A 121,896-nucleotide genomic window follows, 5' to 3' on the forward strand; every position below is an offset into this window, starting at 1 on the left:
ACAATCGTATCGTTTGAAGCGTTGTCGGTCGGGGACCGAGTCGTTCAGTTAGAACTTGTTTTCGCCTTTCTTCCGTAGGCCTTGATGGATGAAACAGAGTCGCGGTAGAATTGCGATTCTCCGATGATCATGTTTATCCTCCGGCGGGTACTATTGTCTTCAAGGTCATCCTGCCTTCTTCCGCGTTTCTCGCCAGACTGGTTTGCGCGTGCGTCCCTCTCGGGAGACTCTTTATCAGTCCTGGGTGGGCGGTCGGAATCAAGGATGAGGTCTTTTATGCTAGTGACCTTCGAGAGGTCGCCAGCGAGGATTTTTGCGGCTAGACTTGCGCCGAGAACTTTGCAGTTCGTAGTGGAATGACCTTTGGTCTGGTGGAACTCGCAGTAGGAGTTATCCTTGTACTGGTTCCTGGTCCAGGTGTTTCCGGAGGTCTTTCCTTGTTCGGAATTGATAGTGTAGTTGTGCTCGCCCTGGACGTCTTCTCCCTCGTGGTGGACATACTTGTCGTTTCAAGAGCTTTTCTTTTTTGCGGGCGTCTTCTGCGGGTTGTACTTCTGGGAGACGATTTTCATCTCCTCTTCCATTACGATAAAGTCCGTTGCCTTATGAAGAGCATCCTGAATCGTTCTCGGTTTTTCGAGGGATGTCCATTGCCAGAATTTTGACCGGTACCAGAGAGTTTTCTTCAGAGCATCGATCGCCACTTTGCCGCTGATCCCGGTGACTCTTGCCATTACTAGCTCGTCTTCTCTTTGAGACAGGCTCCAGAGATCGACGTCCGAGGTTTCTCTGTCCATGAACATGGAATACTGCTTGAGAAAATCTGAAGCAAGTTGGCGGAAACTTCCGATGGAATTTCATTTTAGGCAAGAAAACCATTCGAGCGCGGCTCCTTTGAGGTTTTGGACGAAGAGGAGGCAGTAGCCAGCGTCTCGTTCGCGTTCCTTGAGTTTGCACCTCCCCATCGCGATCTGGAAAGACTGCAGGTGCGCTTTCGGGTCGGTGGTGCCATCGTAGATGGGAATTTTGATCTTCCCTGGGTCCGAGACGTTGGTCTCAGTAATCCGGGCAGTGAACGGGGTTTTGCGTGCTTCCTCGAGAAGTCTGTCGATCTCGGGCGCAGCTCTTGTCGCGTGGTGGGTTTGTGATTTCACCGCTTTCACCTCCGCTGCGGTTTTCTCGATGTACTCGCGGAGATCGTGGATCTCATCAAGATTTCTGGCAGCCTTGCGAGCTTGTCTCTGTTGGCTGCAGTGGGACCTGGCCTGCTTTTCGGACAGCTTCTCCTGTTCTACCCAATAGAGGTTTTCTTCTTCCTCGGTCATGGGTCTTTCGAAGGACGCGTCCTGCCGAGCGGACTGGCTTCGCGTTCTTCTTGGGTGGATATCAGCACCGTCGTCCAAGTGATCGGACTGGTCGCTTATGTCCAGGTCGATGCGCTCAATTTCTTCTCCTTTGTTGCTCCCGGTAGGAGGTGGAAGGTTCTCCGCAGTTGGCTGTGCACCTGGCTGGAGCGTTTCATCAGGGGTTTGGCGTGAGGAAGCCTTGTCCGCGTGTGCAGCTCGATTGCCCGGAGTCTCGAAATCAAGTCTTCTACCGCTGCGGGCTCTTGTGGTCCCGCGCGGGGCTTTGCTCCTGGCCTTCGCCGTTAAGGTTTCCACCTGTTTTGTGAGAGAGGCCACGAGTTTTCCTTCTTCGTCCGACTTTTTCTGAGCGGAGGCGAACATTTCCTTCATCTGGTCTAGTATCGCGGTGTCGGCAGTGACCGTTGATACGTTTCCAGCTGGAGTTTTATCAGCGTTGGCATCGACGGGAGTCCCATCGTGCGTTTGCGGGTCTTTGTCAGCATTGGTCGTCATATCAGACTGACCGTGTGTGGTTGCGAGAGAGATAGATCCGTACCCCACCCTCCTTCTAGGGCCAAACTGTGGGAACCGAAATTTACACCGTCGAGTTTTGTTAATCGAAGGAAAGCCAAGTTAACCTAGCCTTCCCTGAAGGTCCCGGTTATCTGCTGGGCCATAAGAGGATCTTATTTCCGAATTCGCGTTTGAGCGTGAACAACAAGTAAGACCTAGGCTACAAGAGCTGTCGGTACGTTCGCTGGTCTAGCGACCTAAATCTAAACTAGTTGAGTCGCAGCTCGATTAGTAAAAACGGAAAAAGATTCCTAAATTGCTTTAAGTGCTAAGCTGCTCTGATGTGCTCTTCTTTCTCTCCCTCTTCGTCCTAGGTCCTCCTTATATACTCCTCCTTAGGTCGGTTTACCTTTTCTTGGGCCGGATTTGTCGCGAAGCGAGCTTTTTCCATATTTCCTTCTTCTTTGTGATTATCTTCGGAAATTTGACATTTATTTCTTCCCGCGGATGAGATAAACCGTCATAGCAGTCTTTGGGCTCAAGTTTTTTGGGACCATAGATGGGCCGTTTCTGCAATTCGGACCCTCTTTGGACCGTATCGAGACTTAAGCGTTTTTACGATTTTACTAACGAAGTAGCCATTGGTATAGGCATGGTTGTTCCAACGGAACTCTGTTTCTTCGCATAGCCGAGGCAGTTGGTGTTAAGTTAACCGTAACCTGCTCTACTTCGAAGAATAGGAAACCGTTCGAGAGACATAACCTTCCCAACTTTCCGAATACTTTCGACGATGTTTTTTAGATGAAACATTAGCGTCGTATCCACGGACCCGAAGACTGAGTTGCGGATACTTCGGACGAAGATGCATGGTTATGGGATGGGACCGGGTTCGGAATGGTCCACGGAGAATTGGCCGCGCTCACCGGGCGAGCTGATCCGTGTCGAGCCGACCGGCAACACGGTCGTGCTCGCCGGGCGAGCTGGCTCGTGTCACGGGCGAGCTCACCGGCGAGTCGACCGGCAACACGGTCGTGCTTGCCGGGCGAGCTGGCTCGTGTCGCGGCCAAGCTCACCGGCGAGTCGACCGGCAACACGGTCGTGCTCGCCGGGCGAGCTGGCTCGTGTCACGGCCGAGCTCGCCGGCGAATCGACCGGCAACACGGTCGTGCTCGCCGGGCGAGCTGGCTCGTGTCACGGCCGAGCTCGCCGGCGAGTCGACCGGCAACACGGTCGTGCTTGCCGGGCGAGCTGGCTCGTGTCGTGGCCGAGCTCGCCGGCGAGTCGACCGGCATCACGGTCGTGCTCGCCGGGCGAGATGGCTCGTGTCGCGGCCAAACTCGCCGGCGAGTCGACCGGCAACACGGTCGTGCTCGCCGGGCGAGCTGGCTCGTGTCATGGTCGAGCTCGCCGGGCGATCCGTTTTGGCTATTCGTTTTCTGGGCTTTTGATGTTTTGACCGAGATTTTGTTTTTCTGAGGACTTTCGGACATCGACTCCGTCGTGACCGATTTTTACCCCAACACCCCTACTTAGGCTTAGATGTCTATTTATAATAAATCCTTAAATCTATGAAAGCCCTAATATTAATTAAAATAGGAAAACTACTAAAATATATAAAATACAATAAGAAATAATTATCTATGTAAACTAATGAATAATAAAGATATTTGGATAATTTTCAAATATCTTGCTGCATCAGGTCTCGGCGGCCAAGAAAGATTCGTCCTCGAATCTTCAACCGATTTTTCCAAATAGGATGCTGCACAAAATCTTCACAAGTCGAATCTGCACAAAATTCGTACGAGACGAATTCTTCATAGAACTGTTTTTGCGCGAAAATTGCACGAGCCTGATTATGCTTGAAGGCTTCTGTATAAACGAGATTTCGCCCTATTTTTGCACGGACTTAATTATCAAAATCGTTTTCTTCATCAACATCATATATTGGATCTCCACAAATCTTTTTGTAGATCTCATCATCTTCATAAACGTCGTAGATTGGATCACCATAGATCTCTCGATAGATTTTATAGTATTCTCTCTCGACAAAATGACTTTCGTCCACGAAAGGATAGAGATTGCAACTGCTAATCAACATGACATCCAGAATCGTTCTTTGATTAAGAAACCAAAGAGACGCAGCTCTGATACCACCTGATGGAGCGGAAGCAACGATAAACAGCTCAACCAAGGGGTTATAGAACCACGCTTGGGACCTGCCAGCTCAACCAAGGGATTCTAGGGACAAGAGATTCTAGGGAATCCTCGCTTGGGACCTGCTTCTTGATTGATGAATCTAATCAAATCAATACAAGGGATAGAAAATACAATTCTCCCAAAAGCCAAAGCTCTTTTATTGATCAAATCAAACTGAATACAACTTTAGGCTTAGATGCTTATTTATAATAAATCCTTAAATCTATGAAAGCCCTAATTTTAATTAAAATAGGAAAACTACTAAAATATAGAAAATACAATAAGAGCTATTTATCTATGTAAACTAATGAATAATAAATATATTTGGATAATTTCCAAATATCTTGCTGCATCAGGTCTCGCTGGCCAAGAAAGATCTTCGAATCTTCAACCGATTTTTCCACATAGGATGCTGCACAAAATCTTCACAAGTCAAATCTGCACAAAATTTGCACGAGCCGAATTTTTCATAGAACTTTTTTGCACAAAAATTGCACGAGCCTGATTATGCTTGAAGTCTTCTACATAAACGAGGTTTCGCCCTATTTTTACACGAACTAAATTATCAAAATCGTTTTCTTCATAAACATCATATATTGGATCTCCACAAATCTCTTTGTAGATCTCATCATCTTCATAAACGTCGTAGATTGGATCACCATAGATTTCTCGATAGATCTCATGGTATTCTATCTCGACAAAAGGACTTTCGTCCACGAAAGGATAGAGATTGCAACTGCTAATCAACATGACATCCATAATCGTTCTTCGATTAAGAAACCAAAGAGACGCAGCTCTGATACCACCTGATGGAGCGGAAGCAACGATAAACAGCTCAAGGGGTTATGGAACCACGCATGAGACCTGCCATCTCAATCAAGGGATTCTAAGGAATCCTCGCTTGGGACCTGCTTCTTGATTGATGAATCTAATCAAATCAGTACAAGGGATAGAGAATACAATTTTCCCAAAAGCCAAAGTTCTTTTATTAATCAAATCAAATTGAATACAACTTTAGGCTTACATGCCTAATTATAATAAATTCTTAAATCTATGAAAACCTAATTTTAATTAAAATAGGAAAACTACTAAAATATAAAAAATACAATAAGAAGTAATTATCTATGTAAACTAATAAATAATAAAGATATTAATATCTTGCTGGATTAGAGCTTCCAACGGTGTGCAGGATAGTATGAACTTCTCATTAAAATTTGCATTATTCCATCAGCTTCGGACCACTGCCACTCGGCCGACACTTGTCCATTAAACTGTACCTAAGAAGCATTCAAAAGTAAACTACTTTATAGGCTTATGATCTCTTCACTTTACATCGTTCATCATTTTCCATTAACTAAGCAAATATTGATTGCTGAGTATACCTCCAACTTGTGTTATTGTTCGACATTTGTTGTTAGTCACACTGTCGAGTATACCTCCAGTTGTTATCTTCTTGTCGTTGAACACTGTTCCAGTTGTAGTTCGTCTAAGCCGTAGGGCTTTTTAATTTTAATATAATCAGTTTGTGACAAAAAAAAAAAAAAGCAAATATTGATTGCACTATCTGCCAATAGACTCATTTTCGTGTAAAGACCAGCGTTATTTTCACACCTCTTTCTGAATTCCATTTTATTGCATCTCATACCGCTACGCTCTGACGTACTTCCATAAAAGTCAACTTGATACCAACCGGCTTACGATTTTCTATGCTCCATTGATAGATTATCAACCTCCCAACTCATCAACTTCTTGCTTAACAGCCCATCCTCTTCGTATCTGGTTTAAGAATCTCAGCAACGCCATCTGGTTTAGGAGTCTTAGCAACAAAATCTGATTTAGGAGTCTTAGCAACTCATCAATTTTTTGCTTAACACTTCGTATCTGGTTTAGGAGTCTTAATTAGTTTCATTATTTTTCTTCACAGTAGACAATGAATTAACTATTTTTAGCATGCTATCCTTCGCTACTCATCAACTCGTAATTTGATTGCGTTATGAACAAATCGTAACTCGAAAGTCAGCTTTGCTTCTGAAAAGTTTGTGTCGTCCCATTAGTAATCGTGAATTAGGAAACTATGTCTTTCAAAACACAACAATTTTTTCGGAGAAGCTCTATAAACTCACCACGTCACCGTCCTTGTTCTAAAAGCCTTGCCAGACCGCCATGTGTCTGAGCTAATGTGAAAGCATTTAAGACGAAATGCTTTTCCTTTGGGATAATTTACTGTATATCTTTTGTACATGTAAAGTAGGATTTCATATCTCTTCTTATGTTCGCTTCATCAAAACTTTGTCTAAAACCTTACACTTTTAAAAAGAATTAAGGGGATGAATTGTCCCAAATTATTTTATCCTTTTATTATTTAAACTAAATCTACTAACAAAAATATTTAATCATTCATAAATAATTTTAATCGATATTTTACTTTATTCAAATCAAAAATTTGACATCAATTTTTTTGTTAAAAATAATCAATAATATTATTTGCCAAGTGATTTTTCGCATTCGAGCTCGCATGTTCAAAGTTGGAGCGGTTAATATCATTTAAATCCTTAATAAATAAAATATATAAATTATCCAAAAACAAAAACCTGAATTTTAATATATTTTTACTAGATAATTGATTAATATCGATAATAACAAGAATTATCCAAAATCTAGAACATATTTTAAAATAAAAAGATAATTCCTATATATATTGTGGTGTTATCTAAAAGATCTTTTAATAAAAAAATTAAAAATTAAAAAAACAGAAAATACAAAACTAAATATCAATCAAGTAAAATTCTTAATTTTACACAATTGAAAAAGAGAATCTTTAAGATTTATTTTTATATGTAGTGTACGAAGAATTGTTTTCAAATTATAATACATAAGATTTTTTTTCAATTATAATACATAAGATTTTTTTTTAAAAAACATAAATAATAATTTAACATTATAGTCTTTTAATTAGTAATACATGTATTAATAGTTAATTATAAAATTTTATGCTCGCATGCGCGGAAAAAACACTCAGTAATATAGTAAAAGTATATAATATAGTCTAAATTACACATAATTTCAACAAATAAATTGAAAAAGTTTATTAAAAAAAGAGCAAAATCATTTACAATATTATTTTCTTACGTTTCATATATAGTCTATACCAAAAAAGAATCTCAGAAATTGTTTTTCTTTCCTACACCTTTTTTTTTTGTGAAATTATGTGTAATTTCAAAATCTTATCCACTTATAATGTAACAATTCTTGTCCAAAATCTTGTGGTCGAACAAGGGTTTGTGATGTTAATACATTTCAGGTTCGATTTATCTTCTGCGTAAATCTAAGTCACATTAATGCTCATGGATATATGTCTTCCTTTCCATTTGAATACCCGCAGAAAGAGTCTATCTATATAATGCAATCTCTTTAGAAGTTAGTCTGAGCTCTTCTATAGATACAGTATACCTTCATGTTAATCAAAAAAAAAATATAATAATGTAACAAAAATTTTTTTGTAACAACTATTCTATTTCTTTAGACAATATATATAGTAAGATTTATGTAAGAAAAAAAAAATAAACATAGTATAAAGGAAACTCATTGTAATTTTCTCGTACGTATAATAAGCTACTTAATCTTTTGTTTTTTTTAACAACTTAATCCTTTGTTTTTTAAACAAATTAATCTTTTGTTATTCCTCTGTAGAAACATTTGTTTAATTATTTTGCTATTAAGTAAAAGAAGCTATGCGCGACTTAGGAAGACACCATCAAAGCTTTAAATCAGCCAAAAAGGGTTCGCAATCGCATGTCATCTTTCATTTCTTCCATCTTTTTATGCAACAAAGGCGTATAAAAGATTAGGCGAAGGATGGAGGACCGACCTATGATCTCTTTGACAAGGAAAAGTTCGTTATCGATATTTTACTATTTACGCTTTTGACGTCTTGGACTATGATCTGTTTCGGCCTATGCATGCTCCCGGCTGTTATTTCGAATATATGTATTGAACTTTGGTTTAGTCATTCTATCATCTTAGAGGGAAAAAAGAAAAGTAAAATAGAGATATAATCAAGAACTCCATGAAGGAAAAGATCAAACATATATGCTTAAGCTTGCAAGATCCATTTTCTGTATTCTCCACTCTCGTTTTGTGCATCCAAACTCTGTAGATATCAATATATATATAATGACTCATTCCCCAACAAAAAAAATGCAAGAAAATAAAGTCTGGCAAACAGTGTCCAGCAAAGATCAAAATTTCTTCTGTTACTTAGCTTAATGGTACTTACTAAATTAGTTGAAAATGTATATTTTATTATTATTATTGTGTTGTCAATAATAAGAGACTATAAGAGATACATAATGATATTACATTGTTAAAAATTCCAAGGATAACATTTATTGTTTTTGTTAAGCTTGCAGGGTCCCTTTTTGCGTATTCTCTATTCGTATTATCTGCATCCAAACTTCTCAAATTCTCTGTCTCTCTTTTGTTTGTAGAAAGTAAAATAATGCGACTCATTATTCCAGCTAAATCTACAAAAGATAACGTACGGCCAAACATATCAGGTTTAAAGCAAAAAGATCCTGATCAACCTGGTGCCAAACTCTTGTATCCAAGATCATCATCCCTGATTTACAATAGTATCCTACCGATAAATCACCTTCAAGATCATTATGTATCGCCACGGTCTTCGTTCTCTGGGCTTGAGATATTTTTGCACTTATGAACATAATCATCATCATTAAACCTTGCCCAATACAAGTCGATGAAGAAAGCATATGCGTCTATTTTAGAGATTACATAAACCTGAGAGGAGAAGCTGCATGAGCTTTCTTCATAGACTTGTATTGGGTTGGTTTAATAATCATGATGATTACTATGAAATTTGTTAGAGACAAATTTGTTAGAGAACATCTGAGCAAAAATCTCATTGGAGAATTTTGTTTCGTGTTTCGTCTCCTCTCTCCACCTTATCTCTTGAAGACGACTCAGTGAGATCTGATTCCCCCGGAGCTCGGACGGCGCGTGACGGCGCGTACCGGCGTCCGGAGGGCCCTCCTTCTATTGCCCTTCTCGCTTTGCTGCCGCCGCTTCACCAATCTTCTTACCTTCGATATGCACGGAGTCGTGGGCTAGGATCTGACGCCGGTGAGGGCTCCGCTGCAGAGGCGCTTCTTCTCCGGTGTCTCTCCGTCTCTCTGTGGCTTCGGCGAGTGGGTTGAGAGTTTGGTGGTGGCTGTAGTCGGTTTTTTGGGTTGGTTCGAGATTGATTTTTCACGGTTCGATCTCGTCTAGCTTCCCTCTGTCTTCGAGTGGGAGGGTCGGCGTGGCCTCTCCGGGTCAATGGCAGTTCGCCGCTACTGGTCCAAGGAGTCGTTCGGCTCGGGATCGAGTTTCTCGGCTCTTGTTGTTTCGCCGAGCTCGGGTTCTCTTTCTATTGGCGTGGTGTGTGGCGGTGGATCCTTCTACCACGGCGGCGGGTTGTGGGTTTGAACACGCAGTAGATTTGGTGCTCAAGCTCAGTGGCTGGCTCGCTCAAGGTCTAGCTCGCGGTTTAAAGGATGGTCGTCTATGCCGTCTCAGTGGCCGTGTGCTCTTCCTCCTCACCTCGAACCTCCTCTTCGCGGTTCATGATCTGTTTTCCCGGCTTGATTCTATCCGAAGTCGGTACCTCTTGTAGTGTTGTCGAATTCAGTGGGTTTCGGTTGGGAATTAGCCTTGTTCTTCATTCCATACTTGCTGGTGCAAGCAATGGCTTTAGCAACTCCAGTTTCAGTTCGTCGGTTCTCGACGGCTACGAACGTGTGATGGTTCTCGTGTCTTTGACTGTCACAGCTTGCGTCCGGTCTTCGCTCAAATCCCAGAACTACATGGGCTTACTTGAGCTTCTTGTGGTGGTGTGCGAGGCAATTGTGTGCAGGTTGGGCTCAGATTATGGAGTACAGAGGTTGCGGCCTGTTTTCCTCGGATAGGCACCATGTACAGGTCGCATCCGGGAAAAATAAAAGCTCGGTTTGGTTGTTGAAGCTGTGTCAGGTCGCTGCTGTTGCTGTTTGTTTTGTGGTCAGGTGATTTGACGCTATCGGCAAGCTGTTCTCAGGTGGACCATTATCTTTAAGAGCTGTTTGGTTGTTGAAGCTGTGTCAGGTCGCTGCTGTTGCTGTTTGTTTTGTGGTCAGGTGATTTGACGCTATCGGCGAGTGGGTTGAGACTTTGGTGATGGCTGTAGTCGGTTTTTTGGGTTGGTTCGAGATCGATTTTTCACGGTTCGATCTCGTCTAGCTTCCCTCTGTCTTCGAGTGTGAGGGTCGGCGTGGCCTTTCCGGGTCAATGGCGGTTCGCCGCTACCGGTCCAAGGGGTCATTCGGCTCGGGATCGAGTTTCTCGGCTCTCGTTGTTTCGTCGAGCTCGGGTTCTCTTTCTATTGGCGTGGTGTGTGGCGGTGGATCCTTCTACCATGGCGGCGGGTTGTGGGTTTGAACACGCAGTAGGGTTGGTGCTCAAGCTCAGTGGCTGGCTCGCTCAAGGTCTAGCTCGCTGTTTAAAGGATGGTCGTCTATGCCGTCTCAGTGGCCGTGTGCTCTTCCTCCTCACCTCGAACCTCCTCTTCGCGGTTCATGATCTGTTTTCCTGCCTTGATTCTATCCGAAGTCGGCACCTCTTGTAGTGTTGTCGAATTCAGTGGGTTTCGGTTGGGAATTAGCCTTGTTCTTCATTCCATACTTGCTGGTGCAAGCGATGGCTTTAGCAACTCCAGTTTCAGTTTGTCGGTTCTCGACTGCTACGGACGTGTGATGGTTCTCGTGTCTTTGACTGTCACAGCTTGCGTCCGGTCTTTGCTCACATCCCTGAACTACATGGGCTTACTTGAGCTTCTTGTGGTAGTGTGCAAGGCAATTGTGTGCAGGTTGGGCTCAGATTATGGAGTACAGAGGTTGCGGCCTGTTTTCCTCGGATAGGCACCATGTACAGGTCGCATCCGGGAAAAATAAAAGCTCGGTTTGGTTGTTGAAGCTGTGTCAGGTCGCTGCTGTTGCTGTTTGTTTTGTGGTCAGGTGATTTGACGCTATCGGCGAGCTGTTCTCAGGTGGACCATTATCTTTAAGAGCTGTTTGGTTGTTGAAGCTGTGTCAGGTCGCTGCTGTTGCTGTTTGTTTTATGGTCAGGTGATTTGACGCTATCGGCGAGTGGTTGAGAGTTGGGTGGTGGCTGTAGTCGGTTTTTTGGGTTGGTTCGAGATCGATTTTTCACGGTTTGATCTCGTCTAGCTTCCCTATGTCTTCGAGTGGGAGGGTCGGCGTGGCCTCTCCGGGTCAATGGCGGTTCGCCGCTACCGGTCCAAGGGGTCGTTCGGCTCGGGATCGAGTTTCTCGGCTCTCGTTGTTTCGTCGAGCTCGGGTTCTCTTTCTATTGGCGTGGTGTGTGGCGGTGGATCCTTCTACCACGGCGGCGGGTTGTGGGTTTGAACACGCAGTAGGGTTGGTGCTCAAGCTCAGTGGCTGGCTCGCTTAAGGTCTAGCTCACGGTTTAAAGGATGGTCGTCTATGCCGTCTCAGTGGCCATGTGCTCTTCCTCCTCACCTCGAACCTCCTCTTCGCGGTTCATGATCTGTTTTCCCGCCTTGATTCTATCCGAAGTCGGCACCTCTTGTAGTGTTGTCGAATTCAGTGGGTTTCGGTTGGGAATTAGCCTTGTTCTTCATTCCATACTTGCTGGTGCAAGCGATAGCTTTAGCAACTCCAGTTTCAGTTCGTCGGTTCTCGACTGCTACGGACGTGTGATGGTTCTCGTGTCTTTTACTGTCACAGCTTGCGTCCGGTCTTCGCTCACATCCCAAAACTACATGGGCTTACTTGAGCTTCTTGTGGTAGTGTGCAAGGCAATTGTGTGCAGGTTGGGCTCAGATTATGGAGTACAGAGGTTGTGGCCTGTTTTCCTCGGATAGGCACCATGTACAGGTCGCATCCGGGAAAAATAAAAGCTCGGTTTGGTTGTTGAAGCTGTGTCAGGTCGCTGCTGTTGCTGTTTGTTTTGTGGTCAGGTGATTTGACGCTATCGGCGAGCTGTTCTCAGGTGGACCATTATCTTTAAGAGCTGTTTGGTTGTTGAAGTTGTGTCAGGTCGCTGCTGTTGCTGTTTGTTTTGTGGTCAGGTGATTTGACGCTATCGGCGAGTGGGTTGAGAGTTTGGTGGTGGCTGTAGTCGGTTTTTTGGGTTGGTTCGAGATCGATTTTTCACGGTTTGATCTCGTCTAGCTTCCCTCTGTCTTCGAGTGGGAGGGTCGGCGTGGCCTCTCCGGGTCAATGGCGGTTCGCCGCTACCGGTCCAAGGGGTCGTTCGGCTCGGGATCGAGTTTCTCGGCTCTCGTTGTTTCGTCGAGCTCGGGTTCTCTTTCTATTGGCGTGGTGTGTGGCGGTGGATCCTTCTACCACGGCGGCGGGTTGTGGGTTTGAACACGCAGTAGGGTTGGTGCTCAAGCTCAGTGGCTGGCTCGCTCAAGGTCTAGCTCGCTGTTTAAAGGATGGTCGTCTATTCCGTCTCAGTGGCCGTGTGCTCTTCCTCCTCACCTCGAACCTCCTCTTCGCGGTTCATGATCTGTTTTCCCGGCTTGATTCTATCCGAAGTCGGCACCTCTTGTAGTGTTGTCGAATTCAGTGGGTTTCGGTTGGGAATTAGCCTTGTTCTTCATTCCATACTTGCTGGTGCAAGCGATGGCTTTAGCAACTCCAGTTTCAGTTCGTCGGTTCTCGACGGCTACGGACGTGTGATGGTTCTCGTGTCTTTGACTGTCACAGCTTGCGTCCGGTCTTCGCTCACATCCCAGAACTACATGGGCTTACTTGAGCTTTTTGTGGTGGTGTGCGAGGTAATTGTGTGCAGGTTGGACTCAGATTATGGAGTACAGAGGTTGCGGCCTGTTTTCCTCGGATAGGCACCATGTACAGGTCGCATCCGGGAAAAATAAAAGCTCGGTTTGGTTGTTGAAGCTGTGTCAGGTCGCTGCTGTTGCTGTTTGTTTTGTGGTCAGGTGATTTGACGCTATCGGTGAACTGTTCTCAGGTGGACTATTATCTTTAAGAGCGGATTCATCGGGGAGGCCAAAATTACCGGGTTCCGGCTCTCGGTTGAACTTGGTTCTTCTTTTTGCGGCAAGTTGTTGGTGCGGATTATTCGTCTCCGAGACTGCAGTTGTGGTAGTGTGTTTGTCTGGCTTTTGCTTCTATATTGAGTCGTTGTTTAGTTTTTTTTCTTGTTTTCTGCTTCGCGTTATTCTCTGTAATTCTGTCAAAAACGATAATTGGTAATATTATCTTTACATTTTACCAAAAAAAAAAAATATGTTAGAGAATCCATTTTTGCTTTTGTTTCACTTTGTTTAATTTCTTATAATAACTCTTCACTTTATATGTTCTTATGTATAGATTTATGAGCATTTAGCCGTTTTGTTAAGGATATGGTCTAAATCCAAAACGTCTAAAAAGGTTTGTAACAATTCATGCATATTAAATTATGATATTCCTTCTTTTTGTCGACTAATATTTTATTCTTACATCAAATTTGTGGGATCAAAGTTCTAACTTTAAGGTTATCAATGGCGACGATTAATTTGCGTATTTCAGTGTTATTTTCAAAACTTAATATCATTCACCATTCATAAAAGAAAAAACAAAAATAAAAATGATGTGGTACTAGAAAAGTAAAAAGCAAAAACACAAATAAACAGAATTACGCAACAAATAAGGAACCACACTTGAAAACACCAACACAATACAAAGGGCCCGAATGGTAACCTCGGTCTGATAATATAAATGGTCCAGAATGTTTCGACACCATTTCGTGCGTTATGTGGGAAAAGTGCGGTTTTGATAGAAACATTACTGCAGTTTTAATTGAAAAACAATGTGGTTTTGATAAATAAAATAATGTAAAATAAATATATTAAAACAACTAATTTTTTTTTTTGATTACTGATAATGTCATAATTTTCTAAAAATATTAAAGATAAAAAACTCTTTAATATTAAAAATTAAAATAATATTTTTTTAGTGTTAATGTTGTGATTCTGTTAACTACATTTATATTTATAGATATGTATTTCTAAATACTTATTTATAGCTGTACTGAAACAAACAAAATATATATTAGATTTTTCAATTAGACACATTTAAATAATTATTTCAATTTTCATTTTTTTTCACAAGTATATTTTAATTTAATCTAAAAATAGAAAACACATAATAAATTATAAATAGATTTCATCTTTAGAATGAGTTAAAATTTAGTAAATTATATATATAGTTAAGATAAAACTATCAACACAATTTATATTATTACCAAAAGACAAACATCAAATCAAACTGCAAATAATAAAATCAAATATATGTCTTACTGAAAAAACATTTTATACGCGAACCAGAAACTAGTTTACATATTAACAGAAGAGCATGAAAGAGACAAGATCCATCGTGGATCCTAATACATGTCACAGTTATTCATCATCTTTAAAAAATAAAATAATTCCTAAATGTAACTAGTAGCTTTTTTTAGTTTTCTGTTAAATTGAATAGTAAATTTCACTTAATATTTTCCCTGAAATTATATTTTATTAAATATTTATGGGGGTGCTTTAGTTTTTGCTGATGGTACTCGAAGCTCGATTGAAGGAATCCTTAAGGCGTTTGAGAAGTTTGACAGGATGAGTGGTTTGAAAATCAGCAAAGAGAAATCTGTGTTGTTCATGGCTGGATCAAACCAGAGAAGGGATGATATTTTAAGGCAGTTCAGCTTTGCTACTGGGAGACTTCCTGTTCGTTATCTTGGTTTGCCGCTTCTAACTAAGCATATGACTGTCTCTGATTTTCTGCCTTTGGTCGAGAAGATAAGAAAGAAGATTGGTACTTGGAGGAGTCGATTTCTTTCTTTTGCTGGTCGCTTACAACTTATAAATTCGGTCATCATGAGTCTCACAAACTTCTGGATGGCTGCTTTCCGACTGCCTAGTGGATTCATTAAGGAAGTGGAAAGAATATGCTCTGCTTTTCTCTGGTCTGGTCCAGAGCTAAATGGAAGAAAGACTAAAGTTTCTTGGGAGGATGTGTGTAAAATGAAGCTGGAGGGTGGATTGGGGCTAAGACCATTGAAAGAAGTCAACCAAGTATGTTGCCTTAAGCTGGTATGGAGAATTCTGTCTGCTCATTCGCTTTGGATGAATTGGATAAAAACCTATCTCATTCGGAAAGGGTCTATATGGACAGTAAAGGATAGCACACAAAGTGGCTCTTGGATGTGGAGGAAAATTTTGAAAAGCAGGGAGAAAGCAAAACAACTCTATAGGGTTGAAGTGGGGAATGGCAAGAGAACTTCTTTTTGGCATGAGATTTGGAGTCCGCTGGGGTGTCTGAAAGATATTGTGCGTGATGGAAGCTATATTGACATGGGTATCTCTGTAAATGCAACAGTGGAGGATTGTAGAAATCATAGAAGAAGGCGTCACAGAGTGCCTATGCTCAATAGGATTGAACTGGAGATAGAGAAGTTTAAAGAAAATTGGACTCAAGATGAAGATGTCTCGATGTGGAAAAATGGGAAAGGTAGATTCAAGAGAAGTTTTTCTACAAACGAAACTTGGCTTAACATTAGAGATAATCATATCTTGTGTGACTGGTATAAGGTTGTTTGGTTCAAGCATGCGACACCTAAATATGCTTTTGTCACTTGGATTGCTATGCGTGGGAGATTAGCAACAAGGGAGAGAATGCAATGCTGGAATACTAATGGAGATGTGTCCTGCATTTTATGCAATGAGCCTTTGGAGACTCTAACGCACCTGTTCTTTGAATGCTCATACTCTGCACAGGTATGGGAAGCTCTCATGAAGGGTGTTCTGAAATATCAATACACGGATCACTGGGAAAGGCTTACCCAACTTATAACTGATAACTCGAGTTGGGGTAAAGTCAAGCTGTTCATTGTGAGATATGCTCTTCAGTTAACAGTTCATACACTTTGGAGAGAGAGGAACAAAAGAAGACATGGGGAATCTGTTGTTACTGCACCAGTTTTGATTTGGAGATTGGATAAGGCTATGAGAAATCAGTTTACGGTTATCCATAGGAGGGGTGATAGAGAGTATAGAGATGGTATGGCCATGTGGTTTGAGTCAAGAGACTTGGGATAAAAACTTATGGAGAGTTGATTTTTTACCCTTTTATTTTACAATTTAAAAACATGATATGAAAAGTTGTAAAAGGTATTTTTCTTTTGAATTAAATTTAACATTCAATTAAAAAAAACAAAAAAAAGACAAAGAAATTAGATTAATGTGAGGTTCATTGTTTCAAATACGCACCGTAAAAGAACCATAAGCAAGCTTTTGGAATTCAAAGCCACCAAACCTTCCAATCCAAAAAGTTTCTCCCAGCAGCATCAGCAATTTGTAACCAGATTACTGAAGAACGAAGCATTAGTTTCTTAAGAATTACAATAAGTTACTGTCGCTACGTCTCTGTAATCAGCCCAAGATCTGCCTCAGACTTCTTCTTTGATCCTCACGACTCATATCCTCTATGGTTCCATCTTCTATTACCCTGGATTATGTACATCCATTTTGGCCAATCCAGAGGCAGTTTATACTCTTCATCTAATTGACCAAAGGGAAAGAAATGAAAGTCCCTGGTTTTCTGCAATAGAAACTTGAATCAAGATATGAAGTATATTAATAAATAAAATAAGAACGTATCGAATTTGAAAGCGTACACGCCTGTTTGGGTAGATAACCTGTATATCAACATCTCTACCTCCAGTTCAACGCACAATCCTAAGATCCTCACGAGATTCAGATGATGCAGCTTTGACATTTCGTAAACGCTACCATTCCTTGGCTGGAGTTTGTTGACAATTTCTTCACAGCTATCTCCCCATACCATTCTCCAACAAACAAAATTGAGATAATGATCTGCTATTATATTCTACGCATTGAGGTTGATGTTTTTGTCTTCTTCCTTACCTTATAATCCACATGATTCAAGCTTGTGATGAAAATAGAAGTTATTTGTCGTTGCAGCGATTCTGGTACAGCTCAAAGATGGCTACATCACTTTCTCGTACGTCTAAGAAGGACAAACTCTCTGCTCAGATATTGAACTCATGAAGGATTCCCCCAAGTTGAATGATGATATTCGGGAATTGATCGTCCTGAGTTGAGTAAAAGTGTAAAACTAATCAAAAACCTTGTGAAACAGTAAGAGATGGAAACAAAGTAAGTGGTGGACTCACGTCAGCCAAAGAGGAACAGTTGTCCAATATCTCGGTCTCGCTACCGATCGTGCGTGATTTAAAGCATCTCAACCCGATGGATATTTGAGTGAAAATTAGAGATGCAGAAGAAGCTGAAGAGAGGGGAGAGGGTCGACATCTAGTTGTTGATGTGTTGAATGCGGCCAGTTACGGAATTGAATGAATGAGAATGGGTCCACAGAAACGGTGTTTTGCAGAAATCAATCGGCTACGATGATGGTGTAAGCCGAAGAGGCTAAACGTATCAACTGTCGGTTACGAAGGAAAATTAGGCTGATTTAATTTGGGCTTTGAGAGAATATTGACAAACCAATATGAGTAGGCCCGCGAAAATTCTGCTTCAGACTAATAACAGGTTCGTCTGACGTGGCATAATGATGATTCAGGATTGACTGATTTTCTATGATGATTCAGGATTGGTTGATTTTCTATGCTGTTGTGGATAGACTCAATGGAACTCATTTCTTTTTTTCTTTCACTTCGCAATTCCGTGCTGCTTTCAACGTGACCACTCATAAATGGTGACGTTAATACACGTGGTTTTCAATTACGCTTACCAAAAAGTGTTAAGTTTCACCGATCAACATGTTTCTTTATTGATTTGTATTTTAAGAAAGAACAAAATTTAGGTTCACCTCCAAGAGCATCTCCAATCCATAACACTATTTTAATTTCAAAATTATACTATTTTGGTGTAGTTTCATCACAAAAAATGTTATTCTCTAACCACAACACTAAACTTCACACTAAAAATTATTTTGTAATATTATATGTATTTATTTTTTTATTATTTATCATTTATTTAATTGTACATTTTATTAATAAAATAATAAAATAATGTTTTAGTAGAATGAATAGTGTTTTAGTGTGGTAAATAGTGTCACACCAAATTTGGTGTGAAATTATAGTGTGACACTAAAATAGTATGATTTTTGCAGTTGGGTTGGAGAGGTTTTAGTGTAAAAAGTACACTAAAATAGTGTTTTGCAGTTTGGTTAGAAATGGCCTAAAGTGAACTTTTAAATTCACCTCAATTCTAATAACCAAAAGAACTAAAAATAAATAAATAATGACAATTTTAACAACGCAAAAGCCACTAGCTAAACCATAAACCCAAACCTTATACCTTAAACTCAAATCGTAGATCTTAAACTCAAATTCTAGACCCTAACCCCAAATACTAAACCTAAAATCCTAAAGACAAACCCTAAACACAAATCATGTTCCCAAAGCCCAAATCCTATACCCTAAACTCAAACTCTAAACTTTAAATCGTAAGCTCAAACCCTATAACCTAAATCCATATCGTAAATTCTAAACTTAAATCCTATACCATAAATGTTAGATGTTGTTCCTTTAAAGTTTAAGGTTAGGGTTTAAGGTTTGGATTTAGAGTCTATGGTTGGGGTCTAGGGTTTGAGTTTAGTATTTAGGGTCTGGAGTTTGGGTTTAGGGTCTGAAGTTTGGGTTTAGGATTTATGGTCTACGTTTCGGTTTAACATTTAAGGTTTAGAGTTTGGATTTAGAGTTTAAGATTTGGGTTTTGGATCTACCATTTGGATTTAGGGTTTGGGTTCGGATTTAGGGTTTAGCTGGCGGCGATAGCGTCGTTAAAATTGACGTTATTTTTTTTAGTTGTTTTTTTTTTAATATTTAATATTTTTTATTTATTAATCTACGTGGCATTTTAATTAGTTATTAGAATTGCGGTGAATTTAAAGATTCACTAAGTTTTGTTCAAATGACAGATGTAAGTGCAACTTTTAAAAGGGCTATTAATGAAAAAAACGCACTTCCTTGCGTAACACCAATTGTATAGCACGTCAGTTTAAATCTGCACTCAATAACAAAAATAAATTGTATTTTTATTATTTAACTTACTAATAAACTACATATTAATAAAATCTATATCCAAGTAAAAATGTATATGTCTTTACTTTAAGTTTTTGCTGATCCTTGTACTCCCTCCGTTTCATTATAAGTGTCACTTTCATATGTTTTACAGAGATTAAGAAAATTGTATAATAAACTAATATATTTCTATTTAATGTATTATTAATTAAATGAGAATGATTTAAACAAAATCTATTTATTATTCAAAAGGATAAAAAGTAGATTTAATATATAAATTTACATTCAAATTGTAAAATGACACTCATTTTGAAATAAAATAAAAAACCTAAAATGACACTTATTATGAAATTGAGGAAGCAATAAATACCACCTCAGTGGTGCTCTAAGTTGTATAGAATCGGAAACAGATACGCGAAAATAAAACATTTCGAAAGGTGATTTCTATTAAAATAGAAATGGAAACATCGTAGAATCGTCTATATATATATGATTAATCAACTTGTAAGCTTGATTTTTTTCTTTGTTTTATTTATCTAATAGAGAAAAACAAGTAATCAAATATTTAAAAAACTAGAATATTACAGGAATGCTTGCAAAACAATTATGGCGATTGATAGAAAAGCCAAATACTCTATTCTCTCGAGTCTCCAAAGGACGGTATTACAGGAATGCTTCACCCCTGGAACCGATCCGATCATATTCCCCGACATATGGCTGGAGGAGTATTGTATCCGCTAGATCTCTGGTTAGCAAATGACTAATTAAACGGGTGGGAACAAGGTCATCCATATCTGTATGGAATGACCCATGGCTCCCAACCACTCTCGCCTGAGACCAGCAAACAAAATTCAACAAAACAGTTTCCCGGACCTTACAGTGGATGCTCTCATCAACTCAGACTCACGAACGTTGAATTTTCAGGTGATTAGAAGTTTGGTGGATCCACAAGATGCGAAGATTATCGAAAGAATACCATTGAGTAGGACTCAAGTGGTGGATAGGAATGGATGACATTTTACTAATAATGGAAAATATACGGTAAAGTCGGGATATCAAGTTGAACGAGTTTACCCAGATAGGGATAAATCATTAGTATTTTTTGGACCCAATGTGGATATATTGAAAGCGTTTTGTTGGAAGGTGCGATGTCCACCAAAAATGAAACATTTCTTATGGCAATTGATTTCAGGATGCATAGCGGTAAAGAAAAATCTGAAAGCGAGAGGGATGCAAGGGGACATATCTTGTGATAGATGTGGCGCTCCAGAAGAGTCAATAAATCATGTGTTTTTTGAATGTCCACCAACGTGACAGGTTTGGGCACTTTCCAAGATACCATCAAATCCGGCCAATTTCCCCACTGATTCTCTCTTCACAAATATGGATCACCTTTTTTGGAGAGTACTTCCACGAATGGATGATCATCATTTTGAATGGATTTAATGGTATATTTGGAAAGGGAGAAACAACAAAGTGTTTAGTAATATTGACATTGATCCCGGGGAAAAGCTAAGAATAGCAGAAACAGAGTTCACACTTTGGACAGAAGCACAACTACTAAACACACAACGGGCAGCACAGTCGATAGAGGTGAGGAATTTACAATCCATTCAGGGAGATGGTGTTTCACAGATGGTTCATGGAAAGATAAGGATATTTACTCAGGACAGGATTGGTATAGTACCCTTGAGGGGTTCGATGGTCTGATGGGAGCAAGAAATGTTAGGGAATCTTTATCACCTCTTCACGCGGAGATAGAGGCATTAATATGGACGATGGAGTATATGAGGAATCTGCATCAATTTCAGGTCACGTTTGCTACGGATTGTTCCCAACTGGTGAAGATGGTTTCAGAACCAGAAGAATGGCCAGCATTTGAAGTGTATCTGGAAGACATAAAGTTTTTGAAGGCAAGTTTTAGCAGCTCAGAAGTCATTCATGTACCTCGAACAACGAATTTAAGGGCATATAGTTTATCACGCAGTGCAAGAAAACAACCGTCATTTGTCGTTCACATGGATGCAGAGTAACCAGTTTGGTTCACAGAGTCAATATAAGTCTGTATTTGATGACAAAAAAAACTAAAATATTATTATTCGATAAAACAGTTGAGTCTGCTTCATCCTACGTCAAATCATTATACATAAATGATAACAAATACCGAAAATGATATTAAAATATAAGTTAACAAATAGTTATTCCATGATAACTATATAAAAATGAAATTAAGAAATTAATCATTAACATCAAATGAAAATAGTTATTTTCACATTCTAAATCAGAATCGCGAATTTCTAAAATGGAAACGCGATGTTTCCAACATGAGATTTTCAGGAAACGCGTTTTAAATGCGTTTCCCAAAGATTTCGATTCTGAAATGTTTTTAAAATAGGAAACAGACCTTGGACGGAGTTTCCATGCAACCTAAGTGGTGGTTGATACCCAACCCACCCACATGTATGTGTTCTTCTTTCATGTTTACTTGATTTTCTTTGTTTTTTCGCCAACTTTAGACTTTATACCATTGGGAACAATGTTGTTTAAGTATGGGGACGTATTTACCATCATTGTATTCTATTTTGAGTGTCAGCTGTGTCGTTTTACTGAATCAAAACTGAGTTCATGAGCTTTTCTTGTAACTAATCATCTAACTGTTTACCTAGCACCATTGTTTTCAGTTATTAATTGTAGGATGTACAACATAGAAAAGCATAATTGGATCGATCTGCCAATAGCATCCATGCTTGTGAGAGTATCCGAAGGATCCAAAACTGGCCTTAATTAACTTGAATCTCTTGTATTGGGGCTTGGTATACACTGGACCAGATTCCTTGTTCATTTCTGAAAAAAACATGTATGTGTGAAATAAAGAAAATTTTGAGATGATTCCATCTGAAGTACATGGTAACAGGGTAAGAAAATTTTCCATAACTTCATTATTTTACTTCAAATGGAATGATCACACAAAGCTGAAAATGATGGTAGGAAAATTTCATGTAACCCCAGCCTACATCTTAGAGCAATGAAATTAAAGAAAAAGATAACATAATTTCGAAAAGTGAGAAAAGAGGGAGGATATGAACCAGAGTAAAACTGTCAATGTGATCAGAAACGTGAATGGTTACGAACCCATGTGATTTTTGATCGATAATCCCTCGATGAGACTGGACTTTAAACTCTTAAATGAGGTCAGTGGTGGTGAATTTAGATATCAATTATGAGATGTGTGCTGAAAATGGTTTGGTTGTTAAACAGAGGTCAAGTACATGTAAGTAGCTTATAAAGTTGGTACCTATTAATGTGGTTCCTATAAGGTAATGCTGAAAATGTGTATTTTCAAATCTCTTTTATAGTTTAGTTTTCTGTTTTGCTTGAGGACAGCAAGAGCTAAGCCTGGGGGAGTTAATATATCATGGATTCATAGGGTTTAACCATGATATAAATCCTATTTTAGAGTATTTATATTATGTTTCGAGTTATTTTTATAGTCTTTGCATGTTTGGGTAAGTTTTGGATGACTTTGGAGATTCTGACGCAATTGGGAGCTAAATGAAACTTAGAGCCCGAAAGAACAACTCGGTCTCGAACAATTGCCCACGGTGTCGATTGACACCAAATATGGTGTCGGTATACACTCATCCCAACTAAGCGTTCTCGCCGACTTTATGAAGTTACAAGAAATTGCACTTTGGCCCACAAGTCTTTAATATTTACAAATAGACTCAGACGAGTTTTTGCCATATATAATCATTCTATTCTTAAGCCATTGTTTAGGTTACGCTTTATTTTATCTTAGAGAGATTTTGAGAGACAAGTTAGAACTCATTCAAAGAGAAGATTTATAACTCATGTATCTCTTACTTTTATTTATTTATGCACTTTATTCAGATTCTGATTTGTGTTTTATTGATTATGTCTGAGTAAATCCACCTGTTAGATAGGGGTTTTAAAGGATTGATAAAGTGCTAAAATGAATTGTTAGGGTTATCTTATATTTTTCATCTTGATTGTTCTTATTATTAAATTTGGATTGACAATCTGGAATCTGAAAGCATTATTGATTGTCTGAATTAATCTTGATGAACTAACATATCTGCAAAAAGAGTTAATCTAGGGATTTTATGAACTTATCAAACTTGATCTTAATACTTGTCTGAATTGATTGAATCTCCAAAGAGATTTGAGATTCCAGGAACTAGACATAGATTACCTATACAACAAAAGTTGACTGATATGATTGTTGTGCTTTGAGTTCTAGAACTATTCTTAACAAATCTCTGATAATTTACTTGTCTTGCAATTCTTGGTTCCTACAAATTTGTCTGAGTTTAGCGCCTTTCTTCTTCACTTACAACTCGTATAAGTTACTATCTTTTATTCTTACTTATTTTTTTCTAGCTTAATTTAAAAGTAATAGTCTATTGTGTGAATAGAGTCTTTGTGGATTCGATTTCTAAGTGCTACGTCACACTATGAAATTGCAGAGTGGCTCAAAAGGTAAGTTTGAGCATATCAAGAAGCCATCGTTAAGTCTGCTATTGCTTCTCTCATTCTTCCAAGGGCAATGCGCATTGCAGCACAATTGCTGTAGAACACATCAGCACCATGAGATAGTTTCTAGACGTCTTGATTTCAGGCATTGAATCTATCCCTTGAGTATAAGATTCCTCAGCTCTGGAAAGATTTCCAGTTTGTAAGAATTTTTTCCTCTTAGGCTATGTGCAATGGGCTTGTTGAATCTTTGATTCAACAGTTGAACTTTTACAATGGATCAGCTGAAAAAAAAGTTAGATGATGTTGATTCAATTGTGTTGAAAATAGTCAACTAGTTGAAAGCAAAAAGTGGAACCAAAATAACACATGTCATTGTATGAAACATTGTATTTTGATTGAAATATGGTTGAATTGGCTACCCATATTTTTGATATTTTTTCACCATAGTTATCTAAAGCCAGTTTTAATAGCAAAATACTTTTTCATCTATTTCTTACATCAAAATTTATTATTTTAAAACCTCTGTAAATACAGATATGTTTCATTTTATTTGGAAACTAAGAACATTATTTTTATGAAGCGTATTTCAAAAATAATTATTGTAACATTTTTCACTATTTGCAAAAGTATAAATACATTTTCTTATTTTTTAAAATTTTTTAAGTATTATTTTTTAATTGAATTACATTTTATTATTGTTAGTATATAAATATACAAGTATTAAAAATAATGGAGTACAGTGTTGATTTTTAATAAAAAAAACCATTGTATTAACAAAATTTATATAAGTGTTGAATTAATATATGGAAGAAAGAGAAGTTGATGTGGATTGTAAAAGAGTATAAAGTAGGGTTTTGAATTCTTAGACCATTGTACATAGTCTTGAATCACCACTTTTCACATGAATTTTTTTGCTGCATTAGACACATATTTTCCATCTCGTGCTTTGTCCATCACATCATTATTAATAGGCTTTCTGGTGCTCGACTTTCAAACTGTCTTAGGCTTGTCTGGACACTATTGAGAGCATGTGCAATGCATTTCTATGGTCTGGCTCCCCGGTTTTCTCACACAAAGCAAAGGTATCATGGTCTGATATATGTTATCCCTTTGATGATGAGGGTGGCTTAGGAGTGCGTTGACTTTGGGACACTTCAAGAGTATCTGCACTCACTCTCATCTGGAGGATATTTTCACTTGCGGGGTCTTACTGGGTGGCATGGACTCGTCAATATCTGCTTCGTGATGGATCTTACTGTGATATTAGCGAAAGAAGTGTTGCAGGATCATGGGTTTGGTGAAAACTGTTAAAGTTGCGCCATCTTGCTTTTGATATGCTGAGATATGAGGTAAATGATGGTCAGAAGGTTTTCTTTTGGTCTGATAACTGGTTAGGGCTGGGCCGCCTGATAGATGTGACTGGGGAGCTGGGGACTCGATACCTTGGTATAAATGCTACTCTCGCTGAAGAGACAAATGAGGAGGGTTGGAGTCTCCGTAGACGAGGTAGTAGAGTCTATCCGCAGGTCTATGATGCAATTGCAACAATTCCATATCCTGATTCCGAAGTTGGACCTGATAAAGTGCTGTGGACAAATGGACCAGAGAAATTCAAAAAAAAATTCTCTAGTAGCTACACTTGGGATACCATTAGGCCAAAGAAGTAGAAGATTCAGTGGTCAAGATTGGTTTGTTTTCGCAGGCTATCCCACGTCTTTTGGTTGGCAGTTTTCGATAGACTCTCTACAGGCGCGGCAGTGGGGCCTCACACAAGGTTGTATGTTATGTGGAGAGATAGATGAAAGTGGATATCACTTATTCTTTGCTTTTCCCTACACTTTCACTGTCTGGACAAGCATTTCAGGAAAGCTGCTTGGGGATTACATAACGCCAGACTGGACTGATACGGTCTCTCATACATTGTGGTGTAATTAACATGTGTTTTTTTTTCCTCTCTCTTCTCATGTGTTTGGGGATTCAAAGATCAGAGGCTCTGACGCATTTGATTCGTCCGGTGGAAACTTAACACTTAGTGTTTAAAACAATGTTGAATCCGCAAGATATCAACAGAGTTAGGCTCCTTCTCCATCATTGCTCGGATTTGGAAACACTCACTTTTGATTTGCTTCCTCCAAGCTCTATCATGGTAAGTATTCTATTTAAATGGATATTTATATATGCTCAAAAATGAATGAATTATACAATACTATGCATATGAATCTCTTCATGTTAAGAAACCACATGACAATAATTTTATATTTCGCAGATTACTTCATCATATGATGGTATCGATCCACGAAAATATTGGGCGCAAAACATAACATATAAGTGTGTAAGACACTTAAAACTGTGTTGGTGAGGAACTTTGTTGGTGGCCTTAGCGAGCTAAATGTTTTAGATATTTGATTCAGTCTGGGTGTGAGCATGAGCCTGTGTTGGAAAGAATTGAACTTTACATGCCATACAGGTTGGAGGAAAGCCAATGGATGATTGCATATGAAGGAGTGCAACGAAGTGTAGAGCCTGTTCAGGTTACTTGTGCACAATTCTTGAAATAATTGATCGTTTCAAGATTCTTCACTAAAAAATTTAGTTTATTCCATTTAATGAAGTTTTCGAGTTTGGTTTATGAACCTTAATTAATGATGGATACGTTCTTGTTTATCTCCGGTTAATTTTGTTTGGGTTTGTTTGTATATGAATTAGAGCCTCAGGAAAAATGAGATATTGGTCATTCTGTGAACCAAAGATAATTATAGTTGTGTGAACACAATTTGATCTCTTTTAATCTAATTTATTAATGGAAAAATTAGAAAAACGAGACACTTTGAGCTTGGATTTGTCCGCTTAAGACTTCTGCAACATTTTTTAGGAAAATAGGATTTTAATTCATGTAAATACCATAATGCCCTTAAATTAATCAATTAAGTTTAATTATAATAATAAGTAATAATTCTCTAATAATTTCCGTAATAGATTTAATAGTTAAAAAGTTAAAAACAAAAGAAAAAAATGAGAGAACAAAAGAGGGACACGGGTTAAGATATCAATACCCTAATTCCTTTTTTTTTACCTCGTCTTCTCCGCCTAGAAGCTTCTCGCATGGCGATTTAGGGTTCTCCATCCGCATAAAAAGTTAAAATTGAGGTTTGTTGTAGCCACTGTCAAGAGGACGTGGTATACGCTAGGGTCATACATGGTAATCTGATCGTTATAGTTTCAAAATTGACAAGGAATCTAGTACTACAAACACAGCCATAATGATATAACTAGTAGTACTCTTATGTGTTGTCTACTTTTTTACAAAAAAAAAGCTATCTTCATAGATGAAGATTAGAGATTATGTCCCAAACAATGTTCCACCTTTTATCTGAAGGCATGGCGAAGTTGAGCTCAAACATCTCTTTAGAGATGTTACCACTTTCACAGAACCCAACAAGCTTGGCAACTATCTCCGTACTCTCTTGCATGTGCCTTGAGTCGTAAGGATCAGTCCATATCTTGTTCACAAACTGTAGCTTCCTCTGTTTCCCTTCCAGCGGTACGTCCCGCTTCATGTACAGCTCCTCTCTCTCCTTAGGCGCCAGTCTCGAGTTTATCCTTCTCGCCAAAAACTACATCAACAACACATTGATGATCTAAACATTGTTTACACACTGAAATGAATAATGTCACAAAATTCACTTATGTGTACGTCCCTCGATGATAGAGATACAACTGCAGGTTCACCAGATTTAACATAGATTAGAACCATGTTGTATTGATAGAGAGAAGAGATGATTATGTCGATGAAGAAGAGAGAAACACAAAGAACGAAGAGTAAGAGATCGTGGGAGTGGGAGGAAGGAGAAAAACGTGGGAGAAAATATTCTTTGAGAGATTTAGGGTAGATTTAGTTTCGATTTAGGAAACATCTTTAACCGAATATGAAAGTTTCCATATTTTTCGGAATTGCTTAGAATATGTATACTAACTTACGCAGAACAGAGTAGAGTAGCTGAGAAACATATTCTTCCTTTAGGCGTCATATAAGGTAAAAGGCAGAACATGTTATGGCACGTAATATAGCCAAGCTATATCATTGAGTTGTAGCTATATGTCGTTATCAAGCTGTAGGTAGAATGAAGACATCTTTCTTGATTATAACGTTTCGAATTATAGCTAGCTGTGTTAGAATATATAAGAAATGCTAGTTTAGTTGTATATCCTGGATATATCTATGTATAAAACTTAGTATCCGATTTCTAGACTAAGTAGATAACCAGAATGAGTATTCTAACTGTAGGTAGAAGATAAAATAAAATATGATTCCATTTAAAAAAAAAACATTTAAACATATATATTGTCATACTTATGTTTCCAATAGTTTTCATATTTTTTAACATTTTTAAAATTCAGTTTACTATTTTTCCCATAAAAGAAGGGTAAAATATGTCCAGAATTGCCCAAAGTATTAGAAGTCCTATTGTGACAAATAAAAGTTTAAAGTGTCATTTTTTTTTCAATTTTCCCTTTATTAAACTAGAGTCCTATTTTTTATCTACTATTGAAAAGTTGTCATTTAAATTTGAAATGGCCTAACAAAATAATGTTACATATCTAAAACGTTATAAATACAGTTACTAAAGATTTGATCATATGAGTTATATCTAGATCTTCTGATAATACGGTAATCAATTTAACAATAGGTAGATTCTCTCAGTTAAATACTATTTTGTATTTAATATATTTGTTCATAGGGTATAAGAGCACCATTAACGCAAGGGGAGGGAACGTGGGTTCTAAATTTTTTTTTATTATTCTTTTTTTGTTTTTTCCAATTAAAAAAAAAAATTAAAAACAAATTAAAAATAGACCAATCGCAGACCGCCACGTGTCTGTGGAACCCGCGAAAAGTGGCAAAACCTTCACAAACTCACCTCTTACGAAAGAGGTAGAAGAGGGCAGGTTTTGAATAATGGTGGGTCCCACGTGATTTTAAATTATTTTGTTTTGGAAGGGTCAGCCTTAAGAGGCACCGTTATTGATGCTCTAAAGGTTTTAGAATATACTCTACATAAAAGTATATTCACATAATCAACAATCTAACTTTTTTTTGTCACAAACTAACTATTCTTTTTCTTTGTCACAATCTAACTATTAATTTAGGTGACAATTCTACTAAATCACCTTAGTTATCATAACAAACTAGGTATTTTGCCCGCACTTGCGGGCTTAGTAATTTTACAAAAATTTGTAAATATATTTATTATCAATTCAAAACCATTAAAATAAATTATTTTAATGCTTTTGAAATAATTAATAATTAATTACGTATTAAAAATTTATATATGATCATTTTTTTCTATTTTAATAAAATGTCTTTTACTACGTAAACACCTATACATGGATTTATATTTATTTTTATAAAATTATGATGTAAAATATTTTTGGATAACATTATATAGAATCTTTTTAGATAATGATAATTATCAAATTAATAATTTTTTAATTATGGGTAATTTTATATATATATATATATATATATTAATAAATATGATCTAATTATTTATTAAAGGTAATAAAGATTTTAAACGCTCTAACTTTTAACGTAAGAGCAAAAAATATCATTCGCAGATAATACTATAAATATTTTAGAAATCTTTGGTAATGTACTCTGCAAAAAAAATTATCTTAAGAAATAGATGATTCATTATATCTTATTTGATATATATATATATATATATATATATATATATATATAGCTGATTTAATATTACTAATGAAAGAAGCATACTTGGATTTTGGGTCAGAGACGAGACATGACAATGGTGTGTGGAACTCTTTTCCTGGAAGCTCGATAGAACCAGCTCAATAGAGTTCAAAGAGACATTCTAATTGGACGTAATGTAGCTCAATAAAGTTAAAAAGAGAATGGAAGAAGCGTACCTTGGATTTCGTCAGACATGACATGGCAATGGAACTGGAATAATTCTTGGTACTCCCCTCAATGCAACGTCTGCTAATTAGGGATGCCATTGCAACTCTTACAGTCGCTACCTTATCTTGTTGTTTTGAAAAGATCCCAGACGACGAAAATGAATTAAATTCATAATGAGTTAAACTTACACCCAAAAGTTATCTCAAGGGCGAAATATTGTCACATCACATATATAATTACCAAAGACCATTAATCTCTACGATGTGGGATATTTTGATATCTTGGAATCTGTCACGTTCGAAATTGTTCCTCCAAGATTAATGAAGGTATTTTTATTTTAAACATATGGAAGCATCTTGTTATAAATGTTATAAATGCCAAGATATGAATCAATATTGGTTTTGATCATATGTTGCAGAAGGTTTTGGTACCAAGTGAATTTAACGCGGATACATATTAGCTAAATTAAACAATGAGTTTGGAAAGACGCTCAAGGTGCTTGCAGTCGAAATGGCTCTGCAGAATGATTCCAAAGGGTATACTGCTGCTTATGTGTTATCTACAGAATGCTTGAAATGAAGCATATCTTTTTAGTTTTAAGATCGTTCTTAAACTCTATTCTTTTGTCTTCATAGTTTGAATTGGCTATAGAGGATTAAAAGATCCATATGATCAAACGAGAGAGATTATGATTTATGAATATAAGTGTATACATTAATTCTTATGACAGTCAGTGAATATTAATTCTTCCAATTTTAAACTCCCATCATCTATCATTGGTGTTTCTATTTTAGTTACATGGTTTGTTTGTCTTCTCTTAAGCGGCTCTGTTCTGTCTTATTTTAGGGTTTTTTGGTCAAGCGACGGTATCACGAGATGGGTTTGGTCTTCTCTCAAATCGATCCGAGTTGGCCTCACCAGTCCTTGCAGAAGTTGAGTGTAGTCTGATATTGGGTGGTTCTTGCCTTTAAAATAGCCTCCTTTCTCCTTGCATGTCGTGTTGGATTTGGCTCGTGTGGTTTGGTTCTCCCTGACATTTCCTAAGAGATTTAATCGAAATCTCAATCTAGCTTTGCTACTTCTCTGGCGGTTATTAGTCAATCTTCAGATGGCTATGCCGGTTCCGTTTGAAGGCTTGTTAGGCTCTAAAGTGGCTTGCTTTCATCGGTTTCAAAAGCTTGTGGCGCTTTGGTTTATTTGACTATACTTATTCAAAGTGGGAGATTCTGTTACCAAGAAATTTTTGGTAGCTTTATTTCTTATGGATAGTGTGGAGAAGTTCGTCTCTTTTCATGGTTTTGAACCTTAGTCTCAGGTTATGCTCATGTTTCTTCTGCTGTGTCGTTTTGTGTTTTGTTGTTTGTATATCCAGTCTCCCTTGGCTAGGGCTTAGTTTTCGGGGAAGTATGTTTCCGTCAGTGTATTTCCCGGGAAAGGTTCATCCTATCGCCAGACTTGTGTATCTTCACGTTTTAATGCAAGTATTTACAGGGGAAAAAGTATGCCTATGCCTGTTAACCTAAAGCCTATATTTTAATGTAATCGCCTTTTCAAAAAGAGAAAAAGACAAAAATAGCACTAAATCAAATTTTTGTTCTCAAACCAGCACTCAAGGTTAAAAGTCACAAAAATAGCACTTAATGTTTTATCAAAAGTCACAAATTTAGGGTTTAGAGTTAAAAGGGTGGGGTTTAGGATTTAGGGTTTAGGGTTTAGGGTTTAGAGTTTAGGGTTTAGATTTTAGGGTTTAGGGTTTAGGGTTTAGGGTTTAGGGTTTAGGGTTTAGGGTTTAGGGTTTAGAGTTTAGGGTTTAGGGTTTAGAGTTGAGAAATGAGGTTTTGGGGATAAGATTTCAAATTTTGAAAAATAAAAAAATTAAAATTTTCAAAGGATAAACTTAGAAATGTTCTATTTTGGTCATTTTAGTTTTGAAATGTTATTTTTGTGATATAAACTTAGAAAGGTGCTATTTTGGAGATTTGCCCTTTCAAAAATTCATTTAAAAATTAGATTTGATTTGTTGATTTAGGAAAATAAAACTATTATTTTACATCATACAAAGTGTATGAAGAGTCATATTCGTTAATTAACTTTGCAAGTGTATATATGGATGATTTTGATTTACACCATACAAGTGGATGATTAGTCAATTCCTTTTTTTTACTATGACTTTCTAAGTATCTATATGGAAATTTTATTATTTTAATAAGACATACATGGTTATAGCTGATTTATGATGGATCCTTATTTGACCAAAACCTACAATGCGATTAGTATAATATATATATATATATAAGCCATTTGAGATCTCATATCTGTAGACATATCTCTTGTTTCGAAATCTCTACATTTCTCTTGTAAAAATGGATTCGAGGGCTCAACCAAAAACATCTTTGTCGACCCTGCCTGATGAGATTCTAATCCTCATCATTTCCCGTTTGCCTTTGGTGAATTGTGTTCAGACGAGCGTTCTCTCCAAGCGGTGGATGTATCTCTATCTTGAGAGAATTAATATTGATGTTAATCCTATCGAGTGATGTTTTCGAAACTTTAACAATGGATTTTCCTGTCTAAATCCATTTATGTTTGCTTCGATGTGTTTGCTTTATGAATAAAAAACCTTTGAAAAAATGAGGACTTGGTCATCTCTGTGGACCAAAGATAATAATAAATGTTGGAGTAACATCTAAATTAAAAATTTAGTTAATGTTTTTCTTATTCCTTTAATTTTAGTTCGAATTCGCCTGTGGTTTTGTTTAACACGAGCAATGTGTACTATGAGCATGTATTCACAAAGTTTCAGTTACAATATCTAGTTAAATCCTGTCACTTTCCTTTTCTCCAGTATTTTAAACCCGGACAGAACCGGCGGTCGGACTGGGTTAAACCGAAAATCAGACACTAATCTAGGTTGGATTAATGCCAAAACCCAACTAAGATTGAACAAGATAAAAACTCATATTGAACACTTAAAACCCCAGAAACCGTCGACCCAATGAACCGGTCAAACCATGGTTAGTATATAAACCAAAATTCTGTCAAAACAATCAATTTTTCTTCTTTTAAATAAATATATGGTTTGTGAAAGATTAATAAAGTGTCTACAGAACTTGTCTCATATTTTTCTTCTGACGTTCCTGCAACTCCCAACTCACAAGACTCACAAACTTAAATGTTCATGTCAATGTATTGTTTTTTGTCAAATTTTCAATTTGTTTAAATATTGTTTCGTAATCATTTGTGTTGAAGACTCTAATAACCGAAACATTAACGTATATGAAATTTGTATAAATGATACATGTACATGTTTTCTCGTTCATAAGCTGAATTTTCTCCAAATGTATTTTTGGATTCTTTGGACTTGCATCACTTGCAGTTTTCTTAATTGATGTGTCCTACCTCTCTTATTAAATAATCTAGGGTTTGCTATAGAATCCTTTTCTCTTCAAAGCCAAAAGGCTCTCCACTTCTTATGGTCCAAAACACCTAATCATTTACCTTTCTCCTATGAGAGTCGACTTGTCCTCAAGCTGCATGAATTAATCTAAGAATGTCTTGTAAGAAAAAACCCAGATTTTTCATGTTGTCTCTTTCAAAATCCAAACCTACACACATTGGTATGTCATAGCCAAAGATCCTTTAAATGTAACCAAACATTGTATTGCTTTCCAACATAAACATCACATATATAATATATTGCTTCCAGCTTCACTGAATGCCATAAATATTGCCTCATAGCTGAGTTATATTTCCTTCCTCGCTGAACTGCAGCTTGTTCTCAAGCTGGTGTGGTTCTCAAAAAAAAAAATTTCACTCCAGCACTGAATTACTATAGAAACATATACAATCATATTACATTTGTATTTGGGTTTAGGATTAGTACAAACACAATTAAAAGAACATATATCTTGTTCTGATTAAATATGGTAAATATTACAAAGTTTATGTCAAAGTAAGGAGGATTTTTCCAGAATTTTATAATAAGAGGAGCTAAGAAGATGGCTTTGATGGCCACACAACTTCAAGGAAGCGTATTATCTGACATATCAGCTGTACATTCAAGATTGGATAAAAGCAAAGTTGAAGAGAGTCAGCAATGGCATGTCTGAAATGGCCGTATACATTCACAAGAATCTATCACTAAATGTAAGGAAGCGTATTATTTGACGTATCAATTGATAATTTGTCTCACACTCTCACTTCCTATCCTAAAAAGTTATAAATTACTACCACAATTTTACAAGATAAACCTTAGAATAAATCCATAGGGAAAACAGTCTCACAAAATATTTGTGCTGAGTAACCCAAGTTAAAATCAGAATTCGTTTCTATCAGATACTCAGGTAGAGCTCTCTTGTTTTTTTTCTTCCAAATTTGTATGAGAGTTTGGATGCAAGTTGCTATCAGACGATCAGGCGGAGCTCTCTTCTTATGTTGATGCATCATGCTCTCTGGAATATTTATTATCAAAATAAAAGTTAACGGTTTTTGAATAAAACGAACATTACTCAAATGGGAGTTCAGATTCCACGAAATAAATCGACACCTGCGAGAGTGGGTTTGATTCCTGAAACTAATTCTGCTGAGTTAGATTGTTAGACGCATGCGAGAGCTGGTTTAATTAGTCTAGTGAACTTATCGATCTGAACGTTAATGCTTGTTTAAAAGAAGTATCGATCGACAACTCTTTAGTATTGTTCGACACTCTGCATAATTCGCATACGAGAGCAGGAATTATAGGATTTAAACAATTGATTAGACTCGCAGCGAGACCTGGATATCTTACTATTGAATTTGAGTTCTACGACGGTACCTATCACACCTTCCAAGCATCGCTGTTCTTCTTGGGTAACAATAAATCTCAGATTGATGAGACTGGATCGAAACCGTAGACCCAATCAGTAACATGTCGACGAACTGCAAGCTCTATATAAAGGGAGGTGGAACGAAACTGTGATGAAAAAGTAAAGAACACCATTGAATGATCGAGAGTGATGATGATAACGTCCATTTACAGAGAGCTGAAACGATAAGGAAATGGAAGAGTCAAGTGATTCTCGTCGACTATCTTTAGGATTTTGGTAAGATGGGCTTGAACTGAGCCATTGAGAAATTTTAAAAGCGTAGACTAATGGCCCGGTATTTTTTTTCTAGACTAAAGTTGTACTGACGTGGCAGAATAAAAGCTCTTGATTGGTTGATTTTTATAAATGACGTGGACACCCTAACTATTGAGCATATCTCTCTTTTAGTATTGTTAGATTTGTATGACGATGTATGATAATATTTGTGACCTAAGGTGAATACATATATACTATAAAAGCAATGTTTTTAAAAACCAGACAGGAAGCTGAACCGGATAATTTTTGGATCACGGTTCAATATGGTTTGATCCGGTCAAATCTGGTTCAATAATCTAGTTTAATATATTTGTGTGTATAAATTTAAAAGTAATGTTAGTAAATATAATACATAATTAAAATATAAATGAATTTAAAACATAAAACATTATAAATATAAACTAGTTTTATGTTTATATGGATGGTTTACAGATTTTTTATAGTTTTAATGGTTTTTATCAGTTTAATAACTCTGAGATCCAATCTGGCTACGTGACCGGTTCATGGTTGAACCAATTAGTTGACCCAACCCGGCTATGTAACCGGTTCATGGTCGAACCCGGTTCAACCATCGGGTCAGTCCGGTTTTAAAAACACTGCCTAAAAGCTATGTTAAATTGTGGTGTAATTCACATGTGTGTTACCAGATCTATCAAGTAGTTTACCAGATCTAGAAACATATACAATCATATTACATATGTATTTCAGTTTAAGATTAGTACAAACGCAATAAAAAGAACATATATCTTGTTCTCATTAAATATGGTAAATATTACAAAGTTTATGTCAAAGTAAGGTGGATTTTACTGAAGTTTAAAATAAGAGGAGGTAGGGAGATGGCATTGATGGCCACACAACTTCAAGAATCAATCACAAGGAAGCGTATTATCTGACATATCAACTGCACATTCATGATTGGATAAAAGCAAAGTTGAAGAGAGTCAGCAATGGCAGGTCTGAAAATGGCAACATACATTCACAAGAATCTATCACTAAATATAAGGAACCGTATTATCTGACATATCAACTGATAATTTGTCTCACACTCTCACTTCCTATCCTAAAAATAAAAAGTTCTAAGTTACCACCACATTGTTACAAGATAAACCTTAGAATGAATCCGTAGGGAAAACAGTCTCACAAATATTTGTGCTGAGTAACCTAAGTTAAAATGAGAATTTGTTTCTATCAGATACTCAGGTAGAGCTCTCTTGTTTTTTTTCTTCCAAATTTGTATGAGAGTTTGGATGCAAGTTGCTATCAGATGCTCAGGTGAAGCTCTCTTCTTATGTAGATGCATCATGCAACATAATGGATGATTTATTATCAAAACAAAAGTTGACGGTTTATGAATAAAGCGAATATAACTCAAATCGGAATTCAGATTCCACAAAATAAAATCATTAATTATACCGTTAAAAAAGTTCACATGGCAATTAACTGATAACAAGAAGTTTTATTTGAAGTATAGAATCATGGATGCTTAAATTTGGTTGCATTAAGGCTGGACTCGTCAGAAATATTAGCGACGCTTCTCCAAAAACCTAGTAGCCGATGGTTCTCCACGACAAGGAGTATTGTTGTCAGTTTAAAAGTACAAGAGAGGCATGTTATTGATGGCTATGGCTGGTCAATCTTAAGGTTTTGGATTTGGGTTAAATAAATGTGGTTATTAAGAGAGGGAAATAGCATATTGCTTTGTAGTCGAAAAAATAATAGCATGCTATATAGTCTTCTTCATTTTGATAGGTGGCATGTTATGAACTGCACAGTGCTGTAAGATGAAATTGAGAAGTCCTCTTGACATCATGTTGGGAGATGAAACGATGGTTTCAATATTTCACGAAAAAGTACATTTTGTTCCAACAGTAACTTTATTATACTAATTCAAATTAGAATCCGATTCAGAAAATCAAATCGTTGAAATATAATCAGTTTAAAACATAGCGTATATATAAACCAAACACTTTGTGTGAACTTAGATACCATTGTATATTTTGTTCTTTGTATATGTTTGATTGCAAAGTTATGGAAGAATTTTTTACAACACTTAAATTTCTTCATATGAAAAATGAAAATCGGTCATTTCATCAGTGTAACACCTTCGTCACCTGTTGAGAAGAGATTATTTTAAAAACCACATATACAATTAAATATTTAGTTAAATAGTTAATATGTGAATAGTTGAAATGTTGATGTGTCAAGATGAAATATTATATTTTCTACTTTTTATGTATGTATCTTGTTTATTGTTTTAAAATAAATATATATTGCATATAAATTTTTTAGCTATCTTGCATGAATCTACATACAAATAGTTATTTGTTACATCTAAATTCCAATTCAGACATGCTCAAATTTTGACAACTTTAGGGTATTCAACATTTGCTAACTCCTACCTATATTTAAATCTTTTGATAGTAAATTCTAACAGAAATGTAGATATATTTAAGAATTGATTGACATCTACATTTTAGACCTGACATATCAAAGAATTTAGGTTTCGAATGTTTCAATCCGCCCCGCACCGCACCGCAGTTAACATTAACAAAAATCTTTACAAATATCATATATCTATACGTTTTTATAACTGTTAGAACTACACAGCAGTTGTACCGCTTGTCCCGCACCGCTCAATCCGCTGTTACCATTAAGAGCTTTAATAATTTTAAGAGAGATTCTTTTACATCATTACATTCTTAATTCGTGCCTCACCATCAATTATGAAAGGATTAGTTTCATCAAAAAACTTAGTCTCTTGTTTACCCATTTATTGGAAAAAGAGTTGATTGAAAGTCTTCCCATCATTAAGTAATCAAATTATATATTACTTGCACATTATCCATATTCATCATCATTGTTATCTTAGTCTCTCTTCTTGTTTGTCAACATTGTTATCTTAGTCTATCTTTTAGTATTATTGCGTTCGTGATAACCGTTTTCTTCTTTGGTTGAATCTTGTGCATCTTTAGTTTAACATTAATACTCTTTAGTTCTCTTTCTTTACATGTTTGTTTTTGTTTTCATCTTGTATTTAGTGTTAGAAGTTACAAAATCATTCTTGTATTTGCTTAGCTTAGAATCGTTTGGCATATTTCGTGTGTCTTGCATATATTATCTATGTACACTTTATAAGCAACGGTCCATATCTTGTATCTATGCATGAAAGTTTGTATACTTGTGAGCAAACTTCAGATTTATGTTACAAAAATCAGTTTTGACTTTTTATCTTCCTTCAGTCGTGGCTCATCAGTGTGCCTCATGATCCTCATGATATACGAGTATTAATTTGGTGTATTTGTAATGTAATTTGATCAGGTTTTAAAAGCATTTTTTCTCTTTATTTTTTTGAACGCAAACTCAGTTTGAAAAAAAAAAGCATTTTCTTTTACAAACTCAGTTTCATTATGCAAAAGGAAAAACAATAATATCTAAAAGGCAAAAAATTAATGGTATTTTCTTTCAACTATTTCTCTTTATGGACGATTATCAACTCTTTTCAGAAATTTATGTACAAACGTGACAAATGAAAAACACTATATTAGGAATCATAGTCGATAATGGGTTCACCTAAGGTTAAATTTCTGTCGATCTTCCAAGGCAAATTAAGAAGTTTAGCCAAAATGAATTTGAAGATCTTGTTCACATTTATGTTGTGTGTCGCACTTGAAAAGAACAAAGACGCCTTCATCACCTTCGCGTACGCTCTCGCCTAGTATTCATACAATCAAATAAAAGCAACATTACCTTTTTGTATATACTTGACATAATCATGGAAACGTAAAATATAATGAAAAGTATCTTAAATTGTTATATCTTATGGTTAAGTTATATGATTGGTATTACCTGAGTGACAATGGTCCATTGTAGATTGGGTGGGAGCCGAACGAAATCATCGAATTTTGTTCCTATTAGAATCGGAATTGCCGTCTGATAAAAGAAAAATACAATATTTTCAAAGAATTTAAGAAAAGGAGTTTCTTGGAATCAGATTCCAAAATTTTATAATATACTTTTTGAATAAACTATTAAGCACGATCCTGCTAAATTTCATTCGGCGTAACCGAAATTAAACCAAAAAGTCGAACCAAATTTTCTGAATCCAAAAAAAAAAAAGAATTGATACTTTTGAAAACCCTCCAAGTATAAAAAGTGAAATGGAAAAATGAAATCCTCCAAATATACAATTTCTTATATAATCGAATCTAAATTGACATTGAAGACGATGTAAGGAACAATTCAATTTGAATTTGGTTTCTTTACTTTCTTAATTAAACGGGTAAACTAAGGAAATAAAATCAGTCAAAAAAAGAAATAGATTAGACCAAATGACCAATCTAATCCACAAAAATGATTGATGTGATTTTTATTGATAGTCTATGATATAAAATTAAGACGTACCGTATTCCATTTTCTTGCCTGGCTATACCACCCAAAGATACTGCCAAAATAATCAAGACTATTATTATAAGTATATAACCAAACGAAAATATTAACAAAACAATCGTATTAAAAAGGAAAAGGAAAATACAAACCTGTTAAGAGTAGATCGACTGGTTAGATCAAACATGAACAAGATTGCTACTGAATCTTTACAAGCAATAGGTATATGATCTTTAGACCTCTTTTCATCACCTACAATATCATAATTAGCAATCAGTACACTAATCACCAATATAAACAAACTCCATTGTTTATTTGATTAATTAATATTAATTTGACTCACCTCCTACATCCCAAATGCTAAAAGAAATTGTAACTCCTTGAACATAAAACGTTTTGTCCATCAAATTTAATCCAGCCATCTCCAGGAACCCTTGATTCTCATCTCCAACATATTTTATCTTAGAAAGAAAATAAATCATATAAGAACTAATCAAGAAATATAAGAAAACAGTAAAGTTATTAACAAACACAAGTTTCATACTTACTACAAAAGTAGTCTTCCCTGTTTGACAATCGCCTAATAAGCTGATCTTGAGGCTAACCAAATCTGCATCCGAACTTGAACTTATCCCTCTACCGGAAACAGTTGTATCATCATCGCTGTCGAAGATCTCTCCGATGGTGGAAGGAGTCCGGTGAACGACTCGCCGGTAAATAATAGGTTTCTCGATGATACTTGAACAAGATAATATTTTCCTCCATACAATCCTAAAAAAGTCTCCAAATATCGATACTTTCTCCATGATTCTCCATTTTACGTTCACGTGAACGATTTTCCGACACAAAGGTGTCATCTTCCCGGCGATCTCATGGATTTTGTCGGCCATTTAAAGAGAGAGTTGACGTGCTTTTGACGTTCACAAGCTCACATCTTCTTTTTATTTCCCTTTTTAAAATGTCTCTTCGTTTGGTGTTATCAGGGGTGAGCGTTCGGATACCCATTCGGGTTCGGATCGGATATTTCGGATTTTCGGGTATTTCGGTATAGGGATAGAGAATCCGTTCGGGTATTTCTGTACTTCGGATCGGGTTCAGGTATTTTTAGTTCGGATTCGGTTATTTTGAATCGGGTTCGGATATTTAGATTTTAAAAGAAAAAAATTAATTTTTTCATTTTTAAGTTTCTTGTATTTAAAAATATGGATTTCGCTTAACTGATTTTTTTATTTTTTATAGATCGAATGATCAATAGGTTTGGAGATAATATTTCAAAAACAAATAGATATTAATTTGGGTATTGTTTTTAAACTTTGAATGTAACTTTTGTTAATGCATGAAACAAAAAATTTGACATGCATTTTAAATAAATATCAAATCATTTTCTCCGTAATTATATATATATATATTTATGATCTTAAAGTATGTGTAACATCAATATAAATATTTAAAAAAAAAAAAGAGATGTAAACTAGAAATATAAGGGTAAGTATATATATGTTCGGTTATCTTCAGATATCCATTCGGGTTCGGATATTATCCGTTCGGGTTCGGATATCCAATGTCTCATAACTTAATACCCGTTCGGGTATTTTGCTACTTCGGTTTGGATTTCGGTTCGGGTTTTTCGGATCGGGTTCGGGTGCGGCTTCGGGTATCGGGTAAAGTGCCCACCCCTAGGTGTTACGGTGTAACTGGAAGTTTTTTTTTCTTTTTTTTTTTGCGTGCAAATGTTAAAAGTTGGCCGGGGCATAAAATCCATAATCCGAAATCCGAACCGAACTCGAACCGAAAAACCAGATCCGTACCCGGTCCGAAATGTAAAAAATACTCGAATGGATCTCGTAAGGTGGTACAAAACATATCCGAACCCGAACTGTTATTGACCGAACCCGAACGGGTAACCCGAAAAAACCAAAAAATTCGAAAAGATATCCGAAGAAACCGGTCTGAATGTCTAAACTAATATACAATGTAATTATATGAAACATGAATATATACTTTAAATATTCAATTTCATATTTATGTTTATATGGTATCTAACAATAAGTATTTAAAATTTAAATAATTACTTTAAATATTTAATTATATATAAATAAGTATATATTTCTTATGTTTTGCTTTTAAATTTTAGATTTTATTTCGGGTATATCCGAACCGATCCTATATAACCCAAATCCGAATGATATATGGCTACTTTATGGGTTCTATGATATGATACAAAACCGACTCGAACCCGATGTGTTATATCCGAACCCGACCCGTACTTACTTGCAAATTTATTAGAATGGGATCTAGGAGGTGTTATCAAGAAGAACTGAAATCCAAAAAACCCGATCTGAACGCCAACAGGTACCCAAACGGCCATGCCTAGTTAAAAGTGTAATGGAAGTTACCGGTTTATATGAGTTGGTTGTTGACCCGGCTTTGCAATACCGAGGGTACCCTTAGTTGGTGTGTTATTGTATTGGCTCTTAGTTCTTGGCATGTTGCAATAGAAGGATCATATAGTAAATTGAAGAGCTTAGTATCGAACCATGGAGTAAACCCCAAGTGTACGGCGTCACCACTCACTAATTATCATTTGATTATTCATCTTCTTTTTCTTTTTATTTTGTCAACATTTGATTATTCATCTAAATTTACCTTTTTATTAATAGTATTCTCCCACCGTTTGTTTTTAATTGAATACTAGACGTTAATCCGCGCCTCGCGCGGAGTGATTTTTTTTAAAACATGTTGTATTTAAATATTATAAATAGTATACTTTGCTATCAATAATTTTTTTTACATTTGAATCTTAGGAGTGGGCACTCGGGTACCAATTGGTTTGGTTCGATTTGACTCGGTTCGGTTTGTTCTGATCTTTGCGAGTTCGATTTAATTCGAATCTTTGCGGGTTTGGTTTGGGTTTGGATTCAGATAACTCATTTAATTTTAAAAACAAAATAAAGTTCAAATATACTTTAAATTTTTCAAAATTTAAAAATAAAAATAATATATAACATATAAATTTGAATAATGTATGCCAAAATACTTAAACTTAAAATAAAAATTGGTTTACCTTAAATATTTGGATAAAAAATCAATAGATATTTTAAGTAATTTTGGTATTTTGAGTATCGTTTAACTATTTTAAACATGTAATTTTAACTATTTGTATATATTTTTAAGTATTTTGGACAACTTAAAAACATCTTATATATTTTGTATATTCTTTAGATATTAAATTTATAATAATTAATATATTTAAGTATATAAATATGGTTCGAATATATTCGGATACCCGAAATAATTTGTTTCGGACCGATTCTATTCTGGTTCTCTAGATACCAAAATTTTGAACCCGTTTGGATATCTAACCAATTTTGGTTAAAGTTCATTGCTATCTTTTCGGATTATATTTGGTTCGATTTTTTAGATTCATATTCTTTGCCCAAACCTATATTTTTTATTGTAACAAAATTTTAAACGAAATTGATGATGATTCGTATTGATTTTGGGTATGCAATCATTGTTAAACCAAAATACATTCTTCTATATACGTGGCCCATTTAGTTAAGGAAAACAATTGACTGAACTAAAGAAAACATTACCATTTCAGATTTTTAATCGACACTTCCAAATTATTCAGTGTCGGTATTGTGACTAAGAGAAAGGGGGTAAGTGTTACGAAAGCAACTTTGTTGTGCAATTCATATTCTCGCTAAGTGATTTCAATAGCTTCTAAATAAATCTCCGTTGTATCGACCGACATTTAGTAATTTATAGACGTTTTAAAAAATTCAAAATATAACATATAAGAAAAAAAATCTAATTTTTAATTATATGGTTAATGTGATTGTTTAATTTATTTTAAAAATATAAACTTTCAAATATGAGAATCTCATAATAAATAAATAAAATGAAGTTGTTATCGATTATTTGGTGTGCAAGTCAAGTTAGTATGAATAATATCTTGTTAAGAATCTTGTAGATAAGGATTATATTTTTGAAATATTTGCTGAAGAATATCTTTGTAATTTTCTTGTAGATAAGGATTATATTTTCGAAATTAGTAGTTACAAATATTATTTAAATAAATAATACATGTAATTCCTAACTTCTATTCTATTTCAAAAAAAAATAGATTTTTATAAATAGATATCATATTTTGGCACTTTTGAAATTATATTATTGAAGTTTATATAGTGACATATTGTGTTCATAATGGCATGTATCTCTAAGTCTAGTACATAATCAAACTTAGAGACAAGTAACATATATACAAAATGAAGTGTAAAAAGAGTTATCATATCTAATCTATTATAGAAGCAAAGAGGAACCAAACATATACATGTTCGGTGTCTGATTATATGATGTTGATAAGAGAAAAGTATAAATCAACTTAGAGAAAAGTTTAATCTATAGTAAAAGAGGTCCAAGTGAGAGTTATTGAATTGCTAATATAATTGTATAAATACAATCGGTATAGTTTAATAGAGTAGATAGAACATAATTCAACAAAACATAATTTGTTTGGTTTGTTATAATATAGTAGATTGTTGGTTTAATTTAAGTTATCTGGTTTTAATTTTATTGTATAATTGTAACTAACACGATATGGTCCATAAATTATGTAACACACTAACAAACTTAAAACAGTCCAAAACTTGGTAGATAAATTTAGGACTCTATTTTAATAGAGTAGATTATTCATCTAATTTTTACTTTAAATATTTTTCTACCGTGTTTTTCTTCCTATTTAATTAAGCTAAGTATTTATATGTAGTAGTAGCATCACCATTATGCAATATCTATTAAGCTCACTGAGGAAGGAGATAATAATCAAAGACGGTATTCACCTGATCAATTATAACTCTATTAACATTACTAGGTCGTTTTCCGCGCTACGCGCGGATAATTGAGCTTTAAATTTTCTACAATTTTACACTTTTTAGCATTTAACATATAGTATAAGATGGGGAATGATATGCACTGATTTTGCTTGTTTAAATGATGTATGTAGCTTTATTTTGGCCCTTTTAAAACTGAATAAGATTGAATTTCGTATGTTTTCCAAAATATCAAAACTGAGTTCATAATACATAAGAAAATTGGAGATGATGAGATGTTCATTTTATTTGGGTTTTCTTGAAGATCATCCTTTGAGCTATGTTGGTGTTTTTTGCTTGAACTCATGCATGAAACCTGACCCTTATTCTGTCTTTAAAATCTGTAATAATTTTTATTGTGTTGTTAAAGTAAAATTGTATCACCGATGATGAAAATAACATTTGCTTCCTTGTAAATAAGAGGTATTAGTTACAATGTATTGCATTTTTAAATTGTTGTTTTACCTTTATATATTTAACAGATAATGTTTGTCACCATGACAACTTCGTATTTCTAGTTATTTTTGCTTTGCAGCTTCTTAAATATAGATGTTTGGTTGTCCCATAGTGAAAGCTTTACAATTGTTAATCTATAATGGAGTTTAATATAAAGTGGAACATATATTAGAAATATAAATATTGTGTTTTGCATATACCTATTTTTAAGCAGACCAATTATAAGCTTTGTTCTAGCTTTTGGATTATGGCGATTAATTTATTGTGTCATAAGTATTTTTCAAACTATATATATGCTTTAGTTTGCGTGATTAGTTGATTATTTATAATTGATTTTATTTGGGCAAAATGACGATATTATTACCCCTGAAGGTAGGTATTGTCTACATAAATGTTAACTACAAATGACATGAATATGCATACATATTAATTTGGAAAGATTTGTTGGATTTTAAAATAATAATTTTTATAAACATTAAGTTGTCTGATAAATCGGTAAGTACCCCTAACTAACAACAATATTTTTTTTTATCAAAGAAAAAACAATATATATTTCTGTATTTAGTAACTGATATTCTTACCTTGACATTTATATATGAGAATTGAATCCAAACAGAATGTTCATTAAATACTAATTGATCATGTTTATAAAAGCAATTCTTTTAATAAATATATTTTAGAATATTTATCTTTTTACAACTGAATTACCACAACGTATCCAGCAATTCAAATACCAATCTTTTAATTGTATAATGAAAATTCAACAATTTCAAATATTATGGTCAACTTTAGGTTTTCTCTGTACATTTGTAAGTCAAACAAAATTTACACCATATATAGTAAAATAGCGGTGAATATGACTCTAGACATTGGATGCACATTTTGTAAGATAAACATAATCTACACCTTATTCTACCCAATAACTTTATAAATATAAAACTAAATATATACGGACATGCTGAGAAGCCAAAATTTTAGTGTTATCTTTTTAAAATAATGTAATAAAATAATAATAATTAAATCAAAAACTTATATAGACTTCTACCAAAAAAGATTGCGGAATTAGTTATATAAATCAATCGTTATTTGATTTGTTCATATACAGAAAAAGAATCAACTCATGATACAACACACAATGCCTCGCAATATTTTCTGAAAATCTTAACAAAAAAACTTTATGAAGATTTTATGTTCAAACTGTAATCAAAAGTTTTATAAGAAAAAATATTAGTTACATAAAAAAGACGATGGTCATTCATAAGAGAACTTTGAGCATGCTTCCAAGTTCCATTGTTAAACCCTCGTAATTGTCTTTATTGTAGAATTACCAATCTCTGAGACTTCTTGTTCTAGAGAACTTAACATATCATCTTCTATTTTCATATTAGTTATGTTCTCTGAGTGTAAAAATGGAAGAATGATATCACTGCATTCTTTGAAACCAAGAGCAATGAAACCCTCGATGCATAAAAGTGGACGTGCATAAACACAGCTGTGATGTTCTGTTAATAAAGTTATTGAGATCTCAGAGTTTTGTTATATGTTGAAGAGGAAAAGCATAAAATATCCTTCTTTAACAATGTACACTATACCCTCAAATCTCAGCTGCACAAAAAGACAATCCAATTTTCTTGAAAATTCCTAGTGAGCAAGATAATCATGAAATATTTCGCTAGGCAGGAGTTCAGTTTATGGCATCAGAGAAGAAACTCACAAAAGTTTTTTTTTTTTTTTTGCTGCAGAAACAAAATCTTCATATGCAACCCGAACCCAAAATGAAACATTGAAATATTGTCCTGGTTCCTAATGAAACATAATAATATACAGTCGAAGATTTCAATTTTAATGACCAGGAGATCAATGTTAAGAACAGAGAGTATTATAACTGTCCCACAGATTCATTAAGAGGGTAAAAATGTGTCTCAGTTCTAATAAAACCCTTTTCAAAGTCAGAATGAATGACACCAGTAGCTTGTGATGCAATTATTCTTTATAAACAAAATTGTCTACCAAATTACCTCCTAACCCAAGAAAACCCATACTGAGACTACTGACTGAAAACCCGCATGCGTGTATTGTCCATGCTTTTGTTTCCTGCCATAAAGAATCGACGTTTTAGAAGGAATGAAGGATGTCTTTTAAAATAATATGCTTTAATGTATGTCTGTATATGTAATTTACCTTTTCACCAGAAGTGAAGTACGTCTGAAAACCTAGAAGGCTGTACGTTTCCCTGATGAGGTGCCCTAGACACTTTCGCTAACACCTAGCGAGTTCAAAGATTCTTCATGTTCTTCAAGAGGAAGTTCGGTTAACTCAGCCTCAACCTACTTTCCATGAAAGGAAGCTCTTTTTAAGTAAAGTACATGTATAAAGCCTCAATGCATACAAATAATGTACTAAAGAGACAATGATCCTGACCTGTGCTGAAACAACCACATGCCTAGACTGAAAATCCAAAGAAAGACCCTTAATTTCTTCCACATTTTTATTTTTCTCCGGCTCAGTAAGATCAGCTAGCAACATCTGACACATAGACCATAGGCTTCATTGTACGCAAGCAGAGATGCTTACATCTTCCTTCTCGGGGTCACTCAATCCAACTGACGTGCATGTTCCCATAAAGAATGGCCGCCTGGATTCTTTCCAGAGCAGATTTTTCGGCTTCTCCTGTCTCATGCATAGAATATCACATAACTATTGTGAAGAAAAGCAGAGCGGATTATGAAATGTTTAAGAGCTAAGTTGTTGTTCACCTTAACTTTGGAATGGGAATCCTTAGCTTTGCCTTTCTTAAGTCTGTCTAGTCTGAGTAGCTTAGAAAATAAGTTTGAGAATGATGACATGAATGTCAGAGGTGGGATCAACCCTGCCATTGACATGAATAATGTCATTGTACTCAAAGCAGCGTACCACCTGATGAGAAAGCAAATCAGTTACAGCACAATTGTCCAAGAAGGTGCCCGAGCAATCAGTGGGGGAGAGAAATACGTGAAACATGGACGATGGAATCGACTTCTCAACGGCCTACTCACAATTGAATGGTACTCATCAGGTAGTCTCAAATGCTGAGTCTTTATCCATCAGCTTCATCTCAAAATCTGCGATTTTATCTTGCGTTGTAAATCATACTCAATTCATAAGAGGTAGTATAAGACTACACATAAGTAGAGATGAACATGTATTTAACTAATGGTAATAGTATTTTATAACTACCGTATAAATCGTCTCTCGTGTGCAGTTAAAGGTCGTGTATATAACAGAGGCGCATGTGGGTGTGTCATATCAGTTAGGTTGCACAAATCATAGCTTAACATATTTCGGGTTTGAGGATATAAGGTTGTACCTTTTCGTGATCAAGAGCACCACAAGGCCAAATGAGCATCCCAGCTTCTGCAGAATTCCGGGCTTCGCAGAAGTGAATCAAACTGGAAAGACAACCTGCAGAAACACAGAACGTCTTCGTCATGGAAATCAACGGAAGGGATAGCAAGGGACGATTTGGAGTCCTTTTAAGACATTGATGCATCAATTTTTTGGATTTTGAGTGATAATTGGAGGGGGGTCGTGTACGTGGTGAGCCTCGTATTTATAGTAATGAAAGAGATGAATAGTGATAAGCAGAAGCTGAAGAGTGTGTTGCATCTAGTGATTTCTGTTTTGAAGTCGGGATTTATTGATCTAGATTGTGGGGGAGGTGGAGATTTTAAAACGGCTAGAGGTTTGAGGCCGAAGAGATAAAACGAAAGGTCGTTGCCGGCAAAAATGAAGTTGTTTTGATATTTTAATTTTGGACCAAATTTTGTTTCTGTGATAGAAGTGAATTAAAAGACATGAATCTTTTGCGATGAAATTGAAGATGAAGAGTCGGCGATCCCTTTCATCGAAGTTGGACCAGGAGCTGGGTTTGATTGGGAGTGGGTCACTTCGATTAGGTTAAACCCAACATGTTTCGCCTACCTCAATTGTAATTGGTCGCCTGCGTGGAAAAACGTAATGTGTGATAGGCTGATTTTTTTTGCCTACGTGGATGACTTAGCTGATGAGCATATCTCTTTTAGTATTGTTAGATTTCTTTTGACCAAAAAATAATATTATTCCTAAGCATATTTATATATACGAATCTTGTTAAGACTACCGTGAAAGAAAATAGTAATCAGATATACGTATACATCCAAGTGATCCAACCAACCATTTATTAAGTAACAATTGACTGTTGGATAAGATAAAGCTGTTTCTAAATAGTAACACTCCATTTGAAACACAAAGCACGAGAATATTGAGAAGCGTTTTGTTGAAGGAAACGACACTTTTTTGTCTTTTTATAAAGGTAGTAGTAGTTTCTTAAATAAATATGTGCGGTCGACCATCAATGTAGTTCCAGTTGGTTGGATCTATGACACACACATTCATAACTTTATGTTTTTATTATTGGTTTAATCTTAAAACGGTTTCTTCAGTTCTTTTTTTTTTCGTAATTCTCTTTTTTTTTTTATTAATTGAAAAGGGATTATGTTAAGAGTTTAAATTTACATGCATAACATTTCAAATTGTACAATGTTTTACCAACTTTTTTCATTGGGTCATCTGTAAGAGTTTACTAAATTATGTGGATCTCATGATATACTACTGAAACTAATTTGGGGTCACATCAATATAATCAAACAATTAAAATATGGCAATAATTTATTACAAAATTTATAATTCGGTTTCGTAAGTATACTTATTAAGAACGAATTATTAAGAACGAAACCGTATTAATCTATTTTACTCCTAAGAGCATTTCTAACAAATCCTCAAATCCTCGAAATTCTATTTACTTTTCGCTTTTTTCTTTTTATTTTCTAAGTTACATATAGTTATACTAATATTATTTTTCTTATCACTTTAATCTTTGTAAATATATTTTGACCAAATATCCAAATATATATTTTTATATATATGTTACTACTGATACAAAAATACAAAATATGTTAAAATTTAAATTAAATTATCTAAAATAGAAATGTTATATATATGTGCTTTAACCATTTCGTAACTCTTTTTCGAATAAAAGCCTTTTAAAAGATTTTTTTTATTTAAAAATTTTTTCAAACCAAAATATCTATATATGAGTAATAAATATTATGTTTTGCATTTTTATTTTTTATTTAATGTTTATTTATAAGAGTTTGGTGCTTATAATTAGTTATTATGAAAATTGAGAATTATAATGTAATACAGTATGTATTAAAAATAAAAAAATATTTGAGATTTATTGTTGGAGCAACTCACCGAACCACCCTCAAAATGAGGTCTTTTTATATTGGAGATGCTCTAATTAATAGAGTTCATTTATGTTTAAATGCATATCGGTTATAAACAAATGGTGGATTGGATACAGCGACATCAATCAATTCCTATGACAAGTCTAGGCTATATATGAAAAATTAAATGCTGAATCGAAAACTTATGATTATAAATGGGTGTATTAGTGGCATATATGTGTAATTCCTTAATGAGGCAATTAAGAAACACCCACAAAGGAATAACTCGTTGGCGTGTCCCTCTCGCTTCTTCCTTTATAACACTTCCAGAGTTTAGTTATTTTAGCTCAGCAATATATCTATTTAACCAGTGTTGTATTTCTCATGTTTGTTATCCGTCAAATACATATAAAATTACTAATGTGTATTTTTGTTCTGCAACAAAACAAAATTGAATTGGATGGGAATCATTCGTATTTCCAAACCATGACATATTAAAGCTTTTATATCTTAGATTATTTTCTTAGACGTTAGTTTTGTTTAGAATAATGTACGAGAATCTGGATAACGTGTTCGCTGTCGCCATGGAATCTTTATCTTCAATCAGAAACTTTGTCAAAGAAAAAAAGTTACGATTTTTAGTATTTATGCGTAGGTTATAACTTATAAACTAGATGAGTCCAATGGATGTATCGATATATTATAATCATACAGATAATGGTCCAACCACTAGAACCACCCACGTTATTATATAATTTTATTCCAACTCATAGTAAAACATAAATACAAAAGCAATTTCGATTTTTTTTTGTTATATTTTTATTGTATTGGAGTTGGTTGATGATACTAAACTAGTTATTTATTTGTTGGTGGAGTCTAACATCACAGAGAAATTAACTAAATTAAAAATGTATGATGTTTTATCTAAGATCATAAGATTAGTTTTATCTAAAAATATTATCATATTATAGTTTAAAACAGTTTAATTAATTATAAACTATCAAATATAAGTAATCACATAGTTCCAATAATACTAAAATTATCTTAAAATATAAAAATCGTTGTATATTTTCAAGTACAAAACAATAATTTATCTACTGATGAATCATTACTTTACGGTGTTTAGTTTATAAAATTCTAACTTATAGTAAACTGTATTCACAAATACAAGATTTAACAGAAGACCACGATAAATATGTCACATTGTATAGTATATATTTAGCTCAGACTTATCATGAATTTTCAACTTAAAACTAATCTTAATATTTTATATATTAGTATTGGTTTTTATAAATTTCGATTTTGAATCTTAACCCGCACTCTTGAGATGATAGTTCTTATTGATCCATCTCGAATTGAATCTCATTTTAAAACTGGTAAGAAATCCTTTTTTATAACACCCTACTTAAGTCAACGAACGAGATTTTGATACTATGTTAAATTTGAGCTTATACGAATTTTCATTTTAAAACTATTGGTGATAAGTGAATTAACTATAATCATTTACATATTAGTCTTGATCTTTGTAAACTTTAGATATAGGATCTCAACAATACATTCTATTATCTAAATCGACAACAAAGCCAAAAACTGCATTACACAAGTTTTTTTGGATACCATAAGGGATTTAAAATAATTCTGTGAAAAGTAATGGACTAGTGAAATTGTGCATTTATTTTTATACATGGTGGTGTCGGAAATTAGGAAATTGCGCATTTATTTAATTAATTGACGAATCGTGTATGCTAGATGGAGAGAAAGACGATTATGTCCTCCAGAGGAGCTGAGACTTCTAGGAGAGTAGGTGCAGAGGGAAATAGGGAACTGACACCACTGTTAGTGGAGATGTGTCAGACTGTGCAAAGTTGACTTTTGTGATATTTGTATGGTGTAAAATTGGTTTCATATTGTGATGGTAAATAAACAAACGTATGTGGGCATATACAGTTTCACTGATATTATGTGGTGTGTATAGCGATTTAACTCAAAATTTTATCCAAAAGTATTTCCTTAACTGCGGTTATCTAAATAAGAAACTGGTTTATTACGTTTATCAATAACATTAGTTTCATCAGATTACATTAGTCGAACATAGTTACTATGATATTATAAAGTGGTAGACTGAAAACAAGTTCACCGCCAAAAATTGGAGTGAAACTAATGTTTGAGGATGATAACAATTACAGCAATTACGAAAACGAAGAAACCCCATGACATAATGATAAAATGGCGTAGTAGCTTATCGTCGTGGTCGTAAGGAACATGAGCGTTAGCTTCTTGGTGAAGGAGTGTGTTAGAAAAGAGTGCTTGATCCGTCTATTGGAGGGGATTTATGTGGTTCGTAATAGTAGTTTGTAGATTGTTGATTTGGGATCACACCTGGGCCCCGGGGGAGGGGGATTCTCTGCTTGTGTCAGCCCAAGGGAGAAAGATGGACCCTGAATATTGCGGATGTCATAACTCAGCCCTACGTCATATATTTATGGAGTGATTACGCAAAGAATTCTACAGGAATGTAGAATAATCTAACATACAGTCGTTTTGGTGTGAATCTGACTAGTGGCTGATAAAGTGACACGATCTAGATAGGGGCCTTATGTCTGAGATCCAAAAGGTGACGTGAACTATTGTGAACAATCTGCCCGGCTTGCGCCTGGAATGGGGAGTTAAAGAGTGGAAAAGGGATGAGTAAATAAAATTTGGATACTCAGCATATTAAACACAAAGCACATAGCCTAAGGCAATACATATAATTGGACTACAAACGACGATAATTAATTCCGGTTAGCAGTGTGTTCTGTGTATCACCATTTGATATCCGGGTTATTATAAAGAGATATATAGTGAGTGAGAAATATTTTGGTAAATTTGGTAATATTGAAATTTTACGGGAGATAATACGGCTGCCTAAGATGTATGGGTTTCCAAAGTCCAAACAACATCATGTGTTTATTTATTGGTTAGTGATGCATGTTGAAATAGGAAATGAATGCAGGAACCATATTGATACTTTGGTAGCTTCCTTTGTGTGACTCTTAGCTGATAAAGTGGCATCGTCGAAGGAAGGATCTTGGGTTTGCAAAACAAAAGGCAAGCGTGAAGCAGTATGACATGTCCTCCCATCTGATCCTTGGAATAGGAGCCAACCCAAATAAAAATAAAATGGTTGAATATTTTATAAAAATTCCGATTTGTTTGATATATGAATAGAGTTTCCGGTTTGTTTAAAAATCCGGATTTATTTGATATGTGTATATTGTTACCGGTTTCGCTAAAAAACAACTGGTTTCTATGATCTTCCTCAAATAAGAAAAATGCAAATACGGTATGTATAATTATATTCGAAAGACTAAAATCGAAGCTCGATTATTAACACTTATTTGATGAACTCAACACAAATAAAAATCCAGCACCAACAAATAGTACGTAAATGTAGGGATTCAACTAGTAAGTTTGAAAACTTACAGGACAAACTGATGCATTATGTGGTTGCGTTGAGTATTGACTCAGATTCCCCATAACTTGAGCAATGATCTCATCGTTTGAGTCACGCTGGGGTTGGACGATATCTAGCTTATGTTGTGCATTGTTAGTAGTGTCAACGTTGGGCCGCGCGGGTTGTGTTGTGGCGTTAGCACTGCTGTTAATCTGCATGACAGAGCGGATAACTTCCTCTTTGGAGTTATTAAGCAGATTTTGAATTGAAACCATGACGGTGGTCTCGAAGGACGCAAATTTAGCTGCAGTATTTTCGGCCAAAGAAACAGCTTTGACAACATTCACATCAACTCTTTCAACCTCAATTTTCAGCATCGACAGAATAATGGCTGTGATACACTTATCCTCGTCTGTTTCCATGTGTGTATGAGGTTTAGTTTTCCTCTTCTGCTTCCCCCAGCTTTCGCTATCTCACGCATTCTTTTAACATCCAGTTTGGTAGCGCCACCTTTGAACATTTCAGCAGTAAAGAAGTGCATCTGCGTTATAAGCTTCAGCAGATATTCGACTTTGACGTCAAGGACCTCGTCTGCCCATACAAGATTAGCAGCTACTATGGGCCGATTCGAATCTTCAGGGATTATGCTTCTTAATAAAATCTGGAGGAAGCATATAACAAACCAAAAGTGGTATTAGTACACATCTAAAATATGAAAAGTATGTCTCTATAGTAATGAAGAGGACTGAAGAGAGGACACAAACATCGGTCTTTTTGTCTACTTCACGCGCATGACCAGGTCTTAGTGTCTGCTTTTTGGTCTTCTTGTGGGTCAAATCATCATCTTCGTCGCAGCTATCCGATTCAGAAGATGAGCAAGTTTCCAAAACAACTTTAGTTAGAGCTGGTACAGCCTTTACCATAACCAGTTGGAGTGCCAAGGCAAAACCTGTAGCTGCTATTGTATTCTGCTATAGGGAGACCTTATCTCTCTATTTTATACTCCCCATAAGCATTTCAAGCGCAAGTCGACCCTAGAGAAAGGAAAAGAACTCCTCTGTGTCTACCATAGCCTCTGCATATTATCTTCATCTTCAAGTTTGTAGCGAGTGGAACAGAAGACACAATCGTAAGACATGCCAGCTTAATCCTTACTTCTTTCTCTGTAACCGTTTTTCTTCTAAGCGTTTTCAAGGCGGTTGAAACGCGAAGATCCTCAGCTTTACCAAATAACTCTGGCCAATAGGGTTGCTCGTTTTTGTTCATCTTCGACTTCGCCTTAGCTCTTTTAGGAAATTCACCGCAGTTGAGACCGGTTACAATGGTGAACGCGCAAAGAGAAAACCTAATCGGTTACCCAGCAAGCCGAAACCAAGTTCGTGTTTTTTCTCCACTTTTAATATAAGATGTATCTAGCAAATCTTCCAGAAAAACCAGGTTTCTCGGTGATATCAACAATCTTACCAAAGGGAGACATGCGTAATGTCTGGATCTCATCTTCTTCGAGGGAATTAAGGATGTGATTAATGGCCCTGGAGGACTGGTAGGTAAGAACCCTGACTCTGACCGGTTCTTCACCGGCTGCAAACATCATCTCCGGAATTGGAAGCATTGCATCCATAACATCGTCTTTTGGAAGATCTACGATGCGAGACGAGACCATTTTCAAAATGAATTTTAGAGTTTTTGGAAAACTGAACAGTCTCAAAGAGGACACTTATGAAAAGGTTTCATACAAGTTGAGAGGCTTTTTCCAAAAAAAAAAATAGATATTATTTGCAATGTAAACATGTTGTGGGCAAGGGTCTGGACAGGGCTAGAGGCGGATCTGAAAAGGCGACCGGTTAGATGGAGATTGGCCGGCGACTTGTACCTGAAACAAAGAGAGATTTTTATGAGTTTTTCTTTAGTTTAAAATGGAAACAGAGAATATAAGTTGAATAAAAAAAATACTGGACAGAAACATATATCATTTTTATGTGATTTTTTTGATGCAAAACTAGATGAAAAGAAAAGAAATAAAAGAGAAGGATTGATAGAGATGGCGGATGGATCCTTGTTGTTGGACGTGTGTCTCTCTCAACAAGAACAGTGGATGAAAGATGAAGTAGAGATGGAATCAGGCTTGCTGGACGTGTGTCTCTCTCAAGCAAGATCGGTGGATGAAAGGGGAATGAAGAATCGCCACAAGCTGGATGGAAGAGAGCTTGATAAGATCCGAGATTTCTCCTGGCCGTTTCTCACAACTAGAAGGCTTAGGGTTTTCTTTGCTCTAGGGGCAAACTGACTCATATATTTTATGAACTAAAGAAAATACAAGGATGCTTATGGTGGGGATTAAATACCCGCAGCTATGCCCTTCTAGGGGACTTGAAGCAAAAACAACATGGGCTCTTCTTGGACTCTAAAGCAATAAGGCCTAAACATAAAGGGACCGACTCTCTCTTGGACTCTAAGCAAAGGATAAACAAAGGCCTTGAATTATTAGACTCAAATAAATAAATAAAGGCTGACAATTTGCCCATGAGTTTATTAAACCGAAATTAAAATAAAACCAGCCACAAATCAAAAACAATAAACCGGTTAGAAATAATAAATGAATTCTTACCTGCTTACCTTATCTGGACTAGGCGGCTAAATCTTATACCAGGAGATCAAACGTAGAGATGATTAGGCCGATTCGGTTATGGACGATGGAAGAGAATTGAGTCAGACCGGACTGATCTTGGACCTCTATCGGCTTGGTCGGATCTTCAATCTTTAATCTGGACATCTCTTGGATCAGCAACTGTTTGAGACCTTGATCTATCATCTCTTGGACGGCCTTGGTGAAACCATCTCTTAAGACCCGTGAGCCTGACCTGGTCGTAGGGCCCTTGCGGACTTGGGGAACCTCAGCTTGGTTGACCACAACATCAACTCCCTCTTGAGAAGGTTCTGTCCTCAGAACTTCTTCGTCATCTGCAATATAAGGAGCCAAATCAGACACATTGAACGTTGGGGAAACCTTAAACTCACCTGGTAGCTCGAGCTTGTAGGCGTTGTCGTGGATCTTCTCTAGGACCCGGAATGGTCCATCTCCTCTAGGTGCTAACTTGGACTTCCTTTCTTCAGGGAACCTCTCTGGCCGCATATGTAACCATACCCAATCGCCTGGTTTGAAAAGGACTTCCTTACGCCCTTTGTTGAGCTTGGCCTGGTTCCTCTCAGCCTTCGTCTCGAGTGTCTCCTTGACCTACTGGTGCATCGTCTTAACAAACTCAGCACTGGACGCACCACTTTGACTAACTTGCATGTCTGGTGTTAATGGCTTGAAGTCCAACGGAATCTCTGGGTTAAAGCCATAAACAACCTCAAAAGGGGATTGGTTAGTAATGGAGTGCTTTGCATGATTATAAGCAAATTCAATGAAAGGCAAGCAACTCAACCAATTCCTTAAATTCTTACCCACCGTAGCCTCAATAGCTGAGAGAGTGTATGGTTTACTACCTCTGTTTGGCCATCGGTCTGTGGGTGGCATGTGGTAGAAAATAGAAGCATGGTACCACGTTTCTTCCACAGCGTCCGCCAGAAATGGCTGAGAAATTTTGTGTCGCGGTCGGACACAATGGTTATGGGCATTCCATGCAGGCGCACCACTTCTTTGAAGAACAGGTCAGCGTTCTTGCTAGCATCGTTAGTCTTGTCACATGGTATGAAATGTGCCATCTTGGAGAACCTGTCAACCACAACAAAAATGGAGTCTTTGTGTTCTATCTTGGGCAAGCTCGGCACAAAGTCCATAGATATATCCACCCAAGGTGCGTTAGGTATTGGTAAAGGCATATGTAAACCATAAGGATGAGATCTTGACTTAGTTTTCAGGCAGACAGTGCACTTGGCGCAAAGATTCTCAACATATCGTCTCATTCTCGACCAATAAAAGTGGTCGGTAAGGACATCCAGGGTTTTGGTCCGGCCAAAGTGTCCCATCATGCCTCCACCGTGTGCCTCCCTGGTCAGTAAGTCCCTCATAGAGCCTTGGGGAATGCAAAGTCGTTTCTCCTTGAATAGAAACCCATCATGTTGGTAGAATGGTCCTACAACACTCTTGGTGGTACTGCCATAGAGTTCTGAAAAATCAGGGTCAGTAGCATAAGCATTCTTAATATGTTCAAGACCCAAGATCTTAGCTTCCATGGTGGTGATGAGAGTGTGGCGTCTGGATAAGGCTTCGGCCACCACATTATCTTTTCCCTTCTTGTATTTGATCACATAGGGAAATGTCTCTACAAACTCCAACCACCTGGCATTTCTCTTCTTGAGTGTAGTTTGGCCTCTCAAATGTTTAAGGGTCTCATGATATGTATGAATAACAAACTCCTTAGACAAAAGATAATGTTGCCAAGTTTCAAGAGATCTCACTAAAGCATAGAGTTCTTTGTCATAGGTGGGGTAATTGAGGGTAGCTCCACTCAATTTCTCACTGAAGAAGGCTACTGGTCGGCCTCCTTGGGTTAACACGGCTCCTATTCTTGTACCTGATGCATCACATTCAATCTCAAAATTCTTATCAAAGTTAGGAAAAGTAAGGACTGGAGCATGAGTCAAACTGAATTTAAGCTTGTTAAAAGACTCTTCTTGGGCTGGACCCCAGGAAAAGGATATGTTCTTCTTGATCACGAATGTCATGGGAGCAGCAATGGTCTGAAGTCCTTGACAAAACGTCGATAGAAGCTGGCCAGACCATGGAAGCTACGGACATGTCCGATCGTGGTCGGTGTGGGCAAATCTTGTATCGCTTTGATCTTTTCTTCATCAACCTTCAGTCCCTGCGAACTTACCACAAAACCTAAAAACACAACTTGATCAGTGCAAAAGTCACATTTCTTTAGGTTAGCATAAAGTCCTTCTTGCCTCAAAGCTTTCAGCACCTGTTCTAAATGATCAACATGTTCGGATAAGCACTGACAGTAAATTAGGATGTCATCAAAATACACGACCACAAACTTACTGATGTAAGGTCTTAGAACCTGGTTCATGAGCCTCATGAAGGTGCTAGGGGCGTTGGTGAGGCCAAATGGCATCATAAGCCATTCGTACAGACCTTGTTTTGTTTTGAAGGCGGTTTTCCACTCGTCACCTTCCTTCATGCGAACTTGGTGGTATCCACTCCTGAGGTCAATCTTACAAAACACAGTAGAACCACTTAGTTCATCCAACATATCATCTAATCTGGGTATAAGATACCGATATTTGATGGTTATGTTGTTGATAGCTCGGCAGTCCACACACATGCGCCATGTACCGTCCTTCTTGGGTACTAAGAGGACTGGCACCGCACACGGACTGAGGCTCACCCGGATGTAGCCTTTTTCCATGAGTTCTTGGACCTGCCTTTCCAACTCCTTGGCCTCTTCAGGGTTGACGCGGTAAGCAGCTCGGTTTGGTAGAGGTGCTCCTGGCACGAGGTCGATCTGGTGTTCTATGCCACGGATTGGGGGTAGACCGGCCGGTACCTCATCAGGGAAGACGTCCTTATAACGTTCCATGAGGTCTTGTATCCCAGCTGGTAACTCTTGGACCTCAAATCTTGCAAAACAACCTTCCTTAAAGATCATTAGTAGCACATGTGTTTCATGTTGTAAGGATTTAAGCACTTGACCCGAAGTAAGATAAAGGTTAGTTTTACTTACCTTGCCGGTTTGGTCCATTGCCTTTTGCATGTCATGAACCTCTTGGGGGCTGAGAGGGGCCAGGTTATGCTTCTTATTGTTGTAGGTGAAGCTGTAGACATTGGTCCGGCCGTGATGGATAGTCTCCTTGTCAAATTGCCATGGCCTTCCTAGAAGTATGTGGCCGGCTTGCATGGGGACGACATCACACTTGACCTGATCCTGGTACTTACCAATTCTGAACGGCACAACAACTTGTTCGGATATCTTGAGCTCAGTCTCATCATTGAGCCACTTGAGTGGGTATGGTCTCGGATGGGGAGTTTTGGCCATACCTAGCTTATCAACAAGATACTTGCTGGCCACGTTAGTACATGAACCACCATCTATGATTAAGCTACATACCTTTTGTTCCACGCTACATCTTGTATGAAAGATGTTTTCTCTTTGGATGGTTTCTGGTTCGAAGAGGGCACTGGGAGAACGCCTGGTTACTAGTAGTTCACCTACCTCAGCATAGTCAACCACTTCTTCATCAGACACAACAGGTTCGAACTCGGCCTCATCTTGGGACTCGTATCCACCATCGGCCTTAAGAACCATCACTCGCTTGTTTGGTCAATCTCTAGCATAATGTCCTTTTCCCTGACACTTATAACAAGTAATATCACGAGCACGTTGGTTTTGAGCTTGAGTCTTACCATGGTCGGTTTGTCCAGTTTTGGACGGTTGAGCCTGGTTCTTCTTGAACCGGTTCTCCACTTCAATGGACTTGTTCTTATCGGTGCCTTTGGAAGCTGATTGAGACCACGCGGGTTTACTACGGCTGGTGGTCGCACTCTTTCGTTTGATGTGTGCCTCGGCTTGGACGGCAAAGTGTAGCAGATCGTTGAAATCCTCGTACAGCTGTCGCTCTACCTTGCAGGCGATCCGATAGTGCAGCCCTTCCAGGAACTGAGCCATGAGAGATGCTTCAGGCTCATCGACGTCCAGTTTGTTCCTAAGGGACTCAAACTCCTCAAAGTACTCCTCCACTGATTTAGTTCCCTGAGATAACTTGAGAAAACGTTTCAGTAGGTCTCGTTGATAATAAGAAGGAATATACCTGCCTCGGAGTTTGGTTCGCATTTCGGCAAAAGTTTGGGCTCGCCATGTTGGACCAGTCTTAGCAACATCTCGGTCCCACCAAGACAAAGCGTTGTCCGTTAGTTGGGCCGCGGCTAGAGCTATCTTCTTGGCTTCAGAATAATTATAGTAGTCGAAGATATACTCCATGCGTTTCTCCCAAGTGATGTAGGCGTCTGGATCAACTTTACCCGCGAACGTGGGTGGGATTAACTTAAGAGCCTTGCCTCCTCGACGATCGTCCTCTTCGTCCCGGTCTCGACCTCTCCTTTGGTTTGGGCTTCTGTCCCTCCTATGGTTCGGACTCCCATTTCTCCTCCGGATCGGACTCCCATCTCCTTGGATCCGATACTCTCGCCTCCCATCTCGTGCGGCTCGGCCTTCATCTCCTCGATCAGGCGGCTCATAGTCGGAGTCATCACCTTCTGATTGGGATTGCGGACGTTCCAGGTAAGGGCCGAATCTCCTCGCAGCCGGTTGGGCATTGGGATGGTTTCCTTGTCCCAGTCGGTTCAGTTGGGCGGACATAGCATTCATAGTTTCCGTGAGCTGAGCTTGTCCGGCTTGTAAGGCTTGTAGTTGGGCATTAACAACAGCCTGATTTTGGACACCATTAGCATTGATATCTCCCATGTATTTCCTGTAGACAAGAAAGAAAAACAAGTGCAAAAGGAATTGGAATGAAGTAAGAAAAGAAAGAAAGACTTGAAAGAAACAATCAAACTAATTGCAAATGATAATTGATTTTTTTTATTTAGAAAATTAAATTCGAATTAAACTTAAAAAGGAAAGTTGAATTTTTTTTTTTTTTTTATTAAGTTCGAAATAAATTTGGAAAGGAAAGTTGAATTTTTTTTAATTTTTTTTTTAAACGTTGGATTTGAAAATCAGATCAATCAAGAAAATAAAAAAAAGAAAGTAGAAGCTAAATGCAATTCAAGTTTGAAAATAGATTGAAAGATTTTTTTTTAAAAAAAAATTGATTGATGATTGAAATCCGAAAATGAATGCAAGGTAATCAGAATAAATGAGATCCTAATCAGAAATTAATGCAACTAATCAATCCTAAATGATTTATGCAATTCCAATCCAAATTAATGCAAATTAATCAATCAAACTCCAAATAAGGAAAGTAAAATCGATCAATCACAGAAACAGGTTGACTAACTGAAATGATGCACGAAAATGATCTACGAAAATGCAGCAAGAACAATGATGAACACGCCAAGAACAGCAAGAACAATGCAATACTTGGTTTTTTTTTTTAAATTTTCTAATGCAACAAATGATGAACACAAAAACGATAACAAGATAACAAAAGGAGAAGATTCAACTGAGTGTTTCAGGAGCCTTAGGCTCTGATACCAAAATGTTGTGGGAAAGGGTCTGAACAGGGCTAGAGGCGGATCTGAAGAGGCGACCGGTTAGATGGAGATTGGCCGGCGACTTGTACCTGAAACAAAGAGAGATTTTTATGAGTTTTTCTTGAGTTTAAAATGGAAACAGAGAATATAAGCTGAATAAAAAAATACTGGACAGAAACATATATGATTTTTATGGGATTTTTTTGATGCAAAACTAGATGAAAAAAAAGGAATAAAAGAGAAGGATTGATGGATGAATCCTTGTTGCTCGACGTGTGTCTCTCTCAACAAGAACACTGGATGAAAGATAAGTAGAGATGGAATCAGGCTTGCTGGACGTGTGTCTCTCTCAAGCAAGATCGGTGGATGAAAGGGGAATGAAGAATCGCCACAAGCTGGATGGAAGAGAGCTTGATAAGATCGGAGATTGCTCCTGACCGTTTCTCACAACTAGAAGGCTTAGGGTTTTCTTTGCTCTAGAGGCAAACTGACTCATATATTTCATGAACTAAAAAAACTACAAGGCTGCTTATGGTGGGGATTAAATACCCGCAGCTATGTCCTTCTAGGGGACTTGAAGCAAAAACAACATGGACTTTTTTTGGACTCTAAAGCAATAAGGCCTAAACATAAAGGGGCCGACTCTCTCTTGGACTCTAAGCAAAGGCTAAACAAAGGCCTTGAATTATTAGACTCAAATAAATAAATAAAGGCTGACAATTTGCCCATGAGTTTATTAAACTGAAATTAAAATAAAACCAGCCACAAATCAAAAACAATAAACCGGTTAGAAATCATAAATGACTTCTTACATGCTTACCTTATTTGGACTAGGCGGCTAAGTCTTATACCAGGAGATCAAACGTAGAGATGATTAGGTCGGTTCGGTTATGGACGATGGAAGAGAATTGAGTCGGACCGGACTGATCTTGGACCTCTATCGGCTTGGTCGGATCTTCAATCTTTAATCCGGACATCTCTTGGATCAGCAACTGTTTGAGACCTTGATCTATCATCTCTTGGACGGCCTTGGTGAAACCATCTCTTAAGACCCGTGAGCCTGACCTGGTCGTAGGGCCCTTGCGGACTTGGGGAACCTCAGCTTGGTTGACCACAACAAAACATAACATAATTACTACAGAAATGTGCTTGTCTGAGCTGACAACACGGCTATCTGACTGTCCGATAGGCAGCAACAGGGTTAAAAGTAGTATTTTTTTTTCCGGTTCATTCAAAACGTGGAATATCTAGTTACCTAAATAACTCTCTCTTCATAGTCATCCAGTGCAAAAACTCAAAAGTAATCTAGATAGAACCAATGATGTGTTGGACCGCGTGAATGCCCATCAAAAGAGAATTGAACAACTTATGAAACAGATGATGATAGATGTTTGTTACCGAACTTTCAAGTTCAATGATGTGTCTGGCTATTTTGTTACTCGTATATTTTATTGTTTTTTTGTTTTGTTGAAGAAGAAACTAATCACAATCGGAAGTACTAAAAGCATGATTAATCCGGGGTTTTTGGGAATGGGGTTTTAGCGGAAGTTAAGAAACTGTTTCTTAACTTTTAACTAAAAAAGTTAAGAACCGGTTCTTAAATAAAGACTTTAAGAACAGATTCTTAGCATTTTTAGTTAAAATTTAAGAAACAGTTTCTTAACTTCTGATAAGAACCCCACTCTAAAAACTCCGGGTTAATCATGGTTTTAGAGAATGCCAATGACTTTTTCGTAGCTAGACGTCGACTTGTCAAACTAATAATCCTCGGCACAGTCATCAAAACGCGAAAGCTCAGTTTCATCTACTCTTCGTTAAAAGCTAAAAAACACATGCATTTTTATCACCAACAAACTCGAATTCAAAGCGCATATATATTTATGCATCCGTCCCATCATAGTCATTTTTAGGTTAAGTAACTACTCATAATAAAACACTACATATATGCGTTACATCTTTCTTTATAAATGATAGATAGCACACTTATTGTTTGACCCAAAAAAAAAAAGATAGCTCACTTATTAATACTACTATTTAAAAGAAGAAACAAAAAACTAAAATGCATTCAATCCAGGGTTGACAAATAGGTATTCAGCATAAATTAAATGGCAAATCTCCAAAATAGCACATTTCTAAGTTTATATCACAAAAATAGCACTCAAAAACTAAAATGACCAAAATAGCACATTTCTAAGTTTATCCTTTGAAAATTTTAATTTTTTTATTTTTCAAAATTTGAAATTTTATCCCCAAAACCTCATTTCTCAACTCTAAACCCTAAACCCTAAACCATAAACCCTAAACCCTAAACTCTAAACCCTGAACCCTAAACTCTAAACCCTAAACCCTAAACCCTAAATCCTAAAATCTAAACCCTAAACCCTAAACTTTAAACCCTAAACCCTAAACCCTAAATCCTAAACCCCACCCTTTAACTCTAAACCCTAAGTTTGTGACTTTTGATAAAACATTAAGTGCTATTTTTGTGACTTTTTGCTAGTTTGGGAACAAAAACTTGATTTAGTGCTATTTTTGTTTTTTTCTCTAAATTAAAACCACAATCTTTAGAAATATCGAATAAAGATGTAACGCATCTGTCTTTTTTGGATTGTGGGTAAAGAAAGATGTCAAAAATAAATGAATGCAATGACAACCAAAAGCTCCGTTTACAATTACATTGTTGGTTTGGACAAAAGAAATATAGCACATTCTCATTTTGGTTTAAACCGGTTCATACCGATAAACAGACCGGATGGGCCAGCGTATTTAATAAGGTAAAGTTTGCATAGCAGAGAGCTACTTTAACCAATGCTCTCATTGAGTTTAGAGAAGCCAAGCTTCTTGAGTCTACTGGTTATTGGATTAGCCCAAGCCCGATCTGGATTCCCGCATTTCACATCCACAATATCCACAATATTCATTCGCTTCTCTCTTCTAGGAGTTCCTTGCAAGGATACATTATCAGAGCCAAGCATTGGAAGCTGATGAGTGCTTTTTGCATTGTGACCCTTTGGTGTTCTAGCGTTATCGGAGGCAACATTTGGAAGCTGATGAGTGCCTTTAGCATTGTGACCCTTTGGTGTCCTAACATTGCTGCTGCTAGCTTCATCTGATGATTTTCTTGCTTTTGGTCTTCTTGGAGTGGAAGAAGAGGTGCCACAGTCAACAGAGACAGGGATGGTTGTTCTAATGGGTCTTGTTGTGGGAGTCTGAGGCGAAGGTTGTTTCATGGAGTCTAGCTCACGAGTCATTAGAGTTGCGACCGTTCCTGTTGCTCCTATTTTGATGGATCCTCCTCCGCCTCTGATCATTTCAAGCTTCTGAGCCATTATGAGTTCTGTTTATTTGCTTTCGCCCTCAGCGACTCTCTTAGAGGATAACTGCTAGAGTTTTTCCAAGGTCTGAAACAAGCAAACAATGTATCAATCTAGAAGAATCAGTAATCATTAATAAGGGATTCATGATTGTCAAAGAATCAATAGCTCAAAGTTTCTGACTTAGCGAACTTTTGAAGCAGAAATGGGGAATTTAGACAGCACCAATTGAACAATGAGCAGGTAGATGTTTCAAAGCTCTTCACAAGCACAAAATAGAGGATGGAACCTATTTTGCTATTGGCCAACATAACTAAAAAACTTTTGACATTCAAGAACGCTACATATGTATATACAAGTTTTAATCAAAAAGAAGAATCAAAACATGTAAAACAATGATTTTAATCCATCAACCTAGCCATGCTACTATGCTAATAAGATGGGAAGAAAAGCATCAAAAAGCTGTATAGTATCTACAGAGACAAAGCCACAACTGAATAAGAACATGGAGAAGTACATCATTGTTATTCCCCACTGGTTTCTCTTTTAAGTTGTTTCAACAGATTGGTCGAGATAGAAGGTTGAAACTCGAAGCAATCCAACGTCATCACAAAAAAAAAAAAAAAAAAAAAAAAAAAAGATTCAAACTTTACTATCAAAATCAGTTCAAAGCCAGAGAGGGAGAAAGAGGAAAACGAAACGCTAATGACAAAGTGATCTAAAAGTAAAAGGCAATCATGAGAGGGACATTTCTTGGCTTCTAGAACTTGACTAGTCACATCCGACCGACAAATAACTAAATCCAGAAATCAAAGTTTAGAACTTTACCGATTCAAAGCAAGCAGAAGCTGTTCCTAATTCAAATCCCTCAACTTTTAGAGCTCTAGGCGATGGAGGACCCGCACTGAACTGAACAATTAGGTCTTCTGGATTGGGCTTGGTTTGAAATCTGAGATTTCTTGTGGAGCGTGACGGAGTAATTAAGGCAGCGACTAGTCAACGTACACGTTCCTCGTTTACACTGTAGAGTTGATTGCTCCCATGATTTCAAGTAATTTATGTTTTACTTTTCTGTAAAAGCGCCAAGAGACGATTATGAATATTACATTATAGGGTCTTATACTCTTTCAGTCTTCATAGATTTAGCCTTATTCTATCAATTTTATCAAAATGAAACATGTTTTATTGGAAAACGCTGACGTTTTGATAACCAACCGACAAAAATTGTTGGAGTAGGTGGTGTGTTGCTCCTCCGGTCATTTCAGTGACAAAGTTTTTGTTCCTGGTTCTCGTGTCCTTTGTCCCAGGGAGAAGCGTGAAGAGAAAAAAGATAAAAGATTAGACCTTTTCGCGTTCATGGATTCGATGATGGGTAAACTCGTGATGGGTTTGGTCGTGGTGGTTGCGATCTTCGAAGCCCCAGGTGTAGTAGACGCGTGGACTGGAGAGATTCGCGGCAGAGTTGTATGCGATGTCTGTGCCGATTCTTCAATCGGACCAGAGGATCATGTCCTTGAAGGTTAGCCTCTCTTTCTGCATGAATGATATAATTGTTGGATTGTCGGAAAAAAAAAGATTCTGATTTTGTAAATGTAAAATATAGAACTCTGAATTCATTTTTCCAAATAGCAGTTTTGTAGGATTTATCACGTATCATTAAGTTGGTGTGAGTTTGATTACTTAGTGCTATGTTTAAATGTATGTTATCAACATGTAGAATATTGCTTTGATCTGTCAATTACCCTGTTAGCCACGTTATAGCCTGAACCTTACACTATTGTTTGTTCTTCTTTCTCGAGCAAGTTGTTCTTATATGTGCTGAGTGTCAGTCTGTAGTTTTTGCAGATTGTATCTTATGCTTTTACGAAATTCTCTTATTCATATTTAAATTTCTTGATATGCGATTATGGTGTGTGTAATCTCTTGTGTCTCTGGAGCTTTGTAATTAGTATGTTCATCCTTGTGTTTTCGTTCCTTTGCTTTATGTTCCCAAAATGTCTTGTCGAAATCTCAAAATTTGGAGTTGCTCAAATTCATAGCGGAAATGATTGTGACACGTCTCGTTTATCACACTTGCCTTAGGAAGCTACTCAGCTACTCAGCTCTATGTGACTATGTGTTTACTACTCCGAAGCTGATAACGTATCATCTTTTCCCTAGTTGGTTTTCTTTGTCAATTTGAGGATCATTCACATGCATTTTCGAGTTGCTTTAATTGTAATGTGTTCGATTGTGTGTGTGCATATATTTTACAGGAGCCGAGGTTGCGGTACTCTGCATAACTAAGTCCGGAGAAGTTGTGAACTACCAAGCTTTCACAAACTCAAAAGGTTTCTACACTGTAGCGGAGACAATGCCAGAGAGTGAACGTTGGGACGCATGCCTTGCAAGACCCATCAGCAGCTTCCACACTTCTTGCAACCACTTAAACCAGGCCAATAATGGGATCAAATTCAGTTATAAACGCCCTTCCGGTTACTTTCATGCCGTGAAACCATTTGTGTATCGACACCAATACGCACCTTCTTATTGCTGATTCAAAAGAGCCTTTTATACCCTTATTATGTTGTGTAAACTTGTAGTAATAATTGAAATATTAAATAGTTTGGATATTTTTGTTTGTATAATGTCAATATTGGAGCAACTCTTTAGATTATATGATTACACTAGGGTTGGCATGCTGTATGCCCAGGTTAAGTGTTTGGATTGACATTTGTTTTTCGCTCCGACGGGTTCGGCTATATTAATTTGTGAACCACTATTTCTATGCGATTTTTAGTTATAGAAGATTAGGATATTGAGCGTCAGAATAGTTAAGATTGACTGGATAATACCATACTGTGATTATTTAAATGAGACAATGCTTTATTTTTATTTAGACAATATATTTACATCTTTTTTGTTTGATTTATTTTAGTTCATTCACTATCTTACGTATGTTCTTATGTATTCATTGTCGGGTTGTTGTGTATTGACGTGCTTGTCTGGACTTTGCCAGTATTTACGTTTGTTTGCATTGTTGCAATTAGATTATGCTAGTTTTTTTAAATATGAATTCATTTGCTTTTTTTTTTATTTTAATTTCGTGCAATTAAGACATTGTTTATACCTCGTGCTAAAACCATCAAAGCAAACGTTTTTATACGTTTACATTTAGGTGTCACATCTATTTCTGATGCTCTTGCGGTAAGCCGGTGACATAAAATTGTTGTTTGTATTCATATAACTTGTTAAGTAACATGTAGCATCGTTACTCTAACCCCATATAACGACTTGAGCTTCCAACATTTGTCTGCTTTTGTTTTACTTAATCTCAATCCAAATTTGTCCAAGTAAGCTTTACCGATCTTCAACTCTCTCTTGCATAAAATTATTATGTCATATAAGTAAAGGTCATTGCCATACAAACCTTATTATGCTATGCGGGGATATTTTAGTCCTATGTATATGTTTTTTTTTCTAAAAATACTCTTGTATGCCTGAGATGTAATGAGTCTCTAAGTTGTTGTTCGAGAGACATTTTATCACTAGGTCTTTGTATATTTACAATAATGCTAATGGGCAAACTAAGAGATTTAGGTTGATGCTCGTGAAAACTCAACGGTCTTTTGCGACCTCGGGTAGAACCGGTATGATTCCATGACAAACGTTTATTCGAGAAAATGATGTTATTCGTAATTTAGTGATGGTAATAGTCTAATACGTATGATTTTAATTGTTTTATTTGTTAGCTTTTGTGATTTTTTCCAAAAGGATTTTATTTGATTATGTATTAATCATTGGTTATTCATTTCCATCATTTTTGTGAATTTAATTGAATTTCATGACAAAAGAGGAAAAAATTGTAAGTAGATTCAATCCTGTTTTATTTTTGTTGATATAAGTTTGATGAAATGTGAAAAGTATTATCGTAAAATGTATTTCATTTTTATGATTTTTTTTCTATTTATTTTTCAAGTTATATTTTGGACTTGTATTATATATTTTTACTAAACTAGTATTTGTTGCTAAAAAAAACTAAACTAGTATTTGTTGACTAAAATTTTCACAAAACATGTTTAATTAAGTATTCTCATTAATTTTGAAAGTTTTGTTTGTTCTATCTTGTTATTTTTCAAACTGAATCTTACAAAATATTTACTTTGATTATGTATTAATAAATTTTTATGGTTTCCATAAATTACTTGGGTTAATTTCTCTATATTTGAATTCAGTGACAAAAAGATATATATGAGATTTCCTTCTATGTTTTAAATGTATTTTTATGAAATGTACGAATAATATTGTAAATGTGAAGAACAATGTGGTCAATGAATTTTTTTTTTAAACATTTATATTTTTCTTGAAATTTTTAAGGTTTGGATTATGTTACATATGTTTAACTAAATTTTTCACCAAACTCAAATTATATGTATTTTCACCAAATAGTTATTTTATTTGTTATATCTCTTTTTTTTTTTTGTCTTCTTTTGATTATGTATTGATCTTTAGTTGTGTTTTCCATCATGTTTAGTCTAATATTGAGTTCGGTGGTTAAAGGTTAGAAAAAAAAACAATATGTGAGATTGATTCTTATTTTTTTTATTTGTAAAACGATTACAAAAATATATTTTTTATTATTAGTTATATTATATATTTTCATTAAGAGAATTTATTGAAAAGTTGATGTTAGCATTTTGACTGGATTGAAAAAAAAAGATATTGATTAGAAACAATAGGTTACTAAAAATATTTTTAGCAGATTTGATATTAAAAAAAAGATGAAATTTAGAAACAATGTATTAATGTAAAGAAAATGATGATGAAGTGTCAAATTCATAGAATACATAATAATATTATTGTGCACATTCAACGCCACTTGTACCGATCGACACCAAGAATGAAACTCCGCACCAGAGAGAGGCGATCGAAAACGAGAACTAAGCCATCATGATCAGAACTATGCAAGAAGTAGTGATTTTCATAATGATCCATGTATTGCGAAGATTGAGTACACGAAGTCGTGATTGCAAAGGTTTCAAGAAAAAGAAGATTAAGCTTGAAAATGAAAGAAAGAAAACTCAATCAGAGGTCAAAGAAACGAAATTGATACCAAAAATCTCGAAATGAGTGAGACGAAAATGAGAAGCAAATAGACGATTAGATTGATAAAAATCGAAGAAACGGAAGAGAATCGCTGGAAAACGATGAGAAAAAATGATCATCGAAGAAGAAGAAAAAGAAGAAGAAAGAAGAAGAAGAAGAAGCCATTGTGGGCCTTGTGGCTCTAATACCACTTTGAATGAAATGAAATTCACTTCTTAATTGATCAAGGTTGTTACATGATTTGATATATATACAGTAGAACTTCTATAAATTAATACTCGATAAATTAATAATCTCTATAAATTAATAAATTTTACCGGTCCCAATTTAGGCCGGTTCAAAATTTGATATAAATCGATAAAATAATAAGATAATAATTTTTTAGGAAATTTTATGTAAATATATGGTCTCATTAAAATTATAAATTAATAATTTATATGTATACATATTTTATATAAGTAAGAACATATTATTATATTGTTTGTTTTATATTCACAATGGAGTTATCTTTATATTTCCTTAACACTTAATATATTTTTGATGAGATTTAGTAATATTATATGTAAAATATATATTATATACATCAAATAATATAATAAAATAATATAAATTTCAAATTTAAAAAAATAACAATTAATGTTTATACACTAAAATCAAATATTTTTTTAACTTGGAATAAATATATTTTAAAATAAGAAATCTAAATAAGGAAACTTTTGTAAATTAATATTTCTATAAATTAATAAAATTTCAAAGTTCCAACATTATTAATTTATAGATGTTCTACTGGACATGGTTGGTTGAGTAAAAGGAAACTAAACCAACAATAACCATTGAGTAAACCGGAGTATATCATCTAATAATTTACAGATTTCCTTTCAAGTGTTTTTTTAATCGAAAGGATCATAAAAGCATGATTATTGGGGAGTTATTAATTTAAGAATCAGTTCTTAGCTTTTTTAGTTAAAAGTTAAGAGACAGATTTTTATATTACGATAAGAACACTACCATGAAAATTCCCCAGTAATCATTCTCGAGTTTAAGGGAAAAATGAAGTCTTTGTCAAAGTCAAAGGAGTACAAGGAGTCGATGTTGAATGGGTCGTACGGATGAGGTGTCGAAATGCCATAGGGTGAACAACGTGTCTTAAGCCTAAAAGAAGTTTATGTTGGAGTGAAAAGACGAGAGTATCCCTTTCGTCATTCTTTGCGTCAGTCAACCGAAACAATTGAATGTTGGGAGGAGGAAGCCATAATAAATCTGGGAAAGAAATTCCGTTATAAGATCAAACTTTTCCCGAGAAAAGAAGGAACGAACGGAAGAGATACGTGAGTTTTAGATGATCAGAAGAAGAAGCTGAAGAAGAAGAAGATGATGATACATTGGTTTAAGCAGCTGCGATCCGCGTTTGGCGTCGCGTTTCTGTGGCTCGTTTGCCTCATCTACTTCACTCAGGTATCCTGCAATCTCTGTATTTCTCTTTTGTTTCCGGTAATTCAATCTGAAAATGGCGATTGATCTCTCGTTGTGGATTGTCGAAAAGCAGAGAATCTGTTACTCCGGTGTCGTTCTAATCACCAAATCGTAATCTATGCGATTAGGGATTTAGAACCTTCTGACACGTGACTGGATCAACATTTTTACTACGTTTTCCAGTAGATTTTATTTGACGATCTTAATTGCCGCATGTTATTAGTCCTGTATCAACTCAGGATTAGCTACTTGAAAATACATTACGTGTTACACAAGTTGATTCTACTGTTTTTATTTGTACGACAAAAAAAAAAAACAGGGATTTAGATCGTTTGTGTGGACAGCAGTTTCGTACCAGCTCAAAGACAGGCTTCAGCTATCACCATCAGCTTCTCAGTTCGTCTTTTCTGTCGCCTTCTTTCCATGGAGCATAAAACCATTATACGGGTATGATTCTTCATGCCTCAGAGTCTTTAACATAAAACAAGCTAACATTGGCAGTGAGAGTAATAATGACATTTTCTTTTCTTTTCTTTTTTTTTTTTAATTTTGGTAGAATCATCTCAGATTGTATCCCTATAGGAGGGAAGAAGAGGACACCGTACTTGGTGATATCGACAGTGCTCTCTCTTGTTCCATGGCTCTTGCTCGGTCTAGACTCAACCTCCCGAAGTTCCAGCCTCTATCTCATGATTTTCTTGACCGTACAAAATCTTGGATCAGCCATGGCTGATGTTGTGATAGATGCCATGATCGCTGAGGCTGTAAGAATTGAAAAGTAGGGTTTGTATCTTCTTCAGTTTCTGGATCCGCACTTTAAGATCATAGCTTAATGACTAGTTCACTTTTTACCAGGTCTTCCTTTGCTGGAGATCTTCAGTCTGTCTCATGGTTTGCTATGGCTGTGGGTGGTATCTGCGGTAGTCTCTTAGGAGGCTACGCATTGACCAACTTGAACATAGAAACAATCTTCCTCCTTTTCACGGTGTTGCCTGCGTTACAGCTACTTTCATGTCCTCTCGTTGAAGAGATTCCTAGCAATGAACCGTTGCCTGAGCTGCTGGACTCGGACGAGTTTGAAGAGAAGAAGAGCAATGATACCTATCTAGACACGAAGAAGTCGAACACAAGAAGAAGGAAAGGGCAGAAGAAAGGTAAGAAAGGAGCTTCCAGTGGAAAGAGTGAGACACACAAGAAGCAATCAAAGTCTTTAGCTTCAAAGTTGTTCCAGTCATTGAAAGCAGCCGCTTTGGAATTATGTCGTGCGTTCAAACAACCGATCATTTTGAGGTAATAACACATTGCTTTCTTGATTAGTCTCTTTAATAAGTTCTTGAAGTGTTTCTTTCTTTTTTTATATTTTTTTTGTTGATTTTTCCAGACCAATGGCGTGGTTTTTCATAGCGCATATCACCGTGCCAAACCTCTCTACGGTCATGTTCTATTACCAAACCGAGGTGTTGCAGTTAGACGCTTCTTTCCTAGGAACAGCCCGTGTTGTTGGTTGGTTAGGTCTCATGCTTGGAACCTTTATCTACAACCGCTATCTCACAAATATGACTCTCCGCAAATCTCTCTTGTAAGTCTATGTCCCACGCACATCAAGAGTTCTTTTCAAGGATCTAATGAACAAAAACATCTTCGCAGGTTTGCTCACATTGGGCTGTCTATAACCATACTCCTCGATATGACCTTGGTGTCTAGAGCAAATGTGGGTTATGGAGTATCAGACAAGACAATGGTTCTCTTCGGATCTGCTCTAGGTGATGCCATCAATCAACTCAAGTACGTTGTTTCTTTCCTTCTTTGTTTTTTTTATATTACATGTTCCTTTTAGAATTGTAAACTCATAAGCATGCTTTGGCTTTAATCGCAGATTCATGCCGTTCTTGATCTTGTCTGGTCGTCTATGTCCTCCTGGGATTGAAGGAACACTGTTTGCGCTGTTTATGTCGATAAACAACCTTGGGAACACAGTTGGATCGTTCATGGGAGCAGGATTGGCTTCACTTCTTGGAATCTCTTCAGGGTCCTTTGAGAATATGTTTGTGGGCTTAGCCATTCAAGTGTTTTGCACTTATATACCCGTGTTGTTTCTTTTCTTGATACCCAAGGAAGCTACAGGAGTGTCAGCTTCTTCATAGGCTAGAGAGCAAAGATATTTTCTAATATAAAAGTTTTGAGATCAGAATTTCTGGATTTTTTTGGGCATCAGGTGTTGACTTTCTTAAAGGCTTTTGATATTGACAAACATCAGACACACAGTATATATTAAATATACATCCTCCCATTATCTTTTTAATTACTTGTTACATATTCGTCTGATTACCAGAATTATTCGGTTTTGTACAATTTAAGGTTCAGCAAAACATCATGTGTTATCTTCTATTTGCCCATCGAGAAGTATCCATTTGAAAATGTTTTTATTTCATTAATTAAACTCTTTTTTTTTTGTTTTTTTCAGTTGCATTTATGAAATATCCTAAAACGAATAAAACTGCATAATTTATTACTTATCTTTTTAGTTACATTAATGAAATATGCTTAAATGAATTTAAACTTCCTATTTTATTGTTTGCCTTTTTCAGTTACCTTAATGAAATATCCTTAAATAAATTTGGACATAATGTCATTTAATCAACCAAAAAAACTCATGAGTTATCCTTACGTGCATAATTTTAATAATGGAGATTTTTAAAAACGTGCATTATTAAAATGTTATGTAAAACATGCAACACTAATATATAACATGCATCAATAAAACTAGAATTTGACTCACACAATTGCACGGATATTATTTTTAGTTGATTAAATTTTAAAATAATTATTTATTCAAAAAAAATTTAAGAATGGCTATGTTTTTAAAAATTATATGGTATTATTTGCTCATAACTCATTTGTCATTTGATAAATTGTTAGAAAGAAAATTTTAGCATAATATAACTCAGTTGTCATTTGCTAAATTTATGGTTTTTTTTTATATTTTTTATTATTTAATTATAATATTTTCATTTTATATTTGAAAGATAAATGAATTTTCTTTCAAACAATATTTTTCTAAATGTATATTTTAAAAAATAATCAATTAAAATTGTTATTATCATTGAATATAATTATTTTTGACATGATTTGAGTTTTCGTTTACGTAAAAAATTATCATATTTTCGGATAATTTTAATTTAAAATGTAATTTTCATATTTTTTAAACAAATTCTAAAAATATTTTTTTAAATATTTTGTTATAATTGTTAAAAAAAATATTGAGTTGCATTTCAAATAAAAATGTAAAGATATTAAAATATCTATATTATTAAAAGAGAAGTATCCATTTGAAAATGTTCTTATTTCATTAATTAAACTCTTTTTTTTTTGTCTTTTTCAGTTGCATTTATGAAATATCCTAAAACGAATAAAACTACTTAATTTATTACTTGTCTTTTCAATTTGATATCTTGTGAATTTACATGTTTTTAACTTCTTATTCTTGCATGGTTTGGTCATTTAGAGTATCATCTAGGCACATTTAGGTTGCATATCATTGCATTTGTACATATCAGGTGTTGGAGAGCAACATGGATGAGTTAGAGGACCATTGGAGGGATTTTGAGTCCAAAGAGTGAAAGATGAACACGGATGAAGGCCTTAAAGATCTCTTCTGAAGCTCACAATTTGTGGAGACACCGGAATTTGAGTTAGCTTTACAATGGAGGTGATTTCAAGTCGTTTGGAGCTGTATTGAGGGATTTATGATCAAAATACTACACACATATCAGTATGACATTCCTAGCGGCCAGGCGTAGCGGCAAACGATGGTCGCTACAGAAGATAGAGCTGAGGCGCCTAAGTACCGTAGCGGGAGTATGTAGCGGGTTAGAGAGACCGCTATAGTTGAAGCGCTTTCTGTAGCGGTCTTCCGTAGCGGCATAATGAGGTCGCTATGAGTTCAAGAATGCGAAAAAATCGTCTAAGTGTCCTAGCGGCCACCCGTAGCGGGCATTTCAGGTCGCTACAGGCGTAGTGACCTCTTGTAGCGACCTTTTATGGTCACTACGGAGAAAAATATCTGTTTTTATGGGTCAACCCCAGCTCGAGTTTTAGTAATATATAACTACTTTTCAGACAATAATTGGGGATCTATCTACGTTTTTATGAAGAACACAAGAACTCTTGAGAGAGAAAGCTTGAATCTTTAGTTTCTTTTCTTCTTATTCTCTTGAATTTGCTTGTTTAATCCTTGTTTATCTTTATTCTCTGTTGTATCTACTTGAATATGCTTCAATCTATTATGAGATTAAGTGTTTTCATGGAGATTAGTGAGTAGTTTCCTTAAGAATTCATGGGTTAGGGAGATTAGAGTAACTTAGTGAAGATCTATGGTGTTATTGTATTAGATCCTTGTATGAACTTGCTTGTTGAGTATTTTTAATGCTTGTTTAGTCTTGATCACTCTAAACCTGATTTCTAAACACTTCTCATCAGACATGATTAGATGAAGTGTTTGAATCAACTCAACTAAGCTCTAGTGAGATTAGCCAAGGACACTTGATGTTAAAATTGCTAGATAGTTATTAAACTTGAACTTAAAGATTGCTTGATTGAATTAAGCCAAAGACATTTGATGTTTAATGATTTCTAAGCAAATGGACATTTACCTAGACATAGGACTTGTCTAAAATTGTGTTTAGACTTAAGAGATTACTTTGATTGAAAGCTTGTCACCTAGATTGGATCTTAGTTACTTGAAGTCAATTCCCAATACCCATGGATTCACTTGTCTAAATTGATTAAAACCTTGTTGTATTGCTCTGTTTGCTATTGTTACTTGTCACACACTCACCACTATTGAATCTGCTTAGCTTAAGAAATGACTTGTACTCTCACTGATTCACATCACTAGGACTGGTTCGACATTCACCCCACTATACTACAACATTTGCAATAGGTAGAAAAACCTATTATCAAATTGGCGCCGTTGCCAATCCTAGTCTGATTGTGACATTGAGTTTGAGTCTTTACTTGAGACTAAGTCTTACTTTTATTATATCTAGTTACTGATACTCTATCCTAGCCATTTTGTATCTCAGGTGCATGAACTTGAGGAGCAGAGGCCCAACAAACCTAGTTCCACCAGTTGAAGACATTAAAGCACTTGAAAGGCAGATCGCAAGGAGAAGAAGAGAAGAAGAGCAACAAGCTCACCTACACAGATTGGGATTTATGATGGAACAACATCAGAATCAACCTCAAGCTGAAGAGGGCAATGGTCAAGGAGCTGCCAACCTTCGACCTAGACAACCACAACGCCAAGCTAGAGCCATCGGTACATATGATCAACCGAACATAAATGGGAATAGGTTGGGCATTAGGGCACCCCCAGTTGCCAACAATAATTTCGAGATCAAGTCCAGCCTCATCAACATGATTGAAAACAACAAGTACCATGGACTTGCCTTGGAAGACCCACTAGATCACCTTGACAGATTTGATAAGTACTGTGGCTTGTCAAAAACAAATGGAGTTTCAGAGGATGCTTTCAAGCTCAGATTGTTTCTCTTCTCTTTGGGAGACAAGGCTCACACTTGGGAGAAAAACATCTCAAGTGATACTATCACCACTTGGGATGAATGCAAGAAGGCCTTCCTCAACAAGTTCTTCTCTGCTACAAGGACTGCCAACCTTAGAAATCAGATCTCTGGTTTTCAACAAAGAGGACTTGAAGGATTTTCAGAGGCATGGGAGAGATTCAGAAGCTACTTGTCTCAATGTCCCCACCATGGCTTCAACAATGAGAGCTTGCTAAGCACTTTCTACAGAGGAGTCTTGCCTAAATTCAAAAGCCAGCTTGACACTGCAAGCAATGGAAACTTCTTGGGGAGGACTGTCGAAGATGCATTAGAACTCTTGGAGAACATGGCACAGAGTGACTCTGTCTACAATGATGAATATGATAGAAGAGACAGAGGTGGTGGAGGAGAAGATATGACCACAAAGAGAGAGCTGAAAGCACTTCAAGACAAGATTGACATGCTACTATCAGAAAAGACCAAGAAAGAGGAGTTACATATGGTTGCTGAAGTTGATGGAGTAGAATGCCAAGAAGATATGTACTATGTCAATGCTCAGGGTACATGGTACAAGAAGGAGCCTGACTATCAATACCAGAACAACTACCAACAGAAACCCTTCTACAACAACCAACAGAAGCCATTCAACAACTACCAGCCAAGACCATTCTACAACAATCAGCCTAAGCCATTCTACAACAACAACCAAGGTGGTTACCAACCCAAACAGAACTTCCCTCCTGGATTCTCACCAAAACCAAGTCAACCTGCACAAGACCAAGCTGGATCATCAACACAACCTCCACAAGAGAGTAGTACTGAAGCTATGCTGAAACAATTATTGGAGGGACAAACAAGAAGTGAGAAACAATTAGGGTATGAGCTGAAAAATCTCCACAACAAGATTGATGGGAATTACCATGATCTAAACAACAAGTTCAAAGCCTTGGAGAACCAGTTTGTCTCTATGACAGCCAGCTCAAGTCGCCAACAAGGTTCCCTACCTGGAAAGCTGAACAAAACCCAAAGGAGACAATGAAGGCAATCACCCTAAGGAGTGGAAGAGAGTTGCCTCCTAAAGTTCTCATTAAGGATAATGAGAAACAAGGTGGGGAGGTGGTCATCAATGTAGATGATGATGTGGTGATTGTGGATGAGAAGACTAATGAGGAAATCTTGGAGAAGATAGTTGAAGCTAAGGGCAAGAGAAAGATTGGAGAGGAGAAAGTTGAGAACAAAAATGAGGCTGCTACATCAACAAAGGAGAAATTGTTCACTCCTCCTCCCTATGAGCCAAAGCTTCCCTTTCCTGGAAGATTCAAGAAGCAACTCCTAGAGAAGTACAAAGCCTTGTTTGACAAGCAAATGAGTGAAGTTCAGCTCACCATGCCCATAATTGATGCATTTATGCTGGTTCCACAATACAGCAAGTTCTTGAAAGATGCTGTAGAACAAAAGAAGAAAGAGATGGAAGGGATGGTGATTCTTACTCATGAGTGCAGTGCCATTATTCAGAGACTGACTGTCCCAAGGAAGCTAGAAGACCCTGGTAGTTTCACCCTGCCATGCGCCATTGGACCTTTGACATTTGAGAGATGTCTATGTGATTTGGGAGCAAGTGTCAGCCTCATGCCACTATCCATTGCCAAGAAGCTTGGGTTTACACAATATAAAAAGTGCAAGATCTCTTTGGTGCTAGCTGATCGATCTGTCAAGCTCCCCATTGGCATCCTAGAAGATCTTCCTGTCAAGATAGGAAATTGTGAAGTGCCTACTGACTTTGTAGTGCTTGAGATGGATGAAGAGCCTAGAGATCCTTTGATCTTTGGAAGACCTTTCTTGGCAACTGCTGGAGCAATGGTGAATGTGAGAGATGGCACAATTGATCTCCACCTTGGAAAAGATCACATTCTCCATTTTGATATCAAGGAGATGATGAAGAAGCCCACAACTCAAGGAGAAATATTCTACATTGATGAGATGGATGCCTTGGCTGATGATTTCCTTGAGGAGTTAGCGATTGAGGACTCTCTTCAACATGCCCTGACCATTGAAAGAGAGACCCAAATGATTGAAAACAAGGAGAGTGATGAGCTAGTAAGAAGGCTAGATGTTCACCTTGAGGAGGATGGAGAAGATGAGTTCATGGAGTTGCCACAAATGACTCAACATGCTGCCTCAGCAGACATTCAAGAGAACCTCCATGAAGCTGATTGGAGTGAGCTCAAGGCACCAAAAGTGGAGCTTAAACCTCTTCCCCATGGTGTAAGGTACGCTTTCCTTGGACCTAATGAGACATATCCTGTCATTGTGAGTAGTGAGCTGACTGAGAATGAATTGTCTATGCTTTTAAATGAACTTAAAAAGTATAGAAAAGCACTAGGATACTCACTTGATGACATTAAAGGAATCTCACCATCTTTGTGCATGCATAGGATACATCTAGAGGATGAATCTAAAACTTCAATTGAACACCAAAGAAGATTAAATCCTAATTTGAAAGATGTTGTTAAAAAAGAGATAATCAAATTGTTAGATGCTGGTGTGATCTATCCTATCTCTGATAGCAATTGGGTTTCACCTGTGCATGTAGTTCCTAAAAAAGGTGGCATAACAGTTGTTAAGAACGAAAATGATGAGTTAATACCAACAAGAACAATAACTGGACATAGGATGTGCATTGACTATCGAAAACTGAATGCAGCCTCTAGAAAGGATCATTTCCCTTTACCATTCATTGATCAGATGTTAGAGAGGCTAGCTAACCATCCTTATTATTGTTTCCTTGATGGATACTCTGGATTTTTCCAAATCCCTATACACCCAAATGACCAAGAGAAAACGACATTCACTTGTCCTTATGGTACCTTTGCATATCGAAGGATGCCATTTGGACTGTGCAATGCACCAGCAACATTCCAAAGAGCAATGATGTCAATTTTCTCTGATCTTATTGAGGATGTAATGGAGGTGTTTATGGATGATTTTTCTGTATATGGTTCTTCGTTTGCTACTTGTTTGTCAAATCTTTGCAGGGTATTACAGAGATGTGAGGACACTAACCTGGTGCTCAATTGGGAGAAGTGTCACTTCATGGTCAAGGAAGGGATTGTTCTTGGACACAAAGTTTCTGAGAAAGGAATTGAAGTGGACAAAGCCAAGATAGATGTCATGGTTGGTCTAGCTCCACCAAGAACAGTGAAGGATATAAGAAGCTTTCTGGGTCATGCCGGTTTCTATAGAAGATTCATCATGGATTTCTCTAAGATAGCTAGACCATTGACCAGGCTGTTATGCAAAGAAGCTGCATTTCACTTCGATGAGGAGTGTATGGAAGCTTTCAAAAACCTGAAGAATGCACTCATCAGTGCACCCATAGTTCAACCGCCAGATTGGGATCTCCCCTTTGAGATCATGTGTGATGCAAGTGACTTTGCTGTAGGAGCAGTCCTAGGCCAGAAGAGAGACAAGAAGTCACATGTGATCTACTATGCAAGTAGAACCCTTGATGAAGCTCAAGCTAAATACTCTACAACTGAGAAGGAGCTATTGGCCATTGTCTTTGCATTTGAGAAGTTCAGAAGCTACTTGGTTGGGTCAAAGGTGACTGTCTACACTGATCATGCTGCATTGAGACACCTCTTAGCCAAGAAAGATGCAAAACCAAGACTGTTGAGGTGGATTCTGCTGCTACAAGAGTTTGATCTTGAGATCAAGGACAGGCCTGGAGTTGAGAATGGAGTAGCTGATCACCTGTCCAGGTTGAAGGTGGAGTGTGGAATCCCTATTGATGACAGACTTCCAGAAGAGCAAATGATGGCTATTCATGCAGTGGTAGCTGTTTGTGAGACAGGAAAGAAACTTGAAGAGGTGAAGGCAGCTGATGAGAAGGGTCCTTGGTATGCTGATATAGTCAACTACTTAGCTAGTGGAAAAGAGCCATTGAACCTTGAAGGTTATGCCAAGAAGAAGTTCTATAAGGATGTGAAGAGATATTATTGGGATGAGCCTTACCTCTACATACTTTGTAGAGATCAACTCTATAGAAGGGCAGTGGCTGAAGAAGAAATTGATGGGATCCTTACACATTGTCATGGATCATCCTATGGAGGCCACTTTGCTACATTTAAGACAGTTGCAAAGGTGCTACAAGCTGGATTTTGGTGGCCTCACATGTTTAAAGACACCCAAGACTTTGTCTCAAGGTGTGACTCTTGTCAAAGAAGAGGAAACATCACCAAGAGGAATGAAATGCCTCAAAACCCCATCCTAGAAGTTGAAGTGTTTGATGTCTGGGGTATTGACTTCATGGGGCCTTTTCCTTCATCTTATAGCAACAAGTACATACTGGTGGCTGTAGATTATGTCTCTAAGTGGGTTGAAGCAATTGCAAGTCCAACCAATGATGCAAAGGTGGTTCTAAAAATGTTCAAGAGCATAATCTTTCCAAGGTTTGGGATTCCAAGAGTTGTGATCAGTGATGGAGGGTCTCACTTCATCAACAAACTGTTTGCAAACCTCCTTAAGAAGAATGGTGTGAAGCACAAGGTTGCAACTCCTTACCACCCCCAAACAAGTGGTCAAGTTGAGATTTCCAACAGGGAGATCAAGTCCATTCTGGAGAAGATTGTGGGGGTTACAAGAAAAGATTGGTCCATCAAGCTTGATGATGCATTGTGGGCTTATAGGACAGCTTACAAGACACCTTTGGGAACTACACCTTTCAACCTTCTCTATGGAAAGTCTTGCCATCTACCAGTTGAGCTTGAGTACAAGGCACTATGGGCAGTCAAGTTGCTGAACTTTGACATCAAGAGTGCCAAGGAGAAGAGATTGATCCAGCTGAACGAACTTGATGAGATAAGACTTGAAGCTTTTGAAAGTTCAAAGATCTACAAAGAGAAAACAAAGGCTCTCCATGACAAACATATCCTGAAAAGAGACTTTAAAGAAGGAGATCAAGTTCTTCTCTACAACTCCAGACTGAAGTTGTTTCCAGGCAAGCTCAAGTCAAGGTGGTCTGGTCCTTTCAAGGTTAAAGAGGTTAAACCTTATGGAGCTATAGTTTTGTGGAGTTCTGATGGAAGAGAGTTCACCATCAATGGACAAAGGGCTAAGCTTTACTTGGGAACCAAATCGGAAGACCTGGGAACTTCAGTTCCACTTTCCGATCCAACCACAGTCTAACCTAAAGGAGGCAAAGTCAAGCTAGAGACTTAAAACAAGCTCACTTGGGAGAAAATCCCAAGAGTATCCTTTGTATATATGTGTGAATGTTTTTAATAAATTGTGTGAACTATCCTTGTTTGTATGGTTGTTTGTGTGAATTGTGTGTGATTTCAGTTTGGAAGGTGCTCAGGAAAAGAAAAGGATTCAAAAGAGGCTAGGAAAGAAACACAAGTGCTGTGGAGACATGCTCATAGCGACCCACACATGTCGCTATAACCCTTTACGGACAACCTTAGCGACGTGCATAGCGACATCCTCATGTTGCTACGACCAAACGAGGAGAATGCAATATTTGGCTAAGGACCATAGCGACATATCCATAGTGACATGCTCATGTCGCTACAGTCACAAGGTAAGTACTCTAATCCGGTTTAAAATCTCTCCACATCTCTAGTAATTTTTATTTTACCTATCATGTAAACCACTCCAAATTCAAAGTCACACAAGAGACTGTGTGATTCGAGTGTGGTGGAGGTACTATAAAAACTGATCATTTTGCTTGTTTTTATTTGGATGATTTGCATTTGACATATCTAGCACTTTGCATTTGTGTGGATTTTAATGATTTGCATTTTGGATTTTCTTGTGATTTCTAAAAAAAAAAAAAAAAAAAAAAAATCTTAAAAAGAGTTGTGTGTTTTGAATTATGCATAGGGAGCCATGAAAAGAACATATCTACAAGCATCTCTTGAGCCTTGAAAACTCTTTTTCAAACATGTTGCTCATATGATATTGACATTGTTCTTGAAACCAATTACAAACTGAACTTGGGCATAATGAATTTAATCTCTCTTGCATATGGGCACTTGCATACTCGATCATGGATTTCATACACATTTGGGTTATCTTATTCCATGTATTATCCTTTGATTAACCCGAATGGCACTCCCCTACCCTTAAACCCTTGCCATTCTTTGAAACCAATATTGATTTGTTGAGTGAGATCTCTTATTGATAGCTTGTCATGTGCAAAATCTTGAGAGTATTGGGAGCGACATATGTTTGTTCTCATCTATTGCTAGCATAAGATCCTCATTTGAACTAGCATCTAGGATGGTGAGTGAGTTTGTGTGTTTTTAAGTTGTTATATCTTGGGTTTGAGAGAAGAAAAAAAAAAAGATCAAAGAGTGTCAATAGGAAAAGAAAACCAATAGGAACCAAGAAAATAGAAGAAAAACTCTTAAGTGTGTCAATTAGAATTCCCCAAAGTAAAAAAAAAAAATGAATGAAAGATCATAATGGGGAAAGAAAAAGAGTGTCAAGTTCTTAGTTGGTTGATCATGTAAATAAAAAAAAAAAAAAGAGAGTTCACTTGGAGAGAAATGTGAGTGAAGTGTATATATTTGGGTTTTGAAATATAAAAGATGGGTAGAATTTGTAATCACTTAGGAAGAAGAGTAGAATGATGTGAATGAGCTATGTATGCATGAATTGCTCCTAGTCTTAGATAAATTTTGCATAATGATCATGCTCCTTGTTCTTGAGTGATTACCACCATTAAAAAGATTGTATTTGAACCTTTCTTTTCATTCATAAAAGACCATTAATCTACCAAGCCAAGTGATTGAGATCATGTGCCCATTTGTGAGAATCCACCTTGTGTGTGTGTGTGTGAATGAATGTGAGAATTGGTTGAAGTTACTTGTTGATTGATGAGCATTGCACTTTGTATAAAGAAATAAAAAGAGTTTGATAGGCATTGAGAAGCTAGACTGATAAAAGAATGACCAATGATTGTTTGCTATGATCATTTGGAATGTTGTAGAAGAGCTAGGATGTGTGTCTTTTGGCTATGGGCTCCCTTTTTCAAACTTCTTCCTTCTTAGGACTTGAAAGTTTACTTGAGGACAAGTAAAGGACTAGTGTGGGGGAGTTGATATCTTGTGAATTTACATGTTTTTAACTTCTTATTCTTGCATGGTTTGGTCATTTAGAGTATCATCTAGGCACATTTAGGTTGCATATCATTGCATTTGTACATATCAGGTGTTGGAGAGCAACATGGATGAGTTAGAGGACCATTGGAGAGATTTTGAGTCCAAAGAGTGAAAGATGAACACGGATGAAGGCCTTAAAGATCTCTTCTGAAGCTCACAATTTGTGGAGACACTGGAATTTGAGTTAGCTTTACAATGGAGGTGGTTTCAAGTCGTTTGGAGCTGTATTGAGGGATTTATGATCAAAATACTACACACATATCAGTATGACATTCCTAGCGGCCAGGCGTAGCGGCAAACGATGGTCGCTACAGAAGATAGAGCTGAGGCGCCTAAGTACCGTAGCGGGAGTATGTAGCGGGTTAGAGAGACCGCTATAGTTGAAGCGCTTTCTGTAGCGGTCTTCCGTAGCGGCATAATGAGGTCGCTATGAGTTCAAGAATGCGAAAAAATCGTCTAAGTGTCCTAGCGGCCACCCGTAGCGGGCATTTCAGGTCGCTACAGGCGTAGTGACCTCTTGTAGCGACCTTTTATGGTCACTACGGAGAAAAATATCTGTTTTTATGGGTCAACCCCAGCTCGAGTTTTAGTAATATATAACTACTTTTCAGACAATAATTGGGGATCTATCTACTTTTTTATGAAGAACACAAGAACTCTTGAGAGAGAAAGCTTGAATCTTTAGTTTTTTTTTTCTTCTTATTCTCTTGAATTTGCTTGTTTAATCCTTGTTTATCTTTATTCTCTGTTGTATCTACTTGAATATGCTTCAATCTATTATGAGATTAAGTGTTTTCATGGAGATTAGTGAGTAGTTTCCTTAAGAATTCATGGGTTAGGGAGATTAGAGTAACTTAGTGAAGATCAATGGTGTTATTGTATTAGATCCTTGTATGAACTTGCTTGTTGAGTATTTTTAATGCTTGTTTAGTCTTGATCACTCTAAACCTGATTTCTAAACACTTCTCATCAGACATGATTAGATGAAGTGTTAGAATCAACTCAACTAAGCTCTAGTGAGATTAGCCAAGGACACTTGATGTTAAAATTGCTAGATAGTTATTAAACTTGAACTTAAAGATTGCTTGATTGAATTAAGCCAAAGACATTTGATGTTTAATGATTTCTAAGCAAATGGACATTTACCTAGACATAGGACTTGTCTAAAATTGTGTTTAGACTTAAGAGATTACTTTGATTGAAAGCTTGTCACCTAGATTGGATCTTAGTTACTTGAAGTCAATTCCCAATACCCATGGATTCACTTGTCTAAATTGTTTAAAACCTTGTTGTATTACTCTGTTTGCTATTGTTACTTGTCACACATTCACCGCTATTGAATCTGCTTAGCTTAAGAAATGACTTGTACTCTCACTGATTCACATCACTAGGACTGGTTCGACATTCACCCCACTATACTACAACATTTGCAATAGGTAGAAAAACCTATTATCACAATTACATTAATGAAATATGCTTAAATGAATTTAAACTTCCTATTTTATTGTTTGTCTTTTTCAGTTACCTTAATGAAATATCCTTAAATAAATTTGGACGTAATGTCATTTAATCAACCAAAAAAACTCATGAGTTATCCTTACGTGCATAATTTTAATACTGGAGATTTTTAAAAACGTGCATCATTAAAATGGTATCTAAAACATGCAGCACTAATATATAACATGCATCAATAAAACTAGAATCTGACTCACACAATTGCACGGATATTATTTTTAGTTGATTAAATTTAAAAATAATTATTTATTCAAAAAAATTTAAGAATGGCTATGTTTTTAAAAATTATATGGTATTATTTGCTCATAACTCATTTGTCATTTGATAAATTGTTAGAAAGAAAATTTTAGCATAATATAACTCAGTTGTCATTTGCTAAATTTATGGTTTTTATTTATATTTTTTATTATTTAATTATAATATTTTCATTTTATATTTGAAAGATAAATGAATTTTCTTTCAAACAATATTTTTGTAAATGTATTTTTTAAAAATAATCAATTAAAATTGTTATTATCATTGAATATAATTATTTTTGACATAATTTGAGTTTTCGTTTACATCAAAAATTATCATATTTTAGGATAATTTTAATTTAAAATGTAATTTTCATATTTTTCAAACAAATTCAAAAAATATTTTTTAAATATTTTGTTATAATTGTTAAAAAAATATTGAGTTGCATTTCAAATAAAAAGGTAAAGATATTAAAAATATTCTAATTAAAATATGTAAAATTTAATATAGTTTTAAGGAAATTGTCAAAATAAAAAAAATTACACATAAAATAATCATGATTTTTGTAAACTGGGCGGATCATTATTTATATGATATCGCACACGAAAGAAAAATTTATGTTTTTAAAATTATCTAATTAACTCTATACTCATTTTTTTTATATGATATCACACATTCGTAAAAAAATAGATAGTTTAAGATGCAAAAAAAAATTATTTACTTAATGAATATAATATGAACGAATATTACAAATACGTGATTTAATAAAATAAATAATTAAAAACTGAAAATTCATACCCGCGCGCAGGGTCTAGTTATAACCTATTTCCCCAGTCTTCTGTCTTTCTGAAGCTGATTTTGTTTTGTCTTCATTTGCATATTGGCTTATAAACTGAAGCCATGGTTCAGACATGGTTGAACTTAAGCTATTGGTCTTGCTTTTGATGCGTATAACAGGACCAAATGAGCTGCTTTCGTGAGAGCTTTCAATTTCTTTTCTTTTTCCCTCTTTGTTTTTACTAAGATTTTTGTATAAAAACTAGAAATAAAATAAAAATGAGTATCAGTTCGCAGACTGTTAACTTAAAAACCTGAGAAGAATATCAGTTTACCAGCTTAAACTGAGAAAGTGTTGGAAGTAAAATGGTATACGTAGTTTCCTGATGAATGTTAGCCTCAACAACAAGGGATGGTGATTGGTGATAGTTCTGTAAAGCTGTTTACCTATTTCTACCTTTTGTTTACTGTAGTAGTAGACGACCTATTGAAAAATGCAAATAGAAGTATGCCAGCCTTTTGCTCTCCATTTTACTTCAGTTGGTTCAGTTTTTTTTAATCCATAAGATGTTAATGGTACTGAATGAATCACTTGTCATTCGATGCTTTTTCCAGGAGGGTCTTGCGATGATTGATGATTATCTCATAATTCATAAAGATGGTAAACGCCGTGATTGGTTTCCATGCATGTGTTTCTTTTGTTTATGCGCATGAGCGCATCCTTAATGGAGTTGATACGCGATTCACTCTTTTTGAGTAAAATCGACTGTAATATTGGCTGGATAGTAAAGGAATTACGTTTATGTACATGCATGAAGAAACGAATCTTGTGGTGCTACATTACTTCTGCCAGAATGTGGAACCATTGACGTCACATAGCGTTGATCAACAATTCATACGTAACGTTACTCAGCAGTGCTACGCCTTTATACATAACAGATTTTATTTTTGTTGCTTTAGAAATACGTCTTTTTAACTTCTTTAAAGAAATTGGGAATATATTATTCTGACGTATACGTGAAACATACTTTAAGGATGTACGCTAGTTAGATGATAGCATTCGAAGGAACATTCTCGTGATTTTATAATGTTTAGGTGTACGCTAGATTATCTTTTATCTATATGTGAACCTATGCGATATGAAATTATATATATATATATATATATATATATATATGTTATTTACATATTAATAATATTTGGATGATTTAATCTTTTTTTTTTTTACCTATTTGGACAAAATGTTTATTTGTCACCATCTGTAGATATTTTGTCATAGAATGCTTGCTTTGTCAAAATGAATAATTAATTACGATTCAAATAGAATCGATCATTTTATGAAAACAATAAAAAATATATCGATCATATATTCATATGTAAAATATATACAATAGATCATTGATACTAAAAGAATCATAAATAAATTACTAATGCTAAAAGAAAAAAAAATTATAATCACTAATTTTATGCTTTTAAGAAAAATATTTGCTTATATTTTAAATTAAAACTATAAAATAAAATACAAGTGAAGTAAGAGAAAATAAACTATTAAATGAAAGTAGAAATGAAAATGAAAATGAAACTTCAGTAATGTTGCTATTTAGACAAAATGTTGATTACTATTACTTTCAAAGAAAATAAAACTTGTTATAACAAATATAAATAAAACAATGTTTCGTGGGAATAAAAAGCAAGCGATATATATTTTATATAAATAAATTTGTTTAAATATTTATCGTGGAGAAACTCTGAATGCAAAACCGACATGGCGTCTTCATCTCCCTCATCATCTTTCACGCTTTCCTCTCTGTTCGCCACCGCCGTCCTAATTCTAGTTCTCTCAACCGCCGTATCATTGAAATCGGCGTTCCACCCTCGCGACATGCTTCCGCATTTGCCAAGACAAGTCTCCTGGCCCATCCTCAACTCCCTTTACGGCGCCGCCGATCTGCTTCCCACTTTCATCGGAACAGCGAATGCAGGAAACAACACCGTCAAGTGGAAAGGAGCTTGCTTCTATGATAACACAGCTCATATGGAGTTTCATAACAAGTCCGCTAGCAAGTTTGGTGGAGGCACACTTCACATTAAGGCACGTTCAGTTTTCAAGAACCGTTACTTTTTGTCGGTGATGTGAAACTGTTTTGTAATGAATAAAGCCTAAAGCTCTGTTTCTTTTTTTTTTTTTGGTTTGTGTTTATGAAGGCGGATAAAGCACATAGCTCGACTTGCATGGATCTTTATGTCTTTGCAACTCCATATCGTGTGACATGGACTTGGTACTTCATTTCACGGCCACACACTGTAGAGTTCCCTGAATGGGATGGACAAGCCGAGTATGATTACGTAAGATGGTTCTTTCTTGTGCTGCTTTATCATTTTAGTGACCTTTGTGCATGGCTGGGGGTCTGATGAAACATTCCTCTTGCCCCCCAACTTTTAAATAGCTATTATATATTAGATCGTATAGCCTCCAAATTGTCAAAAAAAAAATTTATTAAGATTAATCTAAAAATCTTTATAACCCTTTAAATTTCAGATCCGCTTGTTGATGGGTTCTTGTGTATAACAGGTTAAGAAGAAGGGAGTTTCGATATTCCTTATGCACGCAGGGATGTTAGGAACACTACAAGCACTGTGTGATGTTTTCCCTCTCTTTACCAATACTGGTTGGGGTGAAAGCTCTAATCTGGCGTTTCTTGAGAAGCATATGGGGGCTAAGTTCGAAGCTCGTCCTGAACCATGGGTCACCAAAGTCAACACTGATGATATCCACTCTGGTGATCTACTTGTTCTATCCAAGATCCGTGGACGTTGGGGTGGTTTTGAGACCCTTGAGAAGTGGGTGAGTGGGGCTTACGCTGGTCATTCAGCTGTCTTCTTGAGAGACACACAAGGGAAGCTGTGGATTGGTGAGTCCGGTAATGAAAACGAAAAGGTAACAAGTTGCATAAAACTTTACTCCATTTGTTTCATGAAATTGTTGTTTTAACATATTTTTCTTGTTATATAAAGAATGTCATTTTAGAATTTCAATGCAATTATATATGTTTTAAACATAATATTAGTTACAAAAGGTTTTGAGCTTCACAATAATTTTACTTATCTAAAATTCTATTGGTTAAATAAACGTAATTATTAAAAGCATATATGAATTTTAATTATTTTTTTAATTTATGTGAAGAAGGTTAAACATAACACTTCTTTGTGTTGAAGTTTGGTTGTTCTTTGATCATAGGGAGAAGATGTAATAGCGATATTACCATGGGAAGAGTGGTGGGAGTTTGAACAAAAGAAAGATGACTCGAATCCTCAGATTGCATTGTTACCTTTGCATCCTGATGTTCGTGCTAAGTTCAACGTTACTGCTGCGTGGGAATATGCTCGGAGCATGGATGGTAAACCATATGGTTATCACAACTTGATTTTTGCCTGGATCGATACCGTTACTGCAAACTACCCTCCTCCTATAGATGCTCATCTTGTAGGGGTTTGTCAACTTGGTTCTTGAATCTTCTTGATACTTTATTATTGGAGCTGATCTTTTTTTTTTCTCTCTCTCTTTCAGGTTGCCTCTTTCATGACTGTTTGGAACAAATTGCAGCCTGAGTATGCTGCTAATATGTGGAATGAAGCCTTGAACAAGCGTCTCGGAACAGAGGTATCAAAACTTGTGTCCTTGTACTTGTCTCAATCCTTATGTAACATGTCTTAAATTGATGCAGGGTCTTGGTCTTCCAGATGTACTGGTGGAAGTAGAGAAACGCGGATCTTCTTTTGACAAATTACTGACTGTACCTGAACAAGACGACTGGATCTACAGCGATGGTAAATCAACCTCGTGCATTGCTTTCATACTTGAAATGTACAAAGAAGCTGGCCTATTTGGCTCATTGGCTAGTTCTATTCAAGTCACGGAATTCACGGTAAAGAACCAATACATAAGTCGCAAGCTAGCGCTACCATGTTCTCTGTTAATAATTTTCAAATATTTGCAGCTAAAAGATGCTTACATGCTCAACTTCTTCGAGAACAATGCAAGCCGTCTTCCAAAATGGTGCAATGACAATGACAGTGTGAAGCTTCCTTTCTGTCAGATACTTGGGAAGTACAGAATGGAACTTCCTGGTTACAATACTATGGAACCTTACACCCATATGAATGAACAGTGTCCATCTCTGCCTCCAAAGTATAACAGACCAGGGAACTGCTAAAACCATTAAAATCCAACTGTCGTCTTTCCTCGTATATATGTTTGTTAATACCAACTTCTTTTTTTTTAACTCTTAACAACTTTTAATCTGTTTGTAAATATATTGATGATAAGGTTTAAAACCTACTGAAACTACGTATTTTGTAATTATTTATATTAATATACACACAAAATGGAATTAGAAGAAATCTTATGAGCATTTCTCTTGGTTTGAAATTCAAACGATCACACACAAAGTCAATCATTGCATGTAGTGGAAGCAATTGTATAAGAATTGGGGGTATAAATTAATTACTTCAGTCGCCGGTTCAAAGATCTAACTAACCGGCTATTTGAATTTCACTGTAACAACTAATGGGCTAAGATAAATATTATATGATGGAGCCCATCTAAAGCCCACAGAACGGTAACTTTTCATATAAAGGAAGCGAGACTAATGAACGTGTGCGTCTTTAAACTTTCGCTTCACCGAGATTTTATTCCTTTTAGCATTAGCGACAAATCCCCCTTTTCTAGGTCTTTCCCCTCCCGTCGTCGTCACGATGCAGCAGCCACCACAAAACGCCATCGGAGCAGGGCAGCAGATCCCATCTGACCAGCAAGCCTATCACCAGCAGCAACTCTCGTGGATGATGCAACAGCAACAGCAACAGGGCCAGCAATGGAACCTGCAGCAGCAGCAGTCAGCGCCGTCACAGGGTCAACAGCCCTACGGAGTCGGATCTCAGAATCCAGGATCCGATAACGAGATTCGCTCCTTGTGGATCGGTGCCCTGCAGCCTTGGATGGACGAAAACTACATCATGACCGTCTTCGCTCAGACCGGCGAGGTAAATCTTGTGGAAAAGTTTTAGTCTTGTGGAGAGATTGACACGTGTATCGATTGAAATCTTGATTCTTGTGTGTTGTGTCAGGTTCAATCGGCTAAAGTGATTCGCAACAAGCTGACTGGTATGTGCGAGGGTTACGGATTCGTTGAGTTCGCCAACCACGCTGCAGCTGAGCGTGTGTTGCAGACCTACAACGGTACTCAGATGCCCAACTCTGACCAGACCTTCAGGCTGAACTGGGCTCAGGCCGGGGCTGGTGAGAGACGCCAAGCTGAAGGGCCTGAGTACACTATCTTTGTGGGCGACCTGGCTCCGGAAGTCACTGACTTCATGCTCGCGGAGACGTTTTCGAGCGTGTACGCGTCTGTCAAGGGGGCGAAAGTTATGATGGACAGGAGCACTGGACGGACGAAGGGTTATGGTTTTGTTAGGTTTGGGGATGAAAGTGAGCAGATGCGTGCGATGGTGGAAATGAATGGTCAGTACTGCTCGAGTAGGCCTATGCGTCTTGGTCCGGCTGCCAACAAGAAGCCTCTTACAATGCTGCCAGGTATGCCTTATGGTTGCTTGCCTAGTTTTATTTTCTTTGTTGAGCATGATACTTGATTGCCTTTCTTTTGTGAATGTGTGTTCTGCTTGCTAAAGCTTGTTCTGAGATGAGAATATGTCTGCTCTTTCTTTCCTCTCGGTTTGCACATAAAATGAAAGCATCCGTGTAAAAGGTATTAAGATCAACTCCTGTTGTCTTAAAACAGGGGAACAAGTGGCTCTCTTTGGGGGGAGCCTGGAACTGACTTCTGCTGAAAATGATCCCACCTTAATGCGTGGCTTCATTTAGGTCAGTTGGTTATGTTTTCAGCAGATTTTAAATACAAACTGGCTTCATCAGCCTACAGTTTTGAGCCTTTTTATCTTCTAATTATTTGTCCTGTAGACAATGCCTTATGTCCTTTTTGCAAAATGCTTTTTATTTTCTAAATTTGTTGTACTCCTAGAGCTTGCCATAGTTTAATATCTGTTCTCATCAATATTTGTATCAATGATCTTTGAGCTGTTTTTTTTTTTTTGTTTCTCTGAGTGTCGATGTGTGAATGTTATTTGCAATGCGTTGTTAAAGTTAATATCTTGTGCTACAGTTTAGTCTCCGTATAGTTGTTTCACCTTGTTGAGTGGGGTTTTATGCAATATAATAGAGTCTTTAGCCTTCTCTCATTTGTTATTTGCAGGCATGTATCAGGACACCCAAGGAGGAGGAAATCCTGGAGAAAGCGATCCAAGTAACACAACTGTGAGTAGTTAGTTAGTTTGCTATATTTTTCCTCAAAATATTTGGTTTTCTTTTGCTTGAATGAAAGCCTGATGCGTACTACTTTCAGATATTTGTTGGTGCTCTGGATGCTAGCGTTACAGACGAAGAATTGAGGGCAGTTTTTGGTCAATTTGGAGAACTAACTCACGTGAAAATACCTCCAGGGAAGCGTTGTGGATTCGTTCAGTATGCCACCAGGTATAACTAACTAGCCACATGTGCCTTTCGCCATGAATACAAAACCCTGCTCGTTCTTGTGTTGCACACTTCATTATTGTCTTTGACATATGCTTCAGGGCGTCTGCGGAGCATGCACTTTTAAATCTGAATGGAACACAATTAGGTGGACAAAGCATCCGTCTTTCATGGGGACGTAGTCCGAACAACCAGGTTTGTTTTTTTTTTTTTTACCTTAATAAATTGAGAGTGATTTGAAACAAAAACATAATAATGTTTAAAAACTTTACAGGCACAGCCTCATCAAGCTCAATGGAATGGTGGTGGTGGGTACTATGGATACCCTCCACAGCCGCAGGGCTTTGAACCATATGGTCATGGAGCTCCTCGTCCTCAGGATCCTAGTGCGTACTATGGTGGCGGTTACGGTGGCTATGGCAACTATCAGCAGCAACGGCAGGTAACGCAATTACTACTAACAAATAATAATCCTCTCTATAAGATTTTACCAAATGTGAAGAACTTGCAAGTATGTTGTTCTTATCGTTGTTTTCTTATTTCAATGCAGTGAAAGATCAACAACACCAGCTTTTTCTACCAAAGTCTTGGACAATGGGCAAAATATATATCAGTCATCGTTGAGTCTTGATAGGAAATTAGATTTAAAAGTGTTTTGTCTTTTACATGAAGTGAGTATGGTTTTGCTATTGGGTTAAATGTTGTGTGTTTTAAACCAAAAAAAAAAAAATAAGGTTGAATTTGCTATGGACATGTTTATTTAATGTTGAAACTCTGTTTTTTTAAAACATTTGTCAAAAGTATAAGATTTGGGCATGCTAGTGGTCAGACCTATGAACGGCCATCGAGATATTCCATGACAAAGGGGTATATGAGTAGGTTCACGCACAATAATTAGGGGCTGGGTTCGCGGGTCAACCCGCCCCGCATGACCTGCCAACCCGCGGATCGACTCTATTTTTTAAACTCAAAATTCCGACCCGCATAACCCGCGAAAGAAAAATCGTAAACCCGCACCCGCTCCGCTAAGATTGCGGGTAACCTGCGGGGCCCGCATATAATATTAAATTTAATAAATAATTATTTTTTTTATCAATTAATTACTTTTTATAATAAAAATTATACATTTATAATTTAAATTATATAATTTTCATTAATTTATATATTTTTTACATATTTTTATTTTTATTTTTATTTATTTTAAAAAATTTTAGAAAAAAATAATATTTTTTTTATTTTGCGGGTCGGCGGATACCCGCGACTCAAATTTGGTTGACCCGCACCCGCCCCGCTAAAAATTGACTCAACCCGCACCCGCACCCGCATGCTGAAATTTGTAAATCGATCGATCCGCACCCGCCCCGTCAAACGGGGCGGGACCCGCGGGTAATGACCCAAATTCCCAGCTCTATCAATAATGCACAAAAAGAGGACACGGTGAGATAACAGTGGTTTCTACACAGACGCAAGCGAAAAATAAGAATCTTTTAACATAGTAAAGATGATAACATAATTAATTCCCTCGAAAGATTTTGATCCGGTAACGGTTACCGGGTAAAGTTACCAGAAAACTGATTCGACTGGTAAAGTTAAGGTTATATAAATAATTGTTTGTAACACGATTTGATTGACAAAGAACAGACAAAACTTGTAGGAAACTATCACATTGGTTCATAAAAATGAAGTGCTTCCTTGGGAGAATCGGCAAAACGGCGAATGCGGAAAGAGGGAGCCTAGACAGACAAAACGTTTCCTATGTGAGATTTTCATGACTGCGTTATCAGTTTGAGAGCCATCTCCTCAAGCTCAGCTATGGAGATGGCATCTGTATTGATTTTTCCTCCTTCCTTTTCTTCATCTCCATCACCATTATCATCAAAGTACATCTTCTTTGCTCTTTTGCGTTTTGGTCCTGTTTCTTCTTCTGATGATGCAGAGCCTTCATGGCCTTCTTCTTCTTCCTCCTCCTCCATCTCTCCTTGCTTCCTCTTAATCTTTTCTTTCATTCTCTTCTCCCTCCTCTTTTCCCTCTCCACTTTCTTGTCCTCATGATCCACTTTCCTCAGTTGCTCCCCCAGTTTCTTATAGTAATCCTTCCTTGCCTCTGCCAAAAATCAAAGAACCAATTCCATCCACATACGTTGTAAATAACTGTATCATTGCTAGTTTGTGGGAACAGAATGATAACATAAGTCGAGCTTGCTTTACCTTCATCAAGGGCTACTTCAGTCTCAGTTGTGGCAGCTACTATTGCTAAGGGAGCCACTGGATTGCCTTCCTCGTCAAACTTAACCCTGGACCCACTTGGTCTGTGCTGGCTGATCTTCAGCTTCTTGTTTTTCGAAACCCGAGTTCCTGGCCTGAACCTCAACATGAATTTTATTCACATACTGGATTTGAACGAACACAGAAAATAGTACATTATGTAAAACACACATACATGGGAACTCCTTCGTCCTTGTTTGATTTTTCTACTCCCTTTCCCTCTTCATTTGGTCTCAGAGGAAAATCATCTTCCTCTAAATCTTCACCTAGAAGATCCTTCTTCACAACCCGAGTAGGTGCTACAACATTATCCTCATCATCATTCTCCGGTTCAAGAGCGATTGAACTCTCAAACACTCCTTTCTTCTTCGTTTTAAGGTTTGCGAATCGGATTCTAGGAGTAAATGGAAGACCAAGCGAAGCAGAGAAGTCCTCAATGGACAGCTTCGTCACGTCGAAAATCTCCTTATCTCTTCTCTTGTGAATGGACCTCAGGTATGTGATGAAGGCTCTCTGCGCAACAGTGTGAAGATCGGGAAAATTGACCAACAAAGAAGCCAAGAGTCTAGAAACCTCCTGCAACTTGTCACTGTTTGCCTGTGTTGAACAAAATCTTTCAAAGTCAAATACGTTTTCTACTACAGACAGTAGAGAGTCGAGAAAATTGAGGACGGGATCTATTTACCTTGGTGACTTTTACAGGAATTCTAGCTTCTTGTAATCTCTCAACCATTTTTTCCTCAGAAGGCGTTAGAAAGAGGAGTGACTTCCCTGAAGCATTGAAACGAGCCGTACGCCCAACTCGGTGAATATAAGAAGCTACATCTTCAGGACAATCCACCTATCACATTAATATGATGACATCAAAAGAAAATTACATAGTATTGCAATTCTGAATGTTGATGATTGATATTACCTGAACAACCCAGTCCACAAGCTTGTCAAAATCAAGACCTCTGGCAAGAACATCGGTACAGAAGAGAACAGATTGTCTCTCAATGAACTGAGAGTACACTCCCATCCTTTTCTCTTGGCTCATTTTTCCGTGAAGGCTCTTCAAAGGTATTCCAGGCCGGAGCTTGTTGAACGCTTCATGAACAAATTTGACCTATCAAAAGAGTGATATCTCTTCATCAATCGCAAGATACGACAAAAGTAGCAGAATACAAAACTATCTTCCAAGTAGATGATTCGCAGATGAAAAGAGGTAAACTTATGTAACCTGTTTCTTGGTGGATAGAAAAACAAGAATCCTGTAATTAAGATGAGATTTGATGAAGCTCCATAACATGTCTAGTTTCTTTTCAACTGGGACAATTATTACAGTCTGCGTCAAGGTAGTTGGGGTAGCTGTAACAGACTCTGCATGTACACTGATGTACTCGGGATCTCTCAGACTGAGCCTTGCTAGATCCTTGACTTTCTTTGTTTGGGTCGCAGAGAATAGCAGAGTTTGCCTGCGCTTAGGCAACTGCGAGATGATAGGATCCAACTGCCCTTTGAATGCAGAATCAAGAACACGGTCGGCCTCATCTAAAATCAGAATCTGCAGACAAAGGAGTACATCTATTACATATTTTGAACCCATAAGAAGACTAAAGAAATCTACCAGACAAGGGAATGCACATATACTAGTTCTACACACCAACCATCCTAATGCGAATGCACATCATTTGATGTAATAAAATGTCCTTAAAACATTGAAGAGAAGCTCAAGACCTTGAGATTGGAACACTCGAAGTTTGGAGTCTCATCCATATGCTGGAGAAGCCTACCGGGAGCACACACCAAAATATTCATATGATTAACCCTCTCCTTCTCAACATCAACTCCTTCACGACCTCCAATCAAGAGGCCAGCACTGAACTTATGAAACTTCCCAACTTTATTCAACACACTGAAAGTCTGAGCAGCTAATTCCCTAGTCGGAGATATGATAATACACCCAACTCCATCTTCAGGACCCCATCTCTCCTTGTGCAACTTCTCCAGCACCTGAACCACACCAACAACAATTAACATGAAGAACGATACATAAAGGAAGAAACTTCACGAAACCCTCACCGGAATAACAAACGCGAGAGTTTTCCCCGACCCGGTCCTCGCCGCGCCGAGAATATCTCTTCCGCATAAAGCGTGAGGCAGAGCAGCTCTCTGGATATCGACCATCTCAACGAACTTGGCCTCTTTCAGCCCTCGTTTCGTTTTGTCCGATATGGGCAGCTGATCGAACCTCCTTACGCCGGCGTAGCGCGAGAAAACGGCGCCGTTTTCGCCGTCGTCTTCGAGCTTTCCGATCTTCGCGTCTTTCGGGAGAGGGCCCAGAGCGAGCGGGTTGGATCCTGAATCGGGTTTTTGGGATTCGATCCACTGTTCGAGGAGGATGACTTCTTCGGCTTCGTCGAGGCGCATCTGCTTCTTCATTCCTCTAGTCTTCTTAGGTCTTCCCATCTTGGCGGCAAACACGTGAGAAAGAGAGAGAGAGAGAGAGAGAGAAGCTTTCTGCGACTTTCAGAGGATTGCAATTTGCAGTGAAGCTGTTGAAAATTAGGGTTTTAGTATTTGAGAGAGAGAGAGAGAGAGAGAGACCTCGACAGGCTTTAAGGGTTTAACTACTACGATCGACGGTTTTTGAACTTCACAAAAACTTGATCAACCTAAACTGATTTAGGCCCAATAAAAGCCCAGCTTAGGCTTTTCTTTTCCCTCTTTTTACCGATGAATCGCCGATAATGCATTTTTTAGAGTGGGTCGTACAATTTTTTTATCTTTTTTTTTGGTAAAAGTCCATCATACAATTTTCTTACCTCGAAACAAATAATATACCCCTCACATAGATCTTTCTGATTATAAAAAATCGCCTTTTGATTTGCTTGAATTCAATTATCTTGGATATGGCCGATACAACCACAAAAAGATAATTAATCAGTCAAAAAAGAAACCACCAAAAGATACAAACGGTTGGGACTCATCTATATTTGTCCGATTAGTACGATATTATCCACTTTGAGTTTAATAGGCAATCTCACATGAATTTACTTTTGATTTTTTTTTCCAAAAGGTCTCGTACTAATTAGAGTTGGACATCTTTTTATATATTAGATTCTCCTTGTCTAATTATCCAATGCGAGCTTAGTTTGATATTTCACATTCTTCCGTTCAAACTAAAGACCATATTCATCTCGTGTCCCACAACTGACTTTCAAGATTTTCTAACTTGATCTCTGCCACATACCTTCTAATTCTAACTCGATGGATCTCGTCCCTACTCCAAAGGTATTTTGGTCTTCTTGCAGATTTCTCGTCAACCGCTCTAATACCAATTGTTGGGATTGTTAAATCACATGTCCAACTCTCTATTATCCGATTAGTACGATATTGTTCATTTTGGGCTTTAGGTAAGCCCGCATGGTTTTACTTTTGGTTTTCTTCCCAAAATGTCTCATACTAATTAGAGTTGAACATCTCTTTATATATTAGACTCTCCTTGTTCAATTATCCAATGTGAGACTTAATTTGATATCTCACATTCTTCCCCTCAAACTAAAGACCATATTCATCTTGTGTCCCACAACTGACTTTCAGAATCTTCTGATTTGACATTTGCCACATACCTCTCAATCCTAACTCGTTGAGTTTCGTTCTTATTCGAAAGGTATTTTAGTCTTTTTGCAGATTTTTCGTTAACATAGGCACAAAACTTATTTTGCTCATTTTGCTGATCATCAAGAAATCAAACCAATACAACCACTTTACTGATCATCATTCTATTAGCTTGGTTTTTCTTTAAAGTTTAAATCTTACTAGAAAACAAAGAATTAATCCACGGAAAAGTTGTCTTGATTAAATTTTCTTATTACAATTTATTTATTTTAGCTTAAAAGGTTTTGTTTTATTTTATGTGTAGTCATTATTTTTGTGGCTTCCTTTTGTAACTTTTACAATTAGTTTGTTTTGTTTTAAAATATTCTAATGCTTATTTATTATTATGTTATAAATTAAAAAAATTATTATATCGATAATTTTACAACCAAAATTATGTTTGGTTTTAGCTGTTTATTTGCACCACCTTAAGATAAATTCACGCTTGACGATTAAGTAATTTTGTATAAGATTTTCTCACTTATTTACAAAATTGTTAATAAATTATTTGTCTAAAACGACAAACTCGATAATTAGATGTACAATAAAAATTCAATAAATTAATAATATTGGGAATTTTTATATTTTTTTAATTTATAGAATTATTAATTTACAAAAAGTTTCCTTCTTAGATTGTTATTTATTTTAAGATATACTCTTTCTAAAATAAAATATATATTTGATTGTAATGTATATAAATTAATTAATATTTGAAATTCGACTTTATATTAATTTTATTATATTATTTGGTGTATGTAAAATATGTTTCATAGAATTTAAATGTTTTTAGATATAATTTTACTAAATCTGATCAAAATATATTAAATATTAAAAAATATAAAGATAATTCTATCGTGAATATAAAACAAATAATATAATAGTTAGTTTGTACTTATACACAATATATATACATATAAATTATTAATTTATAATTTCAATGGGACTATGTATTTACTTAAAATTTTCTGTAAAATTATTATTTTATTATTTTATTGATTTATGTCATATTTTAAATATGTCCAGGGACGGGAAAAATTTATTAATTTATAATATTTATTTATTTACCGAATATTAGTATATAGATTTTCTATTGTATAAACATTGCTAAATATTTAATAAAACCACTAAATTAAGAAGGCTTCCACGAAAAATACGGTTTTATACAAGAAAAGAAGCTCAATTAGCTTCACACACTAGTTCCAAGTTCAAGTTCTCGTCCGACTTGTTATGTTTTTCATCACAGCTGGACCGATGCTTCCTGCACACCATATTCCAGTATTGCAGCCTCCTTTCCCCCACCAACCACACATGCCAATTGTTGTTCCTAGTGGTTTCTTTCGCACAAAGTTCCTCTTATAAAAAGATCTTTTGATCCAACTTAATCTAACAGTTTTGATCCATAGTAGAAATTTACGATTCGACTTTGGTTATTCCAACAGTTTTGATCCAACTATTATCTTAAGAAAAAGTAGTTATGAGCATATCTATATAACGAATCATCATAAACTTTTTCTGACATGTTTAAGCTAGACAGTAGTTAAATTCTGTTTCCCTATTTCTGATTACAATGAGACTGAATCAGACTTTTAAAACTCTCAACGATTTGCAGCAAGAATCACTGTCCTTGAGAAAAATGGGTCTCCCTCACATTCTCCTGCACGGCCTAAGACATATCAAACATGAATTCTACAGAGAATAAACATAAGTAAAAACTCTGGATAAAATCATCAATTAAGGTTGGTTACCTGAAGAAGCTCTGTCATCTTGCCACGTCCATAACTTGGCATAGGTTTTGGGATATGTACTGGATGGACCGGGTGTATCGCCTGCAACGGCTCAATAGACAGAGCCTGCTCTTCTGACTCGGGTTCAGTGAACCGTGTCGTGCTGTTATGGACTTGACCTTCCTTCATCACTTGTGTAAGCAGCGTCTCAAACAGCTTGCTATTACTACCTCCACTCACTTGAGACTCGGTCTGCATATGTCCCTGGTGGACCGGGACACTCCCACTGCCATTCTCCACGACAGGAACCAAAGGATGGTTGGACATTGCTGGATTAGCGGGAAGAATCGGGACAGGAGCCAATGCTCTATCACCACGCTTCTCACGGAACCTAGATTTACGACCTCGTTTAGCTGGCAATCCATGTTGATGCGTCACGTGGCTGTTTCTTGTTATCATTGGAACATGAGGAGCAATATCGTTATCAACCGATACAGGCTCGCAGCGACCAGGCCTGAACACCACACCTCTAAGCACGGTATCTGAGTTACCAAGCTTAACCGAAAGCAAGAAGCCGGCTTCAAAAGTTGCCTCGATGACGCCAGTAACGTGCTGCCCAACCATAGCTTCATCGCTTTCAATGTGGCGAGGCTGCTCGGTGGAGTCTAGCTTGAGGTGCTTTCTGGGTCGACCAGGTTTCCGTTTGGCAATGACTTCACCAGAGACAGTGTGGTTGTTGTTCTCCTCATGGCTTTCCTTCTCCATTTCGTGATGTTAAAGCCTATCTGAAGCAGTGAAGATGCAAAAGTGAGAAAATCATGAATACACAGAGACGAGAGACCATCACAGAGTTATATTACCAAACGCAAGATTATCAGAATGAGTAATTGTTGTAAAACAAAATGTTATCTCAAACTGTAACAGCAAACACTATACCTCTTTTGCGTTTCTACAATCTTTACACATTATACTACAAAACTTGGGGATTTATACAAGCTGAGATCCCACTAGTAATCGAACATGCAAACCCATGTTTAGCCCCTAAATCGGCACTCCTAATTACAAATTATCTCATAATCATCAGACACAGTAATCAAAACACACAAAATTAGCAATGTTTTCGCAGTTGCCCTAGAATTGAATTCAAAGACAATTGTTTGTTGTCGGATATAAAAAAAAAAAAAAAATCGAGTGACGGGAGAGAGACAAACACACACATCGCAAATATTATTACCACACAAAAAAAAGAAAAGAAACAGGACTCATGTGCAAAAAAGCTTGAAACACACAGACAAGACAAAGAGAGAGAAAAAGAAACAAAGAGACCTGAGATTTTTCGCCTCCGTTTCCTCTGCTTTCTTCCTGTGGAGGAAGCATTAACAATGAGTCAAAAAAGGGTAAATCGAAAGAAAAAAACATTTGTGAGTAAAAAGAGGGCCTCAAATTTTCATTACACAAAATGATTTTGTGGATTTGGTGTAGTAAACTGATGGTTTGTTTTTGTTTGGGCTTTTCGGATAATATCTTTGCTTAGATATTATATATATATTTTGCTTTTAGCTTTGTTCTTTACAAAATTACTCTTTGGGAGGTCACGTGTAAAACACGTGTCTTGAAAGATTTTCTAATCAACAATGGGCCCTTTCTTAAAGAAATAGGACCCCACCGTTATTACCAAAACATTAAGCACATTTCGTTTTGTCGATTAAGCCCAATTAATTACAATAGCAGAAATATTCATCTAAGCCCATTCATACTCACTATTGGACTTATTTTGCACGAACCTAACTATGAGTTTAAGGGTTTCATAGAGACTTGTAGCTTTAGATTTTTGATTTGGAATTAGGCTGTAAATTTTGTGTCTGCAGAAATATTATTTTAAAGAGTTTGAAAGCATTAGATATAGAACACTAAGAGTTTGATTTTCAAAGTCAATATAATTCCTTTCGTTTTTTTTTTGACATGTTGGTTTAGATTTGCTTACTAAAATATGTGTAAATTTCATAAGGTGGTTTAGGGTATTGCCGTTATGCATAAATCTTCATAAACAGAAATAAACTGCGTAAATTTTCATAAGCAAAAAATTGGATTTATAATATTTTCTATATTATAGCATAATTAACCGCCATTTTGATAGAAAACTATGAAACATGTCGCCAAAAAGCTTTGTATTCATTATATAAGACAAAACAAGAATCAACATCTCACTAACCATCTCAAGAACATATCTTGCACTAAACTAAAACTCAGAGGCAAGAGAGACTTTCTTATACTCCGAGTCGAGAGAGAGTTAGAGATTGTGAAATGAAAAACCTTTGAAATGGAAGTTGGGCATTCTTTGTCACAAGAAGCATTGTCTTCATTCTATATGACATAACAAGATTGCCTTTTGGAGGTCGTAGCAACATGTCACCGAGAAGCGTTGTCTTCATTATGTAAGAACAAGAATCAACATCAATTATCAAGTTCTGAAGATAAGCTTTGAAGATTTATAATGTTTTTTATAGTTTATTATTCAATCAGTGACTTAAAATCAATTGGAAAGTTTAGTAATCGATTAAAATTTAAATTTAAACATATTTCTTAGTTAACGAATTTTAAAATCTCTGCATCATACTTTTGATTTTGATTTCCATTATTTGTTCATGAAAATCCAGCACAAATGATTTGAATTCAATCTTAAATACAAAGAATTTCTAAATCCTTTGAAGTTGAATAACACTAGATTTTAAAACCAATATTTAAATCATTGATTGAATAACATTATATTTTAAATTATATTTATAAAAGGGATAATTTGAAAAATACTCTATTAACAGTTTGAATTTTCTAAATTACATTTTATATTTTTATTTTTGAAAACTACACTTTATCAATTGTAAAAAGACATTTTTATCCAGATTTGTTATTTGAATAAATAAAATAAAAAATCGAAAATAATAATAATAATAACAATATTATATTATTATCATTTATGTTTGGAATAAATCTATATATTTTTGAGATAAATATGTTATTTTACTATTAAGAATTTTAAAATAACTTAAGTATTGTAAAATAAATAAATTATGATGTTTGTGATTTTATCATGAAGTTTATCTTGTAAATTTTTTATTTTTTAATCTTATATAAATAAATCGCCTGATTTCTCATTCTCTACAAAAAAATGACGTAAAATACTTATTTATTCCACGTTCCAAAATTTTCAGATGTATGCAGCATGGTCTTTCTTTGCAAGAAAACAAAAAAAATGAACTATTTTTAGAACAAAACACAAGCAGAAATAGAAACCTAAATCTGATTTTGAAATCATAAAAAAAACTCACTTTTGATTCATAATCTTAAGAGAACTATCAAAAGCGAGATGATAAAGTTATAGAGATCAGATGTACGTTTGACGGGAAGGAAACCATGTGGACAATAATAGAAAATGAAAATTTAAAAATTTGAAGTACACTTAAGTTATGGATGAAGAATTAACAATTTTTGAATGATAGGAAGAAAAAACTATGAAACTTGAAAAGTGAAAATAATTTTACAAAAATGGCCAATGAATGATCATGACGAAGACGCAGGTTTGTTTTCTTTTTTAATTTTTCAAAAAAGTTATATATATATAAGATATATTCTGTAGATATTATTAAGATTTTTTTAAAGAAAATCTTAATATATTGAAATTGTTTACTTAGACATAAAATAAATTATGATGATAAATTTGATAATAATAAATATTTATATAGGATAATCTAGTAAATTCATATATATACAAAAGTGTATTTTTCAAAAAACTTAAATAATAGTGTAATTTTCAAATTAATATCTTATATAAACGTATTTCTCCAATTTTTTCCTTTATAAAATAATGCTAGATTTTAAAATCATTCGAATAACATTGAATTTTATTTAGATTTAAACACTATTAAAATATATGATTGAATAACACTAATATCACCGCAAAAAGCAATAGAAGAATGTGCAAAGCAGCACATACCATATACTCTCTCTTTTATTGGAAACTTGATTCCCATACAATAAACAAACTATTAGTGTTCCGGATTTTTCGCAAGACGTTTGTGTGTGTGTGTGCTTCTGAACCACATTTTAAGTTATTTGATCAAAGGAAGGATCAAAATAATTTCTTCACGTTCGAGTCTATTTCACCCGTTCTCTCGATGAAATCCATCAGAATCCACAAGTCACTTTTCTAGTTCTGATTATGTTGTTTCCTACCATTTAATAAACGACAGATCGAGCTAATATAGCGTAACCAAGAGATGGGAAAATAGAACAATCGAAAATTTTATCATTGCACAAGTACTCAAACATTCCACACAACTTGAGCTATTAAACAGAGAACCACAAAACCGAAGCTTCAAACCAAAAGAAAAGACCCCTTAAAAACCTCTAATGATGATCGATCACACAATATTATTCGCATATAAAAGAGAAAGATAAAACCGAACGATCCGAATCTAGAACCCGTGGATCTTGATCTGATCCTTCTTAGCAATCCCAGTCTGAACCAAAAAGTGAGAAACTTTCTTCCTCTGATCACCCTGAAGCTGAATGATCTTGCCCAGCACCTTGTCCTGCACAACGTTCCCGTTGCAGCAAAAGTCTTTCTTAAGATCCTTGAGAATCTTCTCGTAGCTGTAATTTCTTCAGACCTTGAACCGTCGTCAAACTCTTTTTACCATTCCTCTGCTGGATACGGACGTGGATATACTCTTTGGTTCCTGGTGCATCTGTGTCTTGAGCTTCGGCGAAAGGGTCATATGCTAATGGTACCTGGATGTCTAGCTCAACCATGTAAACTTGGAAAGCTCTCTTTGGATTCTCTCTGCACATAATTGGAAACAACAAGTTTAGATCCAGAAGCAGATCATGAGTAACAATAATATAATAATCAAGAAACCAAATCAAACAATAAACAATCAAGAACAGAGGATCATAGATTAAACTTGAGTAAAACCCTAACAATCAAGTAAACCAACTCGCGTGGCGAGAGGATCGCTAGTTCTAATAAATTAAATATCAGATGAAATAGATGGGACGAGGAAACCGTACCTGAAGATGTTGGGAAGAAGACGAGACCGAACAAGTATTTGACTTTTGTTTTTCAATTGATGAAGAAAAGAGAGAGGAGGATAGGTGTGTATTTATAGGACTTTCTTTAAGAAATTCTGAGGCGGTTAGATCGTAGCCGTAGATCTCTATCAATTAAATTTGGACACGTGTACGGATAAGTGCTATTTGGTGACCAAGTTGGATGGTCCACGTTAAGAATAATTACTTCTCCCTCTCAGCTTACAATAAACGCGCAACTCTCTTTATTCCTGGGGCCCCTTAACAGCTTTCATTAGTATTCCCTCCGTAATTTGCGGTTGATGACCATAGAAAACAGTTTAATTAGGTAAATGACTATAACACCGTGTATTTTTCATAAATACAGTCTTACCCCTACTACAACTCCCAAGCACATGCGCAGAGATATACTTGACACAATCCCTTCATTTATCTTTCTTACTACTGATTTAATGATATTAAAGAATATATTAAAGAATATTTAAGAATATATTAAAGAATATCAACCAATATTCCCTTATCTCTGCCTAGTAACAGTTTCCCATTTTGCATGCACCTTCATCATCCTAGTACGCTACCACTCTTCATTAATCCAGACAAAGTAAATCATTAAAATTATTAATTTTTTTTTTTTTTTTTAATAATAAATATATATTATAATTTTCATCCCAGAAGGGCATCGGACAACAGCATTTTCCGATTCACCGGAGAAACATGAACCCTAGGTTACAAGTGACTTGGCTAAGCAAAATACACAAATTACATAACAAAGAGGAATTTAGGTTGAGGAAAAGAAGACTGAGAGAGCATGCTCCCTCCTCCGTTGACACCGCAGCCACCAAATCCAGATTCCGACGACTTCTCATGACGGGGGTGTCGAGGCCCGCCAGATCCACCGCCAGTCACTATCAACGGAGCCACCCACGAAGCGTCCCGCGGCCACAAACGCCGCCTTCAGATGAAGAACGGCTCCAAAAACCCTAATTGCCACTTTCTGTAACTGCTTCGCCGCCTCACAAGTCCGAGAAGTTCCGTGCTCCTCCGCTCTTGTCGACGAGGAAAGGAAGAAAAGCGAGCCGGCGAAATTCAGGACAAAAGGAAACCACCATCCCATTTGTGAGATCCACCGATACCGCAGAAACAAACCCTCCCCTCGGAGCCTAACCCCAGCCCCGATGACTGACACGCGGTTCCGGTTGGGTCACCGTCGTCCTCAAACAACGTACGCCAACCTTTCACCGACGAGTCACCAGAGCGGCAGAGTTCTTAGGGGCTTCCGCTACAGAGAGCCCACCCGAGTCGCCGAGAGAGAGAGGAGCACCTCCTAGTAGACCGAATCTTGCTTAATCCGTCTCGTAGAGCAAATTCCGATGGGGGAGAGGTCACGGTGAGCACCGACGGAGACGCCGGAGATTCGCGTAACCTCCGCCCCTTACAAACACCGAATGTAACTCCATTATTAACGCATCGCAACACCGAATGTACATACCTTTAATATTATTGTTGTTGGGTTCAACTATTTTCAATTCTATTTGTAAAATCTTCCATTTTACCGTACATTCTATATTTTAGCTGATTTGGTTGGGTTTTAATCTAATTTTGTCAAGAATTACCCTCTCACATATATGACACAAAATTGCCTATTGTACTGTTAATATCCGTTTGCAAGTCGCATGCTAGGTCTGACATTCAGCGCAGAGGACAGTTTCGTCCTTTTACCCCACTAACTTTACCAATCCTGCAAATACAGTTTTATTTTGCATGAATCTGCAATTACTGTCCTATATTTGTATATTGACCTTATTGAGTCTTGATGTTTTAAGAGAAAATTTTTGTTTCATTTTAATTGATGTTTTCAAGTTTCCATGTAAAAAGTAAATGCAATTTTATGTTTTTGACTATTTGTATTCTACAGTATGATTTTCTATAGATAAAATTATATGTATTTATTGTTATTTTTACACAAACGAGAAAAATTAATTAAAGTTTGTAATTTCTTAATCGGTGCGTAAAAACATTAAAATTCTGATATAGAGGGAGTATAAAAAAGCAATAAAAGTAACAAAATGGTAGCGTGTAATAAAAGCAACAAGTAGGTCTTTTTATGTCAACAAGTTGCTAGAAGATTCGCGATGACAGTGTAACTTGGAGAACTCAAGTGGAGAACTCAAGTTCGATACGTGTGGTTGTTGTCTGACGGACAAATGAAGAGAAGATACCGTACGTCTTTATTTGATCAAAGCTTACTCGTTGCTCAAACTTCGGATGATGTACGGAAGCATGCCGCCATAATCATGGGACGCCACTTCCAACTGATCATTCCAATAAACCCCGAGTTAGAACTTTTAAAAATAAGCTGATACTCATTAATGATTGGTCCAAATAATGTGTTACCACCTTGGAATCTAACAGAAAGTGCGATGCAAATTAAAAGATTTGGCAAATGACCCGGTTTTACACTACAAGAAAACAGCGACATACCGAAGAAAAAAATCGTCGGTACGTCGTCGGAATAACGTTATTCCGACGACATACCGACGAAACAAGTCCTCAGAAATAACTCTTCGGAAATTCATTTTTCCTCGGAAATCCCTCGGAAATTTCCGACGGAATTCCGAGGAAACGAATTTCCGAAGAAACTCCGAGGACCACCAGTTCGTCGGAAAGCTCCTCGGAATATACCGAGGGGGAACTTCCTCGGGATATTTCGATGGACTTTCCGATGGTCCAATCCTCGGAAGTTCCGACGAAATGTTCCTCGGAATTTTCATCGGGAATTTCCGAGGAAAGGAGCCCTCGGAAAATTCCGTGGAATGAGTCCCTCGGTATATTCCGAGGAAGAAATCCCTCGGTATATTCCGAGGAAATGTTCCTCGGAAATTTCCGAGGGTTCATTTCCTCGGAATTTCAAAAAAAATTATTTTTAAAAAAAAAATAAATTTTTTGAAATTTAAATTCGAAAATATAAAATTAAAATTAAAATTGAAAACATATTAGATAATATTCAAAGTTGTACAAATAAAAATAAAACATTCCGAGTTTTTGAAAAAAAAAAAACTACGGGTCTTGCACGTTGGGGAACACCTCGTTCGGGTACATCCTCTGCATCATCTCCATCATTTGCTGGTTCAGACTCCTCTGTGCCTCATAGCCCGTCTGTTGAGCCGTCATCTGGGTCTCCAACAAAGATATGCGATCATCCTTGTCATTCAACTGAGCCGTAAGTACTTCTGGATCAACAAAGGGCGGTGGTGCAGAAGAAGGAGGAACCGACCGGGTGCGACGACCCAAACCGACCAAACGTCCCTTCTTCTTTGGAACCAACTGAAATAGAAAATAGCAAAATTTAAATCAAGAAATAAATGAATTGAACTTTAAAAAAAAGAACTTACGGATTCAACGATTTTGTTGATTCAAAACCGGGACAAGTTGGTCGAAGCCGTCGAATCGTCATCCTCGGTTTGAAGCTGAGACACTTCGTCTTGCACCTGAGTTTGGACCAGGGTGACCATTTCCCTCACAAGACCGTCATCAATCTGGCCGGTCTTCTTGTTGGTATACGCCCTCTTCATTAAGGCGAGATCATCAACCGGCTCGCCATCATTTTCTTCCGCCTTGAAAAAAACATAAATTAAAGAAACATTAGACATTAGAAGAAATGCACAAAAAATAAAATTTCAAAACTTAAATAATTGAAGAAAAAGCGGGTGAACTTACCATGCGATCCCCCAGAGAAGCAATAGATTGAGCACCCAAGTTATGCTTGAAGACGCCATTCCCTTTACGGTCGCTCCTGCGGTTGGTGGAGTTGGTGGAAGAAGTTTCTTTCGTCTCTTCCTTATCCCAATGCGCACACAACTCCGTCCAGACCGTGTTGTTTATCGACTTTGGGACTTTTTAATAAAAAAAAAAGAAAATAGTTTAATAAATAAAAAAATAGTTTAATAAATTAAAAAATTGTTTAATAAATTAAAAACAACCTTGTTGATTTCTCACTACTTCTTCCACTCGTGGATCTGCTTCCCATAGTTGTCCATAACTTTATGGACGAAGTGGTGATAGATAAAAAACGTCTCATCGGAATTCCAGTTGAATTCTTGCTGAAAAAAAAACACAATTAGTAGAAAATTTATATTAAAGATTAAAAATATAAGTAAAAAATTAGAATACTTACCGCAAACTGACGAAACCACAGATGCTGCTTGTCGGTAGGGAAGTCAGTGAAAGTCGGATGTCCCTTGTCGAGGGCCGAGTACATCATACGGTTGATCCATGCGCTGATCCCGTTCCCGGATCGGTTGAACCTAATAAAAAGAACAAACGCTTAATAATGAATCAAATTTTAATGAAAAAAATATGTTTAATTACCATGTTTGACCCCGCCCACGTGGATACGGAGTGAGATAGGGAAGATGGTCACGACCGGGCTGTCGAACCAACTCCGCAATAGTCATCACTCCCGGAGGACCCGGAGGAGCAGGAGCGGGTGCAGCAGCGGGAGCGAGAGGAGCAGGAGCGGGTGCAGCAGAGGGAGATGTATGGTAGGAGCTGTGGGGCGAAGGGGAATCCTGAAAATGGCTGGAATCCCGAGACTGGCTGCCCGTACCACCACGACCACGCACTACAAGAAAACAGCGGCATACTGAGGGAAAAAATCGTCGGTATGTCGTCGGAATAACGCTATTCCGACGACATACCGACGAAAAAAGTCCTCGGAAATAACTCCTCGGAAATTCATCTTTCCTCGGAAATTCCTCGGAAATTTCCGACGGAATTCCGAGGAAATGAATTTCCTCGGAATATTCCGAGGACTTTTTTCGTCGGAAATTCCTCGGAATATTCCGAGGAATATGTCGTCGGAATATTCCGAGGGATACACTTCCTCGGAATATTTCCAAAATTCAAAAAAAAAATTATAAATTTATTTTTTTAAATTGAAATTCAAAAATATAGAATTAAAATTGAAATAGAAAACATATTTAAAATACAAAAAATAATAAAATAGTTTTTATAAATAAAAAAATGTTTTATAAATACAAAATTAGTTTTAATAAATATAAATATTTTTATAAATATGAAATCATCTTTTTATAAATACCAAATAGTTTTTATAAATACAAAAAATAATAAAATATTGTTTATAAATAAAAAAAAATGTTTTATAAATACAAAATTAGTTTTAATAAATATAAATATTTTTATAGATATGAAATCATCGTTTTATAAATACAAAATAGTATTTATAAATACAAAAAATAATAAAATAATTTTTATAAATCAAAAAATGTTTTATAAATACAAAATTAATTTTAAAATATGAAATCATCTTTTATAAATCCAAAAAACGAATTTATATACAAAGAACGTTTTGTATATTTAAAAATAGTTTTTATAAATACAAAAATAAAAAAATAGTGTTTATAAATCAAAAAAATGTTTTATAAATACAAAATTAGTTTTAATAAATATAAATATTTTTATAAATATGAAATCATCTTTTATAAATCAAAAATCGAATTTATATACAAAAACTTTTTGTAAAATCGAATTTATATAAACGTTTTGTAAATACAAAAATAATAAACAATTTATAAAAAAGTTCTAAATCAATTCAACACAACCAAATCACAATTCTAAACCTATTACACAACAAATCACAATCCTACCCAATCACCCTAACAAAAATCTATCAAAAAACTTCTAAAATCATCAAATCTACTTAAAAACCTAACAAATAGGACCTAAGAGAGTGAGATAAGGTCCTTACATGATTTGTAAAGGAATGGAAAGGATTCGCCGGAGAGATCGTCGCGAGAGAAGGTGGAGAACGCCGGAAGGAGAGAGAGATCGCCGGAGAGGAAGAAGAGAGAAATGGGGAAGAAGAGAGAAATGGGGAAGAAGATGCGGTTCGAGTTTATAAAACCTTGGGTCTGACGGATATTTTCCGTCGGAATTCCCTTAGTATTTTCAATTTCAATTTTCGCGAAATATTTAGCGGCTTGTTTGCCCGGTTAAATGAAAATATTCCGAGGAAATTCCGACGGCCACTTAAATATCCGTCGGAATTTCCTCGGAATATTTTCATTAATTCGAGGAAAAAGAATATCCTGTGCATGTATTTCTATTAATTTATATTGTTCCTCGGAATTTCCTCGGAATATTCCGAGGAAATACCGAGGAACTAGTGTTTGGGGTTTCAAAACATCAATTTTTTTTTGCCGTATTTCATTTCTTATACAATTGTAATGCATACCATTGAGGATTCTTTGTATAGATGAGCATAAACCATGAAATAACAAATTTCAAAACGAATTGTAAGTATTCCCTTTACCGTTCATTAAAGTGTATAAGTGTTTCTCTTATGTTGTGGGGATTTCGTTCATACAATCGGAAAAGTGTTTATTATAGGGTAATGAACAAATTTTTGACTTCATAATGAACGTAAGACACTTAATAAGGGTTATATAGGTGTTATTCAAACCGCAAAACGTTGTTTTCGGTTTAAAAACCCTATTTCCTCGGAATTTCCTCGGAATATTCCGAGGAAATTCCGAGGAAACCCTTTTCTTCCTCAGAATTCCGTCGGAATATTCCGAGGAAATTCTGAGGAAGAAAAGGGTTTCCTCGGAATTTCAAAATCTCAAATGTTTTTTTATAAACGGATCGATCGATGTATTTATGTCCAAAAACGCATCGATCGATCACTAAGATGGACCAAAGCGTAACAATGTGATCGATCGATGGGTATATGTCCAAAAACGCATCGATCGATCACTAGTTCGTCGGAATTTCCTCGGAATATTCCGACGGATTGATGTTTCCTCGGAATTCCGTCGGTATATTCCGAGGAAATTCCGAGGAAACCCAAAATTTGGGTTTCCTCGGAATTTCCTCGGAAATTCCTCGGGAAATTCTGAGGATTTCATTTTCCGTCGGAATGTCCGTCAGAATACCGATGTTTTCTTGTAGTGACGACGCTGTCGAGGCCGGGTCTGATCATCATTAAACCTGTAAATTAAATTTTTTTTTAATAAATATAGAAATATATAATTTTTTTTTTAAAAATCCCAAATAATAGTTTTTAATCACAAAAAAAGTTTTATAGATATTAAAAATGTTTAATAAATATATAAAAATAGTTCTAATAAACAAAAAATAGTTTTAATAAATAAAAAATAGTTTAATAATTACAAAAAATAGTTTTAATAATATTAAAAATGTTTAATAAATATAGAAATTTATATTATATATATATATATATATATATATATTTTTAAATCCCAAATAATAGTTTTTAATCACAAAATTTTTTTTTATAGATATTAAAAATGTTTAATAAATATATAAAAATAGTTCTAATTAACAAAAATAGTTTTAATAAATAAAAAATAGTTTAATAATTACAAAAAATAGTTTTAATAATATTAAAAATGTTTAATAAATATAGAAATTTATATGATATATATATATATATATATATATTTTAAAAAAATCCCAAATAATAGTTTTTAATCACAAAAAAAGTTTTATAGATATTAAAAATGTTTTGTAAAATCCAAAAAATCGAATTTATATACAAAAAACGTTTTGTAAAATCCAAAAAATCGAATTTATATACAAAAATCGTTTTGTAAAATACAAAAATCGAATTTATACACAAAAATCGAATTTATATACAAAAATCGATTTTATAAATACAAAAATAAAAAAATATTTATAAAAAAATTCTAAATCAATTCAACAAAACAAATTATTCAACCAAATCACAATTCTAAACCTATTATACAACCAAATCACAATCCTAACCAATCACCCTAACAAAAATCTATCAAATCTACACAAAAACCTAACAAATAGAACCTAAGAGAGTGGGATAGAGTCCTTACATGATTTGTGTAGGTTTAGAGAGGATTCGCCGGAGATATCGTCGGGAGAGAAGGGGGAGATCGCCGGAGAGGAGGGAGAGGAGCCGGAGAGGAGGGAGAGGAGCCGGAGAGGAAGAAGAGAGAAATGGGGAAGAAGAAGCGTTTCATCGTTATAAAACCTAGGGTCCGACGGATAGTTTCCGTCGGAATTTCCTCGGAATTTTAATTTCAATTTTCGCGAAATATTTCGCGGCTGGTTTGCCCGGTTAAATGAAAATATTCCAAGGAAATTCCACGGACACTTAAATATCCGTCGGAATTTCCTCGGATATTTCATTAATTCGAGGAAAAAGAATATCCTATGCATGTATTTCTGTTGGTTTATATTGTTCCTCGGAATTTCCTCGGAATATTCCGAGGAAATTCCGAGGAACACATGTTTGGGGTTTCAAAACATCAATTTTTTTTTCCCTATATCATTTCTTATACAAATGCAATGCATACCATTGAAGAATCTTTGTATAGATGATCATAAACTATGAAATAACAAAATTTCAAAACGAATTGTAAGTATTCCCTTTACCGTTCATTAAAGTGTATAAGTGTTTCTCTTATGTTGTGGGGATTTCGTTCATGCAATCGTAAAAGTGTTTGTTATTGGGTAAAACACCAAAGTTTGACTTCATAATCTGGTTAAGACACGTAATGAAGGTTATATACGTGTTATTCAATCCGCAAAACGTTGTTTTCGGTTAAAAATCCCTAGTTCCTCGGAATATTCCGAGGGAAATCCGAGGAAACCCTTATCTTCCTCGGAATTCCGTCGGAATATTCCAAGGAAATTCCGAGGAAAAAGACTCTATAATCAAATCCCTAAATCAACAAGGTCTATTCTGAGGAAATTCCGAGGAAAACCTATCTTCTCTCGGAATTTTCTCGGTATTTCTATTAAAAAAAAAAAAAAAGTCGATGCTAGTCTGCTTCCGAGTCATCATCACCAGATGAATCTGAATCTGGATCTTGGTGAAACTCTCCAATCACTGGTTCATCCTCTACGTGAACGACGGCTTCCTCTCCGAAGTCGGTTAAATCGACTACAAGGCCACCTCCAGCTAAATCTTCTGCTGCACTTAAGTTGCCGGATGTGCTTGGTTGTAGTGGATCTTCCAGCTCAGAACTTCCCTGAACTCGGCCTCTCGGGTTGAGTCTTGTAACAGTAACCCATGGATCATCTCTGTTCTTTACCCGGGGGTACTTGATATAACAAACCTGTAACATTTAAAAAATTATTAGTAAAATTATAAATTAATACACATGATGATGAATCATTCTGAATAATTAACATTTAATTACCTGATCGGCCTGAGAAACAAGAATGAAAGGATCATAATATTGCAGCTTTCGCCTCGAATTTACTGATGTAACACCAAATGCATCTGTTCTCACACCTCGATCTAGAGTGTTGTCGTGCAAATCACAATAGAAAACAGTACATCGCAATCCAACCATGCCCAAATACTTGATTTCCAAAATCTCATGTATGTATCCGTAGTATACATCATCTACTGATACAGAACAAACGCCAGCATCATAAGTCGTACTCGAACGTCTCCTCTTCTGAGTTGTGAATGCATATCCTCGAGTACAAAATCTCGGATATGACTTCACAACAAAGTTTGGTCCAACGACCATCTCGCGTATCCAATCGTCAAATGTTTCACCTCTGGCCAAACCAGCAGACACCTATTAATAGCACATATATATGTTATATCAATAAATACGAATTAGTATAAATATGTGATAAATGATATTTTAATTTGTTTAAAGCACTCACATAAGTAAACATCCATCCAGAAAATTCTCTCTGCTTCATTTCTTCTAGTTCGTCCTCTGTGGCGTATCTATATTCGAATCGCTTTTCTGCCATGAAAATCCTGTACATATGATGACAATAATGTAATTAATTAAGATTTAAATTTCAACTTGTTAAAATAAAAATTTGTAAGCTAATTTATTTACCTCTCATATTGAAGAACATCTTCGCAGTTGGTGAGCAAATATGTTTGCAAATTACTGCGCTTCTGCTCAGTAAGTCGACGGTCCTTTGGTTTTCTGCTAAGCCGTCCAACGTCTGTGAAAATGTCTGGAACCGTAACATGATATGTTGCCCGTTCGCCTCTATCATCATGCCGAGCAGGTCTTCTATTTTTTGTCTGAACTTCTGCTGGAAAGTAGTACTCGGCAAAGTTTGAAGTTTCTTCATTGATCATCTGTGCGACTATAGAACCTTCCACCCTACTTAAATTTTTCACCATCTTCTTCAAATGGAACATATACCGCTCATACAGATACATCCATCTATACTGCACATGACTACCAAGCTCCAATTCTCTTGCCAGGTGAATAACAAGATGCTCCATAACATCAAAAAATGAGGGAGGAAATATCTTCTCAAGGTTGCACTGAATCACGGCTATGTTAGTCTTCAAATTTTCAATACCTTCAAGAGTCACTGATCTCGTGCATACACTACAAGAAAACAGCGATATTCTGACGGACATTACGACGGAAAATGAAATCCTCGGAATATACCGAGGAATTTCCTCGGAATATACCGACGGAATTCCGAGGAAACTACAGTCCGTCGGAATATTCCGAGGAAATTCCGAGGAAAACTGTGTTCCTCGGAAAAAACCGATGAATTCCGAGGAAATATTATAGCCGTTGGAGAGCCGCTGGGGGATTTTACAAAATTCCGAGGAAATTCCGACGAACTAGTTTTGTCCGTCGGAATTCCGTCGGAATTTCTTCGGTATGTCGGCAGGATTTAAACTATAAATACAAGCACTCCTCTTCCTCTTCATTCACTTCATATCTTCATCCTCCCTCTTACTCTATTTACACACAAATTTGATTCATAAAAAATATGTCTTCTTCAAATTATTTTCGTTCTTGGATCGATCGACCTCATTTGGATCCGAACACGAGATTGCTTACGGAAGAATACCAACGAGGTATAGCTGAATTCATGGGGTTAGTTCACCGACAACCGGAAGCAAAAACAGGTATGTTAAGATGTCCTTGCTCTAATTGTAAAAATAGAAAGGTTATTAAAGAGTGGGATGTTTGGACTCATCTATATTTGAGTGGGTTTACACGAAGTTACAAAATTTGGTATCATCATGGGGAAACTGATTATGAACATGGTAGTACTAGTGAACCTCAGCCAGCGGTTAGTTTAGAAGAACCAATTAGAACGGATGTAGATTATGGTGTAGGTACTGAGCAGATGGTAAATGATCATTTTAGAGGGGAAGATTTACCCAATGCAGAAGCTAGGAGATTTTATGATATGTTGGATGCTGGAAAGCAACCATTGTACGAAGGTTGCAGAGATGGTCATTCAGCTTTATCATCTGCTACAAGATTGATGGGCATTAAAACAGATTATAATTTGGCTGAAGACTGTGTGGATGCGATTTCTGATTTTGTAAAAGGTATTCTACCCGAGGATAATGTAGAGTGGTATAAACCAAGACCAGCTACGAGCTACATTATCCTCGGGTAGAATACCTTTTACAAAATCAGCAATCGCATCCACACAGTCTTCAGCTAAATTATAATCTGTTTTAATGCCCATCAATCTTGTAGCAGATGATAAAGCTGAATGACCATCTCTGCAACCTTCGTACAATGGTTGCTTTACAGCATCCAACATATCATTAAATCTCCTAGCTTGTGCATTGGGTAAATCTTCCCCTCTAAAATGATCATTTACCATCTGCTCAGTACCTACACCATAATCTACATCCGTTCTAATTGGTTTTTCTAATCTAACCGCTGGCTGAGGTTCGCTAGTACTACCATGTTCATAATCAGTTTCCCCATGATGATACCAAATTTTGTAACTTCGTGTAAACCCACTCAAATATAGATGAGTCCAAACATCTCACTCTTTAATAACCTTTCTATTTTTACAATTAGAGCAAGGACATCTTAACATACCTGTTTTTGCTTCCGGTTGTCGGTGAACTAACCCCATGAATTCAGTTATACCTCGTTGGTATTCTTCCGTAAGCAATCTCGTGTTCGGATCCAAATGAGGTCGATCGATCCAAGAACGAAAATAATTTGAAGAAGACATGTTTTTTATGAATCAAATTCGTGTGTAAAGAGAGTAAGAGGGAGGATGAAGATATGGAGTGAATGAAGAGGAAGAGGGGTGCTTGTATTTATAGTTGAAATCCTGCCGAGAGACCGAGGAAATTCCGACGGAATACCGACGGCAACGGCTCTTTCCTCGGAATTTCTTCGGAATTTTTAAAATCCCCCAACGGCTCTCTAACGGCTATAATATATCCTCGGAATGCATCGGTTTTTTCCGAGGAATACATTTTTCCTCGGTATTCCATAAGAATATTCCGACGGATTGATATTTCCTCGGAATTCCGTCGGTATATTCCGAGGAAATTACGAGGAAACCAAATTTTGTGTTTCCTCGGAATATCCTCGGAAATTTCTCGGGATATTCCGAAGATTTCATTTTCCGTCGGAATGTCCGTCGGAATACCGCTGTTTTCTTGTAGTGTTTATCTCATTGATATTGCTAGGAAGATGGATTGTGTAGCGTTCATGGCCAGTAAGTCCAAGGGTTTCTGCTTCCTCACCAGACGGCGAGTAAGTCCAAGGGTTTCTGCTTCCTCACCAGACTTGAAACACAGAGGAACAATCCCACTACTAGCCAAGTTGCTGCGGTGGACTCTATCAAAGCTCTTGGCAATAATAGCTTTCACGCCCTAATAATAATTTTAAGATCTCAAGGTTTACATGAAATGCACATATAACCAAGATAGCAATATATAATGTATGCTTACCAAAAGCTTAATTTGGACCCTTTGCAGCCCAATCCCGAGAGTTACCAATTCCATGCTCTGCACCAGCTAGTCTGATCGTATCCTGTCCAGGGGTTTTGTATCTCTGTAGATATGTTCAAATGAAACCGTAAGTTATGGCTTAAGTTCTTTGAAGTTTGTAAGAGAATTGGACTCCCAGTAGCTGCATCAAAAAATCAAAATTCCTCTCCCATAGGAAGGTGAACTGTCTTGAACTTCTCCATTTAAGAGCTTGTTAACAATACATACGGGTATTGGCAAATGTTTGAAGGAGGAGAACATGAAGGATCAATGGAAACCGAGAGCGAGAGAGTAAGTCGGCAAAGTTTTGTGTTAATTGTCTACCAACAAGAACGAGAAACACATTACAACTTAAGGAGGCCACGTTTAAGTATCACTCGTGAATCGTTGGATGGACTTAGAACAGACGGCTGGTGATTCCTCTTTGACTGTAAACAAATGAATTCAAATGGATCAACGAATCTTTTATACGATGTGACGTTCAAACTAACTAATGAATGTTGTCCGTATATGAGATGGAATTTGATGTCCCTATTCAAAAAATCAAAATTATCAAGGAGAGAAAAAAGCAAAACAAAATGATCAACTCTTACATTTACAGACCAAACAATTACACAAAGTTTAACCGAATTTTATTTTTGCATTCAAGAGTTTTATCCTCAAGGAGACTCGCACTGCTCTTCTCCAAAGGATACACAACTACTTTTCATAAAGCAACAAAGGAACTACCAAACTGAAAATAGAGTACATCTCTGGACTCTACTGAGGATTTGGAGGACGACTGTTAGCAGCAGAGACTCTAGATCCCCACTCCAAAAGCTCCTTGCTTGTGTCATCTTTATGCACTATCACTTCAATGAAACAAAAGCTCTCTTTTTCCTCATTCGTTGCCGTGCTAATCGCTTTCACAAGCTCATCCTCGCACCTCACTTTCGCAGTCCAGCATTTACCTTCTCCATTGTGAATAGCCTCAACAAAAGCCGTGTAGTTCCAGTTCTTTATCACATTGTAAGGACCATCATGGATCTCCACTTCAATGGTGTACCCTCCATTGTTGATGAGAAAGATAATGGTCTTTTGCCCACACCGTATCATGGTCGACACATCCTGTGCGGTAACCTGGAAACTACCGTCCCCAATACAAGCGATGACACGTTTGTTAGGTATGGCTTGAGCATAGCCTAGAGTAGCACCAACAGACCAACCGATGGACCCATACTGCATTTGGAACTCGTAACCACATCCTTCAGGGAGCTTCAGCTTCTGACAATTGAACCAAGAATCCCCCGTCTCAGCGAGCACAGCAGTTTCAGAAGAGAGCAGGTTCTGAATGTGTTGAAACAGCACATTAACCCTCAAAGGCTCCTTGGGATTCTCTCTCAGAGGCTTACCTTCTGGGACGAAGATCCTGTGGTAATTCTCGTAAGCAGTGTTGTTATGCTTGATTCGTTTAGCTAAAGCGCTAAGAAAATCCTTCATCAATACACATCCAAACGCAGGTCCGTTGCCGATAGTAACCCGATCAGGCTGCACGATGATTGCCTTGTCCTTCTTGAGAAGCAGAGAGTACCCAACTGAGCTGTAATCATTGAAAATAGGACCCGCGAAAAGATACGCATCAGCAGACTCAACAATCTCAGCGCAAAACGCAGTACTCACAGCTCCCCAATACGTCCCAATGAAGTGCTTATGATGCTCAGGGACCTGCCCCTTAGCAGATGGCATCACAGCGACACCATACCCAGAAGCATCAGCAAGCTCAACGAAAGCCTCCGCAGCCTTGGCAACTCGCATCTTCGGCCCGCCAACGAGAACCGGCTTCACCGCCTTGTTCAAGAACTCAGCAGCTGCCTCCACCGCCGCGTCTAAACCCATCTGGTTGCTCACTTTAGGCGCAAGCGAGAACGGAACAGGGTGGCGACTGAACGTCGGCATAGGAATCGCCGGTAAGTTGCAGCTGATGCTGATGTAGACAGGTTTGCTCTCTTTCAAAGCGGTGGAGATGGCGGTGTCGATAAGCTCGTGAGCCTCTTCCAAGTTATTGATCACAGCTTGATAGCAAGTGACGGCTTGGAAGCATCTGAGCTCTTGGGTGAAATCAGGTAAACCGATCGTATGGTGAAGGATCCTACTCGTGCCGTAGTCGTTCGAGTTCGGGCCCCCGACGATGCAGATCAGAGGGAGATTCTCGCTGTAAGCGCCCGCGATCGCGTTCAGGACGCTTAATCCGCCGACCGTGAAGGTGACGACGCACGCTCCGACGCCGCGGGATCTGGCGTAACCGTCGGCGGCGTATCCGGCGTTTAGCTCGTTGCAGCAGCCGATGAGCTTGAGGCTCGGCTCGGCGATGAGGTGGTCGAGGAGCGTAAGGTTGAAGTCCCCGGGGACGGAGAAGACGTCGGTGACGCCGATCTCGACGAGGCGTCTCGCTAGGTAGCGGCCGAGGGTCGCGTCGCAGGGGCTGATGGTGGTAGAGTGAGCGGGAGTCGAGTTTTGAACGGTGGAGACGGCGCCGTTTGGTGGACGGCAGATATCGCCGGTGGCTGGGTTGCACGCGTCGATTGATCCGATCACAGTGTCCATAGCTGTTGGGTTTGTTTTTTTGGAATCAAAGTAGAGAAGAAGAAGTGTGAAACTGTGAGTTTTATCCCGATAAAATTAGTGGAATATAAAGGAGACTGAAACCGCCATTAGAGACGTAAAACAACGGTAGCAACGAGTGGATTAAACAACGGTGGAATAGAGAGCGGTTTAATCTCAGCCGCATATTTTTTTATGTAGCTACTAGAGAAGTCACGTGTATATATCTAATTAGAGCGTGGAGACTAGTTTAGGTATGAGAAGCAGAGAATAATTGCTTTCATGTGCAATGGCGGGCCCCGTGAGAGAGAGAGAGATGAAAACTACGGTTTGCTAATAAACCCCCAGGTGGCCAGTTGTTTACTAGAAAACTCGACGGTCAAGGATCCGACTCGTTTTTTGGAATTTAGTGAAGCGAAAGAAAGACACGTCGGTGAACGAAATTTTTTTTTTTTTAAAAAGGAGGAAAAAGCCATCACGTGACTACCTAAAAACTCCCGCGCTTCAACTTTTCAAAACCCTTATTATTGACTCAATCTTGGACATATCTTCCAAAATATCTGTATGCATCCTCAGATTCCATCAATTGTTACGTGCCAAATCGAAGCCATGAAGGAGCGACGGATTCCACCGCTACTTTCTCAAGAATGAACAACACTAGATCTACCTCTTTCGTGTCTCGCTAACTATCGCATTCAATCGATCCGCCATCTCCTTCTCAAAACGATAGAGAAGGTACCACATCTTCTAAGAAAGATCTATGGTCCTTATAATTACCAAAGGAAGAAATTAGCGGCTGCTAGATCTGTCACTTCGATGATGATGATGGTGGTGAATTTGAATACAGTGACTGAATGAAGTGCTGTGTTGAGTAGT

The 121,896-nt window shown here is 36.5% G+C and overlaps 9 protein-coding genes, 1 non-coding gene and 1 pseudogene across 14 annotated transcripts; 4 read left to right on the plus strand and 7 right to left on the minus strand.

Moving 5' to 3' along the window:
- Positions 1 to 38,162: 38,162 nt before the first annotated feature.
- On the minus strand, positions 38,163 to 40,086 carry LOC106391064 (septum-promoting GTP-binding protein 1). The gene is made up of 6 exons (XM_013831626.3): positions 39,662 to 40,086; positions 39,457 to 39,574; positions 39,266 to 39,365; positions 39,132 to 39,171; positions 38,577 to 38,660; positions 38,163 to 38,442 (listed from the first exon to the last, which is right to left on the minus strand). Exons 1-6 carry the CDS (start codon positions 40,001 to 40,003, stop codon positions 38,272 to 38,274), a joined length of 855 nt encoding a protein of 284 aa, XP_013687080.1. The 5' UTR covers positions 40,004 to 40,086; the 3' UTR covers positions 38,163 to 38,271.
- Positions 40,087 to 63,891: 23,805 nt separating this feature from the next.
- On the minus strand, positions 63,892 to 65,636 carry BNAC09G31360D. 2 transcript variants are annotated; one of them, XM_013831051.3, is made up of 2 exons: positions 65,411 to 65,636; positions 63,892 to 64,669 (listed from the first exon to the last, which is right to left on the minus strand). In XM_013831051.3, exon 2 carries the CDS (start codon positions 64,595 to 64,597, stop codon positions 64,070 to 64,072), a length of 528 nt encoding a protein of 175 aa, XP_013686505.1. In that variant the 5' UTR covers positions 64,598 to 64,669; positions 65,411 to 65,636; the 3' UTR covers positions 63,892 to 64,069. The 2 variants fall into 2 exon arrangements, with proteins under 2 accessions (XP_013686505.1, XP_013686506.1); XM_013831052.3 differs by lacking the exon at positions 65,411 to 65,636 and adding an exon at positions 65,100 to 65,270.
- Positions 65,637 to 65,803: 167 nt separating this feature from the next.
- On the plus strand, positions 65,804 to 67,343 carry BNAC09G31370D. Its single transcript, XM_013831053.3, has 2 exons — positions 65,804 to 66,101; positions 66,838 to 67,343. The coding sequence occupies exons 1-2, from the start codon at positions 65,939 to 65,941 to the stop codon at positions 67,116 to 67,118; spliced, it is 444 nt and encodes a 147-aa protein (XP_013686507.1). The 5' UTR covers positions 65,804 to 65,938; the 3' UTR covers positions 67,119 to 67,343.
- Positions 67,344 to 70,868: 3,525 nt separating this feature from the next.
- LOC106390562 (probable folate-biopterin transporter 4) lies at positions 70,869 to 73,442 on the plus strand. The gene is made up of 7 exons (XM_013831055.3): positions 70,869 to 71,122; positions 71,460 to 71,587; positions 71,697 to 71,918; positions 71,996 to 72,430; positions 72,522 to 72,719; positions 72,788 to 72,925; positions 73,017 to 73,442. The coding sequence occupies exons 1-7, from the start codon at positions 71,039 to 71,041 to the stop codon at positions 73,282 to 73,284; spliced, it is 1,473 nt and encodes a 490-aa protein (XP_013686509.1). The 5' UTR covers positions 70,869 to 71,038; the 3' UTR covers positions 73,285 to 73,442.
- A 3,371-nt stretch (positions 73,443 to 76,813) lies between these two features.
- On the minus strand, positions 76,814 to 76,920 carry LOC125593611. Its single transcript, XR_007329511.1, has one exon. It is a non-coding gene; the product is annotated as a small nucleolar RNA R71 (small nucleolar RNA).
- An 11,198-nt stretch (positions 76,921 to 88,118) lies between these two features.
- Positions 88,119 to 90,809, plus strand: LOC106370213. The gene is made up of 7 exons (XM_048768627.1): positions 88,119 to 88,491; positions 88,605 to 88,745; positions 88,972 to 89,337; positions 89,638 to 89,883; positions 89,968 to 90,060; positions 90,125 to 90,325; positions 90,398 to 90,809. The coding sequence occupies exons 1-7, from the start codon at positions 88,165 to 88,167 to the stop codon at positions 90,611 to 90,613; spliced, it is 1,590 nt and encodes a 529-aa protein (XP_048624584.1). The 5' UTR covers positions 88,119 to 88,164; the 3' UTR covers positions 90,614 to 90,809.
- A 246-nt stretch (positions 90,810 to 91,055) lies between these two features.
- Positions 91,056 to 93,734, plus strand: LOC106371233 (polyadenylate-binding protein RBP45A). Its single transcript, XM_013811275.3, has 7 exons — positions 91,056 to 91,442; positions 91,527 to 91,992; positions 92,669 to 92,730; positions 92,819 to 92,949; positions 93,048 to 93,141; positions 93,221 to 93,388; positions 93,497 to 93,734. The coding sequence occupies exons 1-7, from the start codon at positions 91,155 to 91,157 to the stop codon at positions 93,497 to 93,499; spliced, it is 1,212 nt and encodes a 403-aa protein (XP_013666729.2). The 5' UTR covers positions 91,056 to 91,154; the 3' UTR covers positions 93,500 to 93,734.
- A 787-nt stretch (positions 93,735 to 94,521) lies between these two features.
- LOC125592925 (DEAD-box ATP-dependent RNA helicase 32-like) lies at positions 94,522 to 97,790 on the minus strand. Its single transcript, XM_048768626.1, has 8 exons — positions 97,276 to 97,790; positions 96,931 to 97,206; positions 96,434 to 96,757; positions 96,128 to 96,319; positions 95,897 to 96,052; positions 95,387 to 95,808; positions 95,155 to 95,306; positions 94,522 to 95,050 (listed from the first exon to the last, which is right to left on the minus strand). Exons 1-8 carry the CDS (start codon positions 97,660 to 97,662, stop codon positions 94,713 to 94,715), a joined length of 2,247 nt encoding a protein of 748 aa, XP_048624583.1. The 5' UTR covers positions 97,663 to 97,790; the 3' UTR covers positions 94,522 to 94,712.
- A 2,521-nt stretch (positions 97,791 to 100,311) lies between these two features.
- Positions 100,312 to 102,104, minus strand: LOC106371231. Of its 4 annotated transcripts, none has more exons than XM_013811273.3 (3): positions 101,904 to 102,104; positions 100,599 to 101,362; positions 100,312 to 100,507 (listed from the first exon to the last, which is right to left on the minus strand). In XM_013811273.3, the coding sequence occupies exons 2-3, from the start codon at positions 101,340 to 101,342 to the stop codon at positions 100,469 to 100,471; spliced, it is 783 nt and encodes a 260-aa protein (XP_013666727.2). In that variant the 5' UTR covers positions 101,343 to 101,362; positions 101,904 to 102,104; the 3' UTR covers positions 100,312 to 100,468. The 4 variants fall into 4 exon arrangements, with proteins under 4 accessions (XP_013666727.2, XP_013666724.2, XP_048624585.1 ...); XM_013811270.3 differs by having other exon boundaries at positions 100,312 to 100,516; XM_048768628.1 differs by lacking the exon at positions 101,904 to 102,104 and adding an exon at positions 101,514 to 101,846.
- Positions 102,105 to 104,860: 2,756 nt separating this feature from the next.
- Positions 104,861 to 105,417, minus strand: LOC125592926 (annotated as a pseudogene).
- A 13,589-nt stretch (positions 105,418 to 119,006) lies between these two features.
- Positions 119,007 to 121,135, minus strand: LOC106411347 (pyruvate decarboxylase 2). The gene has a single exon (XM_013852099.3). It carries the CDS (start codon positions 121,021 to 121,023, stop codon positions 119,200 to 119,202), a length of 1,824 nt encoding a protein of 607 aa, XP_013707553.1. The 5' UTR covers positions 121,024 to 121,135; the 3' UTR covers positions 119,007 to 119,199.
- Positions 121,136 to 121,896: the final 761 nt, after the last annotated feature.

The sequence above is a fragment of the Brassica napus genome, chromosome C9 (genome assembly GCF_020379485.1).
Source record: "Brassica napus cultivar Da-Ae chromosome C9, Da-Ae, whole genome shotgun sequence".
Classification (NCBI taxonomy): Eukaryota; Viridiplantae; Streptophyta; class Magnoliopsida; order Brassicales; family Brassicaceae; genus Brassica; species Brassica napus.

What these genes read in the sequence shown, in the direction of transcription:
- LOC106391064 (XM_013831626.3), bottom strand. Translation starts at nt 40,003, where the DNA reads ATGGCCGACAAAATCCATGAGATCGCCGGGAAGATGACACCTTTGTGT. An exon ending in AGGCAAGAAAATGGAATACG is followed by an intron (nt 38,661 to 39,131) that starts GTACGTCTTAAT and finishes TTCTTTTATCAG; the next exon opens with ACGGCAATTCCGATTCTAAT. An exon ending in AATGGACCATTGTCACTCAG is followed by an intron (nt 38,443 to 38,576) that starts GTAATACCAATC and finishes TATGAATACTAG; the next exon opens with GCGAGAGCGTACGCGAAGGT.
- LOC106371231 (XM_013811270.3), bottom strand. Translation starts at nt 101,342, where the DNA reads ATGGAGAAGGAAAGCCATGAGGAGAACAACAACCACACTGTCTCTGGT. An exon ending in AGATGACAGAGCTTCTTCAG is followed by an intron (nt 100,517 to 100,598) that starts GTAACCAACCTT and finishes GATATGTCTTAG; the next exon opens with GCCGTGCAGGAGAATGTGAG.
- BNAC09G31360D (XM_013831051.3), bottom strand. Translation starts at nt 64,597, where the DNA reads ATGGCTCAGAAGCTTGAAATGATCAGAGGCGGAGGAGGATCCATCAAA.
- LOC106371233 (XM_013811275.3), top strand. Translation starts at nt 91,155, where the DNA reads ATGCAGCAGCCACCACAAAACGCCATCGGAGCAGGGCAGCAGATCCCA. An exon ending in TCTTCGCTCAGACCGGCGAG is followed by an intron (nt 91,443 to 91,526) that starts GTAAATCTTGTG and finishes GTGTTGTGTCAG; the next exon opens with GTTCAATCGGCTAAAGTGAT. An exon ending in GCCTCTTACAATGCTGCCAG is followed by an intron (nt 91,993 to 92,668) that starts GTATGCCTTATG and finishes TGTTATTTGCAG; the next exon opens with GCATGTATCAGGACACCCAA.
- LOC106390562 (XM_013831055.3), top strand. Translation starts at nt 71,039, where the DNA reads ATGATGATACATTGGTTTAAGCAGCTGCGATCCGCGTTTGGCGTCGCG. An exon ending in AGCATAAAACCATTATACGG is followed by an intron (nt 71,588 to 71,696) that starts GTATGATTCTTC and finishes TAATTTTGGTAG; the next exon opens with AATCATCTCAGATTGTATCC. An exon ending in GATGCCATCAATCAACTCAA is followed by an intron (nt 72,926 to 73,016) that starts GTACGTTGTTTC and finishes CTTTAATCGCAG; the next exon opens with ATTCATGCCGTTCTTGATCT.
- LOC106411347 (XM_013852099.3), bottom strand. Translation starts at nt 121,023, where the DNA reads ATGGACACTGTGATCGGATCAATCGACGCGTGCAACCCAGCCACCGGC.
- BNAC09G31370D (XM_013831053.3), top strand. Translation starts at nt 65,939, where the DNA reads ATGGATTCGATGATGGGTAAACTCGTGATGGGTTTGGTCGTGGTGGTT. An exon ending in AGAGGATCATGTCCTTGAAG is followed by an intron (nt 66,102 to 66,837) that starts GTTAGCCTCTCT and finishes TATATTTTACAG; the next exon opens with GAGCCGAGGTTGCGGTACTC.
- LOC106370213 (XM_048768627.1), top strand. Translation starts at nt 88,165, where the DNA reads ATGGCGTCTTCATCTCCCTCATCATCTTTCACGCTTTCCTCTCTGTTC. An exon ending in GACAAGCCGAGTATGATTAC is followed by an intron (nt 88,746 to 88,971) that starts GTAAGATGGTTC and finishes TGTGTATAACAG; the next exon opens with GTTAAGAAGAAGGGAGTTTC. An exon ending in TTCAAGTCACGGAATTCACG is followed by an intron (nt 90,326 to 90,397) that starts GTAAAGAACCAA and finishes AAATATTTGCAG; the next exon opens with CTAAAAGATGCTTACATGCT.
- LOC125592925 (XM_048768626.1), bottom strand. Translation starts at nt 97,662, where the DNA reads ATGGGAAGACCTAAGAAGACTAGAGGAATGAAGAAGCAGATGCGCCTC. An exon ending in TCGAGTGTTCCAATCTCAAG is followed by an intron (nt 96,758 to 96,930) that starts GTCTTGAGCTTC and finishes CTTTGTCTGCAG; the next exon opens with ATTCTGATTTTAGATGAGGC. An exon ending in TGAAGTAGCCCTTGATGAAG is followed by an intron (nt 95,051 to 95,154) that starts GTAAAGCAAGCT and finishes GATTTTTGGCAG; the next exon opens with AGGCAAGGAAGGATTACTAT.